The 144,179-nt window shown below is 36.9% G+C and overlaps 4 protein-coding genes, 3 long non-coding RNA genes and 1 other non-coding gene across 12 annotated transcripts; 4 read left to right on the top strand and 4 right to left on the bottom strand.

Moving 5' to 3' along the window:
• Positions 1 to 37,842: 37,842 nt before the first annotated feature.
• On the top strand, positions 37,843 to 38,629 carry LOC132599623 (cyclin-dependent protein kinase inhibitor SMR14). Its single transcript, XM_060312933.1, has one exon. It carries the CDS (start codon positions 38,052 to 38,054, stop codon positions 38,520 to 38,522), a length of 471 nt encoding a protein of 156 aa, XP_060168916.1. The 5' UTR covers positions 37,843 to 38,051; the 3' UTR covers positions 38,523 to 38,629.
• Positions 38,630 to 51,969: 13,340 nt separating this feature from the next.
• On the bottom strand, positions 51,970 to 57,608 carry LOC132643559 (uncharacterized). 4 transcript variants are annotated; one of them, XR_009583661.1, is made up of 3 exons: positions 54,141 to 57,608; positions 53,946 to 54,053; positions 51,970 to 52,694 (listed from the first exon to the last, which is right to left on the bottom strand). It is a non-coding gene; the product is annotated as an uncharacterized LOC132643559 (long non-coding RNA). The 4 variants fall into 4 exon arrangements; XR_009583663.1 differs by having other exon boundaries at positions 51,970 to 52,649; XR_009583660.1 differs by having other exon boundaries at positions 53,946 to 57,608.
• A 679-nt stretch (positions 57,609 to 58,287) lies between these two features.
• On the bottom strand, positions 58,288 to 69,881 carry LOC132599622 (uncharacterized). The gene is made up of 3 exons (XR_009566900.1): positions 69,792 to 69,881; positions 69,146 to 69,202; positions 58,288 to 58,585 (listed from the first exon to the last, which is right to left on the bottom strand). It is a non-coding gene; the product is annotated as an uncharacterized LOC132599622 (long non-coding RNA).
• A 1,425-nt stretch (positions 69,882 to 71,306) lies between these two features.
• On the top strand, positions 71,307 to 76,224 carry LOC132643558 (uncharacterized protein At3g17950-like). Its single transcript, XM_060360011.1, has 3 exons — positions 71,307 to 71,604; positions 71,818 to 71,964; positions 75,469 to 76,224. The coding sequence occupies exons 1-3, from the start codon at positions 71,593 to 71,595 to the stop codon at positions 75,991 to 75,993; spliced, it is 684 nt and encodes a 227-aa protein (XP_060215994.1). The 5' UTR covers positions 71,307 to 71,592; the 3' UTR covers positions 75,994 to 76,224.
• A 7,188-nt stretch (positions 76,225 to 83,412) lies between these two features.
• On the bottom strand, positions 83,413 to 87,252 carry LOC132643557 (uncharacterized). The gene is made up of 4 exons (XR_009583658.1): positions 86,109 to 87,252; positions 85,138 to 85,223; positions 84,933 to 85,051; positions 83,413 to 84,148 (listed from the first exon to the last, which is right to left on the bottom strand). It is a non-coding gene; the product is annotated as an uncharacterized LOC132643557 (long non-coding RNA).
• Positions 87,253 to 90,746: 3,494 nt separating this feature from the next.
• LOC132643556 (putative E3 ubiquitin-protein ligase XBAT31) lies at positions 90,747 to 94,594 on the bottom strand. 2 transcript variants are annotated; one of them, XM_060360009.1, is made up of 8 exons: positions 94,309 to 94,593; positions 93,915 to 93,974; positions 93,738 to 93,809; positions 93,543 to 93,664; positions 93,154 to 93,294; positions 92,818 to 92,925; positions 92,223 to 92,481; positions 90,747 to 91,747 (listed from the first exon to the last, which is right to left on the bottom strand). In XM_060360009.1, the coding sequence occupies exons 1-8, from the start codon at positions 94,486 to 94,488 to the stop codon at positions 91,349 to 91,351; spliced, it is 1,341 nt and encodes a 446-aa protein (XP_060215992.1). In that variant the 5' UTR covers positions 94,489 to 94,593; the 3' UTR covers positions 90,747 to 91,348. The 2 variants fall into 2 exon arrangements, with proteins under 2 accessions (XP_060215992.1, XP_060215993.1); XM_060360010.1 differs by lacking the exon at positions 93,738 to 93,809 and having other exon boundaries at positions 94,309 to 94,594.
• Positions 94,595 to 99,265: 4,671 nt separating this feature from the next.
• LOC132643897 (uncharacterized) lies at positions 99,266 to 100,416 on the top strand. Its single transcript, XM_060360434.1, has 2 exons — positions 99,266 to 99,744; positions 99,852 to 100,416. Exons 1-2 carry the CDS (start codon positions 99,266 to 99,268, stop codon positions 100,414 to 100,416), a joined length of 1,044 nt encoding a protein of 347 aa, XP_060216417.1.
• Positions 100,417 to 137,270: 36,854 nt separating this feature from the next.
• On the top strand, positions 137,271 to 137,377 carry LOC132600978 (small nucleolar RNA R71). Its single transcript, XR_009567432.1, has one exon. It is a non-coding gene; the product is annotated as a small nucleolar RNA R71 (small nucleolar RNA).
• The last annotated feature ends 6,802 nt before the right edge of the window (positions 137,378 to 144,179 follow it).

The raw sequence follows: 144,179 nt of genomic DNA, 5'->3' as shown, positions 1-144,179 counted from the left end.
ATTTCTTTTTATGCCGAAAAATCCATAAAGACCGAATAATATTAGCATTTGGAGGACGAGGGACCAACTCCCAAGTTTTACTATCAATAAGAGCATTATATTCATCTTGCATAGCATTTTTCCAATTCGGGTCATTAAGTGCACCAACGGGATTTTGAGGAATGGGTGAGATGGAATTGTTGGTGACACTTAAGGCTTGATTATGGTATTTCAAGTTCGGCTTAAAAATCCCATGTTGACTACGTGTAGTCATATGATGGACGGGTGTGGGGCTGGCAGGGAAGGTGCTGCTGCCGTGGTGGGGCACCGTGGGAGAGGGAGGAGTCGGTAGCGGGGGGACTGCCGTGGGGGCCGTGGCAGTGGGCTGAAGGGGCTGGCGGGCAGCTGGGGCAGTGGAGGTGGACTGCTGGGCAGTCGACGATGACGGAGAGGAGGTGGGGGGGGGGGGTCGGGTGGTGGGTTGCACGAGAGGGAGGGGGCTGCATTGGCGGAGCAGTGGCCCGGTCATGCAACAATTGGATTCTCAATGGGGAATTATCATCATCCAAAAATTCATATAAGGTAGGAGATGAAGTATTTATTTGTGAAAATGGAAAGGAATTTTCATCAAAGCACACATGCCGGGCTATGATTATTTTTCGACTTGCTAAGTCATAGCATTTGTACCCCCGATGATTGGAAGGATATCCTAGGAAGACACACGGAGTGGACCTAGACTGCAACTTATGAATTTGTGTGGAGGGAAAGAGAAGAAAGCATAGACAGCCAAAGACTCAGAGATGAGAGTAGGATGAATTCTTTTGATAAAGAATGTGAGTGGGTGTCTTATATGCTAAGAGTTTAGAAGGGAGAATATTGTGGAGGTACGTTGCCATGGCCAAGGCGTGATGCCAATAGGAGGGGGGCATAGATGCATGGGCAAGGAGTGTACGAACAATATTATTGATGGATTTAATTTTCCGTTCCGCCTTACCATTTTGGAGGGAAGTGTGGGGACAAGAAAAGCGGAAAAGCATCCCGTTTTGTTCACAAAACTTATGAAAAGGACCATTGTCAAATTCACGCCCGTTGTCACATTGAAAGGTTTTGATTTCTTTTTCAAACTGAGTGTGAATGGAAGTCCGGAAAGACAAGAAGCAATTATAAACTTGGGACTTTGTTTTGATGGGAAAAGTCCAAAGAAAATTAGTGTAATTGTCAAGAAATAAAACATAATATCTGTGACATGAAGAGCTAAGAATAGGTGAAGTCCATAAATCATTGTGAACAATGTCAAAGGGCATAGTAGTAGTTGAAAGAGAGTCATAAAAAGGCAATTTAATTAATTTCCCCAGAGGGCAAGAATGACAAACATTGTTTCGAGCCTTATTACATTCAATCAAATTACTACTATGTAAAGAACTAAGAATAACATCCCCTGGATGACCTAAACGGGAGTGCCATATATGAGGAGAGATGACACTAAAAGCAGATGGTGCGGAAGACGAGATGGCTCGAAATTTTTTGAAGAATGGATAAAGATCACTCGGACTCTCACATCTCATGAGTTTGCTCCCCGTCCGTAAATCCTTCACATAAAAACCAAAAGGATCAAATTCAACAGAAACCATATTATCGATAGTAAATTTACGAACGGAAATAAGGTTTTTGATGAGTTTAGGTGCATGTAAGACATTTTTCAATTTTAAAGAGGGATTTTGTTGAAGGGATGTATGACCATAACCACGAATTGGAATCATGTTACCATTACCAACAACATTGCCATTATTTTTGCTCAATTGATAATAAGACGAGAGAGTATCTTGGGAGTTGGTCATATGAGATGTGGCTCCGGTGTCTATGTACCAATTCTTGTCATCGGGTGGATTCAACGACATTGTGTGCATAGCTTGATCAATATCTGTGGGCGCATACCCACCATGTGATGACGAGGCTGACGAGTAGAACGACTGTGGAGGACGAGGACCAAGAACTCCCTGCTGCGAAGGAGCTAGACGTGACTGCTGCCAGCCGCGGGGCTGCTGCCACCCAGCCGTGGGGTACGGGCACGGTGGAGTGTCCTACGGCTGTTGCCCCCACGCTGTCCACGGTGGAAAATACCACGACGGGGCAGCGGGTCCCTGCTGCTATGCCGCGATGGGCTGGTATGCCTGTGGATTGGTGCGGCTGCCCCCGCCGCTGCTTTGTCCATTGCCGCTGCCATCGCGGTTGTTTGCGGTTGCCGCCGCTGCGACCGTGGTTATTTTTCTTTCCACGATTCTGCGAATTTCCACAATTGTTGAAATTATTTGCAGAGTTAATGGGCTGTCCATTTCCTGAGAAATTCTGAGGAGTAACATTGTGGGAAACAAGAGCAGCATTCGAGTTGGAGTCGTGAATGGCGTCCTCGGCATGGCTGTCCTCCTCAAGCTCAAGCATCGACCGGACAACATCAAAAGATGGGAGAGGAGTACGGTGCTGCACCGTCGTGCGAAAAGTTTTATATTCCTCCGACAATCCTCGCAGAAGACGAAGCACAAGTCGTTCGTCGGAAACTTTGTGACCGACGTTAGCGAGATTATCTGCAATAACTTTCAGCCTGGTACGGTATGCTTTCACATTCGGAAAATCCACCAATTTTGTGTTGGTGAATTTTGCATCAAGAGCAAGAGCCCTAGCCGATTTGTTGTCCTAAAAGAGATGAACAAGGCGGTCCCAAGCTTCGGCTGCGGTGTCCTCTTGATGAATGATCGTGTTGAGAAGATCATTCGATATCGTACCATATATCCATTGTCGAACAAGGTCATCCAGCCGTTGCCATAGGGCCGTAGCAGCAAGTTTTTCGGCTGCAGTTGCCGGTGGTGGCACGGTGGGGGAGGCAGGAGGTAGGATGTGGTCAATGACCAAGTTTGCACGACAATGAAGCTTGAAGAGGGTAGCCCAGTTATTGTATTGGCTTCCTTCGTAGTCAAGCACAATAGGGATGCATGATTTGATATTGGTGACGGTAGTCGCAGGATGCAACTTGGAGGTGTCAGCCATGGAAAAAAGGAGGGGGAATAGCCGAAGAAGAGGAAAACGAAAAGAGAGGGGTGGGGGGGGGGGGGGGGGGTTCGGCGGCCAAGGGGTAGGGTTTTAGGATGCTAGGGTTTTTAGGAGAACCTAGTCTGATACCATGTAAGAGAATGTTTTCCTTGATCATTCTGTTCCCTTGAATGGGTTGATATACATGATTTACAACCTAATTGTAGGCTACAAATTAGGAACTAATTTTGACTAAATAATTCTAACATATGCTATCCTAAAATAGAAGATTACAAAATATATTTGACTAAATAATTACATAATCTAACAGTTATAATGTGGTCAAATTTGTATTAACAAAATAATACCTGATTCATTTTTGTATTAATGTGATATGTGTTGCCTATTAGATAATATTTGTAGTAAATCATCAGGATCAGTAGGTTCAATATTATCTGAAGTTTTGTTTTAAGTCATGACGTTCCTTATTGTCAGGATAAGCTTAATTAGTCTAATTCTCTCTTTTTTGGCAAGGTCTGTTTAAAAAGGTTTGAAAATCACCACTATTAAAATCGAAAAGCTCGAAACTTGGTGAAGAAGAAAATAAATGGTTCTATTAATATTAAATATATTAGCTTGATTTATTTATTGGGTTTTGTTAAAAAATGGTGTCGAGAGCTTAAACCTAAAACTTGAGATTATTCAGAGTTGATTGAGATTAATTTTTTTGTCAATTTTAATTCAATGCCAAATTTATAACGGGGGAAGAGAAGGAGGAGGAGGATCGAGGATGAAGTTAGAAGAAGAAGAATTGAAGAAGAAACGTGATTGAAGAGTGGTGCGTGCATGTGGTGGGATGGGAGGGGGTAATTTTATTCAATTAATATTCATTAAATGTTATAAGGTCAGCTTTTTTTTAAATAAATCAAAAAATAAACACAAAACTTCAAGACTAGCCCCTTTCAGAATTGCTTATGAACTTATCACATAGAATTTCAACAACAACATACCAAGGAAGGGTGTGCACATGTCCCACACGCATCTGTCTGCGAGGGGACTTCGCAAACCTGACTGAAATTCATCTTCTTCCTCGAGCCAATTTTGTTTGCAAAAATTTGAGTTTCTTGATCCGATTTTATTTTCTCCCATTTTTTGTTTTGATCGACGAACACCGTCAGAGCCGGATCTAGGATTTGAAGGTGGCAGGTGCCACAACTTTCTTCAATATACATCTTGTTAGGAATGTATATTTGGGTCGGGTCCATCTCTTTTTAGTTTATTCGGGTCAACTTAATAGGTTTTTTTTTTTTTTTTTTTAATTTGCAAATATGAAAATTACATCTCAAAAATCAAGAAACGAACATAATTAACATCTTAAACAAGAAACCACACTCATTAACATCCATTAACAACAGAAGTAAAATCAATATTTTCACCGAGGGACTTGTATCTCTTATATATATTAAAAAACGAACTTTCCCAAGTAAAATAACATCTTCAATAAGGGAATTACACCAATCAAAATAAGAAAAATAATAGAAAAGCTCTTCAATAGGTAAATACTCCTCATAAGTAAATGTAGAATTAGATAAACTACAAAGTTCTCAAAAATAAATCATAAATTTCATGTTTTTCTAAGCAGTGCTTATGAAATTTTCATCACAATTTAAGTAGTAAAGTGATTTGAATTGAATTTAACAAGTATAGAATAACATAAATTTTTTATAATACACTTCCTCCGTCCATTTGTATTTGTCCATTATACTAAAAATATATATCCACTTTTACTTGTAAGTTATATATTGTGAAAAATCAAGACACAATTTACCATTTTATACCTATTTTACCCTTATTATTAAGTACTCCAATTCATTTCTCATTTTATTTATTGCTTATTAAGAGTGTCCAGGTCAAATATAGACAAGTAAACATGGATGGAGGGAGTAATAAACAAAAGAAATTATTTTTTTTAAAAAAGAATTTTGATCTCAATCCAAAATTCCCATTGAGACCCAAGTTTTTCGATTTAAATACTCACAGATTTGAGATTAAGAGTAATACTTAATTTAAGGAAATTTGAAGTTTCTATTTGTGTGTTCTCGCTAGAAATCACAGATAAAATAATAGAAAAGAGGAAAATCAATATAAATAATAAAAAGATAAATAGAAAATTGGGAGGGCCGAAAGGGAATTACTGGTACAAAGAAGTAAAAAGCGCAAAGGAAAACGGGAGTCAGAAAATGTTCAAGATAGATTCAAACTTGTGTCTATCATTACGACTGGGAGTGACAAGATCAAATATTTAACCTAATTTAAGCAAATTACAACATAAGTATATAAAATTTTATTAATTGAGGGGGTGCCATGCGACCCCATCGTAAAGGGTGAATCCGCCCCTGAACACCGTGCATCAAAAGTTTTTAAATATATTTCTATGGTTTCATTACTTCAAAATCAATAATTTGAGTTTTAAATTCAGATTTGAAGGTTTTCTTTTTTGAAAAGAAGAAGAAGAAGAAATGTTCATTCTTTACAATGTAAAGAATCAACTAAAGGCTACCATCACGTTTAGAAACATCAAACGAACTTCGTTTAACCTTTAATTCAATCAAAATAAGGATTTAAAATTGTCCAAAAATTGAAACAACTTCTTTAAGAATATAAAATCCTATTTTTCATAAAATCGCAATTACTTTCTCATTTTTTAGAGTTAAGAGATGTCACATTCAAAATCGGAGCTCTCAATGAGAGGAATAAGATTTCTAAAGTTCCAGTAAAAATTTGTAACTTTTCTTCATGAGGTAACAATCACAGGGTTATAGAATTAACGTTTTATAACCTTAACTAATCAAAATATTTTGATCATATTATCATATTTTTTTAAGCTCTGATACCACATGTAAGAATATTAACATGTTAAATCAAGATTAAACGTGATATTAGGACACAAAATAGTGTAGCAATGATAATTGCATACTTGTTTGAGTCATGTCACAGATTGAAGAATGACTCATGTCACGGATTGAAGAATGACTAAGTCTTTCTCTCTATTCCCGTTGGCAATATGACGACATCAATGCGACAACTATCACACACTACATATGATGATATGAAATAACCATGATAGTATAGTTATGTAAGAGTTAGAGAGGAAACAGAGATACAATTAATGAAATCCTGATCAACTCTCCCATTACCGGCCTCATTGGATTGTGTCTACACTTCCACCACGATAAAACTACTAAGCACATAAAGTGCACGATTCAACAATCAATTATCACACTCATAATTGGGTCTCATGTTTATGGACTACATTAAATCTGAAATGTATAAAATATAGGGATATTGACACTGATATACAACCCGAAGCTTATTCACATATTTTTGGCCAAAGATTAGGTTTAACGATGAAGCCTAAAAAATTTGGCATTTTATAGCCATCTCGAATTATAACCCATGATTTAATAGAAAACTTAATACTCTCTTCCTTATTTTAGAACTTGTTTCAAGTAAGTAAATTATACCTAGAAAATGCCCCAACGACATGGTGTAAATCATGTTGTATATTGTGTATTTTAGTGTATATCACATAAACTCGTGGACGCCACTTCGACATGTGTATATCTCGTTGTATACCATGTGTATCAGTGTGAATCAAAAATTGATAACGGTCGATCCTATACCTCCAATGAAGTATAGTACTGTTGTAGTAATAATAAACCCAATAAAGGTTGGGTCGATCCCAAAAGGTGTAGGAATGTGTCAAGATGTCCAAAAGTGTATGAATTGTGAATTTTCTATGGTAATCTTCAAACACTATATGTTTTGTTTTCGATTAAAAGTGAGACCAGGGTTGTAACTTCAATATGTTCATGAATTCAAGTATCCAGCTTAAAATAATAAAATTAATGATTATGATTCAATTGCTAATTACTCACTAGAATTTCTATTCTAGCAAGCTTGTTTCTTAGAGTTTTTCCAAACCCAAAGGAATACACCAAGACCCGATTGATAAAACTCAAGTAGAAATCTCCCTATTCCTAAATCAATTTCATTAATTAAGCATAATAACTTCTTAATATACTCACTTCAGTGTTACTTGTTAAATACCCAATCCAATTTTCACTCTTCCAAGAAAGAAAGGAATGTATAGGGCTTACTCTAGTGTGTGCAACCACCAAAATTTACAAATAAGAATGTAAACAAGTAGTTAATCAATATCAAATAATAATAAACAAGAAAAAGTAATACTCATTCATGTTAATACCATAAGAGTCCACAACCCCAACAATAGAGTTTAGCTACTCATGGTAGAAAAAAAAAAGATGAAAGAAAAAAAAAGACATAATTAAAGACTAATTAAGTAATAAGTAAAAGAAAATTCTATGGTGAAATCTTTCAAATTCTCCCAAAAGTAGCTATGACTGCTCTTCTTAGCTCGAAAGTACAAAGACAATATTAAAGAGTGCCCTAAATTATATTTAATGTTGTCCAAAAATGTGGCAAAATATCCTTCTCGCCCAACTACATGGGTGAGCTGCGTGAGTGAACTACATGGCCGCTTAAGCTACGTGGCCACTTTCATAAAGTATGGTTACGTGGCCAGATATGTGGTGAGTTATTTGGACCTTCATGTCAAATCTTCTCAAGTATTTGAAGATATTCCACTCCTTATCTCTTCAAAGCCTTCTACAACCTGAAATTATATCATTAAAATCTTTATTTGTTTCATTAATTTCATAAATGAGACATGAATTTATCATTAAAAAATAAGATAAGTTGATAAAAATGCCTACTTATCAATGTCACACACAAAGATTCACGGAAAGACAGGAATATTCATGATATATAGAAGATAAAACAGATATCCACGGTGATATACATGAGATACAATGCAAATATATATACAGATGGAGTCATTTGCAACCTCAAGTTTTTAATCTGAAATTCAGCTCAAATTTGTCTCAAATCATCTCCAAACACCTTTAAAATTAATATTCAAACTCCTTAATAAGTTTCCAACAAAATTTAATATCACTAGTCGAGATAAATCACAGATACACAAATTGAAAAAATTCGAATCAAACTTTAGTGATCTTGAATGGTGTTTTTAGACGAGGGTCTTAAAAAGATAGATGAACAACCCGAAAAATGAAAGAATACTCCAACGTAGTAACGAAATCGATGAAAAACCTGAAAAATGAAGGAAAATTGGCACTGCAACACTAAAACGAAATCAATGAAGAGTTAATGAAGATTTCTTAGCAGAAAAAGAAAGTAGAGAGATTTGTTAGGAAATATTAAAAAAAAAAATTGTTGAAAGTTGGGAGATCTTAGCCGAAAAGGTAAGTAGATAAATGTGGAAGAAAATATTCAAATTTTGATAAAAACATGAGGGGAGAGAGGATAGTAAATTATTTTTTTACTATTTTTAACGAAATTTCTTTTGTATTGGATGCCAAATCTTTTAGATAAATATTTAATTTGGGCTACCAAATGCCACAATGAACTCTTTTATGTCTTATTGCGCACAATTATCACACCGTGCCGATTTCTCTAAAATATTATCTAAATAGTTTTAATAATGTAAGCCAATTTTTCACATACCATCTATATTCATTTATCCTTAAGATAATTTGTAAGACTTCTCTACGAGCCTGCATGGAAAGAGAATAAGGATATTTGATACTATTGCCAATTGAAAATTTTCAAAGTAACCTTCAACATGCCAAATAGGCGATAGACTAATGCCTGATTAAGAGCAAAACTACTTCTAATAAAATATCATCTTAAAGAGTTAGGTTTGATTTAGTGGTAGAGCATCTTTCACTAACCGATAGGTTGGAGGTTCAAGTCATGTAAATGGAGACAGTACTGTTACGCCTCTTGGCTGAGATGGAACTAAGGCTACAAAAGATTAAAAATTAACCTTAGGTTATTAAAGATTAATAAACCTACACGCTTTTAATTTGGGTTAAGTACTATAAAAAACCAATCTAAAAGAAAATGAAAAGCAAATTATAGTAAAGATAATCCTCTAAATAATGGGGTACATTTAAGAAAACAAAAAGTTATGTACTTGGAATATTCTCATTAATTGTACTAATATAGTATGTTAATGTAGGCAATGATGAGATTCCTAATTTTTTTTAAAGAAGTTAGATCTTACGTTTAGATAAACATCATGAGATGCACTTGACCCTAACATGGTGAGGATCTGTGGGAATCCCACTGCAAAAATATTCGCATCACAATTTAATAAATCCATTGATTAATCTACTTGTGATGTGATCTGAATTTATCCGTCTTTTAGTTTCATGCATGTGATTTCAAAATAAAAGACACGTCCTTTTGGTTTTTAGTTGATTTTCTCCTCATAAGTATGATTGCAAAGCATGGTTTAAGTACATTTATATGAAGAGAACTGATGTATCCATCATTGAAAATTTATTTCAATGCTTTTGATGAGTTCATCAAATTGATGAATTGCTTAGGGACCTGTCAAGTTTAGAACATTTTAGTACTTATATATTTTTCTATTAAAATTGATTATCCAAGATTTATTTGTTTAAATTCAAAACAACTTATACGAATCTAATATTTATCAGAGACATGCACCTTTCATCATGATAAGATTTCATTGTTCCAAACACAATTCTTGGTCGAGTCAAGTAGTTAGATCTCTTCTCACGTAACGTTTGAGATTATGACATTTGAAAGACCGTACATTAGTGGGATCAATTTTAAATTCAGAAAGGAAAAACCCTTTTGTTCACTTCAAATACATGTCCAAGAAAATTTTGACAAAAGAATTTCTATAAGAATTTAAGGCTTATATATTTACTGATGGGGTAAAGTTTTTTATACTAAGTAGGCGTTTGGCCATAGATACCAAAAATAAATTTACTTTTTTTGGAATTTTTGAAGTTGGAGTTAGAGTTGGAGTTGTGTTTGGCCATAGTTTTTTAAATTGTAATTTTTGGTGAAATGTAGTTGTAAAAAAGTGAAAAAAAATTTGAAAAACAAGTTTTTTGAGTTTTTGGTATTCCGGAATACAACTTCAAGTTGTATTCGGAATATTTATGGCCAAACGCCCAAAAGTGAAAAAAAATTCCGAAAAACAGTGAATAATTTTTATGGCCAAACGGCACCTTAAATTTCACTTATAAGGTAATAACAGATAAAGGTAAAAAAAATTCGAATTTAAGTAATATAAATTGTTAGTGTAAACAAATTCTACACCATGATCACGTTATTATCGGTACGTATTGTAGCATATAATATATGTTATTTTCAAGATTTCAAATAGCACATTTTTCGAAGAGTTACCTATAAATATCAGTTGGATGATCTAATAGTGTAAAAAATTATTTAAGCTGATGATATATAAAATTTACGGAAAAGGGCCAAATATACTCCGGTACTATCAGAAAAGGGTCAAATATACCCCTCGTTATACTGTGGGTCCAAATATACCCCTGCCGTTATACTTTGAGTCCAAATATACCCCTCATTATACTTTGAGTTCAAATATACCCCTCATTTTTTACTGAGGGACACGTGTCATCATTCTATTGGACTATTTTAAATTATCTCCTAATTAATAAAAATTTAACCCATAACCCGTTATCCAAATAAAAGATCCATACCCATACCCGGAAAATTAAAAGCGAGCTTCGAAAAGCTTTCTTCAATGGCTGCCAATAGTATGACCGGCGAGCATATGACCGGAAGAAATGGCCGGTCATAAAGCTCCCATTTTTATCACACCAAGAAAACTAATATCCACAAATAAAATCATACAAATACAAATAGTTTTTTGTCTCCACAAAAACTCAGTTCATAGCATTGGACAATGATTCAAGAAAATGGAAGAAATGTTAAAATTGGGGCAAATTTATTACTATAAGTTACCTGACTGCGACTCCAAATAACTCTAAAAACAAAGTGATTGGGAATCTCAGCTAATCTAGGAATATATTGAGTTTTAACAAATATGCCAGCTCCAAGAATTGCTACATGTGGTAGTTAAGCCATTGCAAGATCTTAAAACACTGATTGATTTGAATCATACTCTACTATCTTTCAGTTTATTGGTCTTAATAATACTACCTGTTCTTCAATTTCACTGCTATATGATTATTAGTTTTCCTTTTTCTACTTGTATTACTCTGCTGCACATTCTTTTGGGTTTTTTCCACCATGGTCAATGTGATAAAAATGGGAACTTTATGACCGGCCATTTCTTTCGGTCATATGCTCGCCGATCATACTATTGGCAGCCATTGAAGAAGTTTTTCGAAACTTGGTTTTAATTTTCCGGGTATGAATATGGGTCTTTTAATTGGATATCGGGTTATGAGTTAAATTTTTATTAATTAGGACTTAATTTAAAATAGTCTAATACAATGATGACACGTTTCCCTCCGTTAAAAATGAGGGCTATATTTGAACCAAAAGTATAACGAGGGGTATATTTGAACTCAAAGTATAACAGTAGGGGTATGTTTGAACCCATAGTATAAAGAGGGGTATATTTGACCCTTATCTGATAGTACAGGGGTATATTTAGCCCTTTAAAGCCATTTCCTTGAAGATCATTCAATTAGTAATATGATAAAAATAGTAAGTAATTAGCTTATTATCATATGTTAAACTCTTTAATAGTGTAAAAAAAAAAATCAGACTGCCCCTGTGTGTGTGTGTTACTATATATGTATGTACAGAATATGGATCATATATAGCTACGTTAGTATGTATTTGTTGTGCGTTCGCTCCTTGTATTTATCCAACCTGAGAGATAATTAACTAAGTCACTAGTCAGAAATTAGGCAAATTGGCAATCATTTCGAAGATAGAACATGGATGAAGATTCCATTATAAAATATTTTACTTTTATTCCTCTTGATTCTATTGTCCTCAGAGGTACAAACTATAACAAAGTCATGAGTCAGCAATAAGAAGCCAATTGGCAATTATTCCAAGATAGAACATAAATATATGAAGATTCCATTAGAAATATGTTGGCAATGCTCTTACATAATAAAAATTACTTAAATTCACCGATCTAGAGAAGAAGAAACAAATCCTGTCTTCCTTTCAGTAACATATACCCATGCGCTCTCTTTTCTATCACTAAATGTTTTATATGTGCCAAGTGGTATAGATTATTCAAACATCAAAGTCAATAGGCTTGGATAACTCACAACTCCTGTTCGACAAAACAAAGAGCATATAGAGTACTGTACTAGCTGAATTCACTAGAAATTCTATTTTCCTTCTCCTAATTATCTACTTCATTCAAGAAATAATTAATCATTATGGTAGAAGAGTAGTAGATAGCCGAATAGTATCGTAATTTTAATATTTTTTTATTAAATCTCTTCTACTCATCTTCTCCGTTTTTAGTAGTATTTTTAGTGTTCCAGTAGTACTGTACATATTCTTCATTTCTTACCACCATTGTTGCTTTATTTGTTTTGTTTTCATTACCGCTTGAATTGGTTCCTTAGCTTTGAGCCGAGAGTATATTGGAAACAACCTCTCTATTTATATAAGGTAGGAATAAGGTCTGCGTACATTTTACACTCCCCAAATCTCATCTGTAGAATTACACTGGGCATGTTAACGTTGTTGTTGTAATCAGGGGTAAAAAATATAATAAACGATAGTACTGCATGCAAAAGTTTGTATTTCATTCATCTCTCTTTTGGTCCCCACTTTAAAACACAAATAATACCACCGGCCTATACAGCCAGCCGGCCACTTTTTATTGTACTCAAAACAATTTATGCTTTTTTTTTTCTTTCTTTCTTTGCATTAGCTCAAATAACTTGTCAAGGAAATTCAGCAAAAAAATATTGTTTTACCATAGCTATTTATATTACTGAATGTTACACTTGTCCATCATCAATTGTACAAGAACTTCTAAAGAGGTTTAACAGGTTCTCGATTATTCCATCTATAATGTTAAGGTTTTGGATTGGATATTCACATTCTTTTACATGGTATCATGTCAATTAAATTTTGGTGGGCCCATTTGCGCAATTACTTTCTCTCTTCATCTTTTGTTGTTCTCAGCTTTTCTCTTCCCACTTAACCTATTGAGTTGTTTTGAACTTCTTTCACACACAATTTCTTGTGTTTATTAAACACATCACATCTTTAATTAACCTAAGTGTATGATTTTTCTCTTTTAAGCTAACAAATGTTAAGTAATTAACGGAATTTGTGTTTAGAAAAGTAATCGAAAGAAAAAGAAGATATGAATCCATTTTCCTTCGACGTCTACATCACTATCATAGCTGACTTTGAGAAGCATAAACCTAGAAAAAACTCTGTTCAAAAAAAGAAAGAGAGAGCTGACTTGGACCCTTATTCTTTTTTGCTTACTTTCCAATGATTTCTTAAAAAAAAAAAAAAAAAAAAAAAAAAAAAGGAAGAAGTAAGAAACACCATAACAAATGTTTTTGAAGTTGATGGAATGGGAAACTGGGTTGCTTAATTCCTTTGTTCATGTTTCAAAGAATTGAAGGAGCACAAGAAAGGTTAATTAAGACACTAATTAACCATTTCCTATAAAGACGGCGGTATATATGCCATTCCTTAAGCTAATCACTACTAAAAACAGGAATCAGTGATGTATAAATTTTGTAGCTAAATAACAAAATTCATTCCCGATCCTGTTTAGCAACGTATAATTAAAAAAAGGTGTTAGTTATGAACAATTTGCCAATTGCATAACTGCAGTCACTGAAGAAACCACCTCCAGCAGTGACAAAAGCAGTGACAAGGCTCCTGCTATTGAGAAAACTAGTGAAAATGGTTGTGATAGTGATGATTGAGAACATCAAGATGTGTTGCTGAGAAGTTGGATTTTGGTACATTGTTAGAAGAAACCATGTATCTCATTGTAGGCTGTAAAACTGCAAAAGAGATGTGGGAGACCTTGGAAGAAACCTTTTTCAGGCTACTAAGGATAAAGAGTTTCAGTTGAAGCAGCAACTTCAAAACATTAAATTGGGAAACAAAACTACTGATGAGTTCTTCAAAGAATTCAAGAACATATATGATGGTTTTGCAGCCAGACACGAACTAGTAGATGAGGACAACAAAGTAATCAACTTTACAAGAGGACTAGGTCCTAAGTACAAAACTTTTAGGATAGTTATGCTTGGCAAGCCACCTTATCCAACCTTGAACCAGTTGGTGAATGCATTGAGAGGATTTGATCTCAGAGAAGATGATGGAGAAGATTCACAACAGGTCAATCATAACACAACCTTCATTGCTCAAAGGTCAAAGAATTATAGGGGTAGAGGAAACTTCTATAGTAAAAAAGGAAACATGAACTATAGCTCAAGAGAAAGAGGTTTTAGACCAGCTGGACAAAGTACAAATCAAGGCAACCAAAATGCTCAGGGCAATGCAAATCACTCAAAGGAGACCGAATAGTTTGGTGCTTTTCAAATATGTGGCAGGAACAACCACACTACACTAAAATGCTTTTACAGGTGGAATTTCTCATATCAAGCACCAGAGGACTTGCCTCAAGCCTTGACATCAGCCAACTTGAATGACTCTAACAATACATATAATGCATTCTATATGGACTCCGGAGCAAGTGCTCATATGACAAACTCTTCAGGTAAGCTATTTAGTTTGAGACCTTATAAAGGGACTGATAAGCTAGTAGTAGAAAATGGAAATGAACTCAATATTACACACATTGGTGGTGGAAGCATGTCTGGTTTAAAATTAAAAGAGTTTCTAATTGTTCCTGAACTTTAGAAGAAACTATTTTCAGTAAGTAAACTAACTGGGGACAATTACTGTACAATTGAGATTGATGAACCCACTTTTGATGTAAAGGATAAGAAAATAGGGAAGCATCTGGCCCAGGAAACTAGAAGAGGAGATATCTATGCTTTGGAAGATAACAACCTGCTAGCATTGATAACAACACAGACAAAGAGGAGTAATTTTAGTTCTAGTGATGTTTGGCATGCTACTTAGGCATCCAAACTCTAAGTTTTTAGAAGTTTTAGTAAGAATAAGTGTATCAATGTCACTTGTCGGAATAAACATCCTACTGTTTGTGTTAGTTGTCAAATGGGAAAAGGTTGTAAATTGTCTTTTGGTCTGAGAAATAAAATTGAAAAAGAAACTTTGATGAAAATTCACTGTGATTTGTGGGGTCCTGAACCTGTTGAGTCTTCACAACATATGAAGTACTATGCATTGTTTGTGGATGATCATAGTAGGTTTACATGGTTATATCCCTTGAAACGAAAATCAGACTTTTTTTGAAGTGTTTGTCAAGTTTCAGAAAATGGTTGAAAAATAGTTTTTCAAATGCATTAAGATATTCCAATGTGATGGTGGTGGTGAGTTCTCTAGTTTGGAATCAATTAATCATCTAGAAAGTTGTGGCATTGTCAGGCATATTCATGTCCAAACACACCGAGCAGAATGGTATTGCAGAAAGAAATCATAGAAATGTGGTGGAAACTGGTTTAACATTGTTGTTCCATGCCAAAATGCCCTTGTTTATATTGATAGAAGCTTTTATTATAGTTGTGTTTCTGATAAACAGGCTATCATCTCTAGTACTCAAGAAGGAAACACCTTTTCATAAACTGCATAGAGTATATCCTGATTATAACAGTTTAAAGGTGTTTGGTTGTAGGTGTTTTCCTTAAATCAAAGGAAATAACAAGATCACCAAAAACATATCCACGTGTGTTCATTGGTTACATCAGCCTTCACAAGGGTTATAGATGCTATCATCCATCTACAAGAAGAGTGTTTATATCAAGACATGTTGTGTTTGATAAACTAACTCTACCTTATGTGCAGGAACACAGTACTGATAACTCTTCTACAGGTTCCACTCATTTTGAAAAAAATTTGGATTTTTTCTCAGATTCCAAGAATGCAGTTGATGTATTTCCTACTCCTGGTGCTGGCCTGCATGATACTTCAGTAGCAGTGTTACCATCAGAAGAAACAGTTTCACCAGAAGATACAGTTCATGATCTTGATGTCCATGATGCAGTTCATGATCTTAATGTCCATGATGCAGTCCATAATGGAGAAGTAAACACTGTGGAACTTACAGATGATGAGGAATCACCTCTCTCCACATCTCAGGAAGGCTATTCAAATTATGATAATCAGCAGCAGCCTAGACAAATTAGTGTTGAAGATCAGCAGGGAATCCAACTTGAGGTTGATCTATCCAAGTCCTTTACTAATCAAGTATCTCCTCAACTACAGGCTAATCAAGTTTCTCCTCAACAACAGGCTTCAACTTTAGCAACAGATCATGTCATGATAGCCAGGTCAAAAGCTAAACACCTTGTCACGACCCAACCAGGGGCCGCGACGGGTACCCGGGGCTAACCACCGAGCACCGCTCGTTCTATGACTTATCCTGCTAATTTAATACTCCTTTAATCAATTTATATTCAAATCATAAAGAAATCATATTTTGTTTGAAACATAAATACTTTTGTAAACATAAGCCTTTAGGCTATCAACATAATATGCACAGATATGTATATAAGTTTCTACATAATGGCAACCTTGGGAGACCACACAACCCACACTGCGTATCTACGAGCCTCTACTGGAGTACTAGACATATACCTATATATACACAAAAGCATAGCTCGACTAGCACCTCCAAAATAGTGGAGTGCTCCTGTAAATCTGCTGATAGCTCCTATAGGTCTGCGCCGTCTCTCTGTCTACCTGTGGGCATGAACACAGCGTCCAAAGAAAATGGACGTCAGTACGAAAATTGTACTGAGTATGTAAGGCATAACAATGGAAATACGTCAATGAGATAAAGGAAACATCAATAAGGAGCAACTCTATATGACCGTCACGTATAGAAGAAATAGCACATGCTGACTTACTTCATATCATATATTGCTGCGGAACGTGCAGCCCGATCCATATATCATCATATATAAATATATTGTCGCGGAACGAACGGCCCGATCCATATGTCATCATACATTAATATATTGTCGTGGAACGTACGACCCGATCCATCACCCATATATCCCGCGTCCGGGATGAAATCATGATATGCCAGCTGTACAGGTGGCTATGCGTCTATAGTGCCTCACCTTTCCCCACTTCCCCTGAGAACATTTTCATATCATATATATATATATATATATATATATATATATATATATATATGTATACATAATATTCATAACATGCAGGAGAACCCAAGGAAAAGCTATAACTCCATCGGAGTGACGTAAGGTCGAACACCTCCGGGTATATTATGGATTAATCATGATCGTCATGTCTCACCTTGAAGGGACAATCTTCATAAGGCGAGACTGTCAACGAAGACTAATATAAAAAGGGAACAGAAAATAGGGTCATAATCTTGTAAGAAGTCATTCTTTATACTTTTGGAAATCTTTAAGGAAATGTAGTCGTCATCCATGAATAAAATTGAGAAATCAAGAAATAGCTCAACATTCTTATATCGTCATTGAAATCATAACTTGAAATCTTAAAACATGAAATCGTTCTCATCGTAGTCATCATAAGAAAATATTCTCATCTTCAACATCATCGTTGTCATTACAAAACGTGTCCATCCTTATGATCATAAAAGCTTACAAAATCATAAACCTTTGTTTTGGAAAGATACGGACATTTTGGGACACATTTGCGGGTTATCAAGAGAGGAATCATGCCTTGGAATCATAACCGTTTAGCTTTGGAAAATGAGAAAGCTATGGAAGCATTCATGAAGTCGTAACATAGGAATCATGCCTTTGAAGGAAAAGGGACGAGCCTTAACATACCTTTGTCGTTTAACATATATGTGACTCGCTTGTTCTCCTTCGATGCTCACGTTTCTACCTTCACAAGAAGTCGCATGAACGTTAGCCAATCGGTTACTTAAACGTGCCCACTATTTCTAGGAGAATTTGGGCAGCATATCCTTTGTTTCTACTACTTTTCCCATGTCATATTTCAACTCCCAACACTCACAATACTACTCACAATATCACAATCCACAATTGTAATTTATGTACATTTAGCAAAATCCACCATTTTCTTCCAATTAACTCACGTTTATGGGTTTTAGCTCATCATCATATTTTCCCATACATCACACCTATTTCATGGTTTACATGTCATTTATAACGTATTCATACCCGTAACACACTAACATTCATGATTCACTTCAAACCTTCACCCAACAATGTCACTATTCACCTTTCATGACCCATTTCCTACATTCTTCTTCAATCCAAGCATTTTAACTTATCAACACTTTAATCATCATGAGAAAGTCATGAAACTTACCTTAGATAGTGATTGAACAAGTCTTGAGTGGAGTTCCCCTTCTAGCACCAAAACCCTACCTCACCTTCCTTAGGATTTTCTTGAAGAAGATAAATCTTACTTGAGTTTCATACACTTTGATTCCTGAATTTGATGTTGTTAATCTTGGTTTCCTTTGATTTTCTTGTGGATGAATTGTTAGAGAGACTTCTAGAGGGTTTTAGGACTAAAATGGTGAAAAAAATGAGTTAGAAACGAAATTGGGTCTATATATAATTGTCCAGAAGATTCTGGACTGGCACAACATGCGACACTATGTGCGAGTCGCATGTCGAACATGCGAGTCGCATGTCGAACATGCGAGTCGCATGTTGTGTCGCAGGTCATGCCAGTTGATCAACTCTCACTGGCACAACATGCGACACTATGTGCGAGTCGCATGTTGTGTCGCAGGTCATACCAGAACGTGATGAACTATCTGCCGTAAAATGGCCATAACTTTTGATCCCGATGTGCTGTAAGGGCCCACCACCTATTTTTGGAAATATATTTCAATTATCTACAACTTTTATACTGTGGTGGTTTTCCCAAATTACGACTTAAAAATGGAGTTTTGGTCCCTACAAACCAGATCCTCCGAAAGTGTTTCCTTAACTCGCCCTTTTTGGATGGCTTGTGCCCATATTTGACTTGTGGGTACTTCTTGAAACTCACTTGGATCCTAATTACCAACATAAGGGGCATTATAATTCTTCTCCTAAATATCTTTAAGACATCGCTAGTTCGATACTCGAAATTGTCCTTCCCTAGTCGATCCACCGTGCGCGAACGAAAATTTTCCAGGGTGTAACACACCTACCACTGATCCATATTTCATTATCTGCAGATAGGATAAATATTGTATCTAGTGAGCCTAAGTCACTCAAAGAAGCACTTAATACTCCACATTGGGTAACAACCATGAAGGAAGAAATGCAAGCACTACATAAAAATGAGACTTGGATTTTGGTTCCTAGAACTACTAATATGAATTTAGTAGGGTCAAAATGGGTACTTAGAACCAAAATGAAACCACATGGATGAATAGAAAGACACAAGGCAAGATTAGTTGCAAAGGGCTATTCACAGCTTGAGGGAATAAATTTCGAAGAAACCTTTAGTCCTGTTGTAAAAGCAAGTACTATAAGAGTTGTTTTTTCTGTTGTTGTCACTTAACATTGGCCTATAATATAGTTAGATGTTAGCAATGCGTTTCTACACGGTCATCTTGTAAAAGAAGTATACATGAGTCTACCACAGGATTTGTTGATAAGAAATATCCAGAACATATGTGTTTGTTGAAAAAGGAACTATATGGTCTCACACAAGCTCCTAGAGCTTGGTTTGAGAGGTTTAGTCTATATTTTATTCACCTTTGATTTAAGTGCAGCAGAGCTGATTCATCTCTATTCACTCTCCACTGTTCAAAAGGAACAATATTATTACTGATGTATGTAGATAACATAATTGTGACAAGCAGCAATTCCAAGCAAATGGATGAGATTGTGAGGAAGTTGGGCACTGAATTTGCTATGAAGGATCTTGGAAAACTAAGCTTCTTCTTAGGTATTGAGGTGAGTTACTTTTCAGGAGGGATTCATTTGAATCAAAGCAAGTATGCAACTGACTTGCTTACGAAGGTGGACATGACAAATGTTAAGGCTGTTTATACTCCTTTAGCTTAGAAACATGGCTTACAAGAGGCTGTTGGAACTGTAGTTGATCATTTATTGTACAGAAGCATTATAGGAAGCTTACAGTACTTGACACTAGCCAGGCCAGATATAATTCATGCTGTGAATCTTGCAAGCCAGTTTATGTAAAATCCCGACTCTATGTACTTTCAAGCTATAAAAAGGATACTGAGATATGTGAAAGGAACTATCAATCATGGACTATGTATTACATCTCAGTCTTCCTTCAGACTATATGGATTCTCAGATGCAGATTGGCAGGTTGTGCAACAACAAGAAGATCCACCACTGGTTACATCATTTATGTTGGTGCAAATTGTGTGTCCTGGTCCTCTAGAAAGCAAAACATAGTTGCAAGGTCAAGTGCAGAGGCTGAGTATAGAGCCTGGCAACTGAGCTAACATGGATAACTTACATCTTGCAAGATATTGGAATATACATCAAGTCTGCTCCTACTTTGTTTTGAGACAATATGAGAGCGTTGTACATGACTACAAATCTATTGCTACATGCTAGAACAAAACATGTTGAATTGGGTTATCACTTTGTGAGAGAGAAGGTAGCTCAAGGACAGTTAGTCACTCAGTTTGTCAGATCCAAGGATCAGCTAGCTGATGTTCACACTAAGGCTCTAGCAAAGGATCAGTTCAGATTTTTTACAGACAAGCTAAGAGTGGTGAATTCACGTCTACTAAGCTTGAAGGGAAGTGTTGAAGATCATGATAAGGTTCATGATAAGATATATTAGTTAGATCATGATAAGGTTGATTAGATATAATAATTAGAGATAAGTTATAATCGTTAGAGATAAGTTGTAAGTTTCATTGTTGTATTAGGAGTCTACCTGTATACATCTGATATACGTGATATACTTGTCTGGTATGTGTATAAATACACTGCCTTTGTATCTGTAATGTATCATCAATAATACAAATCTTTTCTCTCGTGCATAACTCTCAGATTTCTCAGTTTAAAAGAGAGAAATTACACACTTAGGTTAGCTAAAAGTCTAATATGCCTAGTCAAATAATAAAATGAATAAAATCGGAATAAAACAAACATTTTTAATCAATCATCCAACTCTATTATATTGAGAGTGGATGCCTTTTATTAATCAACAAAAATGCCTAGTCAAATAAAACAATAACTCATGGACCAAAAACAGTATTTCCCCATTTAGGAAACTACCTTAATATGCTTCTTTCAAATCTTAAACTGCAACTCTTTTGTTATAATCACCAATCATATTAATGTTATTTCGGTAATGTATATTCCTTAGGGCAGCTTCCATAACAAGCAAAAAATTATTAACGACATACTAAAGTTTAATTAAGGGAGAATAACACTTTTAGTCCCTATGTTAATGGTATATTATGATTGTGGTCCTTGGGTCATCTAACTTACCACCATTGACCTTTAATTATGTTATGTAAGTGATTTTAATCCTTCAACTAACAGACCCCAAAATATTTAACAGAAAATTAACTTCATCAAGGGCAATTCTGGTATCAAATTTCTAGTTTGTTTGTAACGAACAACCTGCACGATTTGTTTAATTTGCTTCTTATAGACGAATTTTTTTCCACTTTGAATCCTCCAATCTTGGATCAATGTTTGATATATCTCTGCGAAATTTTAATCCTCGTGTGCATCATTATTCACAAATCCAAAGTTTCAGGAGAAATGATTTTTTGACCCTTTACAATTTTTTTTTTAGTTTTATGATCTTTTTGCAAGAGATTTTCATTTTTTACAAATAAGAAATTTGAAAAAAAATACATAAGAGATCTGAAAAGACTATTTTCTTCTATTCTAATTGTAAGAGGCTAATAGATCTTATTTTTTCCAAAATTTCTTCTTATCTTGTTGTTTGTGGTGCGCAGATCAAAACACCCCCCCCCCCCCCCCACACACACACTAAATAAGCTTTTCTTGGAGCCTGAGAAATGAGAATGCTGCTTAAACCAACCCTCTTTGATATCTCCTTCACCTCCAAATTTAGTGGATTACAAAGTGCCTTCAATTGCATTGGATTGCTATTAGAAAATACATTTCTTGAGAATGTTTCATTGGTTGATTAGAATTAAAGTTATATGAAAAAAATGCAGGAAAACTTTTCCTAAGACTTCTATTGACAACAACGATGATTAAATCTTGTTATGTGGCTCTTTTTTTGCCTTTGTGGAAGTATCCCGTGCACTAGAAATTGTTAGCAGTGGTATAACAACCTTGTAAGAGCTATTCTTGGTTTTGCCATATCGAGCTTTTCTTCGCCTGTGTTAACAGCGGAAAAAGCTTACAAATTGAAGAAGTTGATGAACAAATCAAAGTTTAGAGAGAGAAAGAAGAGAGAGAGTGTATTAGATTGAATGAATTAAAATCGTTCTGTTAGTGCATATATCAAAGGAACAAAATAATAATACAACTGGGCCTGACCACATTGGGCCGACTCGGTACAAATAAATGAAAAGGCCCAAGTGGGCTAAGACTAATCTGGGCTAATCCGAATAAGTCCAACACCCCAACTTGGGTAAAAGACCATGATGAACAGCACCAGGAAGAACTTTAGTGAACAAATCAGCCAGTTGAGTAGCAGAAAATGTATGCGAAAGAGAAATGAGACCCTCCTGAAGCTTGGCCCGAACCAGATGACAGTCCAATTCTATGTGCTTGGTCCTTTCATGAAAGACAGGATTCTTGGCTATGTGAATGGCTGCCTGATTATCACAAAGCAAGGGAATTGGAGATAAAGAACACAAACCAAAATCAGTAAGTAGCCGAGAAAGCCAGACAAGATCAGCAACAGCTTTGCTCATAGCCCTGTACTCAGCTTCAGCAGAAGACATTGAAACAATCTGCTACTTCTTGGCCTTCCAACCAATAAGGCTGCCCCCCAATAAGAACACAGTAACCAGTGACAGACCTCCTGGAATCAGGGCATGAGGCCCAATCACTATCACAATAAGCAGCAAGAGACAAGTTTGGACCATTGTTGAAGAAAATGCCATGCTCAGAAGTGCCTTTCAAATACCTCAAAAGATGAAAGGCAGCAGTCATGTGTGGAAGACAAGGGGCTTGCATAAACTGACTGAGATGCTGAACAGCAAAGCAAATGTCTGGTCTGGTGTGAGTTAAAAAATTCAACTTCCCAACGAGGGACCTATAAACCTCAGGCTTAGGAAGAGGATCATCGTCATGAGCTTTAAGTTTGACATTCAATTCAAGAGGGCACAGAATAGAAGAGGCATTAGAGCAATGAAACTCATGTAACAAATCCTAGACAAACTTCTTCTGATGGAGTAATACACCAGAACTGGAAGAAAGGACCTCAATGCCTAAAAAATAATTCAAGTACCCCAAATCTTTGATTTTGAATTGCTCATGAATGAAAGCTTTAAGAGAGGAAATCTCAGCAACATCAGTACCAGTCAATATAATATCATCAACATAAACAGCTAATATCACAACTGAATCCCCAGAAATCCTTGTAAAAAGAGAATAATCATTCAGAGAATGAGAGCAACCTCTGGTAGAGAGGGCTTAGAGAGTTTGGCATACCATTGCCTAGAGGCTTGTCTTAAGCCATAAAGTGACTTTTGAAGTTTGCAAACAGGATGAGCATAGGAAGGTGAGGAATGAGGTACATAGCCAGGTGGCAGCTTCATGAAAACCTCTTCATCCAAATCCCCACGTAAGAAAGCATTGTTGACATCTAACTGAAACAGAGGCCACTGTTTCTTGATAGCAACAGCAACCAGGGTCTTAACAGTGGACATCTTAAACACAGGAGAGAAAGTTTCATGAAAGTCTATCCCTTCAACCTGTGTGTCCCCCCTAATAACTACCCTAGCTTTGTATCTTTCAATGTGACCATCTGCCTTGTACTTGACCTTAAAAACCCACTTACACCCTATGGGTTTCTTACCAGAGGGAAGATCAACTATGGCCCATGTATGATTAGCCTCTAAGGCCTGAAATTCTTTACTCATTGCATCTTGCCACTCAGGAATGGAGGCTGCCTGAGAATAAGTATTGGGCTCAAATACATGATTTTCAGAGGAAGTAGCTAAGGAAGCAACAGATGAAGAGACAGAGGGAGGAAGGTCACAAAGATAATCTCTGAGATAAGCAGGAGGATGGTGAGACCTAGAAGACTGTCTAACAGCAGGAACAGGATCAACATTAGAGGTAGGGGCAGGTGGAGGTGAGGGAGAAAGGCGGGTGGAAGAAGATGTAGAAGGAGTGAAAGGAGACGCAGCAGATGGGGAATGAGGAGCAGGATCAGGGTGGACAGAAGGGGAAGGAGATGTCGAAAAGGAACAGTCATCAGGTATTGAAGACAAGGGGCAAGTAGAAGGTGAGTCTGCAGGGGGTGTAGAAAAAGGAAAGGTATGTTCAAGAAAGACCACATCCCTTGAGATGAAAACAGATTTAGAAACTAGATTGTATAATTTGTACCCCTTTTTAGCAAAAGGATAGCCCAAGAAAATACAAGGAATGGACGTAGGATCAAACTTGTGTCTATTGACTTTAGGTGTGGTAGCATAGCATAAGCATCCAAAGGTCCTTAAATGAGCATAAGTAGGAGGAATGCCATATAACATCTCAAATGGACTCTTATTATTAAGAACAGAGGAAGGAAACCTGTTGATGAGATATGTGGCTGTGAGAAGGCAGTCACCCCAAAAGGAAATGGGCAATTTAGACTGAAAAAGCAATGCCCTAGCAGTTTCTAGGAGGTGTCTGTGCTTCCTTTCCACCACCCCATTTTGTTGTGGGGTGTATGGACAGGAAGTCTGATGGATGATGCCTTTCTCAGCAAAGAAGGAAGAACCAGCATGACTAGAACCTAATTCCATGGCATTGCCACTCCTTACAATCTGCACCTTAGTGTGAAATTGAGTATCAACCATTGCAATGATGGCTTGGAGCAAATCAAAAGCATTGCTCTTAGCCCCCATCAGGTGGGTCCAAGTACATCTAGAGTAGTCATCAACAATAGTGAGAAAGTATCTAGCATTAGATGTAGTGGATGTGTGATAAGGACCCCAGGTATCTACATGTATTAATTGGAAAATGGCAATAGAATGAATGTCACTTGAAGGGAAAGAGAGCCTAGTCTGTCTAGCTAAAGGACATACAGAACAATGAAAAGATTGAGTAGAAGATAAAGATGAATTAATAGCAGGAATGGTTTTCATTCTAGAAAATGGGATATGGCCAAGCCTGAAATGCCACATAACATCCATTTTATTAATATTCACAGAAGAACATACAGATGCTTTAGAGGCAACAACAGAATTAAAGTCATCAGCCAAAACAGTATCAGAAACTGGAGCATTACAAACAGCAGGCTTAACAAGAAAAGAATGAGTAGGGACAGAGGTGGTAGCAGCAGTAGACAGTGGAGGAATAGCCAGCTTGTATAAGCCATTGTCCAACATACCAAGTACCAGTGGCTTCTTCTGTGAATGGTCCTGAAAAAGGCACAGATTCTTGGTAAAATGGGCAACACCATCAAACTGGGAAACTAACTGATATACAGAGATGAGATTGTACTGGAAAGTAGGGACATACAACACATTATGTAGAGTAATATTTGGAAACAGATTTAAGGATCCAGTATTTGTTACTTTAACCTTATAGCCATTAGGTAAAGAAACAAGGCAGGGGGTAGAAAGAGGTTTAATGTTGAATAGGAGGGATAATTTGGATGTCATATGATCAGATGCCCCTGAGTCTATGATCCATACTGAACTATCGACCTTTGAAAATAGACAAGGTTTGAGCAAAACACTATGAGTGGCAACTCTACCTGCAAAGTGAGCAGATGCCATGAGAGAATGGGATGAACCAGGTGATATGTGAGTTTTGTGTAGTAGGAACTGCAACTGAGAGTGCTCATCTTTGGTTAAACCTGATCCCTCATAAGTCTGATCAGGAACAGTCATTTGAGTACTCTCTTTGAAAGGAACACTGTTGGTTGATGAATCAGTAGGATAACTCTCACAAGCAGCTTTGGCAGCAACCTTTCTAGGACCAGAATTAGAACCAGAACCCTTAGTGAATTTAAAGTTTGAAGGGTAACCATGAAGCCTGTGACATTTCTCAATAACATGCCCAGTCCTCTTGTAGTATTTGCAATATAGAGATGCCTTATGAGGATCAAAGTGTACTTTGGGAGAAAACTCAGATCCACCAGTGTTGAAAGAGGCATGGAAGGAGGCTGATTCCAAAGGAAAAACAGTACTGGCAGACACTTGTCTTTGTTTTTCATCACTGAGAAGGATGCTATAAGTAGTGTCCATGGAAGGGAGAAGAATCATAAGAATGTTACTCCTCACTTGGACATAAACCTCATTCAAACCCATGAGAGACTGATAGACCTTTTGTTCCTCCTCAGATTTAGCACCCCCAATACAATTACACCTATTCTCAGAATGAACAGAGATTGAAGCTAACTCATCCCACAATTGTTTTATCTTGGTAAAGTAAGAGGCAATGTCAAGAGAACCTTGGGAAATGTGAGCAAAGGCTTTTTTCAACTCAAATACCCTAACACCATCAGCCTTACCATACCTAGCTTCTAATTCCTTCCAAATATCCTTAGCAAACTCAGAGTATACAACAGACCTATGTATTTCCTTAGTGACAAAGTTGGCCAGCCAAGCAACAACCAAGTCATTGCAACGCTGCCATCGTCGAAGGAGGGGAGATCCTTCAGGAGGCTTCTCAGTAGTGCCATGAATGAAATCAAGCTTATTTCTAACAGATAAGGCAATCAAAATTGACCTACGCCAACTACCATAGCAAGTTCCATCAAACAATTCAGAAACTAAAGATGAAGCTAGGAAATCAGATGGGTGCACATATAAAGGGTGACAGGGGTGAGTATAGTCATCTGGGTGAAATGGTACATGCGAAATAGAGGTTGTACCCGTCGTTGAGTATTGATACCAGCAGCAGTACCATTACGATTAGGAATTTGAGAATTCTAGGTGTTCGTCATCGATTAATCAACAGCAATACTCAATGGCAAAATAGCAACCACGAAATACAACACACCAATAGTATGAGAACAATATCGACAAATTGCAAATAAAGGAAACCCTAGAAATCCTAATTCGATCGATTTTGAAAGAAAACAAATCTGAAACCCTAACTTGATCGAATTGGGGAAAGAATGTTAAGAATGAAAAAATATCACTCCTCTTTGCAACCGAAAGAGGTACGGCCTTGATATACACTATTCCACCGGAAAATTCGCCGAAACCACAAACTTCGCCGGAAAACTGATCGCCGATGAACCTTTGACGAAGGGGACTAAAACACGGCTATCTACACCGTAAAGCACGAAAATATACAATGTAAACCTCGCTCTGATACCATGTTAACAGCGGAAAAAGCTTACAAATTGAAGAAGTTGATGAACAGATCAAAGTTTAGAGAGAGAAAGAAGAGAGAGAGTGTATCAGATTGAATGAATTAAAATCGTTCTGTTAGTGCATATATCAATGGAACAAAATAATAATACAACTGGGCCTGACCACATTGGGCCGACCCGGTACAAATAAATGAAAAGGCCCAAGTGGGCTAAGACTAATCTGGGCTAATCCGAATAAGTCCAACAGCCTGGATCATGGATGAACCTCGGAATGCGTAGGGTCGCTAGTTCTTCATCAAGTAAATTTAATACCAGAACTTTCCCTCGGTGGAATTAACTTTCTGTTAGAATTTCTAAGATATGTTAGTTGAAGGAGTAAAATCACTCACATAATATAATTAAAGGTCAATGTTGGTAATTTAGATTACACAAGGACTAAATTCATAATATACCATTAACATAAGGATTAAAAGTGCTATTCGCCCTTTAATTAATGTTACAGGATCCATTTTGGTAAATGTGACCTGATCTGACGATATTTAGCTGTTCATTTTTAAGCTAAAATACACTTCTTCTTTTTTAATTTAGAGAACATCAAGGAATATAAAGGGCGTTGAAATAAAGGGAGAGATGGATGATATGATTGTTAAGGATGGGAGGGTGGGGACACTGATCATTAGAGGAAACAATATAATTAAGCATGACCTTCAGATGCAATTATTTATGTCTCCATCTATCATATATATATATATATATATATATATCACTGTGTAAGTGTGTTTGTGTGAGTTTATATATATGCCTCACTTTTTTTGCTATGTATGTATCATATATATACCCCACGTTATCAAACACATTCTAGTGTACCTTTTACGCATTAATTATTACTCAGATGCACTAATTCAATTTCACTATATTTAAATTTAACCTAGCTACCAAAAAATAAAGTAATTTTAGTCTCTCCTACAAGTATACAAGTCCATAGATTTGAAAAAGTAAAATTAAAAATAAAAAATAAAAAAAAAAAATCTCAGATGAAAGAACTGGAACATAAAACATAAAGGAATAATGTAAACGCAAGTGAAAAAGAAAGAGAATGATGCAAATCCAGAAAAGAGTGGAAAAGGCAGAGAAAAATGTTCGAGTAAAAACCACCAAACGTACTTACTTTATTTTTTTGCAGACTCTCATGGCTCAAATGTTCATGATGGTGAAATCCAAGCAATCTCAATCAATTACAAGGGTCCCTCCACTTTCTTCACAAAACCCTTAAGTCATACAACCCCATGATTTCTTTCGTTTCTTGAGATGATGATGACAATAATCATGGGAAAACAACTATAGAGTAACAAAAATTCAAGAAAATCTATCCAAAAACCAAGCCACAAAGTCAAAAGCCTAATCAGAAAAAGACGAATTGTTCCTCTTTAACGCAAGAATCCTAAGCATGCATATTACATATAGGCAGAGACTTAATTCAAGAGGGAGAATATTATTGAGTGCAAACAAAGTCTCACATTGATAGTTGACAAGATTGAAAGCTACGTATAAGATGTAGTGATACTCTTAAATGTTAATGGCCAAGTGTGAGACCTTTTGGAGAAAATTCTTTGGATTCAACATAAAGCGGACAATATCATAGCATGCTAAGAGTATCTTTTTGGGTTGGTTTAACCCAACAACTATAAACAATTACCTGTTGTTGTAAGTAATCTTAACCTAATGGCAACGGCAAATGCAGCATTTTTACAATGGATTCAACCTAACGGCAGATGCAACTTCTGCGCGATCATCGTGTATGTGAAAAATTATTTAAAATTTCAATAATATTAAATTTTGAATTCATAATTTTAATTGTACAATAATTTAGTCTAAAAATTTAAATCCTATCTCTACCTAATGATATAAAAATTATACACTATTATGCACAAAAGTTAAAAACATGTAATCACAATACTCTAATAAAGAGTGATGGGGAGAGTGGTTGTGTTGCCCATTCTACATAACAATGCGACAATAGACATGCTGTGTGTCTCTAGCGGCGGGCCATGTGAATAAGGAGTGCCAGAAAATTGACTTAGAATGAGAGCATCAAATTTTAGAATTTTAGATGGATAGCCTAAACCCTAAAGACTAAAGCACTAGACAATCTTATGTTGTTTACAGTTATGGATGTTTGTTGGACTTGAATATATAATAGTAATAATATTGTTTAGTCATCAAATATTTTATTAATCTTATAATTATTACTATCACTATAATTGGATGGTTTTGAGGATGTCATTGGACACGGGACCTGAGTGAAGGGGAAATAAATTTCAATAACAAACATGTTAACTAATTGAATACGATAAATTAGATCCGATTTTGCAGTTTTTTTTTTCCGTACCTTGACGTGATATGAGCGTGAAAGGGATTCAAAAAATATTTTTCTTTTTATAAGGGTTAAAATCACTTATTTTGCCTTTTTTTACCCCATATTGTAAGGTGGACCTCGAAGATATGAAAGATTCCCCTCCAGGCCGTACATGCATACAGCTTTCATCGAATAGGATCTCCGTAGAATTCTATATGTATCTACGAGATCGAGTATGTAATTTTTTTACTCACTTTAAATTGATATCCATTTTCCTCTCTTTCTAGCTAGGATTGAAAAATCTTTATTTTACGTATTCATGCGATGAGTCCTTGAGTTTTTGAACTGATCGGGTGTTTATTATATCATGATATTCCTTGGTTTATAATGAAGTGAAGATTGATGTTGGATTCGATTATAAAGCATTTTCACCAGCCTCTAATAAACAATTAGACATAAAAATGTAGCAAGAAATTAAAAGGGCCTCTTCTATTTCCTTAATTTTGACCTTTTACTTTGAAGGGTCATTTCATAATCATGTTAAGATAAAGATCAGAGGCAAGTACATGTATAATTAACAGTAAGATTATAGGCAAGTACATATATGATGTATCCTTGTTGCTAACGTTGTTAATTAGATTCGTCTATATATTAGTATATGATATATCCCTGTGCAGCGTACTTTAATCAGGCTTCAAGATTATATTAGCATCATTTATTTATATTTAGTAATGATGATTAAATGGTTGACTACGCATTCTGATTATAAAAGTACCATAAATTTTGCAAAATTCTTAAGATTCCATGTATTTCGATTTATTTTCCATCATGCTGCAAGAGGGTGAGATAAGAGGTGGGGGGATAAGAGACGTGTTTGTCTGGTGCAAGAGAATAAAAATGAATTGCGCATAAAACATTATATGTTTACTTAGGTTTTGAGGACAGATGGTACCTTAAAAGAGTGTAATGTAACAATCTACTTGACACAAATATTAGTGGCCGATTTTACCGCTCAAACTCGTGACTTATTGATCACATGAAAATAATTTTATATACCGTTGTTTTCAGGTTCTAATGCAAGAGAATGAATATGGTTTAAATGCTACGCACTGTCAGTGGTGTACGCAGGATTTTCCATAAGCAGTGTCACCATGTAAAAGAGTGAACAACTAAAATAAATCACTATAATGATATTTACAATGACAACTCAAATCATATTAATAAAACTCATTGCAAGTACATTATCACAATTTTCCTCGACGAGTTTTCATCTTTTGAAAGGTGTTCATAATAGGCTCATTAGAAACATTATTAAATACTTATCTTTATATATAAGGCACCAAACAATCATTCAAAAGCTCGTGAACAATAAAAATAAAACTTCAAGTACTTAATAAAAATTTATAATGAAGAAAGTACTAACCTTATGTGAAATCAAGATGCTGATGAACAGAAACGAAAAGAAACTTACAAATATCTGAAAGAGATTAATTCCGTGATTATTCTCATTGATTGAGTTGGTAAATATACCATAGTTACAATGTCCTATTAGGATACTAACCTAAAATAGAAGATTTACAAAATATTCATTTACTACATATTTACACTATTTATCACACCCCCGCAGTCGAAACGGGAGGTTTACGAACGCTGAGACTGTCTCGAAAATCTTCAAATAAGACCTGTGGCAGTCCTTTAGTGAAAATATCGGCGAGCTGATATCGGAACGGAACATGAAGGACACGGACGTGGCCGCGCGCCACCTTTTCACGAACAAAATGTATATCCATCTCAATGTGCTTGGTGCGCTGATGTTGGACTGGATTTCCTGACAGGTAAATGGCACTAACATTATCACAATAAACTAAAGTAGCCTTAGGGATCGAATAATGTAGTTCCAAGAGGAGGTTACGTATCCAGCATGATTCAGAGACAACATTAGCAACCCCCCATATATTCTGCTTCCACAATAGAGCGGGAAAGAGTAGGTTGGCGCTTAGATGACCAGGATATCAAATTATCTCCCAAAAACACGCAATAACCCGACGTCGAGCGTCTGGTGTCTGGACATCCCCCCCCCCCCCCCCCCCCAATCAGCATCAGTGTATGAAACCAAATCAGTAACTGAAGATGAGTAGAGATGCAAACCATGATCAAGAGTACCCTGAATATACCGAATAATCCGCTTAAGAGCAAGCATATGCGTATCTCGTGGAGCATGCATATGAAGACAAATCTGCTGTACGACATAAGAAATATCCGGTCTGGTGAAGGTAAGATACTGAAGAGCACCTGCAAGGCTCCAGAAATGAGTGGGATCGTCACACAGATCGCCAGAAGAGGCACTGACCTTCGGTTTAGTGTCAACCGGAGTGGAAGAAGGCTTACACGAGGACATTCCTGCACATTCAATAATGTCCGTAGCATAACTTCGTTGTGATAGAAACATACCACCCTTGTGACGGGTCACCGCAATTCCAAGAAAATAGTTCAAAGGACCTAAGTCCTTCATAGCAAATTCTGAGCCAAGAAGGCCCATAATAGAACAGCGGAGAGCATCTGAAGAAGCAGTAAGAATAATATCATCCACATATAGTAAAATGTAAGCCAAGTGGTGCCCTTTGCGATAGATGAACAAGGAGTGGTCAGACCTGCTATTAGCAAAACCAATGGAAGAAACAAAGTCAGCAAATCTTTTATACCAAGCTCTCGGTGCCTGTTTAAGCCCATATAAGGACTTGCACAACAAACACACATAATCGGGACGAGACGGGTCTCTAAAACCCATAGGCTGATGCATATAAACCGTCTCCTTGAGCTCGCCATGAAGAAATGAATTTTTGACATCCAACTGATGAATGGGCCAATGTTTAGATAGAGCTAGACTTAAGACAGTGCGGATCGTTGCTGGCTTCACGACCGGACTGAAAGTCTCACCACAATCAATGCCAACCTGCTGTGTTTTGTCATCGCCTACAAGACGGGCTTTATGCCTCTCAAAATCACCATTAGACTTTTCTTTATGAGTAAAAATCCACATAGACCGAATAACATTCAGATTAGGTGGACGGGGTACCAAATCCCACGTTTTATTTTTAATAAGAGTATCATATTCATCATCCATGGCCAATTTCCAATTCGGGTCACGTAGCGCATCCAACGGTTTACGAGGTATGGGGGACTTGGTAACTGCCGCATGTAGATTAAATGGGTGCTTGGGTTTGAAAATCCCGCGCTGACTACGAGTGACCATGCATGTGTGGGTATTGGGCTGGACAGGTGGAGAAATGGTCGAGTTTTGCGGGGTGGTGGGAAGCTGGTGGGGGAGAGGGGCGGACTGGTCCTGTGTAGAGGACGATGGAGGCTGCTGCCCAGGTGGGGAGGGGTCGGTGTGGTCCTGAGTCACGGGCAGCGACGGAGGGGGACAGGGCAGTGGTGGAGGGCTGGCGGCTATATGATGGATCAAGTAAGGAGAGAGGCCATCATCAAGGAAGTCATAAGAGGTGGGAGCCGGAGTATGGATTTTGGAAAACGGAAATTGAGTCTCATCAAATAAAACGTGACGACAAATAATGATTTTATTTGAGGATAAATCAAAACATTTGTAGCCACGATGGTTTGGTGGATATCCCAAAAAGACACATGGAGTTGACCGAGGGTGCAACTTGTGAATAGTAATAGACAAAAAAAGGGAATAACATAAACACCCAAAGACTCGGAGATGAGAATAAGATGGTTTTCGTTGGTAAAGGACCTCTAAAGGTGATTTGTGACCCAATAGCTTACTTGGTAAAATATTAATGAGATACGTTGTCATTTACAATGCATGATGCCAAAAAGACGGAGGAATGGAGGCATGAGCAAGAAGAGTCCGGATGACATTATTTAGTAAACGAATTTTTCTTTCTGCTTTCCCATTTTGAGAGGATGTATGAGGACACGAAAGACGGAAAGACATCCCATTGGATGCACAAAATTTTCCGAATTAACTATTAGTATATTCCCTCCCATTATCACATTGGACATTCTTGATAGGACGTTCAAATTGAGTAAGAATATGGGTCTTAAAATCCATGAATTTTGAGTAAACATCAATTTTTCTAGCCAAAGGGAAAGTCCACAAATAGTTGGTAAAATCATCCAAAAACAGAACATAATAACTATGGCCCATAGAACTCAAAATTGGAGAAGTCCACAAATCACTATGAATAATGTCAAATGGAAACAAAGTTTCGGAAATAGAACTAGCAAATGACAACTTAACATGTTTACCAAGAACACAAGAATAACAAATACTAGATGAACTACAACTATTACATTCAATGCTTTTATTACGCCTAAGAAAATCCAAAATAGAAGCTCCCGGGTGGCCCAAACGATCATGCCAACGGGTAGAAGACAAGGCAGCAAAAGTCGACGGTGAATTGGTGGAAAATTTGAAGGTGGACAATGGATAGAGAGCACCCCTACTATTACATCTCATGAGAGCCATCCCCGTCCGGAAATCCTTCACAGAAAACCCATAAGGATCAAATTCAACACTCACATAGTTATCAGTAGTAAATTTACGAACCGATATCAAATTCTTTATGAGTTTTGGCGCATGAAGGACATTGTTTAACAATAAAGGAGGGTTCGGGGGAGGCAATTTAGCATGACCACAACCTCGAATTGGAATTGAATTACCATTACCAACAACAATGCCAGTATTACAATTGCTCAAATTAAAATAAGACGAGAGAGTACCTTTTGTAGATGTCAAATGGGACGTGGCGCCAGTATCCATATACCAATTCGAATCGGGTTGGTTCAACGTCATCGTGTGCATGGCCGATTCAATATCCGTCAGAGTCTATTGCGTCGGGGGGCCCGCGGCTGCATATGCCTGCTGCTGTGGTCGCGAGCCCAAAATGCCAGGCTGGGCCAGCAACCTCGGGCCAGACGAATAAGATGGCGGCTGCCACTGCTGCTGTGGCCGAGCCCACTGCGTGGTAGGATACGGGCAAGGGGGAGCCCACTGAGGCATCCAACCCCACTGCCACGGTGAGGAGGGATGTTGCCACTGCTGCTGGTCACCTGAGGGGCGTCCTCCACGGCGTCGGCTGCCACTGCCGCCGCCCGAACCACGGCCACCGCCGTTATTATTCCCGCCGCTAGAGCCGCGGTTTTTGTTGTTATTTTTTCCCCGATGATGGTGAGAACGACCAGAATTTTCCAGATGAGAAGAGTCATCAAAATCACGTTTGGAATTAGCCACCATAGCCACGGGCGAGTCATCATGCATTTCAGCCAACGTCTTTTCCTCAAGGCACAAACTTGACCGAGCTTCGGAGAATGGTGGAAGAGGCTTACTTTGGCGGATGTAGGTACCCAAATTCTTGTATGCCTCTGGGAGTCCAGCCACCAGTTGGAGAACGAGGCGGTTATCGGTCACCGGAGCCCCCACACTCTTAAGTTGATCGGCCAAGGTCTTGAGTCGTTGGCAATACGCCGAAGCGTTTGGAAAATCCCGCATCTTGACATGAGAGAAATCATGTTCCAAAGCAACGGCACGGGAGTTTTTGTTGTCTTGAAAAAAATTACGGAGGCGATCCCAGGCCTCCTTTGCCGATAGGTCTTCTTCGATAATTGTATGCAATAAGTCTGTGGAGATGGTTGCATATACCCATTGAAGTACCATGGCATCCAAAGTGGACCACAACTCTTTTTCGTCGTCGGTGGTAGGAGCCTTCTCCTTTCCGGTTGGCAGAATGTGGGAAAGGACACGGTGAGACCGGGCATGAAGTTTGAATAATTCGGCCCAAGCCGAATAATGATCCGTTTCCATCTCAAGAATGATTGGGATGTGATTCTTGATGTTAGAGACAGCCAAAGCAGGATGGAACTTGGTGTCTGCCATTGATGGAAGGCAAGAAAAATGGACGGAAATCGAAGAAGAAGAAGAAGCAGACGTCGGAAAAGTGGGTAGAGGACGTCGGAGAATTAGGGCAGCGGAAGAGAAGGAAAAGAAACCCTAGTATCTGATACCATGAAAGAGATTAATTCCGTGATTATTCTCATTGATTGAGTTGGTAAATATACCATAGTTACAATGTCCTATTAGGATACAAACTATACTAACCTAAAATAGAAGATTTACAAAATATTCTTTACTACATATTTACACTATTTATCAATATCTTTGTAATTTGGGCAGCCAGCAATGTTACTTATTAGTTATGTTCTAATAGAAAAGAGAACTTACGGTTTTAACTTCTAAATAGTAACATTTTTTTTCTTTTTTAGGATTTTAAAACTGGCAAGTTAAGGCTATGAGTCCAAAAGTTCTTTTTTACCTAATAACAACCACTAGGTTCAGTTCTTTTAGAATTTTAAACGAAAATATTAAAAAACATTGAGGCTACGCAAGTTCGAACCCGCGACCTCTCGCGCAAGAGTACAGTGCCTAACCCCTCGGCCACCGAGCAGCTTTGCTCGAGCAATGTCCTTTTAATACTTTTACCTTCTATTTTCATATTATTTATTATTTATATATTTATATGTAATAAAAAAAATCGACGAAGCAGTATCACGTGACACCCCTCGGAACAAGGTAAATTCGCCCCTGCGCACTGTAGTGTATAGTTTCTACAATACCATATTAAGTTAGCTTATACTAACAGATTAAGATTTTACTGTAGTAGAATCGATATGATAATTTGAAAAATAAAATATATGTAACTCAAATCCATATTTAACCTAAAGAAATTTGTAATACAATATATGTAACTCAAATCCATTTAGATTTGTTTATAGGGTTAATAAGTATTGCAAAATCTGTCGTTTTAGGAGATAAATTGTTCTAATATTAATAGGATGAAATTAAGTTGACATGAGATAGCTTCAGCGTGAGGCAAGCACGTGCCTAGATGCATCGAAGTTCGTAGAAATCACAAAAAAGATGCACTATTCAGATTTTATTACTTACTTAATCTCTGACTAATCGTCCCTAAAATAGTTTTAAACTGTATATAAAAAGAAAAAAACAAGAAGAAAAAGATAAAGATGGAGAGAGAAAAGAGGATGTAAATTTGCATTGGATCCTTCACCGAAGTAGGACTATTATGCAAGGAACAACTTTCTAACGTTTTTCTCTCTCTCCCACACACACATCCAAGATGTTGGAAAAGCTTAATTCCAACCAAGTCCGGCACTAAAAAAAATCACTAGATATTGCCCAGAATTTGTCGTCCATTTAATTTGAATATTAACAGTTGTAAAGTAAATTTTATATTATCATATCATATTTTTAAATAACTATATATATATATAGTAAATTATTCAAAAAAAAAAGATTACATAAAAATAAGATAAATTACATCTTGTACAATAAAGGCGGAGTCAGAATTTGACGTTTATGAGTTCGAGATTTTAGTCTTTTAAAATTATTGGGTTCTAGATTAATAATTTGTATATGTTCAAAGGACTTTCTAATACAAAGATAAAATTTGAACCAAAGCTATTAGGTTCGGTCTAACCTGCACCCGATGAGCTAGCTCCCCCGTGCACATGTCATGATATATTCGCAGTGTAAACATTCTTTAAGTTATACAAATAGTATATAAATTGAAAAATAGGTCGTTAGTGCAAGAAATTTTTATCTCATCATCATATTACTTTTTTAGAAGGTAATTAACTTGTATAACTCCTATATTTAAAAGCTTTTATACGTAATTATTATTTGGATGACCTAATAACTGGTTCTCACATTCGGGAGGTACATAACTTAAATCCAAATTGAACCCATCATTATACCCCCAAAGAATGCGGTGCAGCGGATGGGGCTACTCTTTCTTTAATAAGAGGTTTTGGGTTCGAGCTCCGTGTATGGAAAAAACCTTGGTAGGGGGCGTTTTCCCCTGAAATGGGTCCTACATGGCACGAATCCAAATATAATCGGGTTGCAATGCGAGTACCGAACACCAGGTGAGAAAAAAAAAATCTCATCATTATATTCTCACTTTTTCTTCCCTCCCCCACCCTCCCGCATTTCCAAATTATCTCTATATCTACTTGCATTCTTCTAAGGTGCCTATTTTTCTCCCAAGTTATACGCATCACTCCCGCAATTTTTTGGAGTCACTCCACATACATATCTTTTTTAGATTACTTCTTCTTGTCGTCTCTATTTTCTGTCTCCATAATTTATTCATTTTCCTCCTCAATTGCCCCATTGACTTCCAAATTACACTCAAATATATACATATTAATGTGTTCACAATTCAACTCACCATCATCTTCCCTCATGGTGCTTCCAAAATGCAAGTTCTTGTCATCAAGACCTATTCTAGATTATCAAAATGGGTGCCAAAATTCACCTCCGCAAGACACACAAGAGGCTCAATTTGCTCAAAATCAAGAAGATCATCATAGGCAACAAGACACACAACAACAAGATGACAATACCAAGAAAGAAGAGGAATTTGAAGATGTTAAGGATTCTTGTTTGAAGGTTGATAAAGAAGATGTTGGAATATTAAAAACTCCAACATCACCAAAACATAGTAAAAGACAAATGGTTTGTCCACCAGCTCCAAAGAAGAAAAAGGCAATTCAAGTTACAAAGAGAAAACTCTTTCTTGATGTTTATGATGAAGTAGAATCATGGTTTCCTCCAGCTTTACTAGCAGATCTTGGTAATAAGATCAAGAAAGCTAGGACAACAAGCCCCATTTTATGAGTATGTTTTAGTTTAATTTCTTATGTGCTATATCATAGATCTTAATTTAGTGTGTACTCAACCCTACTGATTATTGAGAAGAAGAAAATATTCTCTGGTTTCTACAACTTGTGTTTAATTTGATTTATGCAACTTTTGACAAGTTACTATATATGTTGTCACTCAACTATATATCTCATCTACTTCATTTCTGTTGTACTTCAGTTTGATTGGTTTTACCCTTATGATCTTTGCCCTTGTGCACCTATCGCGGCCTTTTTTAAAAACTTTCACTTGAATTGTCAAGACTCGATTTTTTTACTTTCGTTCTTTCCATTTGTTCATAAATGGCCAAAACTCTGCAACCCTAAAATCAGATCTGTACGAGCAGATGCAAAATCTAGGACACGTTTTGTTGGGTTAAACTGAACTCATTACTTTTTGACAAATTATGTATGTGATGTTAAAAAGAAATTAAAATATATAAGTCTAGATTTTGAATTCACCTCTATACAAAATTTACAACTACATGCTGAAGAACCACAAGACTATGGATGTGTTTGGTATGGAGGAAAATGTCTTTCAATGTTTCTATGTTTGGTTGATCAAAATATGTTTGGAAAATATTGATTGATCTCTAGAAAAACAAGTTACTTAAAAATTAAAAAAATGAATTTCTAATGAGAGTAGGGGAAAAAAAAGTTCAATAAGTGGCATTTCCCATCTTCTAACGCCTCTAATCCCTACCGGCACACTCCATCACCACCCACCCCGACTCCCCAGTCCGTAGTATTTTCCTAAATTACATATTCACTTGGGATAATGATCGTTTACTTATTTATCAAACACAAAAATAAGTAAAAAGATTACTTATTTTCTAAGAAAATATTTTTGAGAAAAGCATTTTCCAGAAAAAATATTATCCTTCCTACCAAACACACCATATGCATCGACAAACTTATGATTGACTTGCAAGCATCAAGCATGATATTTTTTCTTTTACTCTTCTTCTTCTTTTTCTTTTTCCTTCTGGTGCTCAAAAAACTTAAATGAAAAAAGAAAAAAAAAAAACATATTTTTGGCATATGACTTTTAAGTTTTAACCACCATGTGGATGAAGACAACATTGACTTCACCAAGACGCAAACATACTTTGCATAGTTTTCATCAAATACCAATAGAAGTAAAGAAAACCGTGAAAGGGTATATTCTCATGAACAGAAAGATATATAAAGGCTCTTCCCTAACTTCAAGGTTACAAATATCGCTTTAATTTTTGCATATCTTTAGTTTAATTTGGGGAAAAAGGCAAGTTTCAAGTGTTGTTTTTGGTTGGCCTCACTTCCCATGCACTCATCATTAACTTTTCAGACTCTTTTCACTTTTTATCACATGAGACAACCCCTTGTTTTGGTGCAAATAAAGTTCCAAACTGCTATTGCAATAACCCACGCCGTGTGACTTTAAAATGGACTACTAGTAATAGTTCTTTATCAACTCTCATTATGCAAAAAAAAAAAAAATGTGGAGGAAAATATACAACAACTGCACTAATTAAACTCTGAGATTAACTTTTATATTAAAAAAAATATATTACAGAGGTTATTTAAAATATAATTACAAGTAAGTCCATAACATAAGTAATTTTAATAACCTAAAAATGAAGTTAATTACATACTATATAACAGGTTAAAATAAGCTATAGGTTATACTGATCACATACTTTTTGGATCTTAATGTGTATAATTCTTTTGCGCTTAAGTTAAGGAAACCGCCCCCAATTGAACTAGGCTTCATTATAGATCAAGCTACACCAACATATCCAATGTAATTTTACAAGTGAGATGTGGGAGGATAGAGTGTATGCGGCCTTATCCCTATCTTGGGAGGTAGAGAGACTATTTTCGATGGACCATCGGCTCAAGGCAAGCAAATGAAAGTTGTTTGTAAAAAAAAGTCAATGGCGAAGTCAAGATTCTTATTAAGAGAATTTAAATATAACGAAATAAATACACAGAGAAGTCAAGGAATATATATATATATATATATATATATATATATATATATATATATATATATATATATATATATATATATATATATATATATATAGACCTATTTACACATTGTTATTTCCCGGGAGGGGTGTCAATTGACTTGGTCGAAGATAGTTTCGCCCCTGTGTACAACCAGCTCTAGTCAAGTATTTGATTCTTTCGGTAGCATTTTCTACATGAAGCACAGTTATATATGTATATGTATATAACCAACTAAAATTTCAAAGATTATAAGACCTGAATTCATATTTTTAAAAGTACAATGAAATCAGCATTAAAAACTTTAAATGCCATCATCAAATTTAAATCTTAAATCCTCCTTAAACATCAATAATGACTAACCAATTAGCTTATCTAAAAAGCTACTCGCATTAACAAAAACAATGAACAAAAGAAAAAAAAAAAGATCCAAAACTGATAATTTTGTTTAATACGGATATATGATTTTTGATTCGTCTTGTTGGAAGATGCAGCCGGCCGTGGTAATGTTGTAAGGTAAAATGATTAGGTAATATTAATTGCCGAATAAACATGCCAAACTAAATTGTAGTAATAAGATAATGGCTAAACTTGTATAATAAATACCCAAAATGTCACGCATCGACGAGCTTGTGCCCTTGCCGCGCACAGACCTAATGGTCTTCTTTCTACTGTTTCAAGAATCTCAAATCTGTTACTATCCCTAATAATACATAATTAGAAAAAAAAAAAATACATTGCTACTTAAGTGTTTGGACAACTTTGACTTCAAAACTGAGGTTGAAAAGAAAATTGTGGAACATAATTATAATTGTTAGTTTAGTACGCCACCTACAGATATACTAGAGTAGGAGGGTGAGTAGTGTCTTAATAGATTTTCGACCTAGTAAATATTTGTTTATGTAAACGCACAATGTTGAATTTAAGTGCAAGGAGCAAGTTCTTTGTTCTGGTTCAACCTACTCCTGTACTAATTAAGTACAGTGCAAAACTCTTTATAATCTAAGGGGTCGTTTGGTTTAAGGTATAAGCTGGGTTATCCCAGCACTAATTTTTATACCATGTTTGGTATAAGGTATAAATTAGTGCTGGGATAAATTTATACCTTGTACCAAATATGGTATAAAAATTAGTGCTGGGATAACCCAGCTTATACCTTCTTAACCCACTTATATTGGGATTATTTTATACCATCTTTTAGATGGTATAAAATAATCCCAATAGATGGGATAAATTAGTCCCGGGATTATAATCCCGGGACTAATGAGTCCTTAAACCAAACGGCCCCTAAGAGACTAAATCCTAGCCACTTGATTGCCTAAGATCACTCTGATTGTAGTAAACTATTTTCAAGATAACTCTAGCCTAAACATAAAAAGTTCTACCAGAAAAGACCTTGCAATTTTACTTATGAAATAAGCAAATAATATTACAACTCAAAACACCTACTATAAGAACTAGACAAACTAAAGAACTGAAAACGACTTCAATTGCTCAAATTTTGGCTCTTCAGTTTTATCTTTCTCTTGCTCACAAGAATTGAATATTCCTTTATGCTCTTACAATGCTCTCAATGTAGGTGTGTGAATATGGAAGAAAACAATCTGGAGATAAGTCGTTTGGTACCATGGTGGAATATTCCATAGGATTAGTTATCCACCTTTTATATGGGATAGCTAATTTTACTATTTAGTATAAAAATATCCAGGAATGAACTAATACTTCAAGCCAAACGAGGAATAAATTAAGCTAATCCCAGACTCTATCCCACCACTATCATCCTTATCTCATGTACCTAACGACAAGTCCATATACGAACTGTTCCACAACATATTTGACAACTGGAAGCTTGTGAAATCCGGCCGAGTGAATTTATAGGTGAAGATTATTGATTTTTTTGTTGCGCCATAAAAAGAAAGATTAGTTAAGTGAGCGTTTGAGCAATAAACTCATAAATAACTTAACAAAATGGGTAGAATGACTATTGTATCAAAGTTTTGCATGACCCCACCCAACCCACCCACCCAGGTGGTACATCACTACATCTTATAGAAGCCTGCCTTTTCATTCTTTCGAATTTATAGCACCAAAATTATACCTACACAAATTCTTTAACAGAGATAAATTTAATACAGTAACAGAGAATGATACTCCTATTTTGCAGATCTCCCGTATGCTAACAAGTTTAAAAGCACAGAACATGAATTTACACTTCCATTATTATCGAAATCCCGTATTAAATTTAGTTCCATTTATGGTTCTCGTGAATTAATTCATAAAGAGAAAAATGCATCCATTAATTGCACAAAATTGTACATGACAATATTATTTTTCGCTCAAACTTTTAGAAAAGGAGATTATGTAATATTTAGAACTACTTGATGAGCTTTGCATTACACGTCAAATCCTTTTTTTAAAAGGTACTAGCCCAAAACAAAAGAACAACTACAATTTTTTTTCTTTTTGTTTTAACTGATTTTTCTCTACCTTTGCAAATTGCTACGGAAGTGGAAAGCGTTTGATTAACATTTCCAGTCGCTGTTTGGTCTCACCCAATATTAGGTCTATGCTTTTTTCTCGTGGGTCATTTAAGCGATTTCCCTTCAAAGGCCTGGTCTTTAATTTTTGCCACTCAAATTGGTGTTCTTTAATTTTTTGTCCTTCGCCTAATACCCCGAGGTCTTGGGTTTAAACCCCGGCTCAAATCGAAAAAAAGAAAAAAGAAAAAAGAATTTCTTAAGGCAAAGTTTCGTAGCAAAAATTAAATCTTACGACAGAGTTTTGCAAAATTTCAACTGAATAAAAAAAAAAAAAAATCGCCTCAATGCAAACCTCTACCTTAAGGTAGAGTTTGCTTCAAACTCTGCGTGAAGGTAGCAAAACTCTGCCTGATTAGGGAGAGTTTGAGGTAAAACTCTGCCTTGTGAATCCAAACTCTACCTTGCGAATTTTTTTAAAATTTTTGATTAAGCGAGGATTCAAACCCGGAACCAAGGGATTTTTAGCGAAGGGTAAAATTAAAGACCATCAATTTAAGGGACAAAAATTAAAGACCAGTGCCTTTGAAGGACATTCCGCACAAAAAAATGCTTGTTGAGTCAATTTCTAGCCCAACTTTAGTTGAAATGTCCTTATATCCACCCTTGAAATTAGCTGTGCCAGTCCATGAATCCAATGTACAAAGGAGATAATGTGGGCTTTTTGACGTTATTACGGGTTGCACTTTAGAAGTTAGAATCCATCCATTAGCGGTAGTACTTTTAGAGGAAAAGAGCTAGGAGTAATATATAGGGAGAATGACCTGTATATACATAATAAGAAAAATATTTACAAAACGTGATAACAATTTTCAGTTTACAAAACATATCGAGAGTTTTTTGAGCTAACGATTGTTAGCAATATTTTAGCCAAAGATTAGATTTACTGATTGTAGCCGTATGTACCCGCTAGCAATCACCAACACCACGACTCACAAACAGTCTCATCTCCTTCATTTTAAACTTAGCTGGCGGCGTTAAAATGAAATAACCACTTTCTGTCGTTGTCATTAATTCGACTCATAACTCACTCACAAACTTTCCACTCAAGAATACACATTCTAAAAAATACTCAATTCATGCCCCACTACAGTTTAACAAGGTTTCATACCAATGCACGCACATTGGAACGAATTCATCTCTAGAGGATACACGTACACACATTAACAACAACTATTACCTTGCTCCCCAAGCACAGAACTTATTGTTCCCAGTTCATCACCAGTACAGGGCACTCATTAGATCATCATGTTTGTATATCATGTATATCACTGTTAAGAAGGCAGTTAGGAGCTATTAAACTGTTAGTACTGTTAAGGGCATTAGTTTCTTTTTACCCTTTCTAGTAATTGATTAATTAGTTAAGGCTGTTAGAGCTAACGACTACATTAGCAGTTAGATAGGATCAGTTAATATTGTAATTAGCTAAGTCGATATATTGTGTATCTTGTACATTCTAAAGAACTAAGCATTGTATTCTCATTGTAAATGAAATTCTTCCTCCTTTCTTCTTCCTCATGTCTGTTTCTTCTTCTTCTTCTTCGAGTTCTTCATAGAGTTCATTAATGGAACTCTGAAATACTTCATTGTATCAAAGTAGAGTTCATTTCACCCGATGTTGGGTCTCATATCAAACTGTCCACGCTTCAGATATTAAGCTTTGGGCGTGGGGGTGGGAGTTGGGGGGGGGGGGGGGGGGGAGGTGAAGAAGTCCCATATAGGTGGTTAATGGGATGTGTGGTCTTCTTCTACGGACTTGGACAATCCTAACCCTATGAGCTAGATTTTGGGGTTGAGTTAGGCCTAAGATCCATTTCTTTACATGGTATCAGAACAACGAGTTGTTCTTAATCGAAAACTCTACCCAATTTCATAAATAACAACATACCTAGTGTAATCACACAAGTGGGGTCTAAGTAGGGTAAGATTTACGCAAACCTTACCTCTACATTTGTGGGATAGAGAGGTTGTTCCTGATAGAGCCTCGGCTCAAAAGAAGTGTCACCAAAGCAGGATAGATAGAAAAACAATGACAGCAAAATAACAAGTTAAACAAAGTAAAATAAGTAATAGGTAGTAGTAAAATTGAAGAATAGGATACTATCACGCCCCAACTCGGGGAACGTTGGGGCACCTACTATTTCCCACCTCAGTAGGTGAACCCGTCCCTTATGCAACCAATTATCAGTAAATGAATGAAAAACCCAAGATAATACTATAAGTCTGACATAATATATAAAATAATAAGTGCGGAAGATAAACAAATCCCAAATCATGGTCTGATCAGTACAAGAGCTACTAAATACTACTACAAGTATGAATAGTCAATACATCTGAATACATATTGTCTCGAAATAGAAATGGGACAATAAAGAAGATAGAGTCTCGGGTTGCATGGATCACCAGTAGCTCACCCTCATAACTCTAGGAACGATGCCTCGGGATCAATCGCGAGGTATGGAAGTCTCTCTAACAGTGAACTCTGCACTCATGAAAAGAGTACAACAAGGTAGTATCAGTACAAAACACAGTACTGAGTAAGCATCATAGGCCACCAACATTTAGATCACGCATGAAAACAAGGAAATAGGAAATAACCATGCTCACAGACGTAAACAAGTCAACGAGTCCAAGTAGTACAATCAATTACCAATAATGACTCAAATACACCACGAATCCAAACATAAACAAATAATCACCTAATAACTAAATTATCACCGAAGATCAATATCAATCCAAATGACACAAAGAACATATAAGGTGAATGCATATGAAATGCAATGCAATGATACACACATGCTCCGGGGGTACGATGTCCACCTCTCGACAATCATGACCCATGGGGGACCGCTAAGTCCATATTTCGTCATTCCGTTTCACATAGCCTAGAATGACTCCTCCATTCAATATACATGTTAACCACTCCGTATCACACAACATAGAGATGGCTACGCAAATATAGTAATGTCGCATGAATCATACTTACCTCCATCATCACCATTTCCCAATATCAAGATCAAGACAATTATATCATGGATATGAGAAAGTATGTCATGTATTGAGAACATCATAAATAACATTTTGATTCCAATCAATTTCATATTAGGACAGCCATCATTGTACAAATATCACATGAATCCGTTCCTTCCAACCAATCTCCCATAATACGAAGGAACCACCAATTTACATAAAGAAAGCCAAGCATAACTTAGGGAATCTACAGGCTACGAGCCCGAACACACAAGTTACACAACAGTACCACTCCTAAGAATTCCATCCCAAACTTAATACCCGAAGGTTCACATGATGTCTCCAACAATTCCCTAGTACTACATACGAGTCTCTAACCGGAGTCTAACCAAAAAGGTAAGTCGTAACCGACCTAGGAAGCCGAACAGGAACCTCGAACCATCACACCTTGGCCTTGCCCTTCCGTAACGCCTCCAAGTACTCAAAGTCTATTCATAATCGATTTCTATATTAAAAACCATGAATAATGAAACCCATATTGTTATACTTCTAGCTAGGTCAAATTCTAACCCAAGAAATTGGAGAAACGTGCCCATAAAGTTAAAACGAGAAATTAAAAGATGGAACATGCAATTCAAGCTCTAGGTGATCAAACCTGTTAATCATTCGCTAAAACAACTCAAGATTAAGCCTATATTCGAATTAAAGTAAAAACCCCAAATTTAGATATGAACCCTAATTCTTCAATCCTCAAATTAACCATTAATAATGGAAGAAACAAGCTTAACAACAAGGAATTCATCAAACTCTATGGTTATTCTAGTCAATTTCACCACTAATTTCTATTTTAGAAGTCTAAACCCATTTTAAGAATTTTTAACACAAGACTGATCTTCTCTATCTAGATTGTAGTGATTCTAGGCATGGAATAGGAATCTAGGAAGGCAAATAACAAAGGTTAGGATCATAGATCTTACCTTCAACAAGAATCAGCCCACAAATAGCTTTATTCCCCCAAAGAGTGCTTAAAAAGTGATGAGAAGAAGTGAACGGGTTTAAAGGACTTAACTTGAGAAAAGAGAAATAATTCTACCCAATTACGGCTACAGCGGTCAAGGAGCCGCTGCAGCGCACGAGCTACGGCGCCCATAAGGCACGCCATGGCGGCCTCTACTCAAAATCAGTAAGCCGCTATAGCGACAAGGATCCCGCTACGACGGCTAAATACCCAAAACTCCCAGTCCGCTATAACTGTCCCCTGGGCGCTATAGCGTGACCACTACATCGGTTATGGTACCACTGCAACGCCTACACCAGAACCAGAATATTATGATTTTGACCAATCTCGTCCCGAAATCCGACTATCACCCGTGGCCCCACAAATACCCATCAAACATACACACACCTAAAAACGCGCTACGAATTCGCTCGTGTCCTCGGATTTTCCAACGGAGGTATAATTGACCAAGTTAACCTCCAATGGCCTAAAGCCCAGTTCCCAACCCAAGTCCCAAAACGCTCCCAATTGCATTGGGAACCGAATCGAACACACTACCAAGTCACAAATGACTATCCGGATCTCTCGTAATCGATGAAATTCTAAAAAAGTCCGCTTACTCAAAAGTCAACTTTGGGTCAATAAGATTAAACTTTGAGGCTCAAACCTCTAAAAGTCACTCTAAAATCCACCCGATGACCTAGGGAAAAGTCAACAGGGGTAAAGGGTCATTAGTAGTATAACGACCAGTCGAGTTGTCACATCAGATACCAATTAAACAATCACTCCTCCTCGAGCGATAACGAGTAGAAATGGAGAAAGGTATCTGAATCGGCAAGCAACTGGGATATCCCTCGCGCATATCAGACTCGGTCTCCTAAGTAGGCTCCTCAACAGGACAATGCTCCACTGAACCTTGATCGAAGCAATCTCCTTCGACCTCACCTTCCTAACCTGCCTATCCATAATCGTTAAAAGCTCTTCCTCATAAGACAGATTCTCATCAAGAAACAAAGAATCCCAACGGACTATATATGAACCGTCAGAATGATACTTCTTAAGCGTGGACATATGGAAAACCGGATGAACACTTGACAGGATCGGTGGTAATGCCAACTCATAAGCAATATCTCCGACTCTACAGAGATCTTCAACTAGGCCAAGGTATATCGGACTCAACTTGCCATCTTCCCAAATCCCATAACACCTTTCATGGGTGAGATCTTCAGAAGCACCTGCTCGCCCACTCCAAAATCTAAATCCCAAACCTTTCTGTCCGCATACATCTTTTGGCCACTCTGAGCTGCTAGAAGCTTTTACTGAATAAGCTTCACCTTATCCGCGGAATCTCTCAACAAATCTGTTCCCCACAGGCGAACCTCAAACTCATCAAACCAACCAATAGGAGAAGCGCACCTCTTACCATATAAGGCCTCGAACGGTGCCATATCAATACTTGAATGGTAGCTATTGTTGTACGCAAACTCTGCTAGGGGAAAGAACTGATCCCAATGACCACCAAAATCAATGATACATGCTCTCAACATATCCTCAAGCACTTGAATAGTCCTTTCGGACTGACCATCAATCTGGGGATGAAAAGTTGTACTGAGGTCCAACTGAGTACAGTCTGAAAAGCCTTCTAGAAACTGGAAGTAAACTGGGGACCTCGATACGAAACAATGGAAATAGGGACTTTGTGCAATCGTACAATATCACGAATATAAATCCTGGCTAACTTCTCCGCAGTATAAGTAACCTAAACTGGAATGAAATGAACGGACTTAGTCAACCGGTCAACAATAACCTAAATTGAGTCAAACTTGCCCAGGGTCTTCGGAAGGCCCACCACAAAATCCATGACAATTCTCTCCCACTTCCACTAGAGAATAGGCATTCTCTGGAGCACACCACCAGATCTCTGGTGCTCATACTTCACTTGTTGGCAATTCCCACACTTAGATACAAAATATGCAATATCTCTCTTCATCCTCTCCCACCAGTAGAGTTGTCTCAAATCATGATACATCTTCGTGGTATCCGGATGAATGGAATACCTCAAACTATAGGCCTCAATCAAAATCAAACGAATTAAGTCGCTAACACAAGGAATGCCCACGCGTCCCTTGATCCTCAAAATGCCTTCACTATCAAGCTTGCCCTCCTTGGCTTCCCCTATCAAAACCTTATCACGAATCTTACACAACTGGGCATCCTCAAACTGTTGGGGCCCAATCTCCTCCAAGAGGGACGACCTCGCCTCAACACAAGCTAAGACTCTGCCCGGAACTGGGATGCCAATGCGTACAAAACTGTTAGCCAGGGTCTGAACCTCCATGGCTAACGGACTCTCAGAAGCAACCAATCGGTCTAAGCTATCCATACTCACTGCCTTGCGACTCAAGGAATCAGCAACAACATTGGCTTTTCCTGGATGATAAAGAATAGAGATGGCATAGTCGTTCAGGAGCTCCATCCATCAGCGTTGCCTGGAATTAAGATCTCTTTGGGTAAACACGTGCTGAAGGCTACGGTGGTCGGTGAAAACCTCACAATGGACACCGTACAAGTAATGCCTCTAGATCTTCAAGGCGAACCACAGCTAGCAACTCCAAATTGTGGGTAAGGTAGTTCTTCTCATGGATCTTTAACTGACGGGAAGCATAGGCTATGACACTACCCTTCTATATCAAAACAACACTCAAACCCACACGAGATGCATCACAATGGACTGAGAAATCCTTACCCTCCACGGGCAATGCTCGAATCAGGGCTGAAGTCAAAAGGGTCTTGAGTTTTTGAAATCTCTCCTCATAATTATCGGACCACTGGAAAAAAACGTCCTTCTGGGTCAATCTGGTAAACGAAGAAGCAACTGAAGCGAAACCCTTCACAAATCGACAGTAATAGCTGGCTAATCCCATGAAGCTACAGATATTGGTCACGGTAGTGGGCCTCGCCCAATCTCTAATGGCCTTAATCTTCTTAGGATCAACCATGATCCCATCCTTAGACACAACGTAGCCCAAAAATGCCAGGGACTCAAGCCAGAACTTGCACTTCAAAAACTTGACATAAAGCCTCTTCTCCCTCAACAACCCAAAAATAATCCTCAAATGGCGCTCATACTCCTCTCTAATCTTCGAATAAACCAAGATATCATCAATGAACATAATCACAAAGGAGTCAAGATATTGCTTGAAAATGCCATTCATCAAAGTCATAAAAGAAGCTGAGGCATTCGTAAGCCCAAATGACATCACAAGGAACTCGTAATGACAATAACGAGGCCTAAAGGCCGTCTTTAGAACATCTTCGGCCCGAGTCTTCACCTGATGGTAGCCTGACCTCAAATCAATCTTTAAAAATATCGAAGCACCCTGAAGCTGGTAGGACAAGTCATCAATGCGAGGAATGGGATACTTATTACGAATGGTCACCTTGTTCAGCTGGCAATAATCAATGCACATCCTCACAGTACCATCCTTCTTCTTCACAAATAAAACATAAGCACCCTAAGGATAAACACTCGATCTAATAAATCCCTTACTCAATTTCATCAAGTCTACCCACGTATCATATCCCATGAAAGTAACTAAACAAGATCGAAAGAATCGATCAACAATAATAGAATCTCCGACTGGAGTATATACACGGATAGGCACTCCCATATGATCAAAACACAAATCCCAATAAATACAATTATAGATAGACACGTAGGAATAAGTAGACCTTAGATCAAACAATACCGAAGCAGGTCAATGTCGAACAGAAGTATTACCTGAGATCACAGTATCAGAGGTCTCCTTGTCTAGGGCCTTCTCGAGAAAGAATAGCAAAGACCGCCACCACGGCTACCTCTAGAAGCCTGCGGACCACCTCTACCTGACTAGTGTCCACCTCTGGTCTGATAAGAGCCACTGCGGCCTGACTGAACACTGCCTCTAACCGACGAGCCACCTATGCCACTAGAAGGTACTGGGGCCCTCGGAGTCTGAAACCTGGAACCTTGCTGAGACCCACTCTGCACTGACCTGGGACAATCTCTCATAAGGTGACTGGGGTCGCCACACACATAGCATGCTCTAGGAGCTGGAGGTCGATGCATAGAAATCTAAACCTATTTCAAGAATTTTAACACAAGACTCGTCTTCTCTATCTAGATTGTAGTGATTCTAGGCATGGAATAGGAATCTAGGAAGGCAAATAACAAAGGCTAGGATTATAGATCTTACCTCCAACAAGAATCAACCCATAAATAGCTCTATTCCCCCAAAGAGTGCTTCGAAAAATGATGAGAAGAAGTGATAGTGTTTAAGGGACTTAACTTGAGAAAAAAGAAATAATTCTGCCCGACTATGGCTACAGCGGTCAAACCAACCACTGCAGCGCACACGCTACGGCGCCCTTAAGGCACGCCATGGCGGCCTGTACTCAAAATCAGTAACCGCTATCACTACAAAAAAAACAGCGTTTAGCGACGGACATATTCTGTCACTAAACAACATATTTCCGTCGCTAAACCAGTTTGGCGACAGATTAGCGACAGATTCAAGTTTGTCGCTAAAATGCTCGTAGCTAAGCTCGTAGCGACGAAAAACACAAATCCGTCGCAAGACTAGCGATGGAATATATCCGTAGCCAAGTTTAGCGACCGTCGCTATTTTGACTAATTTTATCGCTAAAGTTCATAACGAAATTCGTCGTTTGTTATTAATAGCGACAGAAGCGTCCGTCGCTAGTTTGTCGCTAGTCATTTTATAGCTAATTCTCCCTGATTTTGGCGACAAAAATCTTTTGTAGTCAATCTGTCGCAAGATTTAATTTTATGAAAAATATCTGTCGCTAATATTTTTAATATTATTTTTATTTATAATTAAAAATATACCCTATTCAAGCATATTACATGAACGCTTAAATACACTTAATTAAAGTAACCGATATTCATATATATTAATATTCAACAAGGTCCAAAAGATAAAGCATAATGCATATAATTGTATCGTTAAGTACAAACCATCCACAAACACCACCAAATCCAAACAAAATAGGCTGACTATTGTGAGGCTGAAGTGTCACGGGTCAAACAAAAGAGGCTAACTATTTCCTGGTCTGTGCAATTTTCCTTTAGTCCTCCTGCATCTTCTAATCAAATTGGGTAGTGGGTTATGGCATATCAACAACATCCATCAGTGTTCAGGTTACTTTGCTAGGGGTAGCGGAATTCCATTCTTTAATCATCAGAACCCAATGCATGAACCTCATCAAAGTTAGCAGCAGTAGGAGAGGTAGGAACTGTAGGTGTCACAACTGATGGGTGGTTGGTAAGATCAGTATTTGGCTGATGCGAGGGCGAAGAAACTAATCCTCGTACCCGCTCAACGATCACATAAACTATATGCTCTGTCAATACAGGAATCAAACGCATCACAAACTCATCCAGTTTTCCTGTTGGTGTTGATTGAGCATTCGGAGGTGCTCCTGAAGATGTAGCATCGAATCCAAAAGAATCGCGGAGATTCTACCCATACTAGCATTTTGCTTAAGATCCAAGACTATATACTCTTCTTTTCTTTTCTCCTCCCGCGGCTTGATAATATGCTTGACACTGATCAACATCAGACTGAGTCAATGTTTTTTGTTGTAATATTTCCTGATATTTTTCATGTAGAAGAGTTTAATAATTAATGAAATTTAAATATTAAAGATTTTTTTCCATCTGTACAGTCATGTCGTAGTAAGTTACTTTCAAAAGAGAAGTGGAGATCGTTTTATTAATTTTTCTCAAACCATAACAAGCCCAGTTTATAATGAACATGCATATACAAACAGTGCAGATTAAATTTCAAAAAAAAAAAATACAAACAGTGCAGATTACGTGGTTTATTTTGGTCCTAAGTAAAGTATTTACGCAAATTAGCCATAAGAAATAATAGTAGAAGTCTAGCAGAAGTACCACCGGGTTTTCTACAGCACCAGTTTCTCAGAAAAAAAAAAAAAAAAGGAAAGCGCCACCTGATTTTCTGCTCTTATCTTAGTTGATTTACTTCGTTTGCATAAGTCATGTTCAAGTAGAAGCTTGCACTAGAACATAAAGCTGCCTTCAAACATATTTGGGATATTATCCATAAGACAACTACTTGAGAAGATCAAGTAATGGAAAGTGGCTTCTCGCATTTTTACGGATATCATAACATTTACTTGGTTCTTTTATTTTCTTTGTGCTTAGGATGGAGATTTTATGCTTATTTTCGAGAATTGTAGAGTTCCGTTGTAACACACAACACATCCACCCTACATAAGTCTAATGGAGTATTACAATCACTATGACCTGCGGTGGAATCGGATAAGCCATCTGATGCAACCACCAATGCTTTTGAGGATGTGGAGTCACACAGTATATGAGACCATGACTTGTAAAAAGAGGTTTCTCTAAGCATGAAAAAGAGGTTTCTTTGAGCATGCTGGTACCTAGCTTTTACTTTTTTGCATAGTGCAATTTTGTAAAAATTCTTAATGATAAACTTTTATGTTATCTCTTCAATTTATGCTAAAACCGAAACCCTCTTAGAGTAAACACTACTCCATGAAATCAAAAATGAGAATCAGGAATGCCAACTAGATATGCTTTGTTACTTCAAATCAGTAGAAGTGCTCTTTGAAGTAAATATTTGATAGGTTGTTTAGATTTTTTTGCAGATATACCAGTTAAAAAAAAACAAAAAAAAACTAATGTAGATACTCCACAAAATATACGCAAAAACCTCTAAGATTTAAGAAATCAAACATGTATTCCTTGAACACAAAAAAATCCCTATCTAAGAAAAAATAGCAGTTGTTCTAGGAAAGAATAGAAGTGCACAGGTATGGTAAACAATAAGGACAACAGAAAAAGTTGACTTACATGTACGATTTGGGATTTCTCACCAACAAAAGATGTTCCATCATGACTATGTGTATGGACGTGCAAATGCATCTCACTTGGTGTTGGATCTCAACCCTTTTCAACAGCCTATACAAAAGTTACTCAATTCAGAAGATTGGCAAAAGAAATTTTTGTGTACAATTGAGATTGAAAATTACATAGAGAAAATATTACTCTCTGTTCATCCATAATATAACTCATGAATTCTTCAATCACCCCATCTGCTCTTCTTTGACTTGTGAACCAAAAACATTGATTTCCATCCATGTCTCATATCTACAACTACAACCAACTATTTTTGCCTCATATCCCATTCTGAAGAGACAAAGCATCTCGAAATTTTCAATTATATATGTGGTAATGTAGCGCTCATGTACTGCCAATTCATGTAGCATCAAGATTGAGTTCCTACCTTTAAGTCTAAAAGAAACACAACTAAAATTCCTTCAACCAACTGCTATCTTCAAGCTAGACACACTTTTCAAATTCGGATTAGTGCAAACTTAAATGAGATTTTTCGATGTTTACACTTACAAGTCTCTTGCGATACTCCCCTACATTGATAGAGCCACCCGTGTGAGTCCCAGTGGCAACTCACATGAGTACATTTTTCTAATACAAAAGAAAGAGCAGACATAGTATAAAGCCAGAATAAGAAATACTACTTCAATCATGTTACAGATTTTCTAGAGTTTCTACAGCAAGAAACCTTTGAAGCTTTGTACATTTTTGACAATTTAAGTTCAAGGCTGTAATTCTGCATATCATTGTATTGATACGGATCCGAAAATGTTCAAATAATTTGTTAACTGTTCCTAAATTAGTTGAAATTGCTCGGAGAGAAGATAAGCAGCATACCAATGGAATTAATCCCAATTCAGGTTTGAGACCCACCATGAAAATCACCACTAGAAGACATCTCACTAGTCACATTATTTACCCTTGATACTTCCAGATAAAATAGTTCTCAACAAATCCATACAGAAAAAGGTGCAATTCAACGGTTTCGACATCCATGTATTTCATGTTGTCACATTTTTTACATGGACATCTAACATTGTCACCACTCATGCGATTGCGCTGAGAACAAGCAAACTGGATAAACTTATTCACACCTGTTATGAAACTGGAAGTATTACCACCTCGGCTATCCAACCTCTAGATTATCCATATTCCTATTTAATATTGAAATAAACACGACAATTACAATTCTTTATTTAATAAGACATCGGATGCCTTCTATATGGAATAACAGGTTGACATCAGAATGCCTTCTTTTTTGTTTACCAAGTAAAAAAATTATAAAAACTATATAAGAAGTCACTGTATAAATTCTTACTATATGAGATTAGTACTACAAGAATTCTTATAGTATAATACTGCACTATATAAGAAGTCATTGATCAATAGTATATATAAGAATAAATTCTTACATGTTCACTCCACATCACTGCATAAAGTAACCAGTTTCAAAGAAATCAAATAAGTGTTGCTTACATGAGAAAGTAAATGATGACCTAAACGGGCATTTCTGTTATAAAGAGGGAATAATATTGGCGAATAGTCTTACCAGAAAAATGAATATTGTCCAGGAAATAACTTTGAAGAGCCTTAACAAACACCTGTGTATTAATTATGAAAGAAAGCCATATAGAGTTTGTCATCAGTTGACTTTTAACTTAGCAAAAACCTCTAAAATGTGGCTAAAAATAAAGTTTAGGTAAAATCCTACTATATAATGTTAACAGTGCAAAGTTACAACAGAAAAACAACCAAAAACCAAGAACAGAGGAGGAATAAAACAAAGAGCTAAAAACAATCAAATGCCTTCTAAAGGGGAGAACAAGTTGAGTTTAAAAAGAAGACTTTAAAATTTCAAATCACACAATGCTTAACTGGAGTTCAAATCACACAATCAGACTCTATCATTTAGATTAGGTACAAACGAGAATGGAAGAAATTCAAAAGACAAGCTAAGGCTATAGATCTGAACGACTCAAAAGATTGCTAAGTATTCTTAGAGCAACAAATAATACACCCATCATTCACCAAAAAAAAGGAAAAGCAATTTCCAGTAACTCTTCATATATTTATTTATATCTACTTTAGTTAGGTATTCGTCTTTCCACATCATCATAGGCTCTTCACAAATTACCACATAATTCATTTCTATTGAACTTTAGAAAGAAAGCAGCTCACTGTCAATCAACCCAGCTAAATAGACAAATTATTTAATTCTTCTGTCAAATAAGTATTAGTACTTGAAATCTGAAAACAACAAGAAGTCATGATTAATATAACAGGCCAAACTACAAACAGAACATGACAACAATTAGATCAGCTTTTTCCTTTTGAGATTAATAATAGTCAACTAGATGAACTTTAACCATCATTTAGCTCTTTTGAAGAATATAAATATTCCTCAATCAGTTCCAATAGTGCACTGCAATCCCTATTCAATATTTTGAAGCACAGATAATCAATTGTACTTAGAAAATTGATTTGTTTAAGTTATAACAGACTAACTGAAGAATGCTAACTATCAGAATAGCCAAAGAAATATTTAAAGAGATGATTGTTCTTTTCGGAAGGAACAACAGACAATTTCAGATTCACGAAGTTAATCACATTACAAAGTTCAATAAGAAAAATTACCGAAAGAAGTCCTAATACTACACAAGAGGTTCATTAATGATAATATCCTGTTTCTCTAGTTTATGTTGTGACTTCCAATGCTTAGAGAAGAAATTAAAGGAAAACAAGCATCAAAGTTAAGAAGTGAGCTAAGTACAAACAAATGTTAAGAATGAGTACTCGATTGTATGTTAGATGTACATATATAATATATTCAGTATACATTATATTAATAGTCTATATCCAAGGGAAAAAAACATACATAGCTTGTAGAAATACTGTCGAGATAGCCAACAAAGAACTTCAAAGTTAGAATCTGTCACTTGCACTCAATAATCTTAAAGTAAGATCCAAAAAAACTGCAATCAAACTCATCATGTTTATGAGATAAAGCATATCAACAAGAAATTGAAGCGTGAATAGGTAAATCCCAGTTGAAATCTAATCCCTAAAATCGATTCAAGTGTGAATGGGTAAATCCCTAATAAGAAAATTTCAGTTGAAATCTAATCCCTAAAATCGACTGAAGTGTGAATGGGGAAATCCCTAATAAGAACATTCCAGTTGAAATCTGAACCCTAAAATAGTATCAATTTTTCATCTACCCAAAACATCATTATCTACTGTATTATATCCTTGAAACTAAAAAGTACTACTGTCGAACTTAAAAAGTTCACAAATTATTCTAAACCTAAATTGTGAAGTAAATATTTATGAACATCCAAGTACGTTTTGTAACATAGAAAGCAAAAGAAATGGGGATAAAAGTTACCTGAAAAAGACAAGAATAATGGTGGAGAGAGAGTGAATTTCTAAGCACTTTCAGAATTTCTACAAGCAAAAAATTCTGCAATTTGTAAAAAAAAAATTATCCAACCTCTAATTTTCTGTTTCCATTGCATAAGAGCCTTATATTCACGCCCAATTTGTTGGATTGGAAGCAAAAAACTCACATTATAGAAGAATAGAGCAAGAGGTGAGGCAAGAGGTAAGGTTTTTGAGAGAGGAGCTAATACGAGGTATGTGAGCAGATTTGTGCCCTAAATAAACTTAAATCCACATAGCGACGGATATAGCTACGGATCTAAATTTTGTCTCCAATAATAACTTTAGCTATTTTAGTTTTAAAAATTTGGCGACAAAATTTTCCGTCCCAACGAATTCGAAAATGTTTTGATAACTAAAATAAGAACAGCGATGGATTATTTGTCGTTAAATCCGTCGCTACTTTTTAGTAATTTTTGTCGCCTCGTTTCGTCGTTAATTTTGTAGGTAAATTTGGGCATCAAAATTTCCTGCCAATTTTTAGCAACAGATATACATTTTTGTCGCTAATCCGTCGCTATATTTGATACTAATTATTTTGTAGCTTATTAGGCGACAAAATTATAAATTGGTCGCTAATCCGTCGCTATTTAGCTATAGATTATGGTTTGTCGCTAAAATCCGTCGCTAAACGTTGTTTTTTTTGTAGTGTATTGCCACGCCCCAAAACCCACCCTAGACGTGACCGGCATCCGACGTCGTGAACAACATCGGAAGAACCTAAACGACACAATAATAACACTTGAACCCGCCAGGTTCAACATTCGCCTCTAACAGTTTATAAAATAAATGTAACATCAAGTTCTTTTTTAATAATCTTTCCTTATTAAATTAAACAAAGTTATAAGTAACTGCATATATCAGGATCACAATTATGAAATAAGATCAGCGGAAGTCTAATATAAGTATATAGTCATAAACGTGGCAAACACCCATTAAGTCGTACGAGACTTTGACAATCTACCCACAATTCTGACAACTATCTATGGAGCCTCTAAGAGATAAAACAATCATCTAACTTCGGGACGCAGCCCGAAAATCTAGAATAATAAATGAAACAAGAAGTGTCCCACGAACAAGGATGTGGGCTCACCAAATCAACAGCAGCAGCAAGTTCTCCTAAGCGTCGAGAGTATCACGAACCTGCTCTTCTCCGTTACCTAACATACCATAAAAAACAACAATGGTATGCCTGAGTACTTTCGTACTCAGTGAGTGCCTCGGGGACAGCAAGTATTATAAAAATAAAATATAATAATACATCAAGAAATAAGTTCTGAAAGGATAGTATAAAAACAGTCATTCCACTTTGTGATTCTTAATATCATTTGTTAAACAGTTTACAAAGCCATTAATCAATATAAAAACAGGTATTCAGCATATGTATCTCAATAAGAATTATCAAAACCGATTACAAAGCCTTTTGTCAATTTAAAACTTTCAATTATGCCTTTAAAATTGATCATGATTGTCAACAACAGTTCCATGAGAGGATAAGAATATCACATATGCCAATACAGGCCCAAGAATCAATCATATCGCGCATAGCGCACACACCAGAATATATAATTCTCGGTGGCTATCCTTCCTACCGAATAGCTAGGCATAAATCACACCGGAATATGTAGTATGCGGTGGCTATCCTTTCTCCTGAATAGCTAGGCATGAATCACACCCCGGGTAGCGAACCCGGTAGTGGCCACTCTTCCTCCTGAATGGCTAGGCAATTACCATACTAGGATCCATAGTGGCTACCCTTCCTTCCGAGTAGCTAGGCCAAACACAATAATAAAGTTCATAGCATAGAAGCCGATTCACAATTTGTCTCAAAGTATGTCACACCAACAACTACATTAAGGTTCATTGTGCCATTACAAAAATCCATACTTTTATAGATAATCTTGAAAACGTTTCCACTTCTTTCAACAAGATTCCTTTATCATAGTTCCTTTTTAAAAAATTCATGCCAATAATTAACCCTCATTAATGACCATCTCTTATAGAAGAAAACGACTATGATTTCATGTACGTATATAGAGGATAATACAATCAAGGTTTAGTGTGGGCTTGTCCCCTCACGCACACCAACCACAATCAAAACATGAATTAGGGTTTAAAGTCGTGAAAAGCTCACCTTTTTATTCAATAAAGAACCTTTAAAAAGAGATACACATTCGAAACCAACTTTCAAAAGAGAGACATACAAATTACCTTCATAGTCAAAAAGGATTTTTAAAAGAGACATACCTTAATATGTTAAATAAAGTTTAACAATTCACTTTCCTAATGAAGAACACTCAAACCCTATCTTGAATCACTTTAGGAAGAATTATGTTGCAAACCCTAGGTTTTGATCACAAAAATCATGGTAAGAATCATGGGTTTGATGTTAGAATAGATTAGTAATGTTAAGGGTGTTCTTACCTTTGATTTAAAGACTTGGAGAGATTATTTTCGTCCTTAGGGTTTGGAATGATGAAAAAAAAAATGGGAACAAAAAGAAGACCATACCCATTTTAAACCCAATTTTCTGCCAGAAACGGAGAAAATGCGGCCTACAAGTACGTCCCGTACTTTGAAGTACGTCCCGTACTTGTAGCCCGTACTTAGCCTGCCAAGACCAGTGAAGAACGGAAAAAGTACGTCCAAAAGGACGTCCCGTACTTTAAAGTACGGCCCGTACTTTTTTGGCGTACTTTGGGCGAATTCTCCAGCTTTTGTGCCCTTCAGTAAAACGAACATAACTATTTGTACAAAGCTGTGCTCGGGCTGGCTGACCTACCGTCGGAAAGATAATTCAAAGATCTACAACTTTTATCAAGGAAGTTATTTCAAATTCGCAACACATTTTCATGAAAATTGCCCAGAAGACAGACCTACCAAAAACTTAGGCGAAGTTAAGAGTCCTTAAGAACTTCAATTGTTGGTTTGACTTCAAAACGACCATCTTCCACCTGAATTCATCAAGAATGGATTCATATAGATATAATATCATCTTAACACTAGATTTTTACATATTCACACCTAACCCGAATTTACGGAGTGCTACAGCTATAGCGGCAAGAAGCCCGCTACGGTGGCTAACCACCCAAAACTCCCAGTCCGCTATAGCCATCCCCTAGGCGCTATAGTGTGACCGCTACATTGGTTATGGTACCGCTGCAGTGCCTACACCAGAACCAGAATATAATGGTTTTGACCAATCTCATCCTGAAATTCGACTATCACCCGAGGCCCCACAGATACCCAACAAACCTGCACATACACATAAAAAAGTGCTACGAATTCACGCGTGGCCTCGGATTTTCCAACGGATGTCTAATTGACCGAGTCAATTTCCAATGGCCTAAAGCCAAGTTCTCAATCCAAGTCCCAAAACACTCCCAATTACATTGGGAACCTAACTGAACACACTACCAAGTCACAAATGACTATCCGGACATCTCGAAATTTATGAAATTCCAAAAAAGATCCGTTTACTCAAAAGTCAACTTTGGGTCAAACCGATTCACTTTGAGGCTCAAACCTCCAAAAGTCACTCTAAAACCAGGGGTAAAAGGGTCATTAGCACTATAACGATCAGTCGAGTCATTACAGATACTATGTGAATACTAGGTACAACTACTAAATAAGAAGAATATGAGAAGAGAAGACTAGCTCCCTGACTCTTTCTCGTAAAAGTACTCCTACCCCCGGCTACCTATTACCCTTGTACCTTAATCCTCGATCTCAACACCTTCTTATTTAGGATCACGTCCTCTGTAAGTGGAAGATGTGCCATGTTTTGTTTAATCACATCCTACAAGCTTTTCTTAGGCTTGCCTCTCCTAAAATCTACTCTAGCTAAACTCTAACCCCTCTAAAATGATGCCTCTACACACCTTCTCTTCACTTGTCCGAACCACCTCAACCTTGATTTTCTCATCCTATACGCAATCGATAGTCTCTATCAAGATTCTCCATCTTCTACAATCAAATTTTGTTTTCGAGCCAAGAACTGCATAAAATTTGAAGATTCAATGACGAATCAAGAAAATTCATCAGATGCTTTCACTAATGCTGGAGTCGGTACCTCTGTAACTTCTCAATCTGAACATGTAGGCAATCAAACAATGCAAGTAACAACAGAGATGATCGATCAAAATCACCCTCTCCTTTTGCATGTGTCTAAGGTAAGTAAGGACTAACACAGGTGATCGATCATAATCACCCTCTCCATTTGCATGTGTCTAATGTAAGTGAAATTTCCTAATTTCTCTTCAATTCACTGGCATTGAAAATTATTCCCCCGGGAGTAGATCTATGTGTATATCCTATTAGGAGGAATAAATTAGGATGTGTTGATGGTACATGAAAAAAAAAAAAGTTTACGGAAGAATATAGGACTAGGGTTAATGTTATAGTGTTGTCTTGGCTAATGAACACTATTGCAAACAATTTACTAAGTGGAGTAGTTTATGTTTCAAGTGCTTGGTCTGTGTGAGAAGAACTAAAAGATAGATTTGACAAAATAAATGGATCAAGAACCTTTAATTTACATGGAGAAATTTCAACATTATCACAGGGAACACTATCTCTATCTGTGTATTTCACAAAGCTTAAGGACTTGTGGAATGAATTTGAGCCTCTTGTGCCTTCCCCTGGGTGTAATTGTGAAAAATCCAGGAATCTTTTGGCCTATATACAAAGGTAAAGACTGTAATAATTTTTTATGGACCTTAATGACTCATATTTGCAAACAAGAAGCCAGATTATATTAATGAATCCTCTTCCATATGTAAATCAGGCATATGCCATACCTATAAATGATGAGGGTCAAAAGGCAACTGTCTCAAACCCTACCGGCCTACTAGGAGCTACTCCCTATAGTTACGATCCTGCTATATACTCCAATATAGAAAACTAGAATCATAGAAGACTACAACCTTCATGTGACTTTTGCAAGATAAAGGGACATACCAAAGAAAATTGTTATAAATTGGTATGATATCTTCCAAGTTTCAATAAGAAAAGAAAGGGCGGTTCAGGAGGAAATTGAGGGGCTACAACCTACAATGTGCTAGTTGAGAACTCATATTTTCAAAACATACCATATTTTCAAAACATACCTGCTTGATCCCAGAAGAGTATTTCTACTGGTTCACAAAATGTAGATCAATTCATGACCATTGGGGGCTATATCAAAGGATGGAGAATAATGAAATGAATCAATTGTCCAACATGACTCAACCTGTAACTTGTATATTCACTAAAGATCAATATGATCAAATACTGCAGATGCTAAACAAAATCAATCATACTTCAGCAAGTGCAAATATAGCAAGTATAGGTGATATAACAAGTACAAGTAATGGTACTGGTTCAAGTGTCAGTAATGTCTTCCTATTGTCTAATAAATCAAAAGATCGAATTACAGATTCAGATGCTACAAATCGTATGGCATAAAATCCCCAATTTAGATAGTTGAACCTCATGATTCTATGGTTAGATATCTTCCCAAATCAAGTATAATCATCATAGGGTGTTCGGGAATCAATGATTTATGTCAAAATCACTCCATAAGAACAACCCCCACGATCTTCTCGTTTTCGAAAAAGGGAAAAACTAGGTTTGAAAATCGTCACTGTTCAGATTTGTATTGTTCAAGTTACTCAGTGTGATAGCGATCCCCTAGCGCTACCACGGAAATTTCAATTTTTTCTTTGTTGAGCAATATCGTGCTCCTTCAGCACCACTTTGCTGAATTTTCTTCAGCGCTATCGCACTCTTTCACGTTGTTGGCGTTGCTCACAAAACTTTTTCAGCATTATCGCTCTCCTTCAGCGCCAATGGTTCAAGCACCAGACACCAAAAAAACAATAATTGCATTTTAGTTCCAGATGTGTGGAACCTCCCCAGTCTCCTCCCAAATCATCCCACAAGTCACAAATAACTTATGGACATGGTCAAAATTCAATTTGAAACACAACTACTAAAAATCATAGGTTAGGTTACTACATTTTTAATAGTAATGAGTAGAAACTTAAACTCCTTTAACACAGTTAATAGGGATGTAGTGAAGCTTCAATTAAATAATAATATTAACTAAGATGCTACTAAATTTCAAAGTCGTGATACATCTTCCTAAATTGTTGACTTTTGGTCACTAGACTATTTTCATTTTTTTTTTCGTGGATTGCCCTCCAAAGGCGTTGGTTTTTAAATTTTGCCTCTCAAACTACTAGTCTTTAATTTTTGTCCTTCACTTAAAAAAAGTGGCTGCAAACATTCTGAAGTTCTATATTCGAACATCCGCTCAGTAAAAAAAAAAAATTTGCAAGGCAAGACTTCGCGAAAATTTTGCCTTATAAGACAAAATTTAATTTTGCCTTAAGTCAGAATTCACAAGGCAGATTTTTTTTTTTTGGGGGGGGGGGGGGGGGGGGGGGGGGAGGGTCAAATATACCCTTCTACTTTAGTTTATTGGCTAACTTTATCCTCCGTTAGCCAAAGTAGACAAATATACCCCTACCGTTAGCAAAGTTGTAAAAATACCCTAATTTCTAACATATTTTCACATAAACAAGTCTAGTCATTGGAATTGGGTGACATGGACGACACATGACATCTAACTTATTCTATGTGGTGCTTACGTGGCAATTTGTTTTAAAAACAATCTGGAAAATTGATTTTTCTAAAAACAAATCCATTAAAAATGGGTTTTATTAAAAATCTGACTTTTTTTTAAAATTTTATAAAACCCGCTTCTTAAAACAAATCTGGAAAATTAGATTATTTTATTAAAAAATCTGAAAAATGATTTTTTTTGGACACTTTTTTTTTAAAAAAATTACTTTACAGTTTTCCAGATTTTTTTAACTAAAATATCCAATTTTCGAGAATATATTTTAAAAAAATGGGTTTTATTAAAATAAAAAAGTTTCAGATTTTTAATAAAAGCCATTTTTTCATATTTGTTTTTAAAAAAATCAATTTTCTAGATTGTTTTTTAAAAAATTGTCACGTAGGCACCACGTAGAATAAGTTAAATACTATGTGGCGTCCATGTCACCCAACTCCAATGACTAGACTTGCTTATGTGGGAATATGTTAGAAATGAGAGATATTTTTGAAACTTTGCTAACGGTATGGGTAAATTTGGCCCCAACTTGTAACGGGAATGGTATATTTGACTACTTTGGCTAAGAGCAAAGTTAGTCAATAAACTAAAGTAGAAGGGTATATTTGACCCTTTTCCCTTTTTTATTTTTACTTTGCTGGAATTCTACAAAAGTTAAGCCTCAAGGCCTAACTTTTGCCAGAATAGGTATAATTTACTACGAAATTCTACCTTGCGAATTTTTTTTAATACTCTACTGGGGTTCAAACCGAGGATTTCAGGAGTGTTTTCGGCCACTTAACGTGTCGAAGGAAAAATTGAAGAACAGCAATTTGAGGGGCAAATATTGAAGACCACCCCCGAATAAAGGCATTTGTGCGAATTCTCGAACTCAATGAACGTTTTAGATCCCGTTTGGATTGGTTTATAAGTTGCTGAAAACAACTTATAAGTTGTTTTAAACTTTTTTGAGTATTTGGCTATCCAGCTTAAAGTCATTTTGTGTTTAAAATAAGCCCAAAAAAATAATTGAGTCCGTTTAGCTTAGCTTATCTAAAGCAGCTTATAAGCTGAAAACAGCTTATAAACTGCTTTTTTTAAGCCTATCCAAATAGGCTCTTAGCCATATCAAAAGGCTGTTTTTGTTCTTACCCTTTTAAATATTCAATTTCATAGGTCCAAGAGGAGCTTTTTCTCTCTCTCTCTCTCTTTGCCAGGTTGCCTTCATACGGACTGGTCTTTAATTTATCCCTCAAATCTTTGGTCTTTAATTTTTATTCATGCTTCTCATTTAATGAAAATTGATGGGCTAAAGTAACCTTATGCACTGTCCTACGAAATCAGAGATTCTGGGTTAGATCCCCAGCAGAGGCAATGAATTCGTTGTTTTCTTACACACATGCAAGGCATAAGTTGAGAAAACATTTGCCTTGTTCGGCATAAGTTCTGCAGGAATTAAATTATCTGGCACAAGTTGTGTAGTAACTAATTCGCAACGCATAAGTTTAGAGAACCTTTGCCTTGTTGGGCATAAGCTCTATAGAAATTAAATTACCCGACATAAGTTGTGTAGTAACTAATTCGCTCTGCACTGCACAACTTATGCCGAAAAATTATTCCTGTAGAAATTATGCCGGACAAGGCAAAGTTTCTATAAACTTATGCCTTGTGAAATTAGGTCATAAATAAAGGTAGATCGAACATTTTTTATTTTATTTTTCAATATCAGGGATATTTTCGACCACTTTTTTAATAGTTAAAGAGATGAATGACAAAAATTGAAGATCAGCGATTTGAGGGGCAAAAATTAAAGACCGCCCAAGATAGGATACGGGGAAGGACCCTCTATTTCTCTCTTTCGGTAAAAAGAAACAAAAGAAGATAACACTTGGAAGTGATCTAGTTACTAATGTTTTCAAAAGCATTTTCGGGATGAGTCCTAGGGCGAGTCTCGGGACGAAGCGTACCAAAAATGCTCCGATGCGCAAATGAAGGGCGTAAATCTATAGGGCGTACACCCTGCAATTTTGGGCGTAAGTCTCGGGCACAAAATCATAAGTCCCGAGCGTAAAAGTGTACACCCTGGGTGTTAAATATAATTTTTTATTTTTTTTAAATTAATTTTCTACACATTAAGATTTTTATTATTGGTGTAGTGATCTTTATACTTCATGTTATCATATTGTAGTGAGTTTTCCTAAAATATAAATAAAGAAAGCAACTCACATGAAAATAACACTGTCATGAATAGTTTTTTTAGATGACTATGTCTGAAAGTGATAGGATAGGTATTTCATAGCACTCTATTCCTAAAGCAACTTTATCCATTTTTTCTCATTTATTTTATACTTGTTGCCCTTCTCCTGCTTTGAAATATATTAATAAAAAATAGTGCAAATATTAGTTGAGAATGGGAAGGAATAATAGATGTGGAGATTGATGATGAAGTGGATGAAGATTCCATTTTAAAGATTATCTAGGCTATTGTCATTGTTGTGTTGTTACCTTTCTCAAATAGTAATTGTAATATTTTTGTATATATATATATATATATATATATATATATATATATATATATTATTGGTGATTTATTTGAATTTATTCGCATAATTTTAATGAAAATTTTATTTTTGCTTATTTTTTTAGTAATAAAATTATAAAATTGAAAATACATGAGACATATGTCCTGTAGATCCATGAGACTTACGCACCGTGTCTCTAGGCTTACGCTTCACCCCGTGATTCATAAAATGCCTCGCCTCGGGCCCCCGCCTCTTAAAACACTGCTAGCTACTTCTTGAGGTAATCAATTATATAGGGATCTAGTAGTTCAGTTGGTTGGCTACCTGAACTTTCACCTTGTTGGTGAGGATTCGAATCCCCACATTGTAATCCCCTCCCCATTTCTCTTTCCCCTACCCCTTATGTAATAATATATATATATATATATATATATATATATATATATATCTTTTTTTAAAAAAGTTAATCAATTACAACTTTGACCAAAGCACGGAGATGTAGTAATGGGCCTATGGGCCTTCTTTTCAATGTCTGCACCTTCTTGTCTATTATGAGTCTGTTTGGATGGGCTTATGCCTATAAGCTGTTAAGCTAAAAAAAATAAGTTGGGGTAGTCTAACTTATTTTTTTTGGCTTATAAGCTGTTTTCAACTTATAAACTGCTTTAGATAAGCTAAGTCAAATGAGTCCAGTTATTTTTTTGAGCTTATTTTAAGAACAAAATGACTTTAAGCTGACCAACTAAATACTCAAAAAAGCTGAAAACAGCTTATAAGCAACTTATAAGCAAATCCAAACGGGCTCTATGTTATTAGTTGGGTTAAAAGTTAAAGTAAGGACCCTCTCATGTGGGCCCTAAATTGAAGATGGGCCAGAAAAGGACCAAAGGCCCTTATGAACTTGAAGACTTTTTTGTACATCCCTTGTTGCCATTGGTATACAGTATACACCCAAGCAAAAAATAGCAATCATTTCCACCCTTTATTGGATTCTCTACCATCACCATCAATGGAGCCATGGAACCGTCTTAAACTATTAGGTAGGGGTTTACATGGGCAAGGTTGGATTAGATTTTTTAAACACCAAATCAAACCAATAAAATTTAAATTTTTCAACCTCGGGTTTTATCAGGTTATTCAGTTTTTTCGGGTTATTCGGATTTTTGTTTTCCGGAATAGTCTTGATACAAAACATATAACTTTTACTTCAAATATTTATTTAGTCCTAGTAAAGTACAACTATGTAATTAAGGTGTTTCATAAGAAAATAACAAAAAATGTGAGAAGAGTGATGACATTGTATTAAAATATTCAATAAAAGATAATAAAATCGGTTAAAATAAACATTGCTAATTAATAAGCCATAAAGAAAATTACCATAATCTAAAAATACTAAGTTATGCTAAAATACGTACGGCTAATAAGTATTATTTACATGGCAAGAAAAAAAAAACTTAAGTTATGTATTTTCACTCTCTAAACTAATTATGCAAAACTAAAGAATAGATTTCCAACATTATTGTCATTCCTAGTGGTAAATTGAATTCGTTTTGTTAGTATTAGTGTTGAATTGGTTTTGATTTGAACTTTATATGAGTTACTAATATCCATAGGATATAAAACTTATTTGCATTCAAAATTCTAAGTTCAAACTTGAATGATATCATAATAGATAAAAAAAACTACGAAAAAAATTAAGAAATATTTTAAATTACATTACAAATGAATATTTTAAAAATTGAATACGTATAATGTCGGGTTGGTTTGGTTCGGTTTGACTTTTTTTTAGCTAAAACCAAACCAAACCAATTATGGTCGGGTTTTTTTTTCCAACACCAAACCAAGTCAAACCAAACCACTAATTAGGTTTTTTTCTCGGTTTGACTCAGTTTATCGGTTTAGTGCGGTTTGTCGGTTTACTGTGTACACCCCTACTATTAGGAAGATTAACCCACACATCTTTTTTGTCTTGATTCCCCTACCTGACCTGACTGCAGATATTTTTTCTACTCTTTTGATTTAGGATTTTTATTTATATAATCATCTGATATCCGTACTCACAAGTCCGACTAATTTAGATTCGTGTTGTATAGAAGTTTTTTTTTCATTTTCGGAGCTCGAATTTGGGACTTTAGATTAAAGGTAGAGGAATCTTATCTATCCCGCCACACTTTTTAGTGATCTTCTTTTGATTTGGGATTTCTTTTTGTATAACTATTTGGTATTCCGTAGGCCCTAGTCTTCTACTTAGTTAATTGGGTGTGGAACTTTTCCGCATTAATTATATTTTTATTAAAACATATGTATATTTACTTAAGGATTTAAGTTATATGTACTGATCATATAGAATTTTTTTATATTATCAGTTAATTTTAACCTGCAATAGCAGGTTAATTACTATTTCTATCAAATTAATATTTATAAAAAATATACTTGCAATTATTTAATAAATGGCATGATTGTGAAAAATAAATCTAACCCATTAGCGCATAGAACTTAAACCCTTAACTTAAATATAATCCTTTTTAAAGTTGTTCAATTATTTAGGATTTTATTTACTAGTCCTACTAGTATGGAGTACCCTCCAATGCAAAGTGTACCTGAAGCTAATCATGAAGTGGTAGGACAAGCTTTCTATGTGATGTCCCTCGTGCATACTGGAAAGGAATTTAAGTCCAAGTCAGCTTGAATTAGTAAAGCTACAAAAATTTATCTTGAGAATAAGACTGCACAAGTATTTTATAGGAAGTAAAAAAAATAGAGGATTATTTCCAATAAGTGTTTGTTCTACAATTTTGTCTATTATTTCGAACTTTAAATTTGAAATAGAAATTTTGTAGTTTGAAAAATAAGATTTGATTAGTATTTTAAGTTTTTACTCATAAAACATCAAAAAAAAAAAAAAAAAAAAAAAAAAAAAAAAGATCAGATGAAATTCATGCCCAAACACAAATATACCCTCATCTAACTTCAACTCTATTTTTTTTTTCTTCCAAACTTCAACATAAATAAGCCCAAATGCTTAAGGGAGAGCTCATATCTGAAGCCCAAGCATGAAAAGACTTACTCGTCCTATTTTGATTTATTTGTCATAATTTGATTTGGGAAAAAAATTAATAAAGAAAGTAAACTTTTGAAATTTGTAATTTTAAATATGTCATAGCGTTTTTGTGACTATGAAATTTTTAAAATTTATGATCTTAAACATATCATATCATAACATATAATGAGCGCCGTTAAAAGTACCTCAAAATTCACTGATGATTTTCTTGGGCTCATTTGACAATGTCTCGATAGTATAATTAACTTCCTTTTGCTTCCATATGTTCCAACAAAGACAAATAATCCGGGGACTAGAGAAAGTATCTATAAATAATACTACTACCTTAATTATCAGGAAGACAACTTTTCATTAACTAACTCCAACTAATATTGGGTTGCATATCCATGTCAAAATGTATAGCGATTTAGACAATTTAGCAAATGGTTGTTACCTCCTTTATATAGCTAAAGCTCATGAACTTGACAAGTTTAGCCTACAATTCTAAAAATATATCTAAGTTGTATTCACTCGCACGGAAAATTTAGTGTCTATTATTGTAAATACTCTTCATCATAAGTAAGAAGGTCGAAACAAGTGAAAAAAATTGTGTCTATTCATTTTATGACGATAGCTTCAAGATTTCCAGGTCCACACCGTTCCAATATCTTTAATTTTCACACCATAAGTTTCTTGAGCTAAATATTAGACATGTAAAATGAAATGATGAACATCAATGGTAATGGAAATGATTTTTTCTTGAAAAAAAAAATGTGTATAAAATTGATTAAACCAAATTAAAATATATATATCATAAAGGACAAAAATAGTTGAATTACAATCTTTTGTATTAGTTATAATTAGTTTTAAAAATAAAATGTCACAAAAAAAGGTAAGTATAATAATATCATAAATCACAAAGGAAGTAGTAAGTATTACGACACCAAACTTGAGTATTACGAAACCAAACTTGAGGGGAGATTTATGTAATTAACCCTTTAGTTTTTTTTGGTTATATTGACTTTGTGAATAAACTAGTATAACTTGAGTGACTTTATTGATGCAAAATAAACATAAATGACTTTAATGAATAATTTGTAATAGTTGGGTGAGCATATAAGTTATTTGCTCGAGGATATTTGTAAGTCATTTTCCACACTACTAGAAATAAAAGTTTTTCCCACAGACATTTAGTGGGAAATTTGTGCTATAAAACACGATTTTCTCACTTCATTCCCACTGAACAATCTTACTGGGAAAACTCATGGTGGAAACAGGTTCCCATTGAAACGCTGGGAAACTTCCTAATTTTTTCATATGAAAATACTACTATTTGATTTTTCCCTACCGACATTCAGTAGGAAATTATCACTGAACATATTTCAGTGGGAGAATAGTGATTATTTAGTAGTGCCATACGTTTGGGTTCTTTTTAATCCTTTTCCGTATATTAAAACACATTAAATATAAAAAAGTTACCTGTTATTGTTTATAAATTAAATAAAAAAATAATTCCTATACAAAGCAAAGCATCTCTACTACTATATGAATTGTTAATTCTACGGGCTCAACTGACGAAAAGAAAAAAAGGAAAAGAAAATGGGGTCATCTGACAATGACAGTCTAAGTCTTGAAAACTTTAGCTACTTTGAGGAAAGGCAAATGTCATAGCATTTGCTACTTCCAATTCTAAAAAGGACAACCTCTTCATCAGTTTACGGACTTTTTGTTGGTTTGCTTTATCACCTTTATCGACACGTTTAAATTATTCTATGTCTCTATATTCACCATCAACAAAATAAAAAAGCCAGCCAAGAAAATAAGAAAAACCATTCTTTTGACTCCATTCCAAAACTTTCATTCTTTTGTCTGATATCTCAGGTTAATAAAGAGATTAATTTAAGGTGACCCTCATTGTCATTTCACTTGGGGAGTGATAAAATTTCAATCTTTGTCAAGTATCAGTTAAAACCCAAAGGCTATATGCAACAGTGCTAACTTTTGGTCATGGCGCAACAGGTATTCTTTTTTTGTCCCATTGTTATTGTTTTGGAATTTAACCATATGGGGTTGTTTTCTTGCTTAGAATTTGAAGACAGACTATAGTCTAGTCCCTTCATCACATTGTAGAATATTGTCCTTTGGCTTTTTGGTCTAATTCTTGAACTTATAGATGGAAATCTTACTACTGTTTTTTAATATTTTGGATTGTCGATTGATTTGATGGAGCAGGAAGAAGGATGGCCTTTGGGATTGCAGCCATTAAATTTGAGAATAGGTTTGGGTAATAGAAGCAGGGATGGATCAACTTCATTCAACACTTCACTTAGTGACTCTCTTACTTCCTCCACAGATTCTTCCTCAGATTTGGACACTGAGGTACATTCTATTCATAACTGTTTTTCTTTTCCTCCCAACCGCCGCCTCCCCCCCCCCCCAACCCCCCAACCCCCAAAATTTGACGTGGCAATTTCTGTTAGTCTAACTTCAGTTGGACTTCTCTATAACAGTCGTCCTCGATAGCAATGTTTCACTGTAGTAGCCAAGTTTTATTTGGAACTGACTTCATATTATATGTTCTCTATAATAGCATCTCGCTATATTAGCCAAATAATATTAAGACAAACGACGCCGTTATAAAGAAGTTTGACTGTATATATTGATAATGTAAAAGAATTGTTATGCTGTTAGGTTATGAACAAGATGCTCCCTCCGTCCCATAATAAGTGTCACCTTAGCGAAAAATATGCTTATTAAGAAATCAATAATGTTATGTGAAGTTTACTAAATTACCCCTATATAATAAAAATAAATTATCTTTCCTCTTGATTAAAGCATACACAAGTAGTGAACCTTTTGATATTGGGAATCCAATAATACTAAGTTATTATGTGGCTTTTTCAATCATCATTTAGTTGTTACTTTAACTTGTTTTTTTGTCTAAGGGTAAAATTAGAAAAAACTAGCCAATTTATGTCTTGATTTTCTAAGATGACACTTATTGTGGGGTAATTTTTTTATTTATTAAGGTAACACTTATTATGAGACGGAGGGAGTAATTGTTAACTTACTGTCCATAAAAGAGTGAGATTAGTAACATAAAAAATAAGATAGGTTAATTACCTACTATAGGTAGGGTTAAATTATTCGCTGTGATTGGGTAAATAAGTTAGATTCTCCTTGCCAATTGCGCTATAAAATGTTAATAATTGGTCAAAAAGCTACAGCAGCATGTGTCTTGCTTTACCTTTACTGATATTCCAATAATTTTGTTTTAAGTTTTTGCTCATAAGATATACAAACATTCCTTATTACCATTATATTCATGAGTAGTTCCATATTTGATTTGTATGCAAAACTTGTTTATTTATAACTGAGACTAGTAAAATTAAAGTTTGAGTTAAGAGTATTATGTGATATTGTATATTTGGGATAATGATGAAAGAATTGGTGAAAATGTGAAAAAGAATGTAATAAACTGAAGTAGTTTAATTTAACTTTATTTTAACGAGTTAGAATCAAAAGTATTTTTGTGAGTGCTGTCAATGTCACTCTATGATCAATGTAAGTTGGGACCATAACATTAATTTAAAGCTGTCACTTATGTCCCTTTAGTACATTGACATTTGAACCACAATTATCAGGTCTGTGTAACATGTTTCAATTTTAAATCATCTTCTTGTCCTAGGTTCTTCAATGGCCCTTCTTTAGAGCCTGTTTGGAAAGCCACCTGTTAATTGGAATTGGTGTAATTACTATCCTAGTAATTACACAATCTAATAATTACATAATATTATAATTACAATGACCTGTTTGTTTGTCATAATGTAATTATAAGCATACTGTTTGGTTGCACAAGTGTAATTATACAGTTAGTTTAATTTAAAAATAATATTTGATTATAAAAATTTTAAAATTAATATTTAAAAAATATGTGCCTTTATAAATGATATTAAATTAGTTATTTAATAATACATTGTTTCTTGAAAATATGTTAATTAATAATCATATATTTGTAACTAATATTGTAAAAAATAATTGATATATAATTTCAAATTAATAACATTTTAATTGATTATAAAACTTAAAAGCATACCTTTTTTGTGAGAACATCATGAGATTGGATGTTTGATTAAAAAAGAATATTTATAAATATAATGTCATAACATTATTTAAATGTTTGACAATAATTCTATCAACTGTAAGTAAAAAATAAATAGCATATAATGTGAAATAACATGTCAATAGTACTAAAGCAAATATTTTTAAAATTGAAAATATAACCCAAATTCAAAATCCAAAAGAAAAAAATTTAACATAATACTCTTATGTCAAATTCCTACGTTACATAAGTAAGTTTCAACGTAACATAAGTAAATACTCCTATCATACAAAAGAAAGAGAAAATATAAGTCTATAACCTCATTCACAACGAAATTCTACTTTAATAACGTCACTCATTGTATGTCAAGTTTGTTAATGACTCATTCTTTCTAATATTAAGAGATGTAGTTTCAAAAATTAAAATATTAACACGGTTATGCTAAATGATGAAATAAACAAAATAAAAAAAAATACGAGCAATTACATGGAACCACAAGAAGTAAAGTTGGGAATGAGAAGAAAGGAAATGAAATATAAATACTATAAAAAGAAAAATATATTTTAAAAAATAAAAATAATTAAAAAGTAAAAATAAAAAAGACATTAAATAATAGAAATAAAAAAGAAATTATAAAAGAAATTAAAATAAAATTAAAATAAATTAAATAATAGAAATAAAAAATAAATTAGAAAAGAAATTAAAATAAAATTAAAAAGAAAGAAACGAAAAGGTAACTCTGTAATTACAGGGTGTAATTACACCCAATTCTCAGCCCCCCCTTGAGAATTGGAGAGTGTAATTACACCCTCTCAATTACACAAATTCTCACCTAACTGTGTAATTACCTGGTCAAACAAACAGGCCAAACTGTGTAATTACACCCAATTCCAATTACTTGGGTGGCTTTCCAAACAGGCCCTTAATTGTTCTGCTTGTATTTGTTTCAATCCAAATAAACCTTAATGTTGCAGCAGTGCTAACTGAAATTTAACAACTTTCATTGTGTCATAACACTCATTAGACCTGGTTTATTTCTAGACTAATTAATTGAAGACATATAAACCAATCTTTTGAGTTTATTCAGCACGGTGGCGTATGCTAGTGATGTCGGTCTATAGTCACTGTTCGACTTATAAATGAGATTGAGTGTGAGACTGGTGGTTTTGAGGCATTACGTTCTATACCAAATTGGTTATTTTCTTTGTACTCCCTCTGTTCCAATTATGTAATATGGTTTGAATCAACACGTAGTTTGAGAAAGAGATGAAGACTTTTGAAACTTGTGTCGGCCTGTTGCGTATATATGTGTTGTTTCTTACAAAAAGAATATTTACGCATATAAGAAAGCCTTTTACGGAGTAATGTCGGATGACGCCCCTTATTAAGAGTGTATGTGCTGCTGATTCAGAACCTGCTGGCTCCAAAACCAGGAGCAGCTCCACAGGCACTTTTGTCAAAATCTTAAGTACACTAGATTGAAAATAATCATTTATAGAAAATTACTTAATCTCCAATTATGGCTACTTGAAATTTCTAAATTATTTAAAAAAGTGGCTTTCTTCATTTTTGGCCCGTCAGCCAAACTTAATTACAGGGACTAGCCAATATACAAAACATACACATTGATTATGTCTATGACACGTATATTATATGTATATCTGTGTATACGACATCCATATTATATGTATATTCTTACTTAATATACATTCATATACATTTATCGTCTATTATTTTTTAGAGCGGTCCAAAAAGGTATTAAATGTGTTTGGAATTTGCAGTCCACAGGGTCTTTTTTCCATGATAGGAGCACAACACTTGGAAGTCTTATTGGTGTTAACAGCATAATTAATCTCTCAAGAAGATCAACAAGGGGAATTAGACCAAATGGTGTAATGACAGAAGTACAAAAAAACAACTACAGGTCTAAAACAACAGCATGGTGTTTCTCTTTGTGTCCAAGAAACAGCACAGATGCTAAGAATGTAATGATGATAAGGAACAGTGACAGTAATGCTCCATCACTTGGTCATTTTCTTGCAGTTGAAAGAAGAGCTGCTAATGAACATAATAGAAGAAGCCACCACCATAGTCCTTTGATATATGGACCTGACGAATTTGCAATGGCATTGCCTAATAGAGACCAGAATTCATTGTTTGCCAATGGCCAAATTGCTCCACCTCAGTTGAGTCCATGGTCATCAGGTTCTGATGATATTGAAAATAGACAGAGGACCAACAGAGAATTAGATCATGATGCACATGGACAAGGTGCTCCACTTTTGTTTCCATGCATGTGTGGATGATATCTTATAGAGTTTAAGGCTTTGGTACAACTCTGTGTATTACCTGATTTTTGTTTCTAATTTGGTTTTCTTGATTCGAGGACTAAAGCAGCATATTTTTGGACCTCCTTGTGATTTACTTGATCGTCAAGGAGAGTTAGTAGCAGTTCTGATTGATCATGACGGTCAACTTCTTTTGATTATTCCTTGTTTTCTTCAATTAAAGAGACATGTTGGAGAAACTTTTTGTAAGGATTAGTTTACTTCTTAATAGGTCTAGGTGTCGGTGGGCTCTGAATATCGGAGGGAATTTATTTTTAAAAAAAATCAATGTGTGGATGATTGAACAAACCACCTACTACGCTACGAGCTTAATTGGCTTGCTATATACATCTGCCTCACATTATATTGACACCTATGTTGTTCGGGCTCTCAAAAAATGTTGCCATATCATGTTGGATCCGACACGCACTTGTCGACATTTTTGAAGAGTCCTTGTCGACATTTTTGAAGAGTCCGAGCAACATAGTTGCTTAATCCTAATTTCTCTGGATTTTGTCATTCATTATATCTATGAAGAGGCTGTTCCATTTTCCTCACCCTCTTTGCCGCTTCTTGATAGAGCTACAAGTAAACATTCAAAACCATATAAATCAAGAGTATAATTTCTACCTTTCTTGTTACTTCCTAGTTTTGATGGATGAAGTGTTGTATATGGTTCTTTAAAAATTTCACAAGAAGTTAAATCTGTTGATTAGTGGTTTAATAAACCTATGTATCTTTTTTTTTTTTTTAATATAGAAAATGTTATTTCATGATATTTTATATCTATTGTAAGCATATTATATTGTTTCATGAAAGATACATTCATTGACATATAACATCTTGTGAAATATATGGGTACTCGTGATCAGTGTATTCATTGAGGTATCAATATAAGATTAAGTGACCGATTATACGAAGTTGCTGTATTTTACTTGAGAAATAGAGAAATTCTTCCAAACCTTAGAAGACCTATGGTTATTTAGTAAAATAAGATCCAAGTCATTTTTCTGTTTACTTTACTTCAAGGGTGGAGAATGGAAAGAAAGGATCTACTGATAATTAAATCTAACTCCCTCCTGTCTATAATAAGTGATATTTTGGCCTTTTTATTTTGGTCCAAAATAAGTGTCCTTTTATAAAATCAAAAAGGTATTAATTATTTCTTCCAATTTATCCTTATTTAGATTAATGAGTTTTATATAATCAAGAAACCATATTAAATGTGTACTATTTAATTAAGCGTAATTCAGTAAAAATACCTATTCTTTTCTAAAGGGGTATATCGTGGGCTGATCCACGATATACCCCAAATTTTTTTTTCCTCTGTCAGAACGAAGTCAACGAAAATAAAAAATAAAAAATTGTATATCGTGGATTGATCCACGTTATACAATAAATTGTATAACGTGGATCAATCCACGTTATACAACCACGACTCACTCATTCTGCTATTGAAGTATTCTATTACAACTATACTTTATTTGTCTTATTATAATACTGAGTGGGTGGACTAAATTGTTCTACTCATTCCACAAGGAGAAAGCTTCAATTTATATTTTTTTCCCGTTTTACAAATACTTAGTAAGACGTCGCCTAAATTTAAATCATATTCGGTTATGTTTTTAATAATTTTTTTTTTTAATTTTTAAAGCATGATTAACTCAAGTAAATATTTTAACACATGCAATAATTAAATGTGTTATATATGCGAACATAAATAAAAAATAAAATATAAGTTAAATAAACGTTACACATTAACTGAGTAGTAAATGTTAAATTACATACTAACTATTAAACGGCACAAGACATGTTATATATTCTTGGAAGAGTACATAAGGAAACAACAATCGTACAAGTTAAGAAAAAACATAAAAACTAGAAGGAGGAATGAAATGGATATAGCTCCTGCTCGCATGGCTAGAAAGTGTAGTACGTGCAAGCAAACAGGTCACAACAAGAATCACTGCCCCGACAGAAATCAGTAGTTGTTGTTGCTTGTTGGTTTTTATGTTTTTTCTTAACTTATACGATTGTTGTTTCTTTATGTACTCTTCCAAGAATATATAAAATGTCTTGTGCCGTTTAATAGTTAGTATGTAATTTAACATTTACTACTCAGTTAATGTGTGACGTTTATTTAACTTATATTTTATTTTTTATTTCTGTTCGCATATATAACACATTTAATTATTGCATGTGTTAAAATATTTACTTGAGTTAATCATGCTTTAAAAATTAAAAAAATCAATAATTTTTTTTTATTAAAAACATAACCGAATATGATTTAAATTTAGGCAACGTCTTACCAAGTATTTGTAAAACGGGAAAAAAATATAAATTGAAGCTTTCTCCTTCTGGAATGAGTAGAACAATTTAGTCCACCCACTCAGTATTATAATAAGACAAATAAAGTATAGTTGTAATAGAATACTTCAATAGCAGAATGAGTGAGTCGCGGTTGTATAACGTGGACTGATCCACGTTAAACAATTTATATTGTATAACGTGGATCAATCCACGATATACAATTAATTTTATTTTTATTTTTTTCGTTGACTTCGTTTTGACAGAGGAATTTCTTTTTTGGGGTATATCGTGGATCAGCCCACGATATACCCCTTTTGGTATATAAATTTTTGGTCATCCCCTTTTGGTAAATACCGTGTATTTTTATACCCTTTAGGCTCCGGACTCAGTATTTTCTTAAGGGTCAGTGTCAAAGGTCAAAAGGCCACGTATTATGGACCGGAGGGAGCACACTTTAGAAAGTAGGGTCCTCACTTTAGTTTGAATAAATTTTAGAATGATTTAAGGGTCGGGATATAATGCACCCTTCACATTTTAAATGGAACAGTGAACCCCTTAAATGTAAATCAACGGTAAAGAATATTCTGGTCATTGAGTGAATGTTCAAAATGTCAAAAACAACGGACTATTATACGTTTTCCTCAAAATTGAAAAAAGTTACTTAAGATACCCAATAATATTGTACCTGAACGAGTAAATTTCATCTATTTGTCGTAATATGATGGGGTAAGAAAACAATACCTCAGTCATCCATTGCATGAAATTGAAACATTATTTAATTAAACTTTCAATTGGCTTTCAAAAATTTGAAATATCGTACCATATATAATCTATATTAACTCGAAATTGTTACTCTTTATTTTCAAAATAGGTAAGTACCATTTTAGAAATAATTAGACATTGAAATGTCATACCATAAACTATATTAAGGGTAGATATGCAAGTAACGAGGGATGGCATCATTTAGTGCCCTTGTACCGAGGGATTGCATCATTAGTCAGGCTACGCTAATGAATAAGATAATGCAACAATCTTTTTCTACGTATTCTCAGACAATGATCATATCACTGTTAACACAAAAGTCAACATTTTAATATTATCTATCAAAGTAAATTTAAATAGGCGTGTATAAGTAGATATTCCTAGCCTTAGTTTGTAATAAGATTCTCTATCTGAAACTAAATTATAGCAATAATGTAAAGAAAAGTCACAATTTGGAAAACATAATATAGAGAATTGCCCTGTCGGAATCATTACAACAGAATTTCTAAATGTGGTTCTATTATCATGGTACATTCCCTTCTCTTTTGCAAATTGAGACACATTTGAATTAGAATAAGTTATTTCACCAATTCCAGTACCGAACTGTCCACTTGGAAAGTTTTTTTTGTTTTCTAAGTACTCTAGTCCCAAGTAGGGCAAATTGCTCTTTCCTTTAATGGAAAATTTGCTTAAAAATACAACATTAATGATTTATTTATGTAAAACATCGCCACCAAACTTTAATTTTATTTGCCCTTTTTAACCCTCATCTTTTTTTTGTTTCTCTATTTTCTTTTTCAGCATTAAATATATATAAGAGTATATACTTTGGAACGCCCCAGAAACACTAAGTGTTTATCTGGATTAATTATGACCCTTATAAACAGATTAAGGTGTTAGCAAATGTCACAAAATGAAGGTGGTATAATTGGAAAGATGAGAATAGATGCTTTGAATGTCACGCGCCAAATTGGTGTGGGATGTGATTGACACCCAACCTGTACTATTTGTCGAGTAAATCCTGAATTACCTAGCTTTGATAGTCTGAAAGGTGAACAGTAAATCAACGTTAAAATATCTTAAAGTTAAAATTAAATTCACTAGCAAGTCATGAGCCTCGAACTAATGTTGAGTATATAAGTCTACGAGGCATTCCTCGAAAATAATACTACTATTTGAAGATAATACTATAAGTTTGAAAAGAACCACTATCACTGGGATAAGATCTAACGGAGCCTGTCACAAAACCACTACTGATCTTCTTTTCTCTAAATTCTCTGTGAATCTCATTATATTGATCTTTCAATACATGTAATGAAGTTTTCTTTCAATTAAATGTCTTGTGAAGAGGAAAGAGATGAGCTTTCTTTTGTTTAAGAAAATTCAGAATTAATTTAAAATTTTATTAGCTCGTGAGTAGTAAGGAAAGGGAAGATTCTGAAAAAAACGAATATGACATTTTTATTATGAGATGATTTCATGTATTTTCATTTGGACATCAAAACTTTTATCGCACGGTGCTTTTTTCGATTATTTGTCAAAAATGTTCTTTTTAACGTTTTCTGGTGAGTTTTTCTATATAATTTTTTTCAAACAACTATTATCCATAGACGAATTTTGAGAACCTTTTTTTCAGAAAGACTTAACAGTTGGTTATCAAATGAACCAACCTTTTGCTTGAAGATGAATAAAAATGAAAAAGTTGACCAAAAAAAAAAAAATGAACAAAGCCAAAAAGAAAAATCAAGTATAGCAAGAACAATCTTTTCATGATTTTTAGTGCAGTTGTCATCAGATATTCATGTAACCGATGGCTTACTATTCTGAATAGGACTTTTATATTGTCAACTTGGACATTTCAATCTGAGGGCTCTCTTAATTTATTTATTTTTTTGACATTTTATCACTTGTGTGGCTCTTAAAATTTGATTAGTCACCAGTATCAAATTTGTGACTAAAGAGACACTTAAGAGATGCAACTCGTGTGTTTAGCTAAATTTTTGAGTATAATTAATTAGGTCATGAGTGTGAGGCTTATTTTCTTGGTCATTTTTCTGGTCGTATATTGTACGTCTTTTTAGCTACATAATTTCATGTGAATTTTCAACCGTTTTGATGGGATTGGAACTTTCAGAAAATATCTTTACTCATTTATTTGTTTATTATTACAACATGACATGCGTATCAGTTTAAAATTGAAAAGCCGAAAAGCCCGCCCCGGATAATTAGATTAGTATTTGTCCTATATGCTTAGTTGTTATGATTACCTCTACAATTTCAAATTCATTTTGAGTTGGGAAATTTAAGTTCTTTTGTTCTTGAAATGTCAACAAAATTATGATGTTGGTTCTTGTTATATTTAGTTAAGTATTAATTTTTAATTAGTTGCAGTGTGTAATTTTAATTGCTCAGCTAGTTGATCTTCATAAATTAAACGAATTATTGGTTGTCAAATCATTTCATTGTGCATGAGCTATGTAGAGTCTACATTGTTACTCCGTATTTAAGGGTTATATAATTCGTAAAATAATCTAAATATTATATATTTCTTATGTGAAAGATCAAACACGCAATTTTAATTAATTCACAGTTAAACATGATTAGTAAAATATCACAAGCACTGGCATAAAAATTTATTAGTGAGGGATTAAAAGTACAATTAACCCTTTTTTAAGTTTTAAAACATTGAAGGTAGATGATAGCAAATACTTGCTAACATAGGTTCAAAACTTTCAACTATTACCGATAAGAAGGTTGTGGTAAAGCGGTAAGTACTCCTTCATCTTTAATTGAAGATTTCGGTTTCATAACTTAAGTATGAAGTCGTCTTTATTAGGGAGCTAGCGTTTTACCTCCAGTATGGAACTTCTCGATATAAACCTGAATTTAATCGATTCTCAATATAAATATTGAATACAGGGTGAAAACCAAAAGAAAGTTCCACCTATTAGATGACTACTTTGACCAAATTATCATGACGGTATGAAAAGTCAAATATGTGAGTGGCCATTCAAATTGAAACATTTTGGACATTGGCCTATCTCTTTGAAACGAAGAGTTGAGCTCGTTTAGTGGTGATTTTTAAGTTAGAACACGTATCAACATATCATAGGATGAACAACAACTAACTACATTATTTAGAATATTTATAACTTTTCCGATATTATTGTTCAGGCTTTCTTGCAGGCTACGGCAGACCAAACAACAAAGTCAATCAGCTCCTTGTTAAAATGAAAGGAACAAGAAGACTTATTTTTTCATGAAGGTAGTGTTCGGGTTAATGCATATAATTATTTTAAAAAAAAAAAATTGTAATCTGTCATCAGCATAAATAATAAGTGATTCATTCGTCAAAACTTAAACAGATGAAAAGAAATCATTTACTAGTAATTTTGCTTCTGCAGAAACTTGAAGATGAGATCCTCGTGATTTGCTTTTGACTTCATTAATCACTAGGTCACATTCTTAAATACTACCCATAAACAATTTTAGGTTGGCCTTATGACTCATCTTGACTAAATATATCTGCAATTTGGTTATATTCTTAGAAACGTTACTATGGAAATATGAAAGTCAAGTTCCAAAGTTCAAATACACAATCGGTGATTTGATTTCATTTTCAATAATCAACCAATTCCTCCCTATACACAAGAAGAAAGCTTAACTAAATTGGGACCCTCTTCCTGTTAGGTGCCCTTTCTTTACCAAACATTGTTACATCTACACCTAGCCCACAAATACTTTTTCTCACTTCCCCTACAAACCCCACCCAATCTCGATATAATCAAACTCCACATGGCATCATCACAGTAAATCACAGTTTGATGGGCTCCATATTGGCTGTTCTTATCTAAATTAATGTCTAAATATCTCTTTGATAAGATGGTAATTTTATTAATGTGGTGGGAAAAAATCCGGGTTACAAGTGGGAATTATTTCTCCATAACTAGAACGACTTCAGAGTTGATATGCTACCATGTCACCCTCTAAAGTCTAGAAATGCCCATATATTTCATCCTACTCAAACAAATTGAGTATAAATAGTTGTTGTGCGTAAATAGGATATGTACATACGGAGTATACATAGTTGCTGACTATTTATGCTACATAGAAATTTCTTGAAAGAACAAAACTTTTTTTTAATAGTACAACTTCAAAGCCAAAAGATTAAATGCCATAAAAAGACATGACATGAGACATCATGCGAAATTCATCATTTGATTTTGCCTGCTAATGTTTTTCATCGTCATCCTTACATCAGAAATTCCTGATAGCCTCCATGCTCCCATTAAATATTGCCAAAATGTGGAAAGCTTTGTGCAACTATTGGCGCCAAGTTTACTGTGTGGTAAATCATCTCACAGTATGAGTTCACCAGCAATATGCATGGACGTATTTCTAAAAAAGTGTCATGCCACCTGCAAGCTTAGAACTTTACCTATATGGTTAGCAAGGCCGTAAAGATCAACCAGATAACCATGATGCACAACAGAAATAACCTCATAATATTCCTGCATAAAATATAAACATAAACAGGCATCTCTTTTATCCGCCAATCTTGCACAATTACAAGTATGTAAGATACAACCCGGGGGTTTTTATAGGGCAAACCCATGTATCAGAACATCCAAAAAGGCTTATCCACACGTCCCGTGGGTGTTGATAAGACGGGATTCATATGTCAACAGCAGAGGGAAGGATAAAGAACATTAAAAAACCAAACCTTGGTTTTCTGCCAATGGTCTCCCCATTTCAAATATGATGCCTTTATCGTTAATTTCCTTTGTACAATATCAAACTTTCCCTCCACATATAATATGTGTGTTTTAGGAAAAAGAGATAAGCTTCATAGGAGAATCATTGAAGAGTAGGGATAACAGAGAAACTGCCAAAAAATCAAATTTATAAGTCCAATTGTTTCTTGTTTTCTGTTAACTCCTAAAAATTAGAACAAATTACCTTGTGCTGGTTCTTAGAAAAGGTAAAGTAACTCACTTTGCCAACTACAATCCGTCCGTCTCAAAGCAGCAATACTTGCATGTTAGTCAGAGACACAGGAACTCTGAGAGACAAAGTTGAATCAAAATTGAGATTCTACTTATATCAATTTTTTATTCTTAAGCTATGGTCTCTTGATTTGAAAATACTGAAAAAAGTGATGGTTTAGCAGAAATACGACATAGCGAGGAAATAAGATGTTGAATTTTTCCTTTGGTCCGACCCTTTTCTAGAACCAAAGATCTATTCTATATTTCTATTTGGCTTTGATTTGCAGTACGGAATCTGAAAAATCTTTTGTCAAACCCAGAACAAAAATTCTTTTTTTTTTTTTTTTGGAAAATGGAACTTTGTATCCACCAATAGAGTGAGGTACAATCACAACATTCCTTGGAATTTTTCTCTAAATTGTCCCATAAAAGCACATAGTATGTTTTTTTTTAAACTGGTAACTGTTAAGACCACATAGTATGTTAGAACTTTGTTAGTCTAACTTTATCAAACAGATGAACACATTTTTTCAGGAGTCGTCATTAGTGGAGAAGTTAGAATCATCCAGACTTTGAGCTTAGTTGTAAGATTCTTCTATATAGTTTCAAATCTTTAAAGGAGCTTTTATAATCAAGACCCTTAATTTAAGCTTAATACCGTACTTATAAGTTATATCTCATTAACATCAGTCATTATCTAAGGGACAAATTGAGATAAGACAAAGCACTAAAACTGTACATTAAACTCTGAGAAGCATTAATTAAAAGTAAAAACAGAATACATTTTGGGTACAAGATATATAGTTGGTCTTAACTACATATCCAGATAAAGTGGAAAATACATGATTGACAACTTACGTTTTCCTTTGATGTGCAGAATTAGGAACCCGGTTCCACTTCGATCCTTCGGGAAATTCTGAAGAGCTGCACCACCCTTTTGTGAGTTTCCAAGCTCCCATTTCTACACACTTCAATATCTATAAATTTCAGAATTAGCACACATCCATCAACCAAAAATATAAATCAATCTTCTAATTAAGAAAACAAAAGCATATAGAATTACCGAAAGAAGAGACATCCAATTTGAGGACGGTAAGCTTAAGGGGTTCCTGCCGTAAGCTCTTCTCCTTCAAGATTTAATCTCTGACCCTAACAAAAAGCTAAATCAGCTTGCGTAACGATACCTTTGTATAGATTAAGAAATTCTTTTAATATGATTTGGGTAATATTTAAAAGAGGAGGAAACTGTAGCAGAAATTGAAAGAGAACTTTTTTTTTAATCGAAAAACAAAAATCTCAGTCTCAAACAATAGGTAAAGAAGGGTATGCAAGTATTTTTAACTTAGAAATTAAGCAAGATGTTTCCAAAAGTAAATAATGAAGAACTATATTTATTGAATATTAAAATCAGACAACCACTAAACACCCCCGGTTGTAATTCTACATGTAGAGAAGCCTTAAAATTAATAGCAGCTAGAATAGTTGCTTTTGTGATTGACTGAACGACATCCCTCATTTTCTTCTTCGATCTGTTTTTCTTGTTCTTCTACTATTGATACTTTTTGGCGTCTTCTGCCCGCCAAGTGCCGGAAGGTCAAGGAAATATGCTCTGACTCTTTCATCTTTGTTTATTATGCTCGAGTATATCAAAGAAGTATTTTGGGTGGTTGAATTTATACATAAACCTCTGAACTTCTCTCAACTTTTAGCTTTTTTGGTCTACTATTATCTATAACAGAATATTTCCATCCACATCTTTCTTCCATATCATCTTCTTGTCGTAAGACCTGGTCGCAGAGCAACTGAATAATTGGACCTAGTTAGATCATGTGTTCCCATAATTTTAAGGCATCGAAGAATTTCACAATGATATTAATGTAGAGATCTCAAATTAAACAATCATAAGCTCGAAAAGGGCACACTAATACAAATTTCTAACAAGTTGGCAGAGAGAACAAATGAGCATAATCACTACGAGAAACACAATTATCCATAAATATAACTGAAGATCAATATTATTTTCAATTATATTACCTCGATTGAATCCCCAGCAAAGATTACAACCGACTTCTTTGCAATATGATTTGGTAGAGAGCGAATTTGTCCCATTTAAATCAAGTACAGCTTTCTCATCCTTCGTCAGATGATTTGGTAGCAAGAGGAAGTTTGAGCCTTAAACCCTAACCTGAGCATCAGAGCATAGAGAGCGGCAACAATATGTTAAGGCGCAGGGTTAAGCTCAAGTTACACATAAGATCCTTACACTAAAAAGGATAAAACACGTGTTTCTGATAAACTAAATTGGGTGGCATGCTAATTCGATGGCTATTCAGTTTCAGAATTGAAGGATACGTTGCATCAGATTATATCAAAGTCGAAAAAGCCCTTAAACCCAAAATTTAAAGAAATCAAGCAGCCATGCCGATAGAGAATGTCGAATTTCGCCTTTCATCAGATCCTGATTTCAGTGCAAAACAAATTTATAGATATCGCACTCATCCGATGATTACTCAAATACAAAACCAACCTGTTACTATTTGATTGTTATATTAAAACATAGATTCATATAAATGAAAAATCCACCTACTGAGAAATTAGCACTTCACGAGATTAACCATAACTTATGTCAACTATTTATAGAATTTGCTACGAATATATGGATTGTCTACTGACAACAGGGAGTTTTATGCCTCGAGGGCTCTCTTAGGAGCATCAGCTTATGTTGCACTCTCGATATGATTCTAGCGGTGGGCTTATTAAAACTTGCATGAATAACATGTGATATTCTAAAACTTTTAGCATTGAATAAACGTTATCTGAGGTGTTGAAATTCCAAAGTCCTATGTCCTAGAATTTGTTCAGCCTAAGAAATATTCCCTGAAAACATTCCTAGGACAGTTATGTAGTTTGCTAATAAAGGAAAAATGATGTGCAAATTTCCAAGAATTATGTTTATTTGCTATAGCGAGGCTAGAACAATTAGAAGAATGTGTGTCTCAATAATGTAAGTTGCACCAGAGTCTATAATTACTTGAATGATTTTTATTTTTATTTTTTTGAAAAGGCAACAAAGCAGAAGTGGCAAAGTCCATTTCATGACACTCTGCATTTACAGAGTACTTGACATAAAGCAAATACATGCAACTACAAAGAAATGAATAAGTCATGTTCTTAAACACAACGAAATTAAACTCACCATAATGCCTACCAAAAGAAAGTGACACTGAACCTTCATATGGTAATCTTAAAAGAAGGTGCATCACCTTTTTTTGGGCAGCTAGCTATTTTTGTCCTTGCAAAGAAAATAAAGCACTCTCCACTCTGATAAAGCAACAATTTTGTATAATCAAGTTTGTTCTTTAACCATTTTATCTAAGTGGGAAAAACATAATAATATTTGAGTATAAGAACTTCAATTCTGAGATGGAGAACAAAGTATTATTGCACCAAAGGGTTTAGTAAGTTTTTAAGGTTAGCCAAACTTACAATCAAAGTTCAATGAAAATATTAACTAATATATTAAATGTGTCGATCGATCGACTAGGAGATCAGGAAAGGAAAAGGGAAAACGTAAATGTGCACCTTCCTTCACTATGCAATGCTTCACTTGCAGGCATTTCTAACTAAAGTATACCAGTTCTTGTTGTCAACCACTGCATAACACAAAGAAACATGTATCATTAACCAAAAGTTCTATTTGTTCTTACACCCTCAATAACATAAAGATCTGTTCAGTAACTATTTATATCTTTCAAATTATGGCCTGGAAGTCATATGACTAAAAAGAGGTGATTAAAACAACCTACACCACATCACCTTAATTCTGAAATTATACATATTAGTTGGAAGACAATTCTGCTTAAGTTCTAAATGCTGGTTAAATACATTTTCTATATAATCATTTTTTCAAGTAGTATAGATGTCTCATGGTCAATACTGGAATAACTTGCCCCCCTCATTAACACTAAGAACTGTTCAATAACTATCTTATACCTTTCAAATCATGGCCTGGAAGCTATATGACCGAAAATAGGTGATTAATTCAACCAACTAATACCACAACATCTTAAGCGTGAAATTATACAGATTGGCTAGGAGACATTCTGCCAAAGTCCTAAATGCTCTTATAAGTACTTTTCAAAATGTCACCTGGTAGTGGAAGTCAGTTTAGAAAGATGGTGGACATAAAGAGAAAAAAAAAACCGGCAGAATCTTTTGAATTTATAAACAATATAGAGTATGCATTAGTACAAATTCGAATGCTATTCAAGAGAGACAAAATGAACACCTATGCTGGAATAAAAGTACAATATCATGCAGCAGTATGAGGATTCTTTTAGCAAACTGTAAATTTCCTCAGCAGACATAAGATACACAAAATAGAAAAGTACCACCCACCGCATGTAAGTATAATAGTTGTAGAAAAAGCAAATCTAAGAGCTGTCCAAACTAAAAGGAATGAAGTTAATGCACTTTTTCACACTTGCAATGGATAAGAACTGGATAATTCTCATTATAAAAGAAAAAAATGAATAATTTTTGACATCTACAGACATTAAGAAAAGAAAGTATGCATCCATTTACTAGGATTATTGACCTAGAAGCATGACAGAGAGAATGTTAGAGACTGCTTACCTGTTAGACATTTCAAAGCCACTGGTATAGCACAACTGGACATAGCTGATGTCTCCTGAAAAGGAAAATGTTTTTTTCATTCAATAATATTAAATCCAGATAATAGACAACAAAAGTATACTCTAAACAAATTGTTCTTCAGACTCTTCCACTTATTTTTTTTCCCATTATATTTTCCATTAAAGTTGTTTCCGCCCCCACCCCCCACCCCCCACCCTCCCCATATTCAAATCCACCTCGTTCAGTTGCTACTTTTGTGTCTCCTTTGACAGAACAAAAGTGTTCATTTTTTTTGTTGTCTTCTCCAATGTCATTCAAGGTTAGTGTCAGGAGGGAACCAGACAACTTTTCGTTTTCAGCACATGACTGAATATATACCTTTCCAGATGTTGGTTGATAATTGCGTGCAAATGATTCTTTCACTTGGATTATGAACATTTGAACATCTTGCATTGATAAGAACTCTTTTCCGGATAAGAAATTCACTTGTTTTGCGAGTTCAGTCATGTAAAAATCAAAAAATATAAGTTGTTTAACTTTACCAACAACACAACTATTTGATGTGGTTACATGAAATTTATTTAAAGCTGTAATTTGTATCTTAACTACAGTTAAATTTGTGAATCTCCTCTGCAATAAGGAATCATCATATTCTTTTTTAAAAATTTCTCTATCACATTGCCTCTTGTCACTCCCTACAACAATATCTCAGAAAATAAAACTGAAGATTTTTAGTTTTTCCTAACAGAGAATCAGGAAGCACATATAGTATATTGATACTCCTATTAACAAATTGAAAAGCAAAAGAATTACATACCTTCCTGCTCACCATTCTTGAAGAATTTTCCTTCAAACATTCAGTTTCTTCTATTTTACCCAAATATTATCCCCAAAAAAATTAAGCAAAATACAGAATAAATAGTGTGCTAACCTTCTCAAATTAGCGGACTATGTAGAGTATATGATTTATATTGAGAAAATTAGAGTAAAACAATCCCACATCTCCGCCTAAAGAACTCATGACAACAATAATCAAGAGAACAGTACAACAAATTTGAAGAATAGTCTAAAATGAATATTAACTTTAAGATTGAGCTCAAAGTTTTGCCCTAAACTCTTTCTCCTTCAAGCCTAACTCTCCAACTCCAAAATACTCAAATATTGTTCTCGAGAAAAGAACAAAATTTGAGCAAAAATTGTAGAAGACGTAGCAATGGATCTTTTTTTAGATCTAACTTGTATGTGGCGTCTCTTTGCTGATAGAGATAGATTTTTTTTATTTTATTTTTATACAAAGGGGCATGTGGAGAAAGTGAGAAGCTTCCGGATTTGGTGGAAATGTCATAATTGCCCTTTGGACGGACGACGATCCCCACTTTCACTCATGCTTCAGAAATGTGATCACACATATTAGAAAGAATAGTTGAAATTGATAAATATTATCGGGGACAATGCGATTGACGGATATTTGCCAAGGTAAAAATATAATTTTAATTGAACGATTGTAAGACCAATTTTGTATATGAAAGTGAATGTTGTACCGCTAAAATCCAAACATATCCATAAAATGATTACAACAAGAATTTTTATGCTAAGCGACTTGTGTGATCATACAAGATTAAGAAAACTACATTTGACTGAAGGGGCAAACAACGCAATAAAATGTGAGAGAATCGCTTGACGAGGTACAAAAGGAAATTATTTCTAAAGACTTACTATCTCTTAAAATCCATGCAAATGGTTTGTCATGTAATTATGTTTATTTTAGGTCCAATGTTGACTTAAATTCTTTTAGTCCCAATAAAGAATTATATGAAAATGCAGAGAACTTCTAGTAGAAAAACTAATTGTTGATAATATTGGATTGATCAATACAGCCTTTAACAGTGAGAATTCATATAACAAGATCTCAATCTTACTTGGAATTGGGACATAGCGTTTGTACATATTTGAACATACCAGGATGGTAGTGCAGAAATTATTTAAACCAAGAGGCAGTGGATTCACATGATCACTTTGACCAGCAAGAAAAAAGGCTTTTCGTCCTCGCAAGTTGCACCTTATCATATATTATTATACAATACAATCTTCTCAATAAAATAATTGAATACAAATGTAGTTCATTTCACACCTTTTTTCCTCATAAACAACAATACAGTAGCTCATTTCACACCTTGACGCTGCTTTAATTTAAAGAAAGAGATAGGGTAAGGTGGGGTCTACTTTCCTCATCACTTGCTTTCATTTTGACTCTTTCCCAATGCTTTTTCATCATACTGTAAGTAATCTTCACCATGGTGGGAGACAATGGAAGAATGTTGTGTTTTCACCCAATAAGGTAAAACACAAAGAAAAAAGGGGGTAAAATTGCAAAGAATTTTATCTATTCCAAAGTGACTACTACTAATAGGCCCTAATAAGAACCACCACCCTTTTTTCAAGAACAAGTAAACAAGATTTTACAGCAATGCTCTTTTTTTGTGACCCACACAAAATACTATAGTACTCATCTACCCAATCCTGCGAATCATTTTAACTTTGCTTATTTCCCAAATCTACAAAACACAGGGAAAGAGAAAGATCTATCTATATATATACCATTTGAGAAGCATGACCCCACCAAGTCGGAAACTTTGCTATCAATCGAGGCTTAATGGCTTGTCGATCCATTCGTTATCAGCAGCAATCCTACCCGAGCCACGGCCAGTCATTTTTCCGAAAGAACTTACTGCTGATAACCCCTTAAAACTACTGCTGCCCTCGCCGAAGTTTCGTGATTTCCTGGACTTTCGAAGCTTTGAAGAGTGGAGATCACGGTCTGTTTCGTCGTCCATTGTGACCTTGATAACATGTAACTGTACAATGTTGCTTCTGCAGAACGGGCACACGGGTTCTGGTGGACTAGTCGTGGTCGGATTTGGCTTGTTATGGCAGCATAAGGCTAGCACACAATGTGCACACATCTGGTGCCCACAGTCCTGGACCTCAATCGTGCATAATTGATCAAAACATATACAACATACTTCCGTATCACTGACCTGCATTAGATAATCCCAAGTGAGACGCTGACAAATGGTCAACTTGAAATGGTAGATTAACAAGAGAACTATTGACCTCCAGACCTCTCTTATCCACTATAACATTTCACTATAACAACCATATTTTCTGTGGAACCGATCTTTCATGTTATAATTGTTATATTATATTTTCACTATAACAGCATTTCGCTAGAGTAGCCAAAAACTATTGGACCAAACGATGATGTTATAGAAAGGTTTGACTATAGTAGGAATATCTCGATTGTGAAGTTAAAAATCGAGTCTTGGTAACCTTTTGGAATAGGTATTATACTCTATTAACCTTAAATATCTTTGGACCTAAAATATCTTACATCTCACATCTATTCCACGCAAACGTCATTTAGGTTCCATGTCTAATAGTTCTTTATAAGCAGAGACAGATATATTTCAATAGTAGTTTATATGTTATCTGGTAAAGTTGGTGATGTATTACCTCAGAGATGTTGTCATCTATCCCTGCATCAGATTGGGCCGGGGAAGACAGACAGTAATCCGTCCCCTTTAGGATATTCCTTTCCCTCTCCTTATTAGCTTCCATTAAGGCACGTTCTAGTAAAGCTTTCGCCTCATCATTTAGCTGACTGATGAACTTCAACGGCGATGGCCACACAAGTGGCTCTGCTGAAGAAGGATTCAACAAAGCCGCACATGCACCGTGGTGGTACCTTAAAGCAACCATGTATGGTATTCTCCTGCAACCATGATGACTAGATGACGACTAGACACAGAATTATTCAGGAAGAACTTAGATTAACTATATGGTAATTTTTATAAGCAATAACATTCAAGATTCAAGCTATAAATCAATTTTAAAAAAAAAAAGAATTAACTTAAATAGCCGCTACCCAACAGCTTAAACTAAAAATAGTCGGAGGATGTAATATATGTTTAATTTATGGATAAAATGTGTGGAGGATGTAATATATGTTTAATTTATGGATAAAATGTGTATAATATATGTATACGGCTAGGAAAACTAAACAGTGAATCAGACCACTGTCTATGTAAAAATCCCAAAAAACACATACCCGGAGGCATCTCTATGTAGTCGATCTGCTCCCCAGGCCAACAATTCGCGGATGCAATCAAGAGAACCGCCTCTTGCAGCCAAATGAAGTGGTGTACTACCAGGAAATCTGTAATTTTTCCAAAAAAGGCATAGCACAACTTCATAAGTATAAGATCCTATCAAATCCAAGCTAATTCAAAGAAGATGATATTGGCTAAAACAGTCCAAAGATATTCTTAACATGGTGCGATATTGACCACAGGGCCAAGCCCACAGGACTTTTCCCAAAAAACCTCACATCATTAAGTGTATCCAACACGTTATCAAGAAATGAATTTGTTGATAGAAAAATTACCCATATCCACCGGTTGAAGCGCAAACCAAAGCGCCATTGTCGAGTAAAAGGTGAACACATTCAGGCCGTCTTTGACGGGCTGCTAAGTGCAAAGGTGTTGCTCCTTTTCCATCTCTAACATTCACAAAACGGGCATATCCCCTGCACAATTCACAATTCAGTCGATTAGATTAAAATAACCATCATCAACATACACACAAGAGTCAAGTTAGATTTCTCAATGGTCACTCAACTAATAGTTTAGTTAATAACCAGAAAGTCGCTTTCTTTGTTTAAGGAAATTAGAATCAAGAAGAAAGAGAATTTTTTCTGAGATAATAAATATTAGTTGAGTGACCATATGAGAAATCAACTCTACAAAAGACTAAACAATTAGTGAATTTGCTTACCAAGATGCTGCAACAGGTGATGTGCGAGCAGCGGATAGAATTTCTTTAAGAGATTCAAAGTGGCCATAATATGCAGCATAATGCAAACATGTCCTTCCATTAAGCGAATCAAACTTCAAAATCTGAAATTCAAAGAAATCCCAATTGACTAAATAAGCATTTGCAAGAAAACACAAAGAGACTTTTAAATCATACATTAGCTCCTGCTTCAATAAGCTTTTCAACACAAGAGATCTTCCCATGCATTGCTGCTAACATCAATGGAGTCTAAAATCACCAAAAAAAAAAAAAAAAAAAAACAGTTTTAAATCCAATATTTTTAAGCTTTTATCATTTAGAGACTCAAATTGGCTAAATATGCAAAAATTGTACCTGTTTATAGCGATTCAACAAATCCGGGTTGATAGATTGATTTAAGAGCATCGACACAACCTGAAAAAATAATCAATTAAAACCCATGAATCAGATTCTACTGTAAACACCAATTTAAAAAAAATAAATGAAAAACAGAACATTTTCAAGAACCCCATTAATCAGAAACTACTGTAAACACCAAATTTCAAAATAAAATAAAATAAATGAAAAACATAACATTTTCAAGAACCCCATGAATCAGAAACTACTTTAAATACCAAATTTCAAAAACATACATAAAAACAAAAAAAATTCAAGAACCCCATTATTCAGAAACTACTGTAAACACCAAATTTCAAAAAAAAAAAAAAAAGTGAAAAACATAACATTTTCAAGAACACGACCCACCCACCTCGATCTGGCCATTAGCAGCAGCAATATGAAGAGGAGATTGTCGATCATATACAGTAGAATGATGAATTAAAGATGGGTTTTTTTCTAAAACAAACTGTAATGTCTCCACATCACCACACTGAATTGCACTAAATAAACCATGTTCATCACTTGTTCCACAGCTCAAATTTTGACCCATTTTACTCTTCTTCTTTAAGAAAAAAAAAAGGCACTATTTATAGATCCTCTTTGCACCACCGTGGAGAGTGGTGGTGGTAAGAATGGGTAAGTGTCAGAGTTTACATATTTATGTTATTTATCAAGTCTTGGAAGGAAGAAGAAGTGTGTGTTGAAGTGAGAAAATGATAAAAGTAGTCCCTTAAGTATGCACCGATTAGTTTTGGTCCTTCAAGTTTTGGTAAAAGTTTAACACTTTTAATCTCCATTAAATATTTATCAATGAAAAGAAAAATTAGCGGCACCTCACATTTACAGGTACAATTTATGTAGTTTCTGCTATTTTATTTGAGGTATGTTTTTCGTTATTTTTATATTTTTTTAGTGTCTAGTGTAATTTTTTGTGTTGAATATTTTAGAATTTGATAGAACTTTGTGTTTATGTTTTACTGTTCAGTCAAATCTAACAAATAGATTTTGATAAATATTTGATGGGAACTAAAAGTGTTAAACTTTTCACAAATTTAAGGGCCCAAAACTGTTCAATTCATACTTAAGGGATTATTTTGAACCTATCCTCAAACATAAGGAACCATTTTTATCATTTTCTCGTGTTGAAGTTTGGAGCTGCCCGAAACGGGGAGGGCAGGTGACTGGGTCTAAACAGAACCCGACACCGGGCAGGGAGTCAGATATTTGTTCGGGCAGATAATCCTACAGTACAAACACTTGTTTCAGCGTTGTCGACAAGACTTTCACTTTTACTGTTTCTCATTGGTCTCAAAAAAATCTTCTGATAATAGCTTTTGTAGTTAAATGATAAGTATACATATTACTAATAAATTACAATTAAATATAAAATTTATGTAAAATAGATGTATCACTCACTTAGGGTCGTGTAATATCATATATTAATTATGCAAAAATTATGGAGTAATATAATAATTGTTTTTACAATGATGCAAAATGAAGGGATTGATACAAAATTTACTTACTTTAATAGGGTAGTTTGCCTTTAAATAGTTTAATCTTTGAATTTTAGTATCCTATTTTGCATACAATAGTAGTAAATAGATTTTCATATAATTTAATTCAAAAAATTACTTAATATCGTCAATCAAATTTTGCATTAGTTATAATGGTGATTATTTTTCTTATACTATATTATTTTATACTGAGATTAAATACTCTAGTACAATCACTATATAGTTGCGCTTTGTTTTGATACATGCTTATATGGGGTGTGGATAAATATTTTCATTTTGACTCTTCACTTTATGTGAATTACCTACATTTTCCAAATAGCCACCTTAGATTGGGTTGGTTGAAATGCCATTTGGATTTACCCAAGTTTGACTGTATTATTGCCACTCAAGAGTCAAAAGTCCTCTATTTACCACCATCTTGCGTGTGACTTGAAAATTATTATTTTGTTCAAAGATTTATTAAGTAGAACGAAATTGACATTAAGACAACGTTTAGAAGAGGTAAAAAGTGGGGTTCTAGACTTTGATTTTTCTAATTTCTCCGCTTATTTAGTCTTTTAAGAATGCCAAGTAATTGCTCCACATATCCTTCGTTAATTTGATTCCACCAAAATGATTGAATAAAAACAAACAACTTTTCTAGTACGTGTGCATTTCTTTTTAGCATTTTCACATCATTGAATTCTTCAATGGGGAAATTCTTGGACTCGTGGAATAAGTTCTTGCTTAATAATGCATGTAACCATTATGAAACAAAAGGGAAAATATTAGCATTATGGTTTAACCGACAAAAATATATCAAACTGATTTTTGTGAATATTTTTCACACTAAATGGAGTACTTAATACTTTTTAATTGTTAGTATTTTGTTTGCAGTAGAAATAGGCTAAGGCTGCGCAACGCCTTTGCACAAAATACAATCTTTGGTAAATTTGTCCATTGTTTCTGGGGAGTTTTCTGCATTAAAAATCCGTTGACTTTAATGCATGTGACTTCTCGAACTTGTCAAAAACAACTAGAGTGTGATTGTAAGTACCAACGAAACTATTACTACTATTCAGAAATTATTTTTTGGTAATTAAATCTAAAAAACTATTTTTTAAAAATATTTTTATATTAAAAGAAAACAATAATACCATTTTTTGCTCATGTTTTTCTCCCATGGTACTTTTGAAACAACTCTTTAACAGAGCAAGCGTTTGATATATAGTGAGATAAAGTTTCTTATCAAAAATGTATTGCGGATAATATTCTCCAAAAAAAAATTTCTTTCATAGCAAACACACCCTAGATGAAACATATTATATTCTTTTGCTATAAAAACAACACATCTCTTAAGATTAGTGTTACAGACTCTACAAGAATTTCATTTATATTTCACCTTTTATGCAATAAATGATGAATTTAGCCCAAGGAATTGAGAAATTAAAGTAGGACTCAAGATTTTTCAACTAATCACGATTTTATTAACAATCATAACTTCATAAGATATCACTTAAAGGTTAGCCTAGTAGCTAAAATTGTTATGCGAAGGTAAATCACAGGACAGAATTTTCAACTCGGACCAATGACATACAAATTTAAATTTTACACACTAACGGTGAAAATTTTATTTAATTATAATTAAATATGTATGTTAATCATTGGTAACTTGCTAAATGATAACTAATCTGCAGGTTGAACTATCTGATAGTGTAAGAAACTTTTATTATCAGTATATATAATTTAAATCCTTAATATAATAAAGTCCACTCCGAAAACACGCAAATGCAAAGTATGGACAGTAACATAAAAAAATTGAAAATCCATAAACGTACCACTATTATCTTTTAAGGGAATGAAAAGAATATTATTATAAGCTTCTTGAAGGTATTGCTGAAAATTTAAGCAAATCTTTTAGATTGATGTACTGTGTTTTTTTTTTGGCAAAGTTACTACTCTACCATATGCAATTGCTATTTTTCATTTTCATTTTACGTAAATAATATGCGTACCTAACAAGGTCAATTAATATTCTTGTGCTTGTACCACACATTTGATTCTTGTACATTACTTGCTACTGATAGACGTTAACTTTTTCCCTTGAGAAAAATTCCCATTGCTTTCTAAATCGACTTCTTTCCTACATGATGGACCATGGGAATGTTTATATATAAAACATATTAAAGACACCACATCTAGCAGCATTGTACCAAACTTTATGATGGAGTAATGAATAAAAATTAGAGTGTTTAAAGATTAATCCAACGTTTTTTTGAACAGAAATATACTTTAATTGTTCTTTCCAAAAGTTTTTGATTCGATCCTCTCAAAAATTTATTCAGATTTTAATAAATTGGCTTATCACGGTTTGGCCTTAGGCCATATTTTGTTTGTTGGGGTTGTGTGTATGTGGTGGGGGGGGGGGGGCGGGGGGGGGGGGGGGGGGTTGGACTGCACAAATATTATTGTCAATTTTTGGATAAGTTTAGCCACTTCGAAATCAATTTCAGACATGATTGAAATTGTAAAAATCCGCGTTTAAAGTCACACATTTTCATATGAAGTTAGGGACTAATTACCCCGGAACCAATTTCAGACATACACGCCTAATGTTGCAAATTCCATGTCTAAAGTTTCAAACTTTTTTCTGAAAATTTAACTTAGCAGTCTGAAACTTCGGACCCTTGTATCTTAAGTTTGAATACCAAATCTAATTTTAGACTCAAAGTTTAAATGAATTCTTTATCTTAACTAACCATTTGTGTACTGCTTGGGATGCTATTTCTTTAGTTCAACCAAACCAAAGATGAATCAAGTTTAACAAAGATGGTGAAATAATATATTCGTTGTTGGACTTGATAAATAATTGTCCGTTCCCTTCTTTGTTGCATCAAGTGCTCTTTTTCCTCGTTAAAGGACAAAATTCTAAGCATTGTTAGGAAATGAGGTTAGGATCTATTTTGAACCAAATCCTAATTTAAAACAGATCCTACGTGACAGATATCTAAAGATTTATTGATAACTACTTGAGCAAAAACTAATGGAGCACAGTCGCTCCGGGAGTAAAATTATGTTCACATAATTTTTGTTTTATTATTTCAAGCTATATTGGATTACAAGAAGGAGGTTTACATACAGGCCAAGGAGGCCAAGGCCCAACACACGCTGGCCCACCGGATTAGCCTAGTCCATTTTATCACTTGATATATTTATAATGTAGTCACATTTGCATAGTTACCAGTTTTATCCAATTGTATATATAGTTAGTGCACATGTAATTTCAGACAGATTTTTCATTCTTTCTCAATAAAAGAGGTCATTGCGCAACTACTTTCTCTCTCTAAATGTTCATCTACGAATTCATTCTAGGGTTGATAGATTGATGAAATCAACCAGTTTTCTGTATTTTCTTCCGCAAATTCACATGGTATCAGAGCGTATCCTGCTCGTCTATGTTTAGATCGAAGTAATTTAAAAAAAAATTGTGTTCTTCAAATGTTCTTGCTGTTCAAGTTTTTCGATCGATTTTTCTCTCAAATTGAGAATTATTTCTACATCGCGACACCTAGGTTTTGCTCGTGGTAACATTACACACCGAATCAAGTGCAAATTGTTAGATTTGGTTGAGTTTGACAAATTGGGGTTTCGTCAAATTGGGGATTTTGGAGAATTGGGGTTACTGCTCATGTTCCTTTGTACTTGCAGTGACGTTTTATGATTCTTCGACTCCGGTGACATCTCTCTACTCTGTCATATACTTGTTCTATCACATGCGTGTTTGACTATTTTGATTGGTAATTTGTTGCTTAGAATCGCGATTATTATTTTAGTATGACGACTGAATCCAATAGTACTTCTGAGACAGTAGGTAGTACTTCGAATACCTTAGATCCCTTCCATCCTTTATACCTTCATCCCTCAGACACACCGGGAAGTTTCTTAGTTTCAATTCCCTTCTCCGGTGAGGGTTATGGAGAATGGAAGGAAGGTATGATTATTTCTCTGTCTGCTAAGAACAAAATTCAGATAATTGATAGATCATTTACTCAACCTGCTGCTAATTCCCCTCTCCTTCCATATTGGTTGAGATGCAATAATATGGTGAAGGCTTGGATTATGAATGCTTTGACCAAAGACATAGCAAAAACCATTCTATATTACAAAACTGCTAAGAAGGCTTGGGATAACTTAGCTGATAGGTATGGTGTAGCTAACATGTCTCAGTATTACACTTTACAAAGAGCCATATCTTCTACATTCCAAGGCTCCTTGGACATAGCCACTTATTACACCAGACTCAAGGGTCTATGGTATGGACTTCAGACGATTTCTCTGGGCAAACCTTGTGTCTGTAGGGCTATGCATGACCTTACTGAGACACAAAAACTCATCCAATTCTTGTCCGGTTTAAATGAAGCATATTCCACAGTGAAGAGCAACATCCTTATGCTACTCCTACTCCTAATGTTGAAAAGGCCTACTCTATGTTAGTCAGAGATGAGAAACAAAGGGAGATCAATCATGACAAAGGTGTTTTCTCCCCAGACTCTTCCTCTTTCAGTGCTTCCAGCTCAGGCAAGGGTGGTTTGACTGGATATCCCAACTATGCTCCTAGTACTTTTAGTTCTGGAGGTTACAGTCATGCTACTTCCTCCAACTATAATCAGGCTTCTTCTTCCAATAGTTCTTCAGTTGGGAACACTAATCATGCCTCATCATCTTCCTCTACATCAAACTATCCTAGAAACTACACCCAGAGGGTTTCCTTTGATCAGAGGAACAATAAGTCTGCTCTTATATGCAAGTATTGTAAGAAATCTGGACATACTGTGGACAAGTGTTGCAGATTACATGGGTTTCCACCTGAGTTTAGCTTCAATAAGAACAAGAGGTTTGTGTTTTGTGCACAAGTTGAATCTCCATCTGATCCTCTCCACGGAGACCTTAATTCTATTCCACCACATGGATTCTCCAAGGAGTAGTATGATCATCTGCTGACCATGTTCAATCAACTTCAATTTCCATCAGATTCCCAAGCTCATGCTAGCTTTGCAGGTTGGTATAACAATCCTATAAGTAGGTTACATGGCTTTATGGTTTGCAATGCTACTCATAGTGCAACTAGTTCCTGGATATTAGATTCAGGGGCTACTAACCACATGACACCCCACAAACACCTACTTCACAACATTCAATCCCTTATTACCCCATCCTTAGTCACTCTACCTAATGGATACAAAGTCAAGGTCACGTGTTTCGGGTCTCTATCACTATTTCCTGATATCATTCTCACTAATGTGCTCTTGGTTCCGTTATTTCATTTTAATTTGATCTCCATTCATCATATTTTAACTCAGTTATCTTATTCTGCCTTATTTACAACTGTGTCATGTCTTCTACAAGGCCCTTATCTGAAGAGGCCAGTGGAGCTTGGCAAGGTTGAGCATGGACTTTATATATTGCAGTTGCCACTTAGTCAAATCAGCACTACTTGTTCTCCATCTGTTGTTCCTGTTAACTCATCTACTGTTTTTCCTGTTTCCAGTTCTTCTTCTGTTAATGTTTCTGATTGTTCAGTTTTTCCTATTAGTGATTGTAATCATTCATCCATGAATAAGACTGATATATTGTGGCATCAAAGGTTATGGCATATGCCTTTTGTTAAAATGCTTACAATTCCTTTTTTCTCTACTTGTAAGGTATCCTCCAAACTGTCCTTCACTTGTCCTGTTTGCCCTATGGCTAGGCAACAAAGATTGCCATTTCCAGATAGCACCACCATCTCCCCTGAACCCTTTCACCTTATCCATGTTGATCTATGGGGTCCTTATCACACTACCACTTATAATAATTTCAAATACTTCTTAAATGTTATGGATGACCATAGCAGGTGTACATGGACACATCTTCTTTCCTGCAAAAGCAATGATTTTTCCATCATCAAAGGTTTCCTTGCATTAGTTAAGACTCAATTCAATGCCTCTGTTAAATACCTCAGAACTGACAATGCTTTTGAACTAGGCTCTTCTACTGCTCATTCTGAATTTCTTGTTAATGCTGGGATTATTCATCAAACCTCCTACCCACATACTCCACAACAAAATGGAGTAGTGGAAAGGAAGCATAAACATCTGTTAGAAACTGCCAGAGCCTTACTTTTTCAATCAAAACTTCCTACTAAATTCTGGGGAGAATGTATCCTTACTGCAACCTATTTGATCAATAGGTTTCCCTCCAGTGTTCTTTCTAACAAAACTCCTTATGAAGTTCTTCATGGCCACTATCCCACATATTCTCATTTAAAATCTTTTGGCTGCTTAGCCTATGCCACTGTTCCTCATCCATATAGAGATAAATTACAACCTCGAGTCATTCCTTCTCTATTTTTGGGTTATAGTTTAGGTAAGAAGGGATACAAACTGTATAATCTTCTCAAACATACCATTTTATACTCAAGGGATGTTTCCTTTTATGAACACATCTTCCCCTCTACTTCTTCCGCTTCCAAATACTTTCCTCCTTCTGCTCGCCCTACTTTCTATGATCCCATTTTTACTTCTTCCTCTTCTTCCAATCCTACCTCTTACACCTCTGTCCCTTCTTCTCCTCCAGTTTCTCCTTCTGTCATATCTTTTCCAGCTCCACCTTCCACTTCTTCTCCTTCTCTGAATGCACCTACTTCCCCAAGTGTCCCTCCTTTTCTTTCCATTCCTACTCCTGCTCCTGTCCCACCTAGACAGTCCTCTAGACTGCATTATCTTCCTTCTCACCTCAAAGATTACATTTGTTACTCTGTTCCTCTTACATCTTCTCTCTCTGAGTCCTGCAAACCTGTAGAACCTATGTACTATCAACAAGATGTTTCCAATCCTGCTTGGCAGGCAGCCATGATACAGGAGTTTCATGCTCTTGATGCTAACCATACTTGGGATATTGTTCCCTTACTACCCCATAAAAAGGCCATTCCTTGCAAGTGGGTATACAAAATCAAACTCAAATCAGATTGTACCATTGAGAGATACAAGGCTAGATTGGTCATTAGGGGTGATACTCAAAAGGCTGGGATTGACTACAATGAAACCTTCTCCCCTGTTGTTAAGTTCACCACCATCAAGTGTCTTCTTGCCCTTGCAGCCAAGTTTTCTTGGACTGTGTACCAGCTTGATGTTGATAATGCATTTTTGCATGGGGATATAGATGAGGAGGTCTATATGAAACCACCTTTTGGTATTACTCTATCATCTTCCTCCAGCACATCTGAGAATCTAGTTTGTAGATTAAGAAAGTCCCTCTATGGTCTCAAACAAGCCTCTAGATAGTGGTTTGCTAAGTTGTCTTCTGTCTTGTTGTCCAGAGGATATCTTGTCAGTCTCAATGATTATTCTCTTTTCACCAAGGTTGTCTCTGGTTCTATTGTCATCATTGTTGTCTATGTGGATGACATATTATTGGCTGGCAATGATCTAGTGGAAATGAATTCTCTCAAATCTTATTTGGATGCCTTCAAAATCAAAGACCTGGGTGACATTCATTATTTTCTAGGCTTAGAAGTCACCAGAACTGATTAGGGTTTTCTGGTCAATCAACACAAGTTCACTAGGGAACTGTTGGCTGAGTTCAATTCTTCCTCTGTGTCTCCTGCGGTGGCACCTTTGGATTTGAATAACAAACTTACTCTTGAATCTGGTGACTTGCTGCCTGATCCCACCATTTATCGAAGGTTGGTGGGCAAGCTTAATTTCCTCCAGCACACCAGAACTGATCTCTCCTTCTCAGTGCAACACCTCAGTCAATTTCTGAATGCTCCAAGGTCATCTCATCATCTAGATGCTCTGCATGTTCTTCGATATCTGGTTAAGGATCTGACATGGGTATTCTCATAAATGTTTCTTCTGATTTGTCTCTATTGGCCTATTCAGACTCTGATTGGGCTGCCTGCCCTTCATCAAGAAGGTCTGTCATTGGTTACTTCATTACTCTGGGTGGCAGCCCTGTGTCATGGAAGGCCAAGAAACAACCCACTGTGTCTTTATCCTCAGCCGAAGCTGAGTATAGAGCCTTGAGTAAAACTGTTGCTGAGATAGTTTGGCTTGTCAGATTATGTCACACCCTAACCTTATTAGGGTGTGATGGGCACCCGACCCCACATACGGAGCCGAGCGAACCCTCAGACTCTGATTTCACACATACTCTTTCCAAATTACCAGAATCTGATCACACGAAACATACAATCGGACTTGTAACAGAAATTATAAACAGACATTGTCTTAAGCGGCCACGTGTATCGAACATATCAGACATATCGTATCAAATCCAGAAGGCAGGCGGAATGTACATCGCCTGAACACATACACATATACGAACATATAGGCCGTTTAGGCCATCATAGCAAACAGGGCCGCTTAGGACACAAATCTCAGATCAGACCAAACAGAATCTGTAGACATATGAAGCATCCTACGAACTAACTCTTCGTACCCACGACTCTGTCTGCAAAGTCTCTAACACAAATCAGAAAACACACATATGTACTCTGACTCGGCGACACTCCGATGGGAAGTGGAGCTCGCCAATCCCGCTGGAATCTCCTAGCCAATTCTTCAAATCATCTGAGTGTACCTGCGTGGCATGAAACGCAGCCCCCGAAGAAGAGGGGTCAGTACGGAATATGTACTGAGCATGTAAGGCAAGAATACAGTAAACAGAATCATGATCAGAATCAAAAGTACGGAAGTATAACAGACAGAATCCGAATCAGACCCAAAAGTACAGAAGTATAACAGACGGGATCATAACCAGACTCAGATATACAGATCGTATGTACGATATACAAGATAGCAGAAACAACTTACTGGAACACAGACCATGCATGCCAAGAACGGTATCCGGTCCTTTACAGGACCCGGGGAAAACGTGGTCGCCTCCCGGCCTTAGGCGCCACACACATCATACTTCAGAAGATTTGCTCCTGTCTCCAACACACATCATAATATCCGGATGTACAAATACATATAGGCGGTTCAGCGAACCAAACACATCATACTTCGTAACACATCATACTTCGGAATTTATATACGGCGCCCGGCCCTCAGGTGAGGAACTCGGGAACCGTGCGCACGATATAAACCGGCTCGGGACTCGGTGAAGGAAGTAGACTCTATGCACGAACAGAAAATGAGAAACTAAATGCACATAACTAAGACTCAATGGATTAATCTACCGTACTATCCAAATGTCCTTAACAGATTACTCCTAACAGATTACTTATACCAGAATTCTTATATCAAAAGGATTATGTCAGAATACTTATCTCAGCGTACTTATGTCAGAATACTTACTTCAGAATACTTATATCAAAGTTGGGGATACCCATATCAGATTATCCGTATCGGCGTACTTATATCAGAATATTCAGATCAGAATACGTATTTGTATCAAAACTTTTCATATCAAAATGCTTATGCCATATACTTTCATCAGAATATCTATGTCAAAATTCTTAGACCAGAATACTTATGTCAACATACGGATGTCAGAATACTTAAGTCAGAATTCGCCTATCCAGATTATTAGATACTTACATTAGGGAGGACATACGGATCACAAACAGACTCGGAATCACAGAATGGAATAACCCAAGGTACATATCAATGTCATACCCTACTTAGCTCTAGGACATGCCAAAAGAATGAAAGGGTAAGCCTTACATACCTGTGCCGCGACCAACTAGTTACGCTTGTGCATCCAACCTGTTTGTCTACATGCAAGAGAGTTCATCCATTCATTAGTTTCATTATCATATACTTGCTTTAACCTTTCAAACACATTCACTTATATTCTGCCGGAATTTCGGCAGCACCTCCCCTGTAAATATACCAACCCCGAGAATATGGCTCGGCCCCAAATCAACAACAGCACCCCGAGAATTCAACTCGGCCAATTTATCAATAACAATACCAACATTTATATTTCAACTTCTATAATCAATTCAAAATGTATACCAATATTAGTAACTTCTTCCATAATCCACGAATGATTTCAACTTCATTTCAAATCATGCAACTTCCATTTTTCCATCATGAACATCACAACACAACAACTAAAACATTAATTAGGATCAATTCGCTTCAACTTACCAAATCACCCATCATTCGGCTACCACAACTACATGCATATTTTCATAAATTCCCATTCTTTTCTACACATTATAACACATTACAACAACAACCAATACACCACATAACTTTAATTCATTCTTCCTTACACAACATCTCATACCTACGGCCAATACCACAACACACACATCCCATGATTTTTATTTATTTTCTGCACATCACAACAACACATAATCATGCTAAATACACTTAGTTCATTATTTCCACTCATTATACACAACACACGGCCAACAACACTTCACACGGCCTCAACTTCAACTTGATTTCTATCATGAATTTCTTCCATTTTACCATACTACAACACATATAAACCCCTCATAACACATAAAACAAGATTAAAACTCACCTTTCTTCTTCAACTTCTCAACTTGCCTCGAATGCGGGAATGACGAAACGGATGACTTATCTTCCGAAACAATTATACCATGTTGTAGAGGACCCTTGAATTAGTGGAGATACCACAAGAAAATAATTTTTGAAACACAATTTCCATGGCCTAATTTTTAAGACCATGGCCGAACCTCCACTCTCCATTTTTTTCTTTTTTGTTCTTGCTCTTGCTTGTCTTGGATTAGAAGACCACTTATATATATATATATATATATATGTCTCCAGTCATGTGAGGGGCACATGCCCCTCTCTAGAGAGTTCTCCCATTTTCTTGATTTTTCCTTAAGCTAAATTAAAAGAAGACTAATGTCTTCTTCAACAAGCTTTGGTCCATAACTTTTAGGATTTACAATTAGCCCCCATTAATTAAAAATAAGGGCATATAGTGCACGGCCAACATGCCCCCTTCATGAATGTTTCTTGAACTTGTAAAATTACCATTTTGCCCCTAAGCTTCCACATTATTTGCATTGGTCATTTTGCGAATTTCTCTTTGTGCCCTTAACCTCTCTCAATATTTTCACACTAATAATAACCATGAATAATATTTACCACGACTCGTACATTAAAATAATTTTTGAGAATGGTCTTGCCCTTAACTTTCCACGACAACTTTGGAAATTTCCAAACGTACGAGATACGGGCCATAACAGATTACTTCATGATTTTGGTGTCTCTGTCTCTACTGATGTTCTGGTATATTGTGATAATCAGGCTGCCCTTAGCATTGCCAAGAATCCTGTGGCACATGACTAAGCACATTGAACTTGACTGCCATTTTGTCAGGGAGAAGCTTGCTTCTGGTCTTATATCTTTGACTATATTTCTACCCATTACCAGCTTGCTGACATTTTTACTAAGACTCTCACAGGTGCTCATCATCACTCTGTTTTGTCCAAGCTTGGTGTTCTATCGCCCTCCAGTTTGAGGGGGGGTATTGGATTACAAGAAGGAGATTCACAAGGAGGCCAAGGCCCAACACACGCTGGCCCACTGGATTAACCTAGTCCATTTTATCACTTGATATATTTATAATGTAGTCATATTTGCATAGTTTACCACTTTTATCCAATTGTATATATAGTTAGTGCACATGTAATTTCAGACAGATTTTTCATTCTTTCTCAATAAAAGAAGTCATTGCGCAACTACTTTCTCTCTCTAAATGTTCATCTACGAATTCATTCTAGGGTTGATAGATTGATGAAATCAACCAGTTTTCTGTATTTTCTTCCGCAAATTCACAAGCTATGTGCAACTTTATAAAAGATTTTGTTTCTCATTATTTAGTTGATTAAATTCGATAGATTGGAATTCTCGTAGAGTTGAGGGTCAAAAACACACGTCAAGTATCACTTTTTTTTTTAGTTTCATACGTTAACTATCAGGTGTGCGAGTTTCCTGCCTAAACTATCACCAACTAGTTAGCAAAACACACCTCAACTATCAATGGTTCACTTTTCCTACCTCAACTATCATGGAGGAAAAGTGATTAACTAATAGTTGAGGTGTGTTTTGTTAACTAATTGGTGATAGTTTAGGTAGGAAACTCTCTTGCACCTGATAATTCAGGTAGGAAACTAAAAAAAAAAGTGATACTTGAGGTGTGTTTTTTACCCTTATCTCATTATTGTATGCAATTCTAATTAACTATATATAATACTTACGTTTTGTTACTGGATTAGTTTGTTTCCTCAATAATTTCTTGCAGTACTTCTGTTTACAGTTTGTCAATACGTATTGGCTATAAGTTAAATAATTCAAAAGGAACTAGAGTATCAACTATTTTATCTGAAGTTTGCTAAAACTAATGATAAGTTAAATATGGACATTTGATGGATTTGAGTGTGCTGAGTGACTATGGACAAATTTGATATAGTAGCTATCTCTAGGCTGTGTGCGGAATGCCTAGTGATGTGGAAGCCATATCTGGGCTGTGTGCGGAGTGGCTGGTGTTGTGGAAGTCATCTCTGGGCTGTGTGCGGAGTTTCTGGTGTTGTGGAAGTCATCTCTGGGCTGTGTGCGGAGTGACTTGAACTTGGACTTCATGGGCCCCCCATGGGTCATGACTATCGAGACGTGGAGGTATTTCGTCTGTAGCATGTGTATACGGTATGAAATAATTGGCCAGTGCATTGCATTGCATTATACATGAATTCATATTACATCCACTCATATATCTAATTCTGGTTGTTCCATTTCTTGTATTGCATGGTGCGTTTCAGTATTGATTCCTTGGTTGATGATTTAGTTGAGATTCTACTTGCTTGTTAATCACTTACCTAGACCCTTGATGGATTCGAGGACTAGAGGTTTTCGCTTAGGCTATGACTATAGACTACTGAGATCTAGTATTGTTCACATTACTGCAAGTCTTACGTGGATGTGCTTAGTGACTATATTCGACTACTTATATGCCTATTTTTCAGTTTCTTTCTTTTATATATGCTATCTAATTGTTGTCGGCCTATGATGCCTACCAGTACTTGTTGTTTGTACTAATGCTACTTTGTTGCATTCTTTTCTGAGCGAAGAGTTTGTACAGATTCCACTTCAGGCCTTCGTGGGTGAGTTCTCGAGGCAGTCAGTTGGAGTTTCCAAGTTGAGCCATGTTCTGATCTGCTGCCCGGAGATTCTCCTATCCCTCTGTCCTTATTTCCATTCTGAGTCTTTAGACTTGTATTTTCTAGAGAGATGTACTTAGTTTCTCTTGTACTATTCAGACCAGATTTCTTGAGTAGTTGTTACATTTCGCATTACTATCTATCTATGATTTTAGACTTCTATTGCTCCTATTTATTATTTATGTTGTTGGAGGAATCTTTAAGGGACGGGTTCACCTACCAGGTGGGAAAAGGGTAGGTGCCCGCATGATCAGTGATTTGGGTCGTGATAAGTTGGTATCAGAGCCCTAGATTACCTGGTCTATAAGTACAAGATCATGTCTAGTAGAGTCTTGCGGATCAGTACGATGAGCTCCGTACTTATCTGCGAGAGGCTATAGGACATTTAGGAAACTTTCCATTCTTCCATTCCTTCATGCTACTTCATTCGAATTGGTATCTTGTCTATTCCAATTGGTCTCTGAATTTCTGTCTTATTCTCTCACGAATGGAGGGAACTCGTCCTTAAATTCTTATGCGAACGGTTTTGTTATGACTTTTGTGGTATGGTACGAGATGTGTCATCCTGATTCGGGAGTGTGACCAAGTTCAGTTTCTAGCTATGGCTTGAGGATTCAGTTGTGTGGGAGTGTGGTTAAGACTTGTTTATTGTGGGGGGTTTTCTTGAGAAATGGGTGAGATAGTATAGAGGACCAATTGATCTCCATGTTTTCAGCATTGGGTCGCTAGGAAGACGTAGAAGTGCATTTATAGCTTAATAAGAATGATCTGTTCGAGGTATGATTGGTCTAGAAAAAGTTTCAACATCGTCAAGGTTTTATGATAGTTTGCGTGGCACGGATGTACCAATGGCAGGTCAATGATTCATCAGTGGCAGTGTATTAGATGTCGGTATGCGGGGATGAGTGTATGTTTAGTAAGGTCCATCGAATTTGGCAAGAGATAGTGATCGCGTGTAATAAAGAAGAGAAGTTGAGAATAAGGACATGAAGGACGACTTTTGTGGGAAAAGTGTAGCGAGTAAGATCTCTTAGGGTATATTGGTAAAAGTACTTTTTGTATTATGGAACGGAGACGTAACGAAGAGGATTTGGATTGATCAATCTCCGCTATTAGGAAGGGAACAATTTGTATCTAACCTGCTCTTCAGGATAAGGTTGCAATTTGTACGAGAGTGGATTTCGTATTCGGTCGTGAAAAGTTAAGTTGGGTTTCAACGTGGCAATATGGTAGTGGTGGAGTAAGAACTAGTGGTTGGTTGGTTCTTCCAGGAAATTGGTTATCGGTTCTAGATTAGAAACCAAGGTTACCTATGACGAGTGGAGACATAAGATGTTCGGCAGCTGTGGTCCCGATCCTTCAGTAAAGGGTGTGTTCATCGGGTCTTCGTGTTTAGAGGAATGGTAAAGGGATCGTGGAATCAGGAGCTAGTTGATTTGAGAGTTATGTTGCGGTCATACATGGTAGAATATACATAAGGGTTCAGTGTTGAGTTGGTATGATGGGTTATGCCGTAGGCCAATGAGAGCCAGTGGTTTACTAATAAAAATGACTATAGTGTTAGACAAGTGCGAAATTTTAGTACTCAAGTAGCCATCAAGTGTTGCATCTACTCTTGGACAAGGGGTGTAAGTATTGTACCGATTGTGTAAGTTTCGGCTAGTTCCTGCCATTATTGGTTTTATGACTCTACGGAATTGATCGAATGAGGGGGATAATCGCACGATTTGTTAGAGGTGTTCCGGTTCGACAAGTAAGACAAGAGGTGATTCTTAGCAGGCGAGTAGCATTAAGGGAATTTTATTAAGGGCACCGGGGTGGAGATACATGAGGACATTAGTAGGACTATGTATGTGATACGCTGGATTTAGAAAGTAATCAGTTTTAGAGTAGAGTAAGGTAAGAGAACTCTAGGGTGTAAAGTGTGTGTCATACTACTATCTCCAGGATTGACTCAGCTAGTTTGCAAGCCTATGATTATGCGGTATACTATTGAGTGGGTTCGAGTAATGGTCAGATGGTGGTGGTGTATGTGAACTGATGGAAATTGAGAAATTGAAGAGTCAATAAAAGGTATAGTTGATCGCGAATCAGTAAGAATGAGGTACATCTTCGGGATTATTGGGGTCAGCATGGCCCGATGATGCCTAAAGTCAACCTAGCACTTAAAGATTCTTTAACTTAGCAATTTTCCAACTCAAGACATTTCGACCACCTCGAGAATTGTGCCAACCAAGCCCACTACACAACAAACCAAAAAAAGCAAAGGGGCGGGTTCACAAGGGCAAAATAGGAAAACAACCAAAACGTCCTAACATGTCGTTACATCATCCATCACTAAAACACATGTTCGTCCTCGAACATAAAAGAAAAGAAAAGAGGAAAAGACGTACCTGGGGCATCAAAAAGCTGAGGATACCTCGCCCTCATATCCAACTCGGTCTCCCAAGTCGCCTCTTCTATCAGACGACCTCTCCATTGAACCTTCACAGAAGCAGGCCAGACTTGGTCCAGCAAGCCATAGAGAAAGTTAAGCTCATACAGGATCGTCTACTAGCGGCTCAGAGTCGTCAAAAGTCCTATGCGGATAGTCGTCGGGACTTAGAGTGAAATGGCACTTTTTCTAAAACTAACGATAAGTTAAATAATTTGAAAACATTAAATAGCTAGCATGGTGTAAAATTGACTATAGGTTGTGTTTCGTTATGAAGGCTCTTTCTCACTACACTTTGTTTCTTTCAACAAACATTTTGCAAACATGCATGTTACATTTCTTAATTTGTTTATCGTGTATTTTACTTAAACTCAGACACATAAATAATACATACACCGTCTTTCGGCCCGTAATCATCATGACAAAAACAAACTTTGCAACATAATTATGAAATAAATAATTCGAAAACAGCAAACTAGTGCATACTGCGTGAAACAAGTTTAGAAGGAAACATCATTACACTTACCATAATAACATGATGTAGATAAAATTAAAGGAAAATATCCACACACGATTATTGTAGACTTGATGCATTGACACCTACCTTCATAATAATCAAAATATATACTAAAACATTTCCATATCCAAAAGAGTATATGCTTATCTATTCATACTCATAATGCAGAAAGGCATAATTTGAACCTTTTAAGTTCATAAAATTCTTTTTTTTCTCTTTTCTTTTTTTGTTACCTCCCTATGTATATGTATGTATTGTGCATGTAAGGGCGGAGGCAGACAGATGCAAGGGATTCGCTTCTTTCATCCAAAGTTATTTTATATAAATAGGGCAAAAATGATTCTTTTTTGTTTATATCTAAGTTGTTAAATTTTCTTGACACATATAAAGATTTTTTTTTTTTTTGAATTCTTGCCTCCATCACTATGTATATATGTACGGATATGATTATTTCTTTTCTATTATAATAGAAGAGTGGATTGGGCATGGGATCGTCATCCACTCATTCTTCTATATTAGTTAAAAAATTTTTTAAAAAAAAGTGAAGATGGGGTCCACGTGAAGAAGTAAAAGACAATTACAAAAAAGAAATAAAAAATAGGACATTTAAATAATGATAATAAGTCCATAAAATAGTAAAGGTAAGCTTAGAGAAAATTTAAAGAAGAGAAATTCGGGAAAAAAGAAATAATGATTTAAATTGAACACAAAAACCGCTAAAGAAGTCATAAAACCAAAAGATTTAAAACTCATATCTTTGGGTAAGGATAAAAATGCACTGATTTTAGACACATACGTCTCACATAAATAATGAGGAATAACATCAAGAAGACGAAATATAAACGGTCAAGAAACGTATACACATATTTTCTTAAAATGATGAAGTTAGTCTATACTTAAAAATTTAAGACTACAACAGATGCTAACGCATGAAAGCGCTTTTTAGTGTTGTTGAGTAGAAAGAGATGATGGCATGAAACTCGGTAGGAGAAGGTGTATTTCAAATCTTTCAATTGGAGAACCAAACCAGGAAAGTCATAAATAGAAGAAGCGGACTAAGTAAAATAATTTATTGATATTTTTAATTAATTGAATTATAATACTTTCTGTAAAAAAAATAAAAAAAATAGGACATTTAAATAATGATAATAAGTTCATAAAATGGTAAAGGTACGCTTAGAGAAAATTTAAAGAAGAGAAATTTCAGGAAAAAAAAATAACGATTTAAATTGAACACAAAAACCGCTAAAGAAGTCATAAAACCAAAAGATTTAAAACTTATACTTTTGGGTAAGGATAAAAATGCACTAATTTTAGACACATACGTCTCGCACAAATAATGAGGAATAACATTAAGAAGACGAAATATAAATAGTCAAGAAACGTATACACATATTTTCTTAAAATGATGAAGTTGGTCTATACTTAAAAATTTCATACTACAACAGATGCTAACGCATGGAAGCGTTTTTCAGTGTTGTTGAGTAGAAAGAGATGATGGCATGAAACTCGGTAGGAGAAGGTGTATTTCAAATCTTTCAATTGGAGAACCAAACCAGGAAAGTCATATATGGAAGAAGCGGATTAAGTAAAATAATTAATTTATTGATATTTTCAATTAATTGAATTATAATACTTTCTATAATAAAAATTCCATAATTATATTACTAAAACGTACTCTCTCTGTCCTAATTTATGTGACATAGTTTGACTAGGCACGGAGTTTAAAAAAGAAAGGAAAGAGCTTTGAATATTTGTGTGAATTTAAATTATTTCATTAAAGATAAAAAAGAAAAGTTTCAAGTTAAATAATTTTTAAACATAAAAATATATCATTTTTTTTAGATAAACTAAAAAAAAGTGTGATACTATTTTTTATGTTAGGCCTAGCACATGCTTTCATCATTTAGTTTAAGATATATAGTTCAGAAAATTATGTTATAGTTCGTTTTGTTATAAAATATATATATATATGAATGTCCATAGAGTCTAGATTTTCCACATGTCCTAAAAAGAATAGGTACATGTACATTTGGTGGCATGTATGAAATGAAGAAAATGAAGCAAGGTACATGTACATTTGGTGGCATGTATGAAATGAAGAAATGAAGCAACACAAGTTTGATTTTAACTCTTGGTGTTGTCATTGATGACTTCATCAAGACATTTACCATCTCTATAAATAGATGATTAAGTTCTCAATTTGTAAGAGATATCAACAAGAAGTGAAATACAATCTCTTCCTCCTTTCTACAAAGTTATTAGTTTGCTTCTCTTATTTATTTCCAATTATATAGTTTTATAACACGTTATCAGCACGAGTCTCTAATATTTTATTTGAGTATAGCCTATATCGAAGTTTTTGTTATTTAAGGGGTTGCAATTATAAAATCATCCGGGAAACGGTTCACGACGGTGTATGTAATCAAGTATTGTTTGCAATTCTTCGTGAGGTTTGGATATCTAGTAAGTTATACTTGTATCTTATAATAAAAAACAGTTTCCATCACAGGTAAAGTGATTTGAGCCTTTTTGCTTATTATTGTTGGTTTAATATTTTTAATTCACTTCTAATGTTACATGCTATGTTTATATATGCGTATATCATGATCAATTTGGTACTTGTTTTTAGAATGATCCCAGAAGTGACATTCATACTTCACAAGTATAAAGTATCACTAAATTTATTTATATTTATGGATCATGATCACTGGAAGTGATGAATATATATAGGCCTCCATATTGTGATTTATATTGAAAATATGTTAGAGAAAAATCTCTACATTATATGCATATCTCGATTTGCTCCTGAAGTAGCAATATCTTAAAAGAAATTTTAAGCTATCACAATTTGATATGCTTAAGGCCTGCACGTTCAGATGATTGTGTTCCATTTTTTTAAGAATGAGAACTTTTGATATAAGCTATAAATATAGATCCATTCCCTGAAGTGAATGTGATAATATGTAGTAAAGCCTATAAATATAAACGTGCATTTGATTGTGAAAATATCATGATCCATCTCCAGAAGAGATAATTATTTATTTACAAGTATCATGACACTAGCAATGTCCAAATAATATCTGATTATGATAAATAAATTGAAGTCTCTTGAAGATGTTATATATGATAATACCATTCATCGTAGATCGTAATTGGTACGATCGGAACACTGTAGTAGACCTGAAGTTTACTAACAATAAAAATGGTTATCATATTGAGACTACAAATAATCGGAATATTAAATATCTTCAAGTTACTATGGGTAAGAAATACACAAGTGAAATGTTACCCGAGCATGATGAGATCACATACCACAATAAACCAGAAGTTTATTGATATACAATTTCATGCAATAGTAAACCAGAAGTTTATCAAAAGAAATAGCACTCGTCATGGTAAACTTGAAGTTTACGGGTACAAATAATTTTATCAGTTGACAAGACCATTTTGATCGTCCTGATTTAAATCTGATGTGCTAATTGAGTATTAAAAACATATTGAAGAACTAGAAGATTCTTCAAGAATTTGTTTGTGTTGCTTGTTCTCATGATAAGTTGATTACACCAGCTAATATTGGGACTGAATCCCCAAAATTCTGAAAAATATAAAAGGTGAATGTGGGCCCCTTCACCTGTAATGTGATGTCTTAAATAGATGCATCTATGAGACAGTCATATGTATGTTTATTGTCAACTGGCAGTTTGACATTTACGAAGTTGCTTGCTCAAAATGATTGAGTTGGAAGCACAATTTTCAGAATATGTAATCAAGACAATCATCTTGATAATGCTGGTTTATAGCTAAGTTGGTTTGGCATTAGATGCCTCCATAATACAGTTAAACCATTGCTTATGGGAACAGAGTTTCAGATGTTGGTCTGAGATATGATATATTGCATACAACAGCACTTGTGTGCTTCAGATCAATAAATTTTGAAAAATTCTCCCCTCATATTTGGTTCAGGGTCAGGAACTAGATATTTCCATCTTTTAGAATTTGATGTGTGGTACATGATTAATGGATATACCATGATGCACACAGATGGATTTTCCCAAAGAAAATAGGGACATATGTCACTAAAATAAGGGGGAGAGAATAAGCAGCTAAGAAATATGTTGTGAATTATCATCAGTATGATCCTCAGATAATTCAAGTCAAATGCTGGAAGCATTTGCTGACCCAACTATTTCATATTTCATCTGCAAAATGCTCACAATGTCCCTGAAGGACAGAGTCTACAACATGCATGGAGCATGGTAGACCAATCGGTTCCAAATATAATAATCCTTGAAAAAAAAAAGGAGGAGCAAATGATCATAATAAGGAGGCAAAGTGCTCTTGAAGAGCCAACGACATAACACTTCATGAAACCTTATGCGAGGTTCAGGTACCTGAAAATAATGAAGTGATGAGATCTCAGTAAGTTATGTCGAATTGCGAACCGATACAACATGATATCTTGTCGACAATATTTTGATACAATATAGCGCAATATTGTAAAAGATTGTGAGGATCTAAATTCTACGTCTATTAAAGCATGCCGACTTAGAAATTATTATCAAGTGAAATGACGCATCTTGGTAAGCATAAAGCTTATTTGACCTGCTCTCCAGACACCAGAAGATGTCATATCATTTAAATAGAAATAGATGTTTTCACATCCTATATGAATTACTTGACAAAATTTATATGAAAATTTCTGAAGGATTCAAAATGCCTGAAGCATATACAAATTCTTGGGAAACTCGTTTATAAATCCTTAAATGGATTAAATAAATCAAGGCTGATGTACTGAAATCGCCTTAATGAATATTTATTGACGAAGGGTACCAATAAGATCATGTTTACCCTTGTCTCTATATGATAATCAGAACCTTTCATATTATTATGCAAGTTGATGACTTGAATATTATTGGAACTCTTGAAGAGTTTCCAAAAGCACTTGATTATATCTGCTGAAATGAGAAAATTGAAATGGTCCTGAAGTACCATATATTTGTGCAGTTGATGCATTTATATATCTTGCTATAACTACAGGCATGATATAATTTACTCCAACATGGAGTTATTGAAATAGATCAACTGCATATTGCAAATGAAAGCCCTGACATGATCTTGATTTGATGTATATGTTACGATGCCTTCGTATGAAGGAGGATTGGGGGTACGGCAGATAAGAAGAGCGACCCAAAAAGGGAAAGAAGAGTATGAGGGGATGAATATATTTGTCCTAACCAATACTGTCAAGTGTTTTGGACATACAGGGCATTCATCTGATCGACATAAGAATTCAATCCAAATGTGTTATCTATTTCCATGAAGGATTATTGTCATGACAGTCAAATCATAGAAAGACAACAACAAATTATGAAGCAAGTCATGATGTACTTGTCCTGATTGCAACAATATTATACGGCGATGATGCAACTCTATCTGAGAAAGGAAGGTGCAGATCATCAACCAGTTCGTCAAATGGTCATTTGACAGATCTGATAAAAGCTCTGTCAATCTCAAGATATGATAAGTTGGTATACAAGATTTGTTACATCATCGTCAAGAATTATGTGATGCTTTAATCAGGGGGAGCAAATACGCACTGCACTCTTTTTCCCTTGACCAAGGTTTTGTCCCATTTGGGTTTTCCTGGCAAGGTTTTTAATGAGGCACCTCTCAAAGCGTATTACTAGATATGTGTACTCTTTTTCCTTCATTAGGACTTTTTCCCACGGGGTTTTTTCCTAATAAGGTTTTAACGAGGCACGTCATCTATTAATGGTTTGAAGCAATCCGGGCGCATGTGGTATAACCGCCTTAGCGAATATTTGTTAAAGGAAGGCTATACAAATGATGCAATTTGCCCATGTGTTTTTATAAAGAAAGTAAGATCGGAGTTTGTTGTACTTGTTGTATATGTTGACGACATAAACCTTATTGGAACTCCTGCAGAGTTCAAAAAGGCAATTGATTATTTAAAGAAGGAATTTGAGATGAAAGATCTTGGAAAGACAAAATTATGCCTTGGTTTGCAAATTGAACATTTGACAAATGACATTTTTGTCCATCAATCTGCCTATACAGAGAAAGTGTTGAAACGATTTTATATGGATGAAGCACATCCATTAAGTACTCCGATGGTTGTTCGATCACTTGATGCGAATAAAGATCCGTTCCGACCTCAAGAAAAGAATGAGGAAATTCTTGGTCCAGAAGTACCATATCTTAGTGCAATTGGTGCACTAATGTATCTTGCCAATACCACAAGGCCTGACATAGCATTTTCAGTTAATGTGTTAGCGAGACATAGTTGTGCTCCTACAAAGAGACACTGGAACGGAATTAAACACATATTGAGGTATCTAAAGAGAACTATCGATTTGGGCTTATTTTATTCTAGCAATTGCAGTCCCGATCTTGTTGGTTATGCCGATGCAGGGTATTTATCTGACCCATACAAAGCTAAATATCAAACAGGCTATGTATTTATTTGTGGAGGCGCTGCCATATCTTGGCGATCTACAAAGCAGTCTATTGTGGATACCTCATCAAATTATACTGAGATAATAGCTATTCATGAAGCGAGCCATGAAGTTGTGTGGCTGAGGTCAATGATACATCTCATTCGAGAAATGTGTGGTTTGAAATGTGATAAAATACCCATAATCTTATATGAAGATAATGCAGCATGTATTGCCCAATTGAAAGGAGGGTTCATAGAAGGAGATAGGACAAAGCACATTCCACCAAAGTTGTTCTTCACACACGAGGTCCAAAAGAATGGTGATATCAACGTGCAACAGATTCGTTCAAGTGATAATATGGTTGATTTGTTCACCAAGTCTCTACCAACCGCAACTTTCGAGAAGATGGTGCACAAGATTGGAATGCGAAGACTCAAATATTTGGACTGAAGTTCTCATCAAGGGGAGTTAATACATGTTGTACTCTTTTTTCCATACAAGGTTTTGTCCCACTGGGTTTTTCTTATAAGGTTTTTAATGAGGCAACCAAAATGTATATTATTAGAAATATGTACTCTTTTTCCTTCACTAGAATTTTTCCCACTGGGTTTTTTTCTAGTAAGGTTTTAACGAGGCATATTATCTATCAATGGACATCCAAGGGGGAGTGTTATAAAATATATATATGAATGTCCATAGAGTCTAGATTTTCCACATGTCCTAAAAAGAATAGGTACATGTACATTTGGTGGCATGTATGAAATGAAGAAAATGAAGCAAGGTACATGTACATTTGGTGGCATGTATGAAATGAAGAAATGAAGCAACACAAGTTTGATTTTAACTCTTGGTGTTGTCATTGATGACTTCATCAAGAGATTTACCATCTCTATAAATAGATGGTTAAGTTCTCAATTTGTAAGAGATATCAACAAGAAGTGAAATACAATCTCTTCCTCCTTTCTACAAAGTTATTAGTTTGCTTCTCTTATTTATTTCCAATTATATAGTTTTATAACACGTTTCAATTTTTATCGCTCATTTTAGACAAATTCTTAGTTGAGACCAGTCATAAACTAACGACAAAATGTAATGATTAAATAAAAGAAGTTACGGAGAAGTTCAATTTGTGTTTGATATCTCAGTATTATTACAATAATTAATCATTTGCTTTGTATATACATAGTATAGTATAACAACGCGTCGGTGGAAATTAATTTAAAGTGTACTATAAGATTAGGGAAATGAAAATGAATTAAAAATTCATGTAAATGCAATAATTAAATGAATAATAGTACAGGAATATGAGTTTCTGGGCAGGGTATGGTTCATGTCCTGAACTGTACTTGATCTCACATGCTTGTAATCAATGAAGTAGGACTTACTGTGGCCCATTTATTTATAATTTATAATAATAATAATAATAATAATGATGCTGATGTTATCCAACCATATTGTTTACCCCAAATTTGGATAATCAATTAAATTTATGAGTGAGGTATAGGATATGTGGTAAAACTTTAATCTATTCTTGATTGAGAGAAAATGGTTTAAGATGAACTATGAATAATCTGAATAGTGACTGATGACTTGTAATAATGCGAGTGTTAAATAATATATGATATTGCCTTATTGAACAAATCTAGGAAGAACACAATAAAATCCGGACCAAAATCAGATAATAAGTAGGAGAGTGTTGTATATTTTGCTATTACAATATATTCTAGATCTGAGAAGCCAACCCGTCAAAGTTGGGTAATGACCTCTATTTATAGTTTTGCCCCCTGGGCTTCATACAACATAAGGCCCTGAAGAATAAAGAATAACCCTAAAATGGATAAGGTTGGTCGTACGGTCTGACACCCGTACGATTGGCAGCACAATGTGGCAGAACGATATTGACGCGTGGCAATTTGTGTAACGGATCACCCGGACCAACGGCCACGATCAAACGGACCAACGGCCACGACTAACTCGGCTATGGAGAAGCCGGACCAAATGATGCCCTTCCTTTTCTTCGGTTAAAGCGCTCCTCCGGTATAGAAAGAAAGTCTACGTGCACGTGCTTGTCCCTTTCTTCTCTCGGTCTCCGGTCTCACCGGTTTAACATATATCCGATTTTTACCGTATACAGATAGTCCCCACACTTCCCGGACCGTAGTTGTATCGGAGTAACGGGAAGTGGATGAATAAAAAACCGGTGGTTCCGAATGCTCGTTCTTATCTTTTCATTTTGGCGGGAACAGTTGCGTCACGTCCCGTCTGTCATCAACCACGTGTCTCAACCCGGGCGGTCAGCTCTGAAAACCGTCGTAACGCATGTCGTTTCAAGTCGCTTCCCATTAATTATGGGACACGTGGCTCTCCCTGGTTGGTTGGGACCTATAACCGCCTCGATCCCATGCCTATATAACGTCCTTTACCTCTTCATTTGAACATTTTTACCTCTTCAATTCACTTCTTCTCTGTTTTCCAGTTCTTCACTTCCTCTCCATTTCACTTCTTCACTTATCATCTTTCAACTCACATTTCTTGTTGATTCGCTGCTTATACTACGTAAAAAGGAACGATTCTGCCAACTTCTCCACTTTAACCATTTTTGTTGAGTGTGCTGCTGCTTTTTCCTCTCGTTTTTCGCCATTTTTGAATTCTTTGACTGTTCCCTTACTCCACTTTTTAACTTCTTTTTCGAATTCTCCCAATTTCTCTTTTCCATATTTTCAAATGTCTGCCAACACCGAGACCACTTCTCATGCTGTTCCCTCAATTTCATCTCAAGGAACCGAGCCAACTTCACCACCAAAGGCAAAAATCACCTTCAAGCCCACTGCTTTGGATATTGTTCCGTCCAAACCTAATTTCAACAAAGATTTCGAGGTTGAAAAACCTTCTCCGGTATCCGATAGAGGGTTTGATGTGAGACGATGTCCCTCATCCATTACCGAGGACAAACTCGACTTAGTCCGGGCTGATTGTGGATGGGACAACTGCTCAGTACAAGTTTTTTCCCCCGGGCCAGATGAATCAGTCACCGACCACCGGGAGAGCTTCTTATATGTTTATACTTATCCTTTCACCCTCAAGCTCGACCCCCCGGTCGATCCGGTCATCTTAGACATGTGTCGGACTTATAACGTAACCTTGACACAGATTGGTCTGATTTTTTGGAGGGCCGTGGCCTGCCTCCGGCTGTTGGCCAATAATACAGAGAAGGAATTCACGCTGGCCCACTTAATACGGTTATACTCCCCGAGGTTGTTCCGGGGTGGTGTAATAAAACTAGCAAAGCGTAGCCGGAATCCAATTTTTTCAAAAATGGATGAAGATAGATACCGGGGCTGGTTGGAGCGATATGTCCGGGTGCGGACCTCGGACATTATTCCGGACAACTACATGCCTTTTCCGGAAAGATGGAATAATAATCGTAAGTCTTAACTCTTTTAATAATTGCTTTTGTATGTTTTGTCAAACTCCAATTCTTCCACCTTCTCACTACTTGTCTTCTTATTTATATTAGCTGTGCGTTGGATTCCTCCGGTCGTCCGGAATCTCAATGAATGGGTTACTGCTCTTCTCAATCAACATGCCTACGACGATCGGATGTGGGGACACCTATCACGTGGCCGATGGGTCGCCCAGAACCACGGTAATACTTTGCTTCTATCCGTATTCATTGCATCTTTTACCCTTCTGTAACATCTTCGGCTTTCAGGTTTACCTAAGGGCTCGGTGGATCCAAGGCCGGAGTCAGCAGCTGAACCCGCAACGTCGGCACCCGAGTTCCATTCAGCGGGTGCATCTCGTATCCTTGCTGCCGCCGCCAAGAGAAAAAGGCCCTCGGATAAAGGGCAGAAACCGAAGAAAAGGGCGAGGAGCGTCGTTAGGACTTTAAGGGATGAAGCAGAACCCGAGCTCCTCGTTCGGAGGATCAGTGTGGCCCTTTCTGTGGATCCTATTCTGGAGGAGGGTATCACCGTTTCACCATTTCCTTCAGCCGGGGAAGGACCTTCAGTTCCGGCATTACACACAGGTGGGGAAGAAATTCATTACCCGACTCCTTTAAGGTCGATTGAATTCGTTGATATTTCAGGTGATGCTTCTTCCGAAGAAACCCCTCTGCAAAGGACAAGATCCGTGAAGGCACCTACTGCCGAAGCCGCTCAAAGCATTGAGCCGGTCCCCAAGACCGAAGTCCCCACCGATGTTGGTCCGCTGCCCGACTATGAGACTGTCGCTACTTCAGAGATCCTTGCCTTTGTCGAAGCTGCTGAGGTCCCTCCGAGTTCTCCAACTCCGGCTTCAAGACCCGATGAGTTTGATGACTAGTTTTCGGACACTCCTCCTGCTACCGATGAAACCGCTAGTTTCGGACATCTCCCGATCCCTCGAGCCACGAGGGCGGCTAGTCTGACAACCGAGTCTGGTGCTAGGGATAGCTTGGTGCGCACCATTCCGGCCCCAAGTGTGGAACCGAGGGGGACAAGATCGGTTGTGATCACCGTTCTCGAGGATTGCAGCTTTTTTTCTTGCCCTGTGGGTGTAGCAAGCTACCTGAGGCCCCTTGTCTCGGACTCGGACAAACGAAAGATGAGTGGAGTCCCTTGGCAGTGCCTCATTAACGAGGGTATGCATGCGGGCAATCAGGTAAGCTTATCAACCATCCTTGCATAATTTCATTGAGAATTTTGATCTCGTTTAAAGTTTAACTTTATTTGCAGAGTGTGGTGCTTGTCAACGAAGCCTTCGTCCGTGCTCAGCAAGATGTGGATGATCTTAAGGGCCAACTGGATGCCCAAGGTCGAGAGACGGAGAAATTTCAACACCTTCTGCGGGTGAAGGAGGATGAGTTGAACCGAGCAGTCACTCTTTCCAACCTCCAACCTGAGCTCGATGCAACAAAGGCCGAAAATCGTCAATTAAAGGGTGAGCTGGCCGAGATGGTCGAATATAACCGGCATCTCGAAGCGGACAAGATCGGCCTTATCCGAGACAACGCTCGTCTTTCCTCAAGGCTTGGTGAGCTCGAAGCTACCATCTCTCAACTACGGGAGGAGCTGGACTCTGTCAAGTCCGATGCTACGAGCATGGCCGAAAGGCATCGGCTGCTCGAATCTGAGAGTGCCCGGTACAAAGAGCGTATGAGGGTGTTTGAGGAGAAGGTGGAGAAGAGGGCCCAGATATATGATGAGCTAAAAACCGAGCTCGCGGAGACGGTTGATGCTAATGATACTCTCAAGGCCGAGCTCGAGTCGGCCACTCGAATGCAAAAGGTCCTCGAAGAAGATCGGGATGTTCTGGTGGCAAGGCTAGCCCAGGCCGAGGCCGATTTGGAATAAGCTCCAAAGAGCGTGGAGGCCGCCGAGGCTCATACTACTATTGTTGCTTAGTATAAAAAGTGGAAGTCTCGGAGGATCACCCTCGAGCAAGCCGAGCATGGTTTTGCGGATCTTCCGGCCCTGATACTTGAAGCTAAAAGGGTCGAGGAAGAGGCTAAGGGAGCCCTCGGGGCTGAATCCGACGACTCCGAGCGGACAGTGTCTGAACACTCCGGATCCAGCCATACCGGATAGACCAGGGGCTGTGTTTTGCCTTTTGTTTTTTGCCTTTGTAGGAGTCTCTGATGTAAAATCCTTCGTATAAATAGAACATGCATTTTTCTTGATTCTTTACTTTGTTTGAATGTTTGTTATGACTTTTGCCCGAATTGTTGGTACGTTTTAAGGAGTCATTATTTCGGATTGTGCCTGAATATCCGCTTTTCTCTTCATCCGGTACATTTTGTTTGGAATTTAATATAGTTTTTGCCCCTGGGACTTATCTTATGCTTTTTGAATTCAGACGTCTCCGAATCACGATGGGCATTTATTTTTAGGGCCGGTATTTTCGGACACCTGAATCTTAGCCTTAGCTAAATTTTGATGTAACAGTCCCCGGTTGAGGGATTAATGATTTTGGCTCGGTTCACTATGACCTTGTTTCCTTTGTCGAATTTCGACCGTAGTACCCGGAACAGGGTATATGAATGAAGCAATGCCGAAATACGGTGATAATCACCGGGGTAAGCTATTTTAACGAAAAGATGTCTGATATATCGTAATCTAAATTTTCGATAAATTTTTGTATTGCAAGTGTTGTACATACATGATATGAGAATTTGCTTCCTTCTGCTTTTGCCGTAGCAAATACTAAATGGACACGATTCATTCTGATCGTTTGGTCCTTACATTGAAACCTAATGCAGAAGGTCCGGTCTTGGTTTTACCGTAGCAAATATTGAGTGGACACGATTCATTCTGATCGTTTGGTCCTTATATCCGAACCTAATATAAAAGGTATGGTTTTGATTTGTTGAGCTCCTCCGTTTTCCATTGACCGGGGTAAACTTCGAAGTGGGTATGATAGTCCCCTAGCGCTTATCCGAGCTGCAAGATCGGGTAAGCGCTATTAAGTCCCCCGAGTTTCCGGGCGTTTATCCCTGTCTTCGTCGCGTAACACGTTGTACTTGTTGCCTCATTAAAAACCTTGTCGGAAAACCCATTTTGGGACAAAACCGTACTAAGGAAAAGAGTGCAACACGTGTTTTCAGGCCAAGATTCTAACTTTATCCGGTACTTGACTTCCTGCAAAAAAGAAAGGTTAATAGAAAAACACGGGGAGTCCATACCTTAGCAGTAGTATCTTTTTAGATGAGCCACATTCCAGTTATTGCGCAACCGTTGCCGGTCCATGGATTCCAACTGGTACGATCCTTTGCCCGTTACTTCGGTTATCTTGTACGGTCCTTCCCAGTTCGGACCCAGTTTTCCTTCGTTGGGATTCTTGGTGTTCAAGGTAACTTTCCGAAGCACCAAATCCCCAACTTGGAAATGCCGAAATTGTCTCTCCGATTGTAGTACCTTTCCATTCTTTGTTTCTGGGCTGCAATACGGACCAAGCGTTTTCGCGAAGTTCATCCGTGAGGTCGAGTTTTACGGCCATGGCCTCCTCGTTCGTCTCCTCGGTGGTATAGCTAAACCGGAGAGTCGGTTCACCAACTTCTACGGGGATAAGGGCTTCGGCCCCGTAGACCAATGAGAAAGGAGTTTCTCCCGTGCTGATTTCGATGTGGTTCTGTAAGCCCACAATACCTCCGGTAATATTTCCCTCTAGTGATGCTTTGATGCTTCAAGTCTTTTAATCAGATTTTGGATTATTGTTTTTGATACGCTCAAATTACACCTATTAATGGCGTAAAGCGACGTTGTCAAATATAGTAACCCAACAAGGTTGGGGTCGAATCCCACAGGGAATATGGAGAGAAAAGGATACTAATCGTATGCGATACTAGTCTTTAAAGGCTTTAATCCTATTCCTGATAGTTTGAAATATTTGTTGAATAATGTAATTGAATACTTTGACTAGAATTGTACTTAATGCGAGATAGAGACTAAGGTTGTGTTCCCCAATTTGATTAGATATTATGCTTCAGGTTTAAATGTGATATATTTCTAATGGTTGTTCTATGAATATGCACTTGATCTCTTACGGACTTCCTAATGTTTTCCAATAGTTAAGTCGTATTTCCTCTTTATGAGTCTTCCGAATATAAACGAGTTGCAATCGAAGAGCGACCAATAATGCCAATTTAGACTTGTTCTTATCCCTAAGTTAGTCTATTAAATGAGGGTTAACGCCTCGAGTCATTGTTATTCAATCTTACCAATACTAGCTCTCTTTTCCAAGAAAAGTTAATATAGTGGCTTAGGCTAATGCTTGCAATCATTACCCAACGCTAACGCACAAAGATAGAATAAATAATAACAACCATTATGCATATATCAATAGTAGAAACCCATTCACATAATATCCATCATGGGACCCACAACCTTAGCGTTAAAATTAGCTACTCATAATTTCTGCTAACAAAGAAAGCTTGAAAGTTAATATAATATACTTACGATGCGAATATAAAATGGAATGAAAGTGAAGTTGTTGCCTTAAATGCTCCAACCACTCCCAATATTAAAGACCTAAAGTTAATGCTCCCAAGAGAAATCTGAATAATGAAATTAAAACCCTACTTTAAGTATTTATAGAGACAAAAATCGCGCTAAGTTTCTGGACAAAAACACCCTTACACGGCATCGTTACGGACCGTAACCCGTGTTACGGTCCGTCCTTCGTTCCTTCCCTTTGTCAGCATGCTGTCACGGCCACCATGCGACGGACCGTAACACAGGTTACGGTCCGTATCTCCCGGCGGATCATGGCCTCAATCTTCAGTGGCCAATGCGTTACGCCATGACGTTACGCCCCGTAATCTGAGTTACGGACCGTCCTTCTGGGGCGTAACCTGTGACACTACATGGAAACTTTCTGGAAATTTGAGAGACGTTACGGTTAGGGTTACGGTCCGTAACATGCGTTACGGACCGTCCTTCATAGCGGCACTTATCCTCTCTGGTACGGATCACGTTACGGTCCGTAACATGAGTTACGGACTGTCATTTAGCTCCAAGTTGTCCGTTTTTCAGCATTTCTTATCATTTCCAATCTTATTCGACCAACCCTATAAAACACAAAAATAACATAAGAAACGATGTAAAAACACTTAAAAACAAGCAACACTTCTAGTTACAAAGTCATAAAATGTGCCAAAATTCACGGCACATCAACACCCCCAACTTAAGCTTTTGCTTGTCCTCAAGCAACTACAACAAGACTCAATACTAACACATGACATCTTAGCAAAATAAGAATGACTACGGTGGTTTTGGCATGTGTTTCTAGCACGGACTCTTCAATCCAAGAAAATATTTAGGCTCTTATCGATCTCCTATTTGTGACACAAGACGCACATTTCAGAAAAATTTGCAATTCACTATGCAACCTCAATTAATGACACAATCATAGTATGGGAGTCTCTATGCACATGAATTTTAACTTCCGGAAAGCCAGTTACTTTGAAATCTACAATCCTTACATCCTCACATAGACCAAAGAATGTCCCAACACACATTTACAAAATAAATGGGACAGAAGACTAAAGAGACAGAAGGACACTCACACTCACAAAGAAATTTGCATACCATGCGTGCATATACCATAGGCTTGCCTTTATTTTCCATGCCTTCAACCTTGAACAGTTTGATTGTGATCACATTAGGACTTTTTAGGCTTGTAACTTTGGCTTAGGGACAGGTAGGATGAATATTTGGATAGTGGTGACTCACCCTCCTTGACAATTCTTTTTGACTTCATTCACCATTCTTCCTATTATTTCTGACCCTACATCTTCAGCGTGGATTTATTTAGAACTAATATATCTATATATCTACTTTTTTTTAGTAGAATGTATATGCGTATACATATATATATATATATATATATATATATATATATATATATATATATATATATATATATATATATCCATACCGAATCATGTCCCGCAATAATCACGATCACCCCCAATAGGCCTTTGGCCTTAGTTTCCGCATCTTTCACTTATCACCCCCAACTTAGGCTTTTAGCCTCATTTGTCATTCTTCAGTGTCAAGGAAGGACTTGGTGCCAAATGGGTTTATTCACAGAAGGGAAGGAGGTTAGTTCACGGCTAATCAAAGAAAAAGTCTATAGGCTCAAAATGGGAGACTAGGGATCATTTTCTGTATGGGCTAGGCTCATTTAAGATAAACAGGCTTTGGAGTCAATACAAAGAAAGCCTAAGATCACTTCACAATCAAACTCTCCTTAGAATTCACGCACGACCAACCGGGCAAGTTGTAGATTACAAGCATCATATGCAAATAGAAACTAAGAACTCACAACACAATGGCATAAGGATTATTTAAATACTCTGACTTCACTTCCGTTTGAAGATTTCACATGCATGAACACCCTTTATTTGCAATGTCATTAAAAGAACCAGACATGTCAATATCAACAACTCATTCTTGATGCACATCACATTTTTTTTTCAGAGGGATATCATTGATTTGTAAAGACCGTTTTTATACATGCTAGAAACACAGACCACCACCATTTAAGTCATAATTACTTTATTCTTAACTAAACATCCTAAACATGCCAGGTTCAACATAAAAATAACATTCTTCGGGAAAAGAACACATGGCAAAGAACAGCCGAAGAGGGTCCTAACACATACTTAATAATAAAAACAATACCAACAAAAACAACAATAATAGCAATTGTCCTAAACACATAATTACTATCACAATTTGGGATAAAATACCCACCAAAACAAAAAACAATAAAAACAATATCCAATATACCAAAAAAATACCAACAATCCCAACAAAAATAACAATTACCCACACCCCCAACTTAGAAACATGCATTGCCCTCAAGGCATCTATATAATGCATCAAAAGAACGGAGGGCCTCCCTGGAGCGCACTAGGCGCTCAGATCTGTAGCAGCATCATGAGGTGGAGCAATAGTGGTGTCAGGCTGGCCAACACTAGAAGTCCCAGTCGTAGTGGGTGGGGGAGAAGTATGGTGAGCCGGCTCAATGGGATATGCTGAGCTAGAAGTCGCTCCAGTGGTGTCAGAACTCAGCCGGGACTCATGGCGGATCTTCTTCAAAGTACGCCGCTCCTCCTCCTCATTCTGTGGGCGCAAATCAGCAAATGGATCAAGACTATGGAGAGTGGGCTCGAGGTTTTCATCATCTGGCGAGGCTCTCCTGCGCTTCCCTTTATCCAAAGAGTGGGCATCCTCTTCCAACTCCTCGTCGTGCTCCTCCTCAACCGTGTCCTCGATGTCATCATCCCCAAGCAAACTCTGAACTGGCTGGTATAAGCTCTGTCCCAACTCTGTGTGTACTTTCGGAATCTGATCCGTCACAACACCCACTTCCCGTGCCTTCAATTTCTGCACATCATCCTTGAGGTTCCGCAACTCACTCTGAATAGTGCCCAATTCCATAGCGGGGTGTGTCCTAGTCAGCTCCGTCATTATGTTCTCAATACCATCTATCCGGGAGTGGATCTGTAGGTGGTCATCAACCATTTGTTCTTTTAGCGGCCGCAGCGCTGGATCAATAGCCCTTTTTGTGTACAATTTTAGCTTAGTCATGAGCTGCTTGACCTGTCTATCTGTGCGATCCGCTTGCAGGACCAGTGCCCCAAAAGTTTCCCGATTGAAAATCATTTTTCTCGCTAGTTCGGGTGGGACTCCTGGTATGGGCTGAGCCGGTGCTGGGCTCGCTCCAATGGAAGAAGTAGGACCCCCCGAAGTAGGTGCGGCTAGAGCTGGCATGGGCCGTGTAGCATAATCAGCAGGTGGAGCCTCAGAATCTGTGGGCTGACTCGCGGCAGTTTCCTCAGCACTCATGATAGCCAAGGGTAAAACATCTGATCCCGTTGGCCCTTCCAGCACCTCAGAAGACGAGGCAGATGGCATTGAACCTTGGCTCAGCATATCATATCTCCCCTTTGTGATGTCGTAGATACTCCTGGCGATCACACTATGATCGATCAAGGGGAGGGGTTCTGGTCCCTCACGCAAGCACAAGAGAGTAAGCAAACACGGATGAATGAGGGAAGTGGCTGGTTGGGGGCTCTCTCCCGGAGATCTGCTGCTACCAGTCTGCCAAAGTTGATCTTATACCTCGACATAAGGGCAGCCACAAGAACAGATCTGTCCGGAGCCAAATAATTATCTGCCTAGGTAGGACGGATGCGGAGTAGAACAATCTGCCACCAAAACTTTGCCTCTGGGGTGAGGGTGTTTTTCCAAATCCGTGTAGCGGCTGTCAACTTTGGTACTATTGCCCATTCGGGATCTGCCGTCCGTGCAATCACTGAGGCCACCCATTTTCTGACGGAGAATGTATCTTTCTGTTCAATTTAGTAGGCAAACTCCCCTTCTTCCGCTGCTGTAGGCTCTATATAATCCTCCCCGAATAGTATTTTATTGATGGCCGTCGGAGAGACATTGATCTTGTTTTTCCGCACTACTACCTCGGTCATGGCCGGCACTTGAGTTGCGCGCTGCCCTTTTTTCAGTGCTTTGAATACAGCAGCCCCATAAGAAGCGTAGAATTCCCGAACAAGAGCCGGGATGTAAGACCCCACAGAGTTTTTCAAAAACTCTAACTTATGGAAGCGGATAGTGTCACGAATGCCTGGATAACCATCGAAACTGACGTTCCTCTCCTCGAAAATACTCCGCTTTGGGTCCTGCCCCTCATTCTTTGCCAGCTCACACCCTTTGTTGTACAAGTCTTCAGATCCCTCCACAGAAAACCGGAGGTCCTGCTCATACATAGCCCTCATCCGAATATCAGTTTCTCTCCTTTCCTGCTCGCGCTCTTTTTCGCGCTCCTCTGCAATAGGCTGGCTAATGGGTGGTTGAGGTCGGTGTGGTGGTGTGGCAGCCTGCCTGGGTTCACTCAGCAGACGAGGAGGAACTTTCGGATGGTGTGGCTGGCGTGGTAGATGCAGCAGGCTTCTTTGTAGCTCTTGTGGCCTTGCTTTGATCTTCATCGCGCAACCATGAGGTGACTTTGCTTGCAGCACGACCCTTTCCTTTGCCTGCAACCTTGGGTGAAACCTTTTTTCCTTGCCTTGGGTTACCCATACCTGTGGAATGCAAAGTTAGATATGATATACGAGAAGTTGTTCAATTATACACTTTATTGGTTCAAGTTAAGGACTTCAATTAGCTCAGGCATCGTAACACAGTCGACGGACCGTCGATGGTGTTACGGGCCGTATCTCCAACCGTAACTCAGTTTTATCATTTCTAACACAGGAAACGTACCACATTCGACGGACCGTCATACTCGTCACGGTCCGTAACATTGAACCGTAACGTAACCAAAATTTCCAGAAAGTTTTCTGGAAATCATAGGAGTTACGGTACGAGGTTACGGACCGTCACACGTGTTACGGTCCGTAATATCTCACCGTAACATCAGCCAAATTTTCAGAAAGTTTTCATGGAAATCATCGTTGTTACGAAGGATGTTACGGTCCATAACACACGTTACGGCCCGTAACACGAAACGACGGGCAATCAGTTAACAAACAAATTGCTTGGCCAAATTTTCTCATTTAAGCACGAGGCCAAGATTTTCGACTTTATGCTCCTTGGGTATGGTGTAAAACAACATTTTATTCCCTCACATACCTCGGGTTACTCAGACTTCACCCGATTTTACCGAAGTTTTCTTTGGAACCTTTTATTGAACAGTTGGTGGGCAAACCAATTTATTAATTTCACGAATGAAACTTTCAATCAGGATGCCCTCCGACTTAGTGGGAAATAATGTACTTGTGCCCACAAGTCTCTTAAACAGCAAACATACCAATCCCAACCCCCAACCATTGTCAAATCCCGCGCAATTAATCAATGGGAATTTAAACTCATTCAACACAATCAACACACTAATTTCAACGCATATCATACGAATTTACTCATGAAGATCATAGCAATCGTGTCGATAAAAGAAGAAAGAGAGTCAAGACATGGTGATACCTGATCGTCGGCGATGATTTGACGAAACTCGAAATGTAAAGAAGGGATTTGAACAATAACACAGCAATTATGGTGTAAGAAAGATGAGGGAGAGTGGGAGATGAAGAGAGGGGGGAGATAAAGAAAAGAAGAGGGGAGTTATGAGGGAGAGGGAGTTAAAAAGTTTAAAGGCACCGGTTCTTTTTTAAATTTTTGTAACCGTCAGGTCATGTATTTAAACATGCCCGACGGTTACGTTCCCTGTTACGGACCGTAACATGAGATATGAGACGTATCACGTGTTACGGTCAACCAAATGACCCCGTTTTCCTTATTCATTAATGACCTGGCATTACAGCCGACGGACCGTAACTCGTGTTACGGTCCGAATTACCTGGCGTAACGGGTGCAAAATTTCCACTGAATGCCCAGATTTTTGTCAAAGTTACGATAATGTGTTACGGTCCGTAACATGTACGGCGGTCCGTAACTCATACCGTAACACTCTTCCTCCATCCTTCAGTGATTTCTGATTTTCTTTTCGCTTGTTACGCTACATGATACGAACCATAACATGAGTTACGGGCCGTAACGTGGAGCGTCTCGTCTGGGAAAACGCAGCAGTTATTTGGCCTCTTCAGTTCTCAAAATCCTACCACATTAGCACATCAAAAGCACAAAAGAACACAAAGGAAATACAAAATTTAAACTACTTAAAAAGCGGTAAATGTGGGTTTCCTCCCACACAGCGCTTGGTTTAACGTCACAGCTCGACGTGATACCTCATTTTCGAGTTCAGGAACCGTATTTCAAACGATACCTATCAACGACATTACCATCATCAATACACCAATGGTAATGCTTCACTCTTTGTGCATTCACCTTAAAAGTCCGAGTGCCATCCTCGGATTTCACCTCAATGACGCTTCCATTTGGGGAAATATTTGCGATTTCAAAAGGACCAGACCACCGAGACTTTAACTTGCCTGGAAAGAACTTTAGGCGTGAATTGTACAACAAGACTAAGTCTTTTGGCTGAAAATCCCTTTTTAGGATCTTCGAGTCATGATAGTATTTCATCTTTTCCTTGTACAGTGTTGCACTTTCATAGGCATTGTACCTAAATTCATCCATCTCGTTGATTTGAAACAACCGCAGCTTTGTTGCTTCATGCCAATCCATATTCAGCTTTTTTAATGCCCAAAGGGCTTTATGCTCAAGCTCAATAGGCAAATGACATGCCTTCCCAAATACCAACTTATACGGTGAAGTCCCAATAGGCGTTTTGAACGTCGTACGATATGCCCATAGAGCATCATCCAACTTTTTGGACCAGTCAGTGCGATTCACATTGATCGTCTTCGCCAAGATGCTTTTTATCTCTCTGTTTGAGACCTCAACCTGACCACTCGTCTGAGGATGATATGGAGTGGCAACCCTGTGATGCACGCCATATTTTTCAAGAAGATCAGCAAATGGTTTGTTGCAGAAATGAGAGCCACCATCACTGATAATAGCTCTAGGAGTGCCAAATCTAGTAAAGATGTTCTTTTTTAGAAAGGCATTGACTCTCCTACCATCGTTGTTAGGCAAGGCCACCGCCTCCACCCATTTGGAGACATAATCCACCTCGACAAGAATGTATTTCAAGCCGTAGGAGCTCACGAAGGGCCCCATAAAATCAATCCGCCATACATCAAAGAGCTCCACCTCAAGAACAAAATTCATCGGAGTTTCATGCCACCGACCTATTGTGCCCTGGCGTTGGCATTTATCACAAGAGCGTGCCAACATATTTGCATCACGAAAAATTGCTGGCCAGTAGTAGCCACACTCTAGCACCTTGGCTGCGGTTCTATTTCCACTGTGATGCCCACTAACTGGAGAATCATGGCACGCGTTCAAAATACCCATCACCTTAGATTCCGCCACACATCTTCGGATCATATTGTCAGCACAAGTCCTGAATAAGTAAGGCTCATCCCAATAATACTGTCGGCAATCTCTCAAGAATTTCTTCTTTTGATATGCCTTCAACTCTTCAGGAACGATGCCAGTTACCAAATAATTGGCAATATCGGCATACCATGGTGCCACATCATTGGAGATGACCAAGATTCTTTCATCCGGAAAAGTGTCATCAATATCTAGCACATCAATCGGTCTCCCCGGTGCTTCCAGTCTGGAGAGATGGTCAGCTACTTGATTTTCTGACCCTTTTCGGTCTTTGACTTCAAAGTCAAATTTCTGTTGCAACAAGACCCATCTTATCAACCGAGGCTTAGCATCCTTCTTGGCCATCAAATAGCGCAAGGCAGCATGGTCAGTGTGAACCACTACCTTGGCACCCAACAAATAAGCCCGGAACTTTTCAAAAGCATAAACAATAGCAAGTAGTTCCTGCTCTGTTACTGTATAGTTCAGTTGAGCTCCATTTAATGTTTTGCTGGCATAATAAATGGGGTGCAGTATTTTGTTTAGCCGCTGACCAAGCACAGCGCCAATTGCAAGAGCCCTGGCGTCACACATTAATTCAAAGGACAGTGACCAATCCGGGGACACAACAATAGGTGCGGAGGTTAACTTCAGCTTCAACTCGTCGAAGGCCTTGATGCACTTCTTATCAAAATTGAATTTGGACTATTTTTCCAAGAGTTTGCATATTAGGTTTGCAATTTTGGAGAAGTCTTTGATAAACCTTCTATAGAATCCGGCGTGTCCCAAGAAACTCCGAACTCCTTTTACTGAAATAGGTGGAGGGAGTTGTGAAATCACATCGATTTTGGCTTGATCAACCTCAATCCCTCTTTCTGAAATCTTATGGCCAAGGACAATTCCCTCCTTTACCATAAAATGACACTTCTCCCAGTTGAGCACGAGGTTTGTCTCCTCACACCTTTGTAGCACCCGATCAAGATGGTCCAAACATTCATCAAATGAATCGCCCACCCCAGAGAAGTCATCCATGAAGACTTCAAGAAAGTTTTCAACCATGTCAGAGAATATGGACATCATGCATCGTTGGAAAGTAGCTGGGGCATTGCAAAGACCAAATGGCATCCGGCTGAAAGCGAATGTCCCATAGGGACAAGTGAAAGTAGTCTTTTCTTGGTCTTCCAATGCAATGTTGATTTGGTTGTACCCTGAGTACCCATCCAAGAAACAATAATAAGACCTTCCAGCTAGCCGATCAAGCATTTGATCAATATAAGGCATAGGGAAGTGATCATTGCAAGATGCGGTATTCAGCTTTCGGTAGTCCATACACATTCTCCAACCGGTGACAGTTCTTGTTGGAATCAACTCATATTTAGAGTTAGGGACCACAGTGATACCCCCTTTCTTGGGCACACACTGGACTGGACTTACCCATGGACTGTTGGAAATCGGGTAAACCACCCTAGCATCTAGCCACTTAATAATATCCTTCTTCACCACCTCTTGCATCAGTGGATTTAATCTTCTCTGATGCTCAACACTTGGCGAACTTTCCTCCTCCATCTGTATTCGGTGCTCACAAATTCCGGAGGGAATCCTCCGGATGTCTGCAATAGTCCAACCCAAAGCTCATAAATGCTTCCTCAAGACTGCGATGAGTCTTTGAATTTGGGTCTCATTCAGAAGTGATGACACAATAACTGGGAGGGTAGCATTTGCTCCAAGAAACACATATTTAAGATGGGATGGAAGTTGCTTGAGTTCCAACTTCGGTGGCTCAATAATTGATGGTTTTGCTGGAGGAGTTGTTCGTTTCTCTAAATCAAGAGACAGTTTCTTGGACTCATAAGAGTAAGACCCCAGACCGGTGAGTGAATTCACTGTCTCAATATATCCCTTCATTTATTCTGCATCGAAATTCACCAAGATGGCCGATAATGCTTCACCCAAGCATTCTTCCTCCATTTTGAATTCTACCGCTTCATCCACCTCATCAACAGAATTAATGACTGAAATACTTTGATAAGGACTAGGTAATTTCATGCCTTTGTTGGCGTGAAAAGTCACCTCCTCATCGTTCACCCGAAACTTGATCTTGTTCTTCTCAGAGTCCATAAGAGCCCTCCATGTCGCAAGGAAAGGTCTTCCTAGAATAATAGGAATCTCTTGATCAATAGCACAGTCAAGAATCACGAAATCTACCGGCAGTAGGAATTCCCCGATTTGAACAAGCACATCATCAACTACCCCCACTGGCCTTTTTATCGATCTGTCAGCCATCTACAACCTCATGGTAGTTGGCCTTGGCATCCCTAATCCCGATCTTTTGAAAATTTCCAGGGGCATAAGATTTATGCTAGCCCCGTTATCACACAAAGCCCTGGCAAAATCCTGCTGCCCTATGGTGCATGTAATTGTGAATGCTCCAAGATCTTCCCTTTTTTGCACTGTGGTCTTGGAAAGAACAGCACTAACGCGATGAGTGATACCCACAGTGTCGTGTTTCAATGGATTTTCTTCTTCGTTAAGAGATCCTTCAAATACTTAGCAAAGCCAGGTATTTCTTGGACAACGTCTATGAAAGGAATGTTCATCGTCAATTGCTTGAGTTGATCATAGAATCGCAAGCACTTGTCATCTTCTGTTTTTCTCACTAGACTTTGAGGAAAAGGCTGTGAGGATTTGAACAATTGGCTCAAAGGGCGAAGAGCGCCAGAAAGTTTTGCCTTCCCCTTTTCCTGTTTTTCTCCTTGTGCCTTGAGATTATCAAGATTCTGCTCCTCTTCAGCTATAATAGGGACTTCCTCCTCTGCTTCTTCCTCCACAATATCATCAGATACATCAGGTTGTATCTCTTCTTCAACAACTGGCTCGAGATCAATCACCTTTTTATTGACACCTTGAAGTATTTTACCACTTCTGGTGCTAATAGCAGCTACATGCTCCAAAGAGTTTATCCCACTACCTTTTGGATTTGGAACTGTATCACTTGGTAGTTGTCCACGTTGAGGAGTATGCACTTCTCTGTAAAGGTCTATGAATTGCGATTCAAGCTTCTGAATGGAAGCTGAATGAGATAGTTGAACCTGAGACATTCCCTTGATTGTGCTCTCTGTTCTGTCCTGATTCATTAGCATTTTCTACATCATACTTTTGAGTTCCGCAGAATCATTAGACGTGTTGCCAGCAGAGTTTCTAGCTGAATTGTCTCTCCACTGTTAGGAATTGGATGCTTGCCCCCTAGGTGGAATGTAGGGGTTAGAGCTCTTGTTGCCATAATTATTGTTGTTATAATTCCCTTGATTTGGATTGCCCTGATCATTTCTGCTATAATTGTTCCCTTGAAATTATTGTTGAGGCTTTTTCCATGGGTGATGACCCGGACCTTGATAATTTTTCCTTTGATAGCCCCCTTGCGAGTTGTTGATATAATTAGCATCTTCACACTGTTGCTGCCCATCTTGGTACATCCCTTCAGGGACTTGATACATGCCCTGCGGAAGAGGTGGTAACTCATCAACAACATTTACCCCTTGGGCATCTTTTTCTGCCAACTTCTTTAATAATAGATCCACCGTGGTTTGCAATTGAGCAAAGGCATGATCTCTCTCATGGTTTTCTTTTGCAACGGCAGCTAGTGATGGACTACCATACGAAAGACTCTCACTATCAGTTGAATGCCAAGCTTGATTGTGGGTGGTGAGTTTATCAAGCAAGCGGGTGATGACGACAAATGACTTGTCCATGAAGCATCCTCCCGCGGCAGTATTGATAGCAATCTGATTCGTTGTGTCTAAACCCTTGTAGAATTTCTCTGTGAGAATAGCATCTGGAAACCCATGAGTTGGAGATTGAGCTAGATAATACTTGAACCGCTCCCATGCCGAATATAATTGTTCCCCTGGGAGTTGTTTGAACTCAAAGATCTTATCTCGAAGTTCGGCCTTTTTGCTCGGTGGGAACCACTTCTTCAGAAAAATGTTGGCTAGCTCGCTCCAGGTATGGATAGAATTGCTGGGAAGCTTTTCATACCATTCCCTTGCTTGGCCAGCCAAGGAATATTTGAAGACCCGTAACCGCAGTGCATCAGCAGAAACAACACCTTGGGATTGTTGAGAACATACATGCAAGAAGTTCTTCAAATGTCGAAGTGGACAATTGTTAGAACCCGTATTTTTGTACAGTGGAATAATCTGGATTAATTACGATAAGTTAGGGACAAAATTATTTCGGGATACAAAGTCGGGATTCTTGACCTTCGATTTTATTTTGAGATATAAGTTGTGCATGAATTTATTGGTATGGATCAATTAGGAAAAATTTGGGACCAAAAGTGATAAAATTAGAAGTGGAAAGTCATCCACAAATTCCATGTGGTGCCCACACAATTTGGTGTCATCTTTTAAGTGGTCCAACTCATTTAATGTGGGCCAAGGGACAACAATGCACTTCATATTAGTTAAAAGATGACCATGTATTCATCTTTCTCACTTCCCACAAAAAAAAAAAAAATATCTAAAAGTTGAAGGAGAAAACCCCCAACCTCACGGCCAAGTTGAAAAAAAAAATCAAGATCAATTCTAGCCTTCCAAAAATTATTTCTTTGGCACAAATCAACTATATTGAGGTCCCTAAGTAGCGTGGAAGCATTGTGGGAGCGATCAATCCACTATTTCTCATCTTGTGGAAACCCTAGGCTTGTGGAAGTTGAAGATAAAAAGGTAAGATTTGATCTTGTTCTTGTGTTATGATGGTTATATTCATGTTGTAGTATCTTATTATGGTTAAAAATCATGAAATAAAGAATGGTGAAGTGGATGCCATATGTATGAGGGTTGGGCGTGTGATGGGTGTTGTTGTGTTGTGATTGAAATTATGAATTAATGTTTAGTTAGTTGATTATGATCATTGTAAGGTGAAGAACAATTGGGAATCATCCATATATGTGTATGTGTAGTGTTGATTGAAATGGTTCACATTATATGACAATGAGCGAATGAATATCGCTTAATGTTTTAATCGTCGTCGCTTTGAATTTTATGCTGGAAATGAATGTTCATTGGTTCAAATTGAGGTTGTAGATGTTGCGGACTGATTTGGGGGCTTTTGTATATTTAATGTAATTGGTATATGGGCGAGATAGTATTGTTAGAAGGTGAATTGTGAATACAAACCATAATTTGTAAATGAAGAAAAAGTTAGAGGGGCTGTTTCGGTTAGGGGGCTGTTTCGGGTAGCTGGAGAAAAATTTGGATTATTGGAAATGTTGTATGAATTGCTTAGAATGTCCTTAAATATTGTTGGTAGGGGCATGGGTTAGTATGTGAATGTATAAGCGTCGATTTTGGCTTGAAGGTAAGTTGTCGAATTGAATTTATGTAAGTTGTTGAATAGTGGAAAAAGAAAGCTATTGTTGTTGTATTGCTTTCCGAATTAGTTGTTGATGTTGTTAGGTTGGTTGTTGCTGTTGTTGTTGATTGATATGGCCGAGTTAAATTCTCGGGGTAGCCTATTTACAGGGGAAATGCCGCCCAAATTTCCGTAGAGTTAAGGGCGAAATTGGAATTTAATGCCCAAAAAGTCTTTAGCTAATGTTTGGCATTTTATGGCTTGTTTGTAGACCTTGGGCAGCCCGAATCATAGTTTGGACTTAGCTGGAGTTGGATCATATTGGAGAGCGTTTGAGGTATGTAAAGCAACCTTCCTTCTTTTGGCATGCCTTAGTTTCACATAGGCTAGATTGGAGCTTTAAGGGAATTCCAAATTCGAGATCCGAGCATGTTATGATCCATATATATATATTCTTTGGCACTCTTATGTATGTTTTTATGAAATATGAACCATGATGTATTTGAAGTAATCGCTTTCCGAAATTCGCATAGAAAATGTTCGCTTTAAGGAATTTTGTAATCTCTGAATGCCATATTTTTCGCATAGAGGCTCGGATCGCTCCAATAATTTTTATAGGAGTTTGCTTGATGTATAATGGGTATGTTTTTCATAGGCGGACTCAGTTCGGGTCTATACTCGTCCGTGGGTCCCGCGACGCCCTTTATGTAAATTCGACAACTTTGAATCAAAAAGTGATAATTATTATTCCGATTTCAAATATGACTATTTTACTTATCCTTCGGATTTATAATAATGATTTTATGCATATGATTCCTCACTACTCCGCTCGTGCCTACTATGATATCGTTCGCCGGTTCCCGGGCCGGTTCTGTTGTCGTGCGCTTTTTGATATATTCCGGTGTTATGCTGTGTTTATGGTTCACCGTGCTCCTTGCTCGAGGGCCGGGTTCCACCTATGTTTGGCGTTATGCTGTGTTTGGCGTTATGCTGTGTTGTGATGTGTGACGGGGATTCGGAGATTTGAAACTTTCTGGTGTTATGCTGTGTTGTGGCGCCATCGACAGGCGGGCGACCACATTTTCCAGTGCCCTATGCATAATTTATACTTTGGGAATAAACATTTTGATATGTATTATTTTCTATATATCTGATTCGATTATTATTCAGATTTATTTCTGTACCTTCTGCTTTGCATACTCAGTACATATTTCGTACTGACCCCCTTCTCCGGGGGCTGCGTTTCATGCCCGCAGGTACAGACGCACAGCCTGGTGATCCACCTGTTTAGGATACCCTTTCTGCTATTCGGCGTGCTCCCCTCTTTCCGGAGCTTATACTTTTGGTATATATATTTATTAGTGCATTTGTATATATTCGTTCATGGGTACGGCGGGGCCCTGTCCCGTCATATGATTCTGTCGGTCTGTTTAGAGGTCTGTGGACATGTTTGTGGGTTAGGGTCTTTCTGTATGGATGTATGTACATGTCGTTTGGGTGATCCCATACGCCGAGGCGGCCGGTCCGCATATGTTGTTTGGGCGATCCTATACGCCGAGGCGGCCGGTCCGCATATGTTTATATCTTGCTTGGTTAGCCCTGTGTGGCTTTTGTTGGTATTTTCTGCGTGCAGGGTATATTGGATAGTCCGTAAAACAAAGGAAACTCTGCCAAAATTTTTCTGGAAATTACTTAAATTTGAAATAAAGCCTTGTCGGCTTCCGCCATATACTAGAATGAGTTGATGGAATTTGAGATAATACTTAATAGATGGGTTCGGGTGCTCAGATCGGGCACTAGTCACGGCCTACGGGGTTGGGTCGTGACAGAAGTGGTATCAGAGCGGTTTGTCCTCGGAGTGTCCACAGATCGTGTCTAGTAGAGTCTTGTTTATCGGTGTGTTGTGCACCACATCTATAAACAGGAGGCTACAGGACATTTAGGATGTTGTCTTTTCTTCTGATCTTAGATCGTGCGATAGAACTGTGCTATTAGGATGATTCTGTTTTGATCTGTTGTTGTTTTTCTTTCAGTGATGCCTCCGAAAAAGGCGACGGCCGCCCAGAAGAAAAAGGGCGTAGTAGGAGAGACCAGCCGGGCTCAGAAGGGTACTCGGACCCTTGCTCAGATGATGCGTGATATTACATCCCGGCCAGCCGACTCTGCTACGTCTTCATCGTCAGAGGAGTCTGGAGCAGCTTCACCATTAGCTCCAGGGGCTTCAGCTCCCGCGCCTCCAGCTCCTCAGCAAGGGGCGGAGGACAGGACACTGAGAGAGGCTGTGCAGTTATTGACCACTCTGGTAGCGGGACAGGCTCGCAGACGCGGGCGGAGAGATGATGATGATGACGATAGGCGTGACAGCCTGAGGGTTCGAGAGTTTCTATTATGTGGCCCTCCAGAGTTTTACGGGTCTAAGCCCGACGAGGACCCCCATGACTTTATTCGGGGGATGCGGCGCTCACTAGATTTGGTCAGGGCTTCAGAGACTGAGTCTGTTGAGTTGGCTTCGCATAGACTACGGGATGTTGCTGCTCACTGGTATGAGTCCTGGGAGCTATCCAGGGGTGAGGGTGCTACCCCAGCTACTTGGGACGAGTTCGTGACTGCTTTCACTCACCACTTTTTGCCCCCAGAGTTACGGCGAGCGCGGGTTGACCGATTTTTGCATCTGCAGCAGAGGGGTCGGAGCGTCCGTGAGTATAATATGGAGTTTGATTCTTTGGCCCGGTATGCACCTGCCATAGTAGCAGATATGGCCGATCGGATGCACAGATACGTGATGGGGTTAGACCGCTATTTGATTGATGGCTGTATGGCGGTGGCATTGCAGGCAGACATGGATATTGCCCGACTACAGGCTTATGCCCTAGGTATGGAGGACCGACATAGAGCTGATTATTCTAGCAGAGATCGGGACAGGAGGCCGCCCAAGAGGGCCAGATTCGCAGGTTATTCTGGAGACTCTCGAGGCGGACAGCCTCAGCAGCAGCAGTCAGGCAGACATCCTCCTCCGTCAGGCCGGGGTACACCCCCACAGTTTACCGGCAGGAGATCTGAGGGTGTCGGATATTCAGGGGCAGGCCCGAGCTCCAGGGCTTCAGGTTCACAGTTGAACAGAGGTTCCAGCAGTCAGATGAGGCCACCCAGACCTTTGTGTTCCTACTGTGGGAGACAGCACCCGGGAGAGTGTTTCCGAGCTACGGGTGCATGCTTTGTGTGCGGCCGTCAGGGCCATCAGATGAGAGACTGTCCGGCTAGAGGTGGTACAGGCAGTTCAGCTCAGTCTACCGGGTCAGCCGGTGGTTCATCTTCAGCCTCGGTGGCGATGCGCCCTGCGGGGCGAGGTACTCCAGCACCAGCAGGCCGCGGCAGGGGTCGTGGCGGAGCTTCGGGTTCTAGCGGTCCTTCGAACCGCATTTATGCTTTAGCCAGCAGACAGGACCAGGAGGCTTCGCCTAATGTCGTCACAGGTATATTACTGGTTTTCTCTCGTGATGTGTATGCATTGATTGATCCTGGTTCTACATTATCATTTATATCTCCACTCGTTGCTGATAAAATTGGGATAGAATCCGAACCGATAGAGCCTTTTGAGGTAGCTACACCAGTAGGGGATTCTGTTATAGCCAGTCAGATTTATAGAGATTGTTCCGTGATTATCTGTGGCCGCTGCACTAAGGCGGATTTGGTAGAGTTAGATATGATCGAGTTTGACGTGATTATGGGTATGGATTGGCTAGCTTCTTGCTATGCTAATGTTGACTGTCAAAAGAAGATAGTCCGATTCCAATTCCCAGGGGAGCCAGTTATAGAGTGGGCAGGTAATACAGTATCGCCGAGGGGTAAGTTTATTTCATACCTCAAGGCTGAGAAAATGATCAGAAAGGGGTATATTTATCATCTGGTCCGTGTTCATGATTTAGAGGCAGAGGCACCGACTCTTCAGTCAGTCCCAGTGGTTAATGAATTTGTAGATGTATTCCCAGATGAGCTTCCGGGTCTACCTCCCGAACGGGAGATAGAGTTTGCTATTGATCTGTTGCCAGACACTCAGCCTATCTCTATTCCTCCGTACAGAATGGCACCTGCAGAATTAAAAGAATTGAAAGAGCAGCTGAGAGATTTATTGGAGAAGGGTTTCATTCGGCCTAGTGCGTCACCCTGGGGAGCTCCAGTATTATTTGTGAGGAAGAAAGACGGCTCGCTGCGGATGTGCATTGATTATCGGCAGTTGAATAAGGTAACCATCAAGAATAAATATCCCCTCCCCAGGATTGATGATTTGTTTGATCAGCTGCAGGGTGCCAGGTACTTCTCGAAGATAGACCTGCGATCGGGTTACCATCAGGTACGGGTACGAGAGGCTGATATTCCCAAGACAGCATTCAGGACCCGATATGGGCACTATGAGTTCAGAGTTATGTCTTTTGGGCTGACAAATGCCCCAGCAGTATTTATGGACCTGATGAATCGGGTATTCAGACCGTTCTTGGATATGTTTGTGATCGTATTTATCGATGATATTCTGGTTTATTCTCGGTCAGAAGCAGAGCATGCAGACCATTTGAGGACGGTACTTGGCACACTTCGGCACCAGGAATTATATGCTAAATTTTCTAAGTGTGAATTCTGGTTATCTTCAGTGGCATTTCTGGGACATATTATTGGGGCTGATGGCGTCCGGGTGGATACCCAGAAGATCGAGGCCGTAAAGAATTGGCCTAGACCTACGACGCCGACAGAGGTGCGTAGCTTTCTGGGATTGGCTGGTTATTATCGGAGATTCGTGGAGAAGTTTGCTTCCATTTCAGCGCCTTTGACAAGGCTGACTCAGAAGGGAGCTAAGTTTCAGTGGTCAGATGCTTGCGAGCGTAGCTTCCAGTTGCTGAAAGAGAAGTTGACTACGGCTCCAGTCCTGACTCTTCCGGAGGGTCCAGATGGGTATGTGATTTATTGTGATGCCTCTGGTATTGGTTTGGGATGTGTGTTGATGCAGCATGGCAGGGTGATAGCTTATGCTTCCCGGCAGCTCAGAAAACATGAAAAGAATTATCCTACTCACGATTTGGAGCTGGCCGCGGTCATTCATGCCTTGAAGATGTGGAGACATTACTTATATGGGGTTCACGTTGACATTTATACAGATCATAAGAGCCTTCAGTACATCTTTAGGCAAAAGGAGCTGAACTTGCGGCAGCGGAGGTGGTTAGAGTTGCTGAAAGATTATGATGTTGACATTCTCTACCATCCTGGGAAAGCTAATGTTGTGGCGGATGCACTCAGCCGCAAGTCTATGGGCAGCCTAGTAGACGTGCCATCAGAGAGTAAAGAAATGGTTCGCGATATTCATCAGTTGGCTAGTCTTGGAGTTCGCTTGGCTGATTCTGGAGA

This window comes from Lycium barbarum, chromosome 6 (assembly GCF_019175385.1).
Source record: "Lycium barbarum isolate Lr01 chromosome 6, ASM1917538v2, whole genome shotgun sequence".
Taxonomy (NCBI): domain Eukaryota; kingdom Viridiplantae; phylum Streptophyta; class Magnoliopsida; order Solanales; family Solanaceae; genus Lycium; species Lycium barbarum.
Note: the sequence above shows the minus strand (reverse complement) of the source record. Positions and strands in the feature narration are given on the sequence as shown.

What these genes read in the sequence shown, in the direction of transcription:
- LOC132599623 (XM_060312933.1), top strand. Translation starts at nt 38,052, where the DNA reads ATGTGTTCACAATTCAACTCACCATCATCTTCCCTCATGGTGCTTCCA.
- LOC132643558 (XM_060360011.1), top strand. An exon ending in CCTCAGATTTGGACACTGAG is followed by an intron (nt 71,965 to 75,468) that starts GTACATTCTATT and finishes TGGAATTTGCAG; the next exon opens with TCCACAGGGTCTTTTTTCCA.
- LOC132643556 (XM_060360009.1), bottom strand. Translation starts at nt 94,488, where the DNA reads ATGGGTCAAAATTTGAGCTGTGGAACAAGTGATGAACATGGTTTATTT. An exon ending in TGTTGAATCGCTATAAACAG is followed by an intron (nt 93,810 to 93,914) that starts GTACAATTTTTG and finishes TGGTGATTTTAG; the next exon opens with ACTCCATTGATGTTAGCAGC. An exon ending in TTATTGAAGCAGGAGCTAAT is followed by an intron (nt 93,665 to 93,737) that starts GTATGATTTAAA and finishes TTTGAATTTCAG; the next exon opens with ATTTTGAAGTTTGATTCGCT.
- LOC132643897 (XM_060360434.1), top strand. Translation starts at nt 99,266, where the DNA reads ATGACGACTGAATCCAATAGTACTTCTGAGACAGTAGGTAGTACTTCG. An exon ending in ACCAGACTCAAGGGTCTATG is followed by an intron (nt 99,745 to 99,851) that starts GTATGGACTTCA and finishes GTTTAAATGAAG; the next exon opens with CATATTCCACAGTGAAGAGC.